Source organism: Lactuca serriola, chromosome 1, assembly GCF_051521515.1.
Source record: "Lactuca serriola cultivar US96UC23 chromosome 1, Lser_US96UC23_V15, whole genome shotgun sequence".
NCBI lineage: Eukaryota > Viridiplantae > Streptophyta > Magnoliopsida > Asterales > Asteraceae > Lactuca > Lactuca serriola.
In genome coordinates this window covers 48,001,958-48,146,136 of record NC_136408.1, presented here as the reverse complement: position 1 = coordinate 48,146,136, position 144,179 = coordinate 48,001,958, and the positions used below count along the sequence as shown (strand labels likewise).

General features: G+C 36.5%; 5 protein-coding genes, 1 long non-coding RNA gene and 2 pseudogenes across 13 annotated transcripts; 6 read left to right on the top strand and 2 right to left on the bottom strand.

The window, feature by feature from the left end:
* Positions 1-34,138: 34,138 nt before the first annotated feature.
* On the bottom strand, positions 34,139-34,998 carry LOC145087295 (B-box zinc finger protein 32-like). Its single transcript, XM_079025235.1, has one exon. The coding sequence runs from the start codon at positions 34,901-34,903 to the stop codon at positions 34,256-34,258; it is 648 nt and encodes a 215-aa protein (XP_078881361.1). The 5' UTR covers positions 34,904-34,998; the 3' UTR covers positions 34,139-34,255.
* A 2,243-nt stretch (positions 34,999-37,241) lies between these two features.
* On the top strand, positions 37,242-40,363 carry LOC145068382 (uncharacterized). 7 transcript variants are annotated; one of them, XR_013688972.1, is made up of 9 exons: positions 37,242-37,643; positions 37,833-37,919; positions 38,029-38,106; positions 38,258-38,291; positions 38,757-38,867; positions 39,507-39,556; positions 39,689-39,905; positions 40,025-40,072; positions 40,151-40,363. It is a non-coding gene; the product is annotated as an uncharacterized LOC145068382 (long non-coding RNA). The 7 variants fall into 7 exon arrangements; XR_013688975.1 differs by having other exon boundaries at positions 38,258-38,329; XR_013688971.1 differs by having other exon boundaries at positions 38,029-38,161.
* A 17,176-nt stretch (positions 40,364-57,539) lies between these two features.
* On the top strand, positions 57,540-58,646 carry LOC145087282 (uncharacterized). Of its 2 annotated transcripts, XM_079025216.1 has the most exons (6): positions 57,540-57,685; positions 57,811-57,837; positions 57,927-57,989; positions 58,094-58,172; positions 58,254-58,299; positions 58,410-58,646. In XM_079025216.1, exons 1-6 carry the CDS (start codon positions 57,647-57,649, stop codon positions 58,417-58,419), a joined length of 264 nt encoding a protein of 87 aa, XP_078881342.1. In that variant the 5' UTR covers positions 57,540-57,646; the 3' UTR covers positions 58,420-58,646. The 2 variants fall into 2 exon arrangements, with proteins under 2 accessions (XP_078881342.1, XP_078881349.1); XM_079025223.1 differs by lacking the exon at positions 57,811-57,837 and having other exon boundaries at positions 57,564-57,685.
* A 165-nt stretch (positions 58,647-58,811) lies between these two features.
* On the bottom strand, positions 58,812-61,259 carry LOC145087273 (D-3-phosphoglycerate dehydrogenase 3, chloroplastic-like). The gene is made up of 3 exons (XM_079025208.1): positions 60,570-61,259; positions 59,862-60,346; positions 58,812-59,778 (listed from the first exon to the last, which is right to left on the bottom strand). The coding sequence occupies exons 1-3, from the start codon at positions 61,171-61,173 to the stop codon at positions 59,011-59,013; spliced, it is 1,857 nt and encodes a 618-aa protein (XP_078881334.1). The 5' UTR covers positions 61,174-61,259; the 3' UTR covers positions 58,812-59,010.
* Positions 61,260-80,817: 19,558 nt separating this feature from the next.
* On the top strand, positions 80,818-82,466 carry LOC145087256 (mitogen-activated protein kinase kinase 5 pseudogene; annotated as a pseudogene).
* Positions 82,467-82,997: 531 nt separating this feature from the next.
* LOC145087265 (uncharacterized) lies at positions 82,998-84,005 on the top strand. Its single transcript, XM_079025195.1, has one exon. The coding sequence runs from the start codon at positions 83,073-83,075 to the stop codon at positions 83,826-83,828; it is 756 nt and encodes a 251-aa protein (XP_078881321.1). The 5' UTR covers positions 82,998-83,072; the 3' UTR covers positions 83,829-84,005.
* Positions 84,006-116,643: 32,638 nt separating this feature from the next.
* On the top strand, positions 116,644-119,802 carry LOC145087248 (vacuolar cation/proton exchanger 3-like). Its single transcript, XM_079025171.1, has 10 exons — positions 116,644-116,972; positions 117,456-117,728; positions 117,830-117,897; positions 117,991-118,216; positions 118,311-118,658; positions 118,746-118,862; positions 118,957-119,010; positions 119,117-119,233; positions 119,324-119,417; positions 119,509-119,802. The coding sequence occupies exons 2-10, from the start codon at positions 117,456-117,458 to the stop codon at positions 119,517-119,519; spliced, it is 1,308 nt and encodes a 435-aa protein (XP_078881297.1). The 5' UTR covers positions 116,644-116,972; the 3' UTR covers positions 119,520-119,802.
* A 2,326-nt stretch (positions 119,803-122,128) lies between these two features.
* Positions 122,129-123,408, top strand: LOC145087237 (mitogen-activated protein kinase kinase 5 pseudogene; annotated as a pseudogene).
* Positions 123,409-144,179: the final 20,771 nt, after the last annotated feature.

Here is a 144,179-nt window from a genome sequence, read left to right as displayed (position 1 = left end):
ACAAGTTAAAGCTTGGCCTGATGGTAAAAACATTGGTATATAAAACTTAAGGTCTCAAGTTTGAAATTGTTTGCTTACTTGAAAGGTCCTAATTTTTTTGTTTGCTTAGAGCCTCCAAATTGGTTGAGCCGCCCCTGCTTGTGACTTATACTAAAGTCGATTTAGGGGGGACCGTCACGATACATGCAACCGACTAGCAAGTATCTTGTATTTTTTTGAGACAACCTTATCTCGTGGTCTTTCATTATGTTAAGCCAATTATTCCAATCGAGTGCAGAGACCAAACATCGGGCATTGCCAATGTCGTATCCATAACATGTTATGTAACCTTTTGTTGGAAGTTTAATTTGATGTCATCTTTTCAAGTATTGTGATAATGTGATTGTCATTTATATGTATGTCAATCTGGGTTAACACCAACTAATTACTAAACACATCAATTTGGATATTCATTTTGTTTGTGAAAAGATTGCACGGGGGCATATTTAATTCCACATGTTTTGTGTCGATACCAAATATGCCAATATTATCACCAAAGTTCTCTCGATTTTTTTTTGATCGATGGGGTTATTGTTTATATGATAGTATCACGAAATTGTCAACGTATGGATTAAAACTTGAGACCTTCAATCTAAGAGGCAAAGTCTCTATCAAGTGGGCTAGTCCAACATTGGCTTCCCGAAAGTTATTTTTGATTACTTTTGAGATAGTTTTCACGTCCGCTCTTCTGCCGTCACGATACAAGGGGACTAATTATTAACAATAAATACATAATGTATATGTTTGTAAAGGTTGTCTTTCCTTATATTTATAGATCGGATGGTTATCTTTTTGTGTGTGTATATATATATATATATATATATATATATATATATATATATATATATATATATATATATATATATATTCAATGCAAGATATAGAATGATTCAAGTTGAAATATTATTACTGTTAAAGAAAAAGCAAGAAAAAAGCTGTCGACTTAAATTGTGGTCTTGGGTATTTTAATTAATAATTGATGTGTAAAATCGTTAAAAGGAGAATAGAGTTGCCGGTTGCGGGCCTCAACATTGATTAATTACAACAGAAGAAATAGCTTATGGCTGAAATCAAACGAGTCCCTTTCTCTTCTGTTCATATATATATCATAAATATTAACCTATGAATTATGATCATCAAGAACCAGAATCTTTATACAACACTATTAACCAAACGGGGATCCCTGTGTAGTCAATGGGGCCGTTGATTATTTAAAGGAAAGAGTGGTTGCGACTTGTGACAAGTAAACAATGATTGGTCGTGTAAGTATGTGAAGCAGACACTGGGAGGGGCCACTACGTTTCATTTGTGAATTGTGAATGTGTGGCGTGTTTATAATTTATTGCTCATTTATAATTTATTAATTATTATTGAAAAAAATTATTGTTCTTGTTTATTGTTTGAGATGCAGACTCATTCCACCATCTCATCGTAGCTAATACAACGAATCAAACACCATAGCTTTTCCCAATTAAACGTATCATCATTTTAATCCACACAATTCACTTCCACTTCTATGCTTCTAATTTACTCTTTGATAGAATTCTATTTATTTTTTCTTTTATTACAAGACCCTAATTGATAACCACATCTTTCTGGTTGAATTTGTACTGGGACCACAAAGTACCACATGCCCATTTATAACATGAGTTAGTACACCCATGATTCAATTACATTTTAGTAGATTTTAGAATGGTGTACACCTATAGAAAATAATGCATCAATGTATGGTATACGAGCCCTTCGTTAGAGTTGTAAACGAACCATTAAAACATGAACGAAGATAAGTTTTTGTTTGTTTAAGTTTAATTGAACTTATAAACGAACACAAACAATTTTTTTTTATTTGAATCCATTTGCTTAAAAAGTTTATTTTGTTCATGTTCATTGTTTTTGTTTGTTGTTTTTGTTTGTTAACATGTTAATAGAAGATAAATGAATATAAACAAACGAACATAAATGAACGAAAATAAATTAATAAAAACAAGAATTAATAAACACAAATGAACATAAACATCTAAATGAAGATCATTTTAGGTAGGGACGGACCTACTTGGTGTCCCGGTAACACGTGAAATCCTTTAAATTTTATCATCAAGTACAAAATTTAATGTAAATTCGTTAAAATCCGTCACAAATTAACACAAATCCGTAACGAATCTATTGAAAATCTATTACAAAGTCATGATAAATGCAAATTTAATGTAAATATGTAAGTGTAACCCTTTTAGTAACGGATTTTATGAGTGAAACTATTGTCAAAAAATGAGTTTTAGTAGTAATGCAACCCTTAATATTTTTTTCTACACCCACCACTAATTTTAGGTGTTCTAAGTTATAGTTATTGTGAGTGTTTTAACTTTTGGCTTATTATCATGTTGGTGATTTTAGTGTAATCATGTCATTTTAAGTAATTAGAACTAACATGTGAGCTAAGGGGCTTCATAATTTGTATTTTAATATATGTACGGGGGTTATGCGGAGTGCAGGCATGTATAAGATTGAATTAGAAGTCGGTTCGATGACTAGTCGGGGGTCCGGGGTTTCCAAAAGGGCAACGCTCCTTTGGTGGGGTCTAGGGGCAGGCCCCTAGCGGGGTCCAAAGGGGCAGAGCCCCTAAACCTCACCGAATTTTACATATGGGAACATAGTGGAAAATTCAATTTCTTGAGGGTGATTATGGTAAAATTAACGAAACTTGTTAGTTTTGGTAACCCTAAATCCTCATTAAAACTCTGATTATCATGAATTGCTTCCAAAGCAACTAATGACGCCCCAACCCTAATGAAACCCTAATCTCATTTAATATATAAACAATTCTTCCTCTTCAGAAGAGGGTTACGAACTTAATCTCTCGTTTTTCATCATACTTTTACAGAATCCTCTAGCATATTGACTTACGATTTCTGTGCCTAGAGTTGTAAATGTCCACTTAGATTATCTTAGGCTGAATTTCTTGTAACCCAGTCATAGGGTAAAATATCAGTTCAGAAAGTGATATCATGATCCAAGTTGGTATCCAGATCTCCACCACAAACCCTAAACTTCCCTACATATCATGTTTATCTGAAACATATTTTATAAAGGGGTTATTAACATTGTAGTCCAACGATGTTTATTATATTGGTTTAAAAGTTTCATCATGATTTTTTTTTTCTTTTGCATCCTAAGGGCATAAACATATGTTTTACCTGCTAATAAAGGGATATATCACATTTTAAGCCGGTTTTACCGGTTACAATAAGCTTATTTGGTTTTTTATTTTTCTTTTTAAAAATTAAAGTCCCTTAGGGTTATTATCCTGTCCCCCTCCTCCGACTTTATCATCACTGTGGTGCTACGCTAATATCCTTCTTGTTATTTTCCACTCCTTGAACGAGATTAACTGGAATCGTTAATGGCATAATCATCCACATTCATTCACTCTCTTCCTTTTCTTCTCTCACTCGAGTTTTAAAAGGTCGTGCGCACTGCAAAGAACGAAAGGAAGAAAACTAAAGCGAAAGTTGTCGTCACCGGTTGGTTCTAGATCCGAATCAGCGTTGATAGGAATTTCTCCTTCAGAAAATCCCTCCGCCATTTCTCATAATTATGTCTCCGATTGGTGAGTTTCAACTAGCTAGTTAAGATCAACAGACTATTTTGTATCGTTCTCTGTGGGTCTGATAACGAATTTCGTGTTGCGGTGTCGTGAACTGTAATTGTTATTCATTGCCCTTGCAAAGTTTATTTTCGTAGGAATCATGAGTTTAATTTAATCTTATATGATGTTTAATTTCACCCTCTTTGGTAATTTGTTTGGTTGTCGATGAAAGAGATATAAGTGAAACACGTGAATTCATTCTGAATTGGTGATTTTTTTCTACAACCTAACATATGCTCGTGATTTACAAAAGGAATGTGTGCCTCTTTTTGTTTTAGTTTCTTAAAGTAAATGGAATTTGTACTCTGACTGAGCTTTCATTGGTGAAATGAATTTATGCTTGATTTTGTGGAATATATCCGCTTACGGTTTACTAGTCAAGCATATTGTTATGTTAATTGCTAAATCATAATTTTCAATATGCTTTTCTAACATTTTTGGGTTTGAAACTATAGATTTTGAGTTCTAAATCTGGTCAAAATCAACTTGCAACAATGGGGAAAGCAGGAAGAGATTGGACTCGGATCTATGCAATATACGGCATGGACGATTGGCACACACCGATTTTTCTCTTGATCCACGCGTTGTCTTCTCCATTTCATCACTCGTGTTCCTTATATACTTCAACTAGATTCGCTATTCCTTCGAATCAATCCTCCAATCAGTATTTTTAACCGGTATCGCTAGATTCACCGTAGGATTCACCGACTCCGTCACAGATCTCTCCGTCGCCATCATCGTTAATGGCATCATCTTCGTCCCCCAGACTGTTCACCGTTGACATAGTAAAGCTTGGTGTTTGATTCTATTGCTGGAAAAAATAAAGAGAAATAGAGGTTCTCAAAGTGTTTACAAGGTTTGTTGATCCTTGATATAATTCAGGTGAAAGAGAAAGAGTTCTGAATTTTTGTGAAAGATAGAGAGTTTTAAAGTTTTAGTTTTAACAGGAAAAATCTGCATGTATGACACATGGACGCCACGTAGACCATTCAGTTGACCAAATGCCACATGGCATATCAAAACTTATGATTAGGAAGGGGTTCACCGGGTGACCCCTTCATATTTTTGATAATGACCTTTTAAAAAAGGTAAAACAAAAGTATGTACCCTTAAAAGGCAAAAAAATCATGAGGGACCTTTTAAACTTAATATCCTAAACATAGTTGGGTTACAGTTGTAACGTCCAAAATTTCAAACATTTTTTAAAAAAAGAAACTCAAGTACCAAATTGTTTCCAATATAAAAAAAACAATATCAATATCTACATTGATATTATAAAAACAATAAAATTCAATAACATAAATCATCATCGATACACATGCAATACAGTTAAGTTGAGCCATTCCCACAATCAGCGGAACTACCTAAAAACATTTAATCGAAAACTATAATCATAAAGATTAGTGAGTTCCCCAAAATACCATGCACACCAATACACATACAATGCATTCAAACAAATGACTCGCAGCCTATCGTTGTTCCACCATTAACAGTTGACCCGTGGCTTGTCGTCGTTTTGTCAACAACGTTGGGTATCTTTGACTAGCAACGTATCGTTATTCCGTCAGCAACCCTACGACAAAACAGACGGTTGTCTTGTATCCTAGTGTAGTTCCGTCAACGACGTTGGGTGTGTCTAACTTGCAACCTATCATTGTTTAGTCATCAACCCTCCGAACATGAAACATACAAGCATCATACAAACAAGCAGACAACAAATGCTAGGGACTAATCTAGTCTTCTAGAAAAAGCATACATAAGAGGTCCTACATTTCATCATGTATGAATATCCACAACATAGAAAGTATAATGAGAAAACTCACATGAATTGATAAGTTGAAGAATCTATGGCACACTCGCGTACTCATAAGAATCGATCTCAAGAAGCACCTAAATAACAATAAAAGGTCAAACCTCAATCTACAACCTAATCCCTCAAAGATTAACTATAAGTCAAACTTGTAAAAAAAGTCAACAATCAACTAGTCAAAGTCAACAGTCAACGGTCAACATGTTGCGACCCAACTACTAGTCGCGTCACGATTACTTGGCAATAGAACAATCGTGAATTCCATTTAAACCTCGCGTCGCACCCCCTCTATGCTTGCATTGCATTTTTCAGGAAGATGGACTTATTCCATTAATTGCTTAATCCATCTAGACAGAAGCTCTAACTTACAAATCTTGACCTTCTAAGTGACTTAATGGATAAATTTTCAGCTTTATCCATTTCCATGACTTAATCAATGCCAATCATAAACCCTAACTCCTAAATGGTCCAACATGGCCAAGAACTTGTGCATGGCTCACAAAAACCCCATGCTTACACTATTTTCTACCATTCTAAGTCCTGAAACTAACACAATACCATCCTAGAGTTATGCAATTGCTCAAAATCCAAGAATATTCTTCTAAGAGACCAAAAACTAGAGCATTAATACAAACTAAAGAGTGATAAAGGTGGAAGCTTTATACCTCTCCAAGGTCCAGAAGATACTAGGAATGCAAGATTTTGGCTAGCACAAGCTTTACATGCACCAAGACACCATATTCTTCTCAAAAGAATACTCCAAAGGCTCAACATCTTTAAACACACACACACACATAAGGCTTAAGGTTTTTTTCTAAGAGGATGGAGGTCGAGATACATCAAACCCTAATGTTAGTTTCCTTAAATAGGGCCCAAAACCCAAGAACTAGGGTTTTGTGTAATTGTGGTGTCACATTGCGACCCTTACTTAGGTCTTATTGAGGTTTGCTGACGTGGCTTCGCCGAATCACAAAAGGCTTATATTGTGCTTTCCAAAAACCCCATTTCTTAAACATAAAACAAAATAACTTGACAGCAACTCATGCCTAGAAAGTGGGTGTTACAATAGTGATGGATAATTTTTTATCATATATAACTTAGTGTAGATTTTTTATATGTTTTGGTTTTTCCTTGCTTGGTATCTATGTTTTTCACTTATCCTCACATTGTATCGTATACTTGTGCATACATGAGGCTCGACTTGGTCGAGCGGAGGCCACGAAATATCCCCGCTCATTCGACTACCCTTCTCTTGTACCCTCATATTTCAATCTGCCCAATAAACTTAAGTTCTTTCTATAGCTTCCTTATTACTTCTTTTATGTTATGTAATGGATTAAAGTAGATAATTATAGTTGGAAGTTGTACTTAGTATTAATTTTATAGAAATTTATCATTAATGAAGGTTATAATTGTTAGCCATAGGTCATTACTGATGGGTTTTATGCATACGAACAATCCTATGTGCTCATACAAACCCTAATGCTTGGATCTAGGTTTCTCTATTGTACATGATTTGAATCCAAGACTTACAAACCTAGATCTATCATATATAATTCGAAATTATCATTAAGAAAACAGATCTAAGTGTTTTACCTCTTTCAAGTAGCTTGAATCCTTGTAATCTTCTTGATCTTGAGCTTAGAGTCACAATTGTAACTCCTCTAATGGTTCACAAACCCCACAAGCAAGAAGGCAATATGAGAGAGGGTGAGAGATGCTAAAATCGGCCCTAGGGTTCTCTTAGAAGCAAGTGTAGCCAATTTCCATAGCTTAGGGGTCTTATTTATACCTTCAGGCTGCTAGGGTTTCAGTATAAACCCTAATGGACAGCTTAGCCACCAAGCAGCCAAAGGAACCTTCTGGAATAAGGCCTTGGATGAAAATATGACGGATCCCCATCATAATTTCGTTCTCCCCTTAGTCCACTAGGTTCTCCAGCCCAAAACTCAACTATCATGCATTTGACAGTTTATACCCCTTTATTTAATTAATCTCTTTTAGTCACCAAATTAATTCCTAATTAATTTATGACCAATACCAATTAAATAAATATGATTTCTCCTTTAATATATTATTCTTATAATATATTAATAAACCACAATATTCTCTCTCTCCTTAAATTACCTTGTCAAGTTGCTTTGGAGAAGGCAACCCAAAAGGATCATGCACAAACGAGTCAAGTACATACCAAATATAGTTACGGGCTTAGACATTAATCCAACAGTATGCCACTTGGATAAGTCTAGTAACTATACCTCACATATGACTTCAGAATCTGATTAGCAATCGTAGCTCTTATACTTCGCTGTCAACTCTGATCAACTTGTCCTTCAGATAAGGGATCGTATAATCCTCTGTTCTAAATATCATGCTGACAATGCTTATTGTCCAACATTTGTTCCTCGATCTTTGATTTGTCTGACATAGAATTTAGTTAAACACATCAACTTCATTCTGACCGGGCCCGACACATAAGTCAAACCAAATCATCAAGTGGCCAAGATATCACCTTTATCCTCATAGAATAAAAAGAACAGATCAACTTCGATTCATATGCATCCATTATTCACTAACTGAATCATGCACAACAATGTGTTTTATAACATCAAGTTACTGATGCATTTACACATCATCAATGCATAACCAACCAGCAAACAAAAACCATATCTCTAAGTTTTAAGACTATATGATATTATCGCTTTGCGGTCACTTAAGGTAAAACACCACGAAGTGATACCAGCAAACTCGGGTTTATTCCAATGCTCAAATCATATTCATAAGCACTCATGAACTTTGCAGCAAACCTTTTCTATGCCCAAAACCTTTCGGACAATCTACAAACAATTCATGACAGTCTTCATTCATATCTACTTCCAAAATATGAACGACTATGGACTGTTTGAATAATCCTATCTTTCAGGAAGTCAAAACATGCAAAATTGAAACAATAGATAAATAACCAACACAAGATACTAGCTTTACTCATAAATAACACGATTTTATTTATTCATCAAATGCCAAGTACAAACTATCTATTACACGTTTCCTATCTAATCCAAACTTATATCATCATTCAGCCCAATGCTCCTAGCGTGCTGCAAGTGTTTGACCCTACTCAGTCCCTTCGTAAGGGGATCTGCTGGGTTTTCTTCTGATGATTCCCTCTTCACTACGAGGAATCCCTCTTCTACCCGATGTCTGATAAAATGGTATTTTTTGTCGATATGTCGAGATCTACCATGATCTCCTGGTTCCTTGGTTAAGGCAACCGCTCCTTCATTATCACAAAAAATTTCCATCGGATCCTTTATGGATGGCATAACTCCAAGGTCTCCAATGAAGTTCTTCAACCATATAGTCTCTTTTGACGCTTCGCTCGCCGCAATGTACTCTGATTCGCACGTTGAATCAGCTACGGTCTCCTGCTTGGAACTTTTCCAAGTCACTGCTCCTCCATTTAGGGTAAAGACCCAGCCCGATTGCAATCGATAATTATCCCGATCTGTCTGAAAACTAGCGTCACTGTACCCTCGTACCCTTAAGTCATCACTTCCACCGAGGACTAGAAACCATTCCTTGGTCCTTCGTAGGTACTTAAGAATATTCTTTACTACAATCCAATGGGCTCTACCAGGGTTCCCCTGATATCTGCTGACCATGCTCAAAGCGAAGGTCACATCAGGGCGAGTACAAGTCATAGCGTACATGATAGAGCCTACTATGGAAGCGTAGGGTACTCGGCTCATATCAGCTATCTCTGCCTCTGTACTCAGGCTCTAAGTCTTACTCAGCTTGACATTGCTTTGGATTGGCAACTCCCCTTTCTTGGAATTTTCCATACTAAAACGCTTTAGTACCTTATCCAAGTATGTATCCTGACTGAGTCCTATCAGTATCTTTTCTTTGTTTCTTACTATCCTTATTCCCAAAATGTAAGCAGCCTCTCCGAGGTCCTTCCTAGCGAAACATTTCCCAAGCTAGGACTTGACCTCCTGTAAGGTTGCGACATCGTTTCCTATGAGTAGTATGTCGTCGACATACAATACGAGGAAGCTCACTATACTCCCACTGGCTTTGACATATACACAAGATTCATCTTCGCTTCGCAGAAAGCCAAACTCTTTAACTTTCTCGTCAAAACAAAGATTCCATCTACGAGATGCTTGTTTCAATCCATAAATGGATTTCTCAAGTTTGTATACTCTATTCGGATGCTTCGCATCGACAAAACCCTCTGGATGATTCATGTAAACATCCTCAGCCAACTTTCCATTAAGGAAAGCGGTTATCACGTCCATCTGCCATATTTCATAATCATGAAATGCAGCTATTGCAAGCATTACCCTAATAGACTTTATCTTCGCAACTGGCGAGAAGGTCTCATCATAATCAACTCTGGGAGTTTGAGTAAAACCCTTCGCAACCAATCGCACTTTATAAGTATGCACTTTCCCATCCATGTCTGTCTTCTTCTTGAAGATCCACTTGCACCCGACTGTCTTACGACCTGGTACATTATCAACCAAATTCCAAACTTGGTTGTCGTACATGGACTGAATCTCGCTATCCATCGCCTCTTTCCATTTCGCAGACTCCAGGCCTGCCATGGCTTCCTTGTAGCTGCTAGGTTCGTCCAAATTTACTAGTGTACTATCACTAATAAATGTATCCCCTTCAGTAGTAATATGAAATCCATACAACTGGGGTGGAACACTAGCCCTAGTGGAATGTCGAAGAGGTAAGGACTCGTCAACAGGTTCAACAGGAGTATCCTCCTCAGGTTGAGTGCTAGTGTCAGAGGTTCCTTCATTGCTTTGATTTTGAATCTCTTCAATTTCAATTTGCCTCCCATTGTCCTCTTGGCTTATCAATTCCCTTTCTCGGAAAACTCCGCTTCTAGCAACGAAGAAAACATTGTCACTCGGTCTATAGAAAAGATAGCCAAAAGACTTATGCGGATAGCCGATGAAATAACACTTCTCACTACGAGGTTCGAGCTTGTCGTGAGTCTCTCGTCTTACGAAATCCTCACAACCCCAAACCTTAATTTTTGCCAACGAGGGAGCCTTCCCTGTCCACATCTCGTGAGGAGTCTTGGTAACCTTCTTAGTGGGAACTAAGTTAAGGATATGGGCGGCAGTCTCTAAGGCATACCCCCAGAAAGCTATTGGTAATGAAGTCCGACTCATCATAGAACGAACCATGTCCAACAAGGTCCGATTACGTCTCTCAGCCACACCATTTAATTGTGGCATCCTCGGAGGCGTCAATTGCGAAACAATTCCGCATTCTTTTAGATAGTTGTGAAACTCAAGATGTAACATCCCAAGATTCAAGCCCAAAATTTTCATTTTTGATTAATTAATTCATAAAAACATTCGTTAGAAAATATTCTATAAACACGTCATCTCAAAACCAAGTATCATATTTGAACCCCACAACCATGAACAAATGTCATATCAGAGTACAATCCCAGAAAACACCGTGCGGAAATCATATGTGAGTGTGTGTGATGTCATGCTACGCTGCCGACTCCTTCCCCTTGGATGAAGAGGTACCTGAAACCAAAAACTGAAACCGTAAGCACAAAGCTTAGTGAGTTCCCCCATCATACCATATACCATACAATACCATCGATATCTTTCAACCGGTAATTGTCATCGGTATCTTTCAACCGGTAATCGTCATCGGCATCTTTCAACCGGTAACTAGGACTATTCCACCCCCTACCACTAGCATACAATAGCAAGATATAAGCACACATTCAGACATCATCGGGTACTGACCTACCCCTTGGTCCTACGGACCACTATCAGGGAAACTATCCCTATCATGCAACATATCATACAGATATAACTCATAACCAAACGCATACCAAGCCAAGATAAATTATCACAAAGACAATTATCTTCTAAATACTCCTCAATGGTGGTCCGACATTGTGGCCTTAGACCCACCCCTACTGGAAGGTAACTCACCTCATAGCTGCTGAACTACGCGGGAATCCTCTGACTGCTGCCGCTGCTACTACGGAAATCCTCCAGCTATAATTCCCACAAAACACTTAGTCAGAAATTGACATCTATAGTTAGGGTAAAATGACCATTTTACCCCTTGACCAAGTCAAAGTCAAACTCAACTTCCAGTTGACCTGACTCGCCGAGTCCCTATCCTTTCATCAGACCTTATACCCATCTCTTCTCTTCGAGTTAGGCGATGACTTGACGAGTTTTCCTTTTAAATGAACACCGACTGAATCCACATCCGACTCGCCGAGTTGTATGAACAACTCATCGAGTTCATCATCAACTGATACCCATGTCCTAACTTGACTCGCCGAGTTGTATGAACAACTCTTCGAGTTACTTTTCATCTTATGAACACATTGTTGGATTAGTGTCTAAGTCCATAACTATTTTGGTATGTACTTGACCCGATGGTGCATGGTCCTTTTGGGTTGCCTTCACCAAAGCAACTTGATTGGAGAAATAAATAGAGAGAGAGGTTATTATGATTTATTAATATGTTATAAGAATAATATATTAAAGGAGAAATCATATTTTTTTAATTAATATTGGTCAATAATTAATTAAGAATTAATTTTGTGATCAAGTGTAATTAATTAAACTAGAGGGGCTGAATTGTAATTATGTGATAGTTACAAAATAAGGTAAGGATTATCTTATAAGTATGGTGGACGAATTTAAGGTTGGAAAGCCTTAGAATTCGAGTATGATAAGGATTCAAGGATTATCTTATTGGTTGCTTAATGGATAATCAACTAGATAAGGATAATGACTGAAACCCTATCTCTACACCTATATAAACAACCCCAAGGTCATGAATTCGTGTATCCCTTCCCAAGAGGTCCCAAATACGAATTCTAACCTCCCTCCTCTCTCTTTATACCTTCTCCACTTGCTTATGGTGTTTGTAAGCCATTAGAGGAGTGACACTTGTGACTCTCTGCTTTCCAAGGTCAATTCAAGGAGGAATTGGATTGTTATTGCTATATAACAATCAAGGTATGTTCTTAAACCTATTTACATGTGAATTCTGATTTCCATATGCTAGAATTAGGGTTTATAGTCTTGGATTCAAAGTATGTACAATAGAGAAACCTAGATCCAAGCTTTAGGGTTTGTATGAGCACATAGGATGTCTTATGACCAAAACCCATCAGTGGTATCAGAGCCATGATTGGTTTCTATTGTATTGATGCTTGATGTAACTGAAAATCGTGTTTTGGCCTCACTGTTCGACCTGACTCGGCGAGTCACTCTTGGACTCGGCGAGTTAGCCCTACTCGGCGAGTTCCAGAGGGTGACTCGGCGAGTCGGTGCGTCAGACAGTGCTTATCTCGGGATTTCTTGCTATTTTTGCATTGGGATAATTACCTTATCATGTTAGATTAATATTAATCCGATTATATGATATATTTGACTATATTTTTAATCTAATTGAAGATATTTATCAATTAATAAGATAATTGTTTCCTTATAAGATAATTGATTAATTATTTTAAGTAAATTGATAAATTGTTTTGCAAGAAATCATCAAATATGGATAATTATGTGATTAAATGTTAATTTGAATTATTTGTTATTTGATTCTTGTTGTTGTGAAAAGTTTCATATTTGGCCCTTTAGGTTTTATAGTTTAAAATTTGAACCCCAAAAAGTTTTGTTGTTTTGAAATTTAAATAGTTGAAACCCTAATGTTTTGAAAAAGGTTTCAAAACTTGCCCTCAAGTTTTGGAATTTAAATTTTGATTAAATAGTTTAATTTTGATGCATATTTAAATTCTAATCCCTAATGTGTTGAAATGTTTCAAAACTTGCCCTCAAGTTTTGGAATTTAAAAGTTGATTAAAAGTTTAATTAGGAATGTTAAATTCTAAAACTCAAGTATAGTTTTGAAAAAGTTCAAATCACACCCTTATGGTTTTATTAATTAATTAAGGTGTATAATTAAAGGAAGTTTAATAAATCCATAAAAGTTTAGGTTTACAATTTAAGTAAATTAAAAGTATAATTGTTAAATTGAACCACCTAATATTTTAAAAGTGTAAAATACACCCTATACTATATATAACATTAAAAGTCTAACATTATATATATGTATAAGTAAAAGTCAGTCTTACCGTTAGTAGGCCTCATTCACGAAGCTGGTCTATAAGGGGTGTTTAAGGAAATTGCCTATAAAATGGCGATTGAATGGGTATCCACTCTTACCCACCGCACTCTTGACTAGTGGAGGGTCGTTAGCCGAACGGGTAGGATAGGACGAAACCTTCCATTATAAGTATAATGAATTACTAAAGTAACTAAATGTTTTCATAAAATTCCCAATCTTAGTTACTTAGGCAAAAGTGAATTGATGCAATTCCATGAAATTACACTTTGTGCCCTTGCGAAGACGTTAGTGGAGCGTGTGTGGTTAACCGGCACACTAAATGGGTCTAAGCAAAGGTAGCAAAGGGTGACTCAATGTTTGTCATAGTTCGGTGGAGCGTGTGTGGTTTACCGGCACATCGAATAGGTAACTGTAACATGTGAGTGCACCATGTAAGTTTGCATGGTTATTCACACCCGCTTTGTGATCCTCGGCATCCCAGTCACAAACAAGAGGGGCATATCGAGATTTAAACATGCCATTGAAAGTTCAATGAATCTCAAAGGATCTAGGAGTTTTCATAGATTTAAAACTTAAATTCTTTTTCGTTTTTCATGGTGGAAATTAGTGAATCGTCATTCACTTACCTTCAAATGTTCTGCAATTTGGGTTACGGCATCCCTCTCCCGAGTTGTAGAATATTGTGTTGGGTCCTAGCCTTAGTATCTCATTTGGGTGATTTACTAAGGACTCAATCAATCAACTAACTTGAATTCGTTTTCTCCCGTTTTGTAGATGTCAAAGTTCGACAACTATGGTATTCCCAAATCCCGTGGAACAAGCATTCCACATGAAGATGATATTCCACGATTTGATCGAGGATCAAGAAATCATGCTTCACTTCCTCCTCCTCCTCCAATTATTCTCCCTAACCCACAAGATTGTAAAATTGAAAGGTTCAATATCACTCAAGCCCTTTTGGCAAGTAAACATAAAGAAGGAAAGTCGGTGTGTGCACACGTCCTAGGGATGAAGTCGCGCATTGATAGACTAAGAATGATGGGATCCGTCGTTAGTGAAGAGATGGCTGTTGATTGGGTTCTTCAGTCACTTCCCAACTCATATAGTGAGTTCGTAAGAGAGTACTATATGACGAACCACAACATGACCCTTATAGATCTCACCTATATGCTTATTGCTGCCGAATCAGCAATGGTTTGGCGCAATAGAAAAGCAAGGTTGATTGGTGAATCTGCCTTCAAGACCTCTATGGATATAGACAATGGCAATGAAAGACATGCAATGATCGAAAAGTTTGATCATAAGAGAAAGGCGATGTCTAAAGTAGTTCCATGTGTTATTCCAAAAGAGTCAATTTGCTTTTATTGCCAAGAGAAGGAGCATTGGAGACGAAGTTGCCCTAATTACCTAAGAGATCTAAGAGATGGGAGAGTCAAAGGTATGACTACGCTTTAGGTAAAAAATCCACTATCTAACTCCATTAAGTTCCTATTCATTGATTCTTAATACACGATGTAATAAGATTACATTTGAGTGTTTTGTAGGGTCGGTGAAAAGAAAGGAAGCTTGATAAGAGAGCAAGATGAATCTAATCACAAGAGATGGATCTCGATCGCATGGACTTGAAGATTAAATTTTGAGCTTAGAAAGTTATGATAGAGTTGTTAGAAATTTTCTTTTGTACATAGTTTTCAATGGATTTTGCATTGTAAGGACAAATTTTTTCCGCTGCTTTTATAAATAAAATAAATTTTGTTTGACTTATTTATTTATTTGTTTATTTCCTTACAATGAAATCGTTATGAAAATTGATGTTCGAATATTTCTACAACGAATGGATATGATTCTTAGTTATGCTATTTATGGAAATGTCAAGAATTTACCAAATAGGGAGAGTTTCTCATCACCCAAAGTTTCAATTGGACAGAAACTTGGAATCATGCAACTTGGTTGCACGATGAATGAGAAATTTCATATTTGGAAATTAGACAAATTCATTGACAAAGTGTCAAGTGAAGGACTAAGAGATCGAGTACACAAAGTTGTGTGTTGATCAAAGTCCACCATAAGAGTAACAATGATATTCGTCATGATTTACTAAAGGTTTAGTAAATATGATTATACTTACAAGATTAAGTGTAATTCTGAATTGATTAAAGGGTTTAGATCAATAGCAGAACGAATAAGAAGAATCAAGTAGGCAGAAAGATAAAAGTTTCTCCATTCTAAGAAGATGGGAGAGTACCTTTTATGCTTTATGATATGTCTTAGTGATTAAGAACCATATCTCAATTGATCCTCTAAGTGAGTCTTAGTACAATTGTATGTCTAAGAAGAGGAATCAAGAATTGAAGAAATGGTTAAATCAATAAGTCAATCATACTTCGTTCCAATAACAAGTCTTAAAGTTAAGATTGTGACAATGAGTGAAAAGTATTAAAGGTTTATAACATTCATCAAATGTAGGAAGTTGTGATGTCTTGAATAAGACAAAGGCCAACTAGTACCAATTTATGAAGTGTTTTGATAAAAGCTACACTAACTCTTGAATATTTGTTTGTCAAGAATGGTTATTGACAAAAGAATCGTATATGTCAAGGAGTCAGTGGGAGTCTTAATGGTCTTGAATAGTTTCAAGAACAAATCAAATAAACCTTACCAATCATCACTAGCACACGAGTTGAGGTTGACAACCTATCGTATTGACATTATTTTGATTATGTGCTGTTCCAATTGAGTTAATTATGCATATGAGTTCTATGAGTTCTCATCTTGAATGCATAAAAGGCAAGGCACCTTAATCAATGAAAGGTACATTGATAAGAAAGGGTGAGATGCTTAACTACTTGGAAGACGTGGTGGGCAGCTGTGCTACCATGAGGCAAGAAATCAAGATTAAGAAAGTTCGATCCATATGAGTTTGAATTTTTCGTAAACGTTGGTTTTGACAAATTTACATGGATAGGAACATTTACACCGTTTAAAATCTAAGTGTCATAAGATTTCCTCCTTCATGAAAATGATTGTGAGGAAATGCTTTCACTAAGAAAGATTTTAAGAAGATAGTGATTGTAAAATTGCATTCTCGAATTCAATTATGGTTACGGCATCCCTTTCCATAATTTGAATTGTGAGGTTTGGCAATTAGTCTTAATTGTTTAGACACACATATGAACTATCGAAGGCAAAGGTGTATAAAGAATCCTTGATAAAAGATTATCAAAGCACTAAGTATTAGAAACATGAACTTAAGAAATTCAATAAGCATTGTTTTCTGAAAGTTAAGATGTTTATGAATACATGTCGAAGCTAGTGGGAGCATAAGTGTTATGTTTTATAATAATCATCAAGATAGTGGGAGCATAAAAGTTATGATTGTATGATTATAAGGAAAGTATTGCAAGGTTAGCAATATTAATTATAGAAAACAAGAGTCATACTTTGCAAAGTCGCAATAGTTGAAGAGTTGTTTTGCTATAATTAAGGGAGAGAATATTATACTTCATTTCAAATCTAAAGGTTTAGGTTGAGAAATGTTAATAAAATTTAGTCAAAGGTACAAAGTGTGTTCTTAAAATTTCGATTATGATTACGGCATCCCTTTTCACAATTCGAATTTTGAGAACATAGCAAATAAAACATTATGCGTCGTGTCCCATACGCTTCGGGTATAGGATCGATTTCAAATGCTTTAATGTTTGACCATTCTAAATTTTCCAAATGTCGAGCGCATTTAGAGGGAAAAGGGACTAGAATTGGTTTTGACTAAAATAATTAAACAACTATCAAAGGACAATCCAAGTTCGACGAGGATTGGTCGCTTGTGAGTAGTTGGAAGTATAGTATTGGAAAATATGGAAATGTTTCCATATTGGATGGACCATATCGACATCATTATGAATAGATAAGATTCTATTAAGAATGAGTTGTCATATGGAACATATGGAAGTGTGTCCATATTGGGAATTGAATATTGAGAAATCTATGACTAGATTAGAAACTTCTATGCAAAAGGATGTTCAAAGAAAGTACTTTGAGTGAGAGACATCACATCTATGGAATTGTCTTGCAACAATCTCCGATAGAAGACTTTGTAATATCATTGGCAATAGTCTTTGTGACTTTGGTGCAGTGACATTACAAAAGAGATCATTGCATAAAATGTTAGAATCTAGCATATTTTATAAGTAGCAAGAATTTGATATTCTTTAACTTATGAAAAACGGATTTGGAGTTGTGAAATGAGAAGGATTGGAAATGTATTCAATGTGATCTATTTCACAAAGTAAGAACCATAGGTAAACATTGTGTGCATGCTAGGAGCATGAGACAAGTGTTGGAATTCAAGTAAGAAGTTGATCACCTGAAACGACAAATAATGAGTAATCAATATGGTGATAAATAAAAGGTGTTTTATTTATACTCAAAGGTTTGAGGCCATATGGGATTAGTATTATTCTTGTGTTTCACATTTGCATGTTTTGACTTCCAGAATAATTGAGTTTATTAAGAATAATCGAATTATTCAAACGGGCCACAGTCGTTCATATGTTGGAAGTAGATATGAATGAAGACTGTCGTGAATTGGTGTGTGGATTGTCTAAAAGAGTATTAGACATAAGCAAATGTTTGCTGCAACGTTCATGAGTGCTTATGAATGTGATTTGAGCATTGGATTAGACCCACGCTCACTTGGATCATTCCATGGATTGTATCACGAGTGATTGGTGAGACGATAACATCTTATATTCTTGAAACCGAGATGTGTGAGTTGTATCTTCCAAATCGGTTACACATTGATAATATGTAAACGCACCAGTAACTTGGTGTTATAAAACATATTGTTGTGTGTGATTCGGTGTGTGAGTACAAGCAAGCATTGTATCAAAGTTTATCCGTTCCTTTTATCCAAAGTAGGATAAAAGCGATATCTTTGGGCCCCTCGATGGTTTAGTGATGACAAACGTAAATGCTCGGCCGGGCTAGGGCTAATTTGATTTGTTCAATTAGTCTGTCGTCATAAATCGGAAATCGAGATATAGTACAAAGAGAATGATTTGAAATCATATCTCATATGATATCTAGAATGGAGGAATATATGATCCCTTATCTTAAGGACACGCGTATCTGATATGATCAAAGTTGACAGCGGCTTTGGAAAGCTACGATTGCAGATCGGGATCCGAAGTCATACGCAGAATAGTTGTTAGGCGTATCCAAGTGGGAGACTGTTGGATTAGTGTCTAAGTCCATAACTATTTTGGTATGTACTTGACCCGATGGTGCATGGTCCTTTTGGGTTGCCTTCACCAAAGCAACTTGATTGGAGAAATAAATAGAGAGAGAGGTTATTATGATTTATTAATATGTTATAAGAATAATATATTAAAGGAGAAATCATATTTGTTTAATTAATATTGGTCAATAATTAATTAAGAATTAATTTTGTGATCAAGTGTAATTAATTAAACTAGAGGGGCTGAATTATAATTATGTGATAGTTACAAAATAAGGTAAGGATTATCTTATAAGTATGGTGGACGAATTTAAGGTTGGAAAGCCTTAGAATTCGAGTATGATAAGGATTCAAGGATTATCTTATTGGTTGCTTAATGGATAATCAACTAGATAAGGATAATGACTGAAACCCTATCTCTACACCTATATAAACAACCCCAAGGTCATGAATTCGTGTATCCCTTCCCAAGAGGTCCCAAATACGAATTCTAACCTCCCTCCTCTCTCTTTATACCTTCTCCACTTGCTTATGGTGTTTGTAAGCCATTAGAGGAGTGACACTTGTGACTCTCTGCTTTCCAAGGTCAATTCAAGGAGGAATTGGATTGTTATTGCTATATAACAATCAAGGTATGTTCTTAAACCTATTTACATGTGAATTCTGATTTCCATATGCTAGAATTAGGGTTTATAGTCTTGGATTCAAAGTATGTACAATAGAGAAACCTAGATCCAAGCTTTAGGGTTTGTATGAGCACATAGGATGTCTTATGACCAAAACCCATCACACATTCTGTCCTCGACTCGCCGAGTTAATGAACAACTCGCCGAGTACCATGAAGATTGTCTTGGACTCGCCGAGTCCGTTCATGCACTCGCCGAGTACCATGAACTCCCAGAACACTTTGCTTAGTCTAGAATGTTGGGTCACTCCCCGGGACTCCTAAAACCCTTCCACACTCAACTGGTCCTTATGACCCTCACTGATATGGGACCAAAACCCTTGGACTCACCGAGTCCAGGAAATGGACTCACCGAGTCTATCATATTCCTTACAAAGAACTTCGATTTCTGATGTACAACACTTAACCAAATGATAGATCCAGACCCCTAAAATCGATCTAGCACGTAAAGTTACAAACTTTACGTGCATGCATGGGACAATTGAGCTAAAAAGGCTCTAAAGTGGTTCTTTTGTTGCATGGGGCCTTCCTTGGTGCAAAAAGCAACCTAGATCTGACTTATGGCTCATAAAATGACATGATACAGAAGACCAAACTCCCAACCACGTTTACAAACATGGTTGGCCACCAAAAATGGCTTATAAAAGCCCTAAATCACCACAAAGAGGGGTCTAACAAATGAATGAGCAAGGTTCAGACTTTATACCTTCCAAAGACTGCAAATGATGAACCAAACTCGAATCCTTCAGTCCCCTCTTGATCCTTCTATGCTCTTCCTTCTTCCTTGAGACCAAAACTCAAAAGAATCACTCAAAAAGCCTTAGATCTTCACAAAAACGGCTAGGGTTTGCTATGAGGAGTGTTTGGGAGCATAAAGGGGAAAGGAGGTTGCATAAGGTAGTTTAAATAGGGTGCAAACCCCTGGATTAAGGTTTTTGTCCAAACAGCGGCTACTCGCCGAGTCCGCAACTTAAACCTCACGCCTCATCCCGCTTCTACTCGGCGAGTCAGTCCTTCGACTCGCCGAGTCCAAGTCCAAAAATGAAAAAATAAGGAAGATTTAATAACAGAATACATACCAAGAACCGGGTGCTTCAAATCTGCCCAACTTATTTTTGACTGCGTCCTCGAAGTCTGTCGCTTGATCCTGAAACAACTCGGGGTAGTGCTCCATCATCTCATCCACCGGCTCCTAAGTCCACTCCGACCCTTTCCGGTGTTGCCACTGCACCTTCACGAGTTCTACTCTTTTGTTCCTCAGATCCTTCGACTTCCGGTCAAGGATCGCCATAGGCCGTTCGATGTAATTCAGGCTGCCATCAACCTGAATGTCCTCCAAGGGTACCACCGCCGTATCGTCCACTAGGCACTTCCGCAGCTGAGAGACGTGGAAAGTGTTGTGGATCTGACTAAGCTCGGCTGGCAGATCCAGCCGGTACGCCACCTGGCCCACCCGGGCTACAACCCTGAACGGTCCGATATACCTTGGGCCCAACTTTCCCCGCTTCCTGAATCGGATGACGCCCTTCCATGACGACACCTTCAGGAGAACCATATCCCCGACCTGGAATTCCAGGTCTGATCGGCGCTTGTCGGCATAACTTTTCTGCCGAATCTGAGCAGTCTGAAGCCTGCTCCGGACCTGCTGAATCTTCTCCGTCGTCTTGAGCACTACTTCGGTGCTCCCCATGACTCTCTGGCCAACCTCGCCCCAACATATCGGGGTCTTACACCTCCTCCCATACAACATCTCTAAGGGAGGACGGTCTCTACTCGCATGATAGCTGTTATTATACAAGAACTCCACCAACGGGAGGTAGGTATCCCAACTACCTCCGAAATCTAAAACGCATGCCCGCAGCATATCCTCCAGAGTCTGGATGGTCCGATCGCTCTGGCCATCCGTCTGTGGGTGAAAAGCGGTGCTAAAGTGCAGACGAGTACCCAGATCGTCATGAAACCTCTTCCAAAACCTGGAAGTAAACCGCACGTCTTTGTCCGAAATCACCGAAACTAGCACTTCGTGCCGCGCCACCACCTCCCTGATATAGATATCGGCCAATTTCTCGGCCGAGATGCTCTCCTGAATCGGAATGAAGTGGGCGCTCTTTGTCAATCGATCCACGATGAGCCATATCGAATCCATCGCACGCGCGGTCCTGGGAAGCTTCGTGATAAAATCCATCGTAATATCCTCCCATTTCCACAACGGGATATCCAACGGATGCATCTTGCCGTGAGGTCTCTGATGCTCGGCCTTGACCTTCCTGTAGGTCAAGCACCGCTCCACGTACTATGCCACATCCCGCTTCATGCAGGGCCACCAATAGTCCAGACGAAGATCCCTATACATCTTCGTCACCCCGGGATGAATGGAGAACCGGGATTTGTGCGCCTCCTCCATTAGGACCTGGCGCACTCCTCCATGATAAAGGACCCACACCGTATGGTGAAGAGTCAATAACCCTCGGCTATCATAGTCGAAGGAGGAAACCTGCCCCACAATCCACTCACTCTTCCGATGTTCCTCCTTCATAGCCTCCTGCTGAGCCTCCCGGATCCGCTCCAGAAGCGGATTCACCACTATTATCCTTAGACAGATATCTATGATCGGCGCTGCCTTACGGCTAAGCGCATCGGCCACGACATTGGCCTTCCCCGGATGGTAGAGGATCTCACAATCATAATCCTTCACCACATCAAGCCACCGACGTTGCCTCATATTCAGATTTGGCTGGTCCATGAGATACCTCAAACTCTTGTGATCCATGTAAATCGTACAACAAACCCCATAGAGGTAATGCCACCAAATCTTGAGGGCGAACACAACAGCCCCCAACTCCAAATCATGCGTCGGGTAGTTCGCCTCGTGAGGCTTCAGCTGCCTCGACGCGTAGGCGATGACATGCCCTCTTTCCATCAATATCGTACCCAATCCTGCGATGGATGCATCGCAGTACACAACAAAATCCTCCATGCCCTCTGGCATGGCTAAAATTGGCGCCTCACACAATCTCTGCCTCAGCGACTCAAATGCGGCCTACTGCTCAGGCCCCCAACGATACACCACCGACTTCTTAGTCAGTCGGGTGAGCAGAACTGCTATCTTGGAGAAGTCATGAATGAATCTCCGATAGTAGCCTGCCAAACCTAGAAAGCTCCGAATCTCGGATGGAGATCTCGGAACCTCCCAACTCATCACGGCCTCCACTTTAGCCGGATCTACCGAAATACCGTTCTGGTTGACAAGGTGCCCAAGAAACTGCACCTCGCGTAACCAGAACTCACACTTGGAGAAATTATCATACAAGTTCTCCCTCCTCAAAGTCTCCAGAACCTCCCGCAGATGCTCCTCATGCTGCTCCTACGTCTTGGAATAAACCAAGATGTCATCAATAAATACTATCACAGACCGATCCAACATCGGTCTACACACGCGGTTCATGAGATCCATGAACGCGGCAGGAGCATTAGTGAGCTCGAAAGGCATCACCACAAACTCATAGTGGCCATAACGCGTCCGAAACGCAATCTTCTGCACATCCTCCTCTCTGACCCTCATCTGATGATACCCTGAACACAAATCAATCTTGGAGAACCAAGATACTCCCTGAAGCTGGTCAAAGAGGTCATCAATCCTCGGAAGTGGGTAGCGGTTCTTCACTGTTACCTTGTTCAGCTCCCGATAATCTATACACATCCGATGCGACCCGTCCTTCTTCCTCACAAATAGAATCGGGGCTCCCTAGGGTGAACTACTTGGTCTAATGAAACCCCTGTCTAACAGCTCCTACAGCTGTGTAGACAACTCCTGCATCTCAGGAGGAGCCAACCGATACGGTGCCTTGGCTATCGGAGCCGCACCAGGAACTTGGTCGATCCTGAATTCCACCTGTCGCTCCGGAGGTATCCCATGCAACTCCTCGGGGAATACGTCCGCAAACTCCCGTACCACAGGTACATCGTCCACCGTCGCCCTACCCGTTTCCCGGGTATCCATAACATACACGACATAACCTGCGCAACCCTGCTGAAGGTAACACCTAGCTCTCGCTGCTGAACATAAAGTTGGTCCTCGATGTGGCCTCTCACCCTGAATCACCAGCTCTCCCCCACGTGGGGTCCTGAACCGCACTAACTGCTGTGTGCAGTCGATCACTGCCTCATTAGGGCTGAGCCAATCCATGCCTATAATCACCTTGTTCCCACGCAATGGAATGGGAACCAGGTCTACCAAGTAGCGCTCCTCAAATAATCTCAGCACACAATCTCGAAATACCGTCGATGCCCGCACCGAACGGTCGTCGGCAATCTCTACCTCTAGAGGGCAATCCAACATGCCCGAAGACTCGGAAAATCTCTTGCTAAGCGCAAGAGGCACAAATGATTGGGTAGCGCCCGAGTCAAACAAAACCAGAACCAGGATGCCGTTCACATGGAACGATCCCGTCACCACATTGGGTGCAGCGCGTGCCTCCTCGGCTGTCAGCTGAAATGCTCGGCTCCGCACCACTGGAACCTCTGCCTTGACCTTCCGGCCATCTGTAACCCGCGTCGTCGCTGAGACTGGCGCTGCCACTGGCACTGCTGTCAATCTCAAGCAATTGGCCTTTTTATGGCCCCTCTTATTGCAATGGAAGAAAATCAGGTCTGTCATCTGTACCGTAGGGGCGGGGGCAGTACAATCCCTGCCATAATGCCCCACCTTGCCACACTTATAGCATCCCGAACCCGGCCCAGTGCGACAAGCTCCCTCGTGTGACCGACCACATTTCCCACAACGGTCTCATCCTGCCTGTCCTTTCGGCCTACCATCAGATCCATTGGGCTTCTTCTCCGAAGCCCCAGTCGTTAGCCCCTCCACTGCCTTCCTCTTCTGGACGTGCTCCAGATCAATCTCCCTCTCCCTAGCCCTGACAATCATGGAATCCAAGGTAGGGCAAGCCGAAAAACTAACATGCTCCCGAATTTCAGCTCGTAGCATGTCGTGGTAGCGGGTCCTCCTCATATCCTCATCACCCGCATACTGGGGCACCAGCAATGCCCTCTCCCGGAACTTGGCGGTGATCTGCGCCACAGTCTCCGTAGTCTGCCTCATATCCAAAAACTCACTGGCCAGCCGCTGAAGCTCCACAGCTGGTGCAAACTCCGCCCTAAATCTGGTCACAAAATCTGACCAAGTCATAGCCTCAACAGTCGAGGCTCCTACTGAGTCGCCAACAGACTCCCACCAATCCCTACCCCTATCTCGCAGGCATCCTGCTGTATATCTCACCTTAGACCCCTCTGGGCAGAAGCTCGTCAGCTGCGCAGACTCAATGTCTGTGATCCATCTCCTAGCAGCAATAGGGTCTTTCGCCCCATGGAAATCCGGTGCACCACTCCCGCGAAATTCCTTAAAGGACAGTGTGCGCGCACCCATCTGGCTAGATGCCATATCACTCCTGAATGATCGAAGACGATCCTCCATCAGCTCAACAATCCCCTCCTTGATCGACCCGAAGATGATAGGGGTCGACTCAAAGATGCCTCTCGTGATCTCAGATGCGATGAACTCGCGTAGCCCGTCATCAACTTGCTCGGATCCCGGACCCGAGCCCGATCCTGATCCTAATCCGGAACCTCCTGCTCGAAGTCGTGTGGTCACCATACTGAAAACACACGCATAAATGTCAGGATCATACATATACTCGAGAAATCTAACACACTCCCCAAGGTTCCCGATTTCATCTAGGCCCTCCTTGATTCGAGTACGGGTCCTCTGCTTTCAGTAGTACGGGTCCATACTACCTTCCACATCTACCCGTGCTTTCCTCAAGGATTGCTTCGACTTCACCATGTCCCTTTACCGATACCCCTTTCCATTAACCTCATCTTAGGCTTCCCTATGGCACTCTCCGTCCTACTCTCCGCTAGCAGCTGCACAGGAGCCCCTACCATTTTCCCCTAACTAACTTGCGGGTACTGTTACATATCCGCTCCTTAGTTAGTTGGAAATAGCCAGAACCCCCATAGCACAAAGCAAACAACATTTGTGCATCGAGCAACCAAATCAGGCATAACTTATACAGGCCATCCTACTGCTGACTAAACAGCCCTAGCATACAACTCATACAATAGGCATATAAGGCATCCTCCTAGATCCTTAGCCCTAACTAGCATGCGATTATCAGAATCATATATCAGGCACACAAGGCATCTTCCTAGATCCTTAGTCCTATTCTAGCATGAAATTCTGAATCAAGCCATATAGCATAACACAACATGTATGGGTATCTTGGGGAAAACTTACTTGAGCCCGGCTGGTCGCATGCATCACACACCTTGTCTTTCATAAAATCCTTTCGCTTAGATTTTTAGAAAACGATTTTATTGTTAAAATCCTTTAGCCCCTTAGTTTGAGTCCAGACACCCCCGAGGGCGTGTCCGAATCCCTCAAACCATGGCTCTGATACCAACTTGTAACATCCCAAAATTCAAGCCCAAAAATTTCATTTTTGATTAATTAATTCATAAAAACATTCGTTAGAAAATATTCTATAAACACGTCATCTCAAAACCAAGTATCATATTTGAACCCCACAACCATGAACAAATGTCATATCAGAGTACAATCCCAGAAAACACCGTGCGGAAATCATATGTGAGTGTGTGTGATGCCATGCTACGCCGCCGGCTCCTTCCCCTTGGATGAAGAGGTACCTGAAACCAAAAACTGAAACCGTAAGCACAAAGCTTAGTGAGTTCCCCCATCATACCACATACCATACAATACTATCAGTATCTTTCAACCGGTAATCATCATCGGTATCTTTCAACCGGTAATCGTCATCGGTGTCTTTCAACCGGTAATCGTCATCGGTATCTTTCAACCGGTAATCGTCATCGGTATCTTTCAACCGGTAACTGGGGACTATTCCACCCCTACCACTAGCATACAATAGCAAGATATAAACACACATTCAGACATCACCGGGTACTGACCTACCCCTTGGTCCTACGGACCACTATTAGGGAAACTATCCCTATCATGCAACATATCATACAGATATAACTCATAACTAAACGCATACCAGGCCAAAATAAATTATCACAAAGACAATTATCTTCTAAACACTCCTCAATGGTGGGCCGGTATTGTGGCCTTAGACCCACCCCTACTGGAAGGTAACTCACCTCGTAGCTGCTGAACTGCGCGAGAATCCTCTGACTGCTTCCACTGCTGCTCCGGAAATCCTCCGACTATAATTCCCACAAAACACTTAGTGAGAAACTGACATCTATCCTTAGGGTAAAATGACCATTTTACCCCTTGACCAAGTCAAAGTTAAAGTCAACTTCCAGTTGACCTAACTCGCCGAGTCCCTATCCTTTCATCGGACCTCATACCCGTCTCTACTCATCGAGTTAGGCAATGACTCGACGAGTTTTCCTTTTAAATGAACACCGACTGAATCCACATCCGACTCGCCGAGTTGTATGAACAACTCGTCGAGTTCATCATCAACTGATACCCATGTCCTGACTTGACTCGCCGAGTTGTATGAACAACTCGTCGAGTTACTTTTCATCTTATGAACACATTCTATCCTCGACTCGCCGAGTTGATGAACAACTCGCTGAGTACCATGAAGATTGTCTTGGACTCGCCGAGTCCGTTCATGCACTCGCCGAGTACCATGAACTCCCAGAACACTTTGCTTAGTCCAGAACGTTGGGTCACTCCCCGGGACTCCTAAAACCCTTCCACACTCAACTGGTCCTTATGACCCTCACTGATATGGGACCAAAACCCTTGGACTCGCCGAGCCCAGGAAATGGACTCGCCGATTCTATCACATTCCTTACAAAGAACTTCGATTTCTGATGTACAACACTTAACCAAATGATAGATCCAGACCCCTAAAATCGATCTAGCACGTAAAGTTAATAACTTTACGTGCATGCATGGGACAATTGAGCTAAAAAGGCTCTAAAGTGGTTCTTTTGTTGCATGGGGCCTTCCTTGGTGCGAAAAGCAACCTAGATCTGACTTATGGCTCATAAAATGACATGATATAGAAGCCCAAACTCCCAACCATGTTTGCAAACATGGTTGGCCACCAAAAATGGCTTATAAAAGCCCTAAATCACCACAAAGAGGGATCTAACAAATGAATGAGCAAGGTTCAGACTTTATACCTTCCAAAGACTGCAAATGATGAACCAAACTCGAATCCTTCAGTCCCCTCTTGATCCTTCTATGCTCTTCCTTCTTCCTTGAGACCAAAACTCACAAGAATCACTCAAAAAGCCTTAGATCTTCACAAAAATGGCTAGGGTTTGCTATGAGGAGTGTTTGGGAGCATAAAAGGTAAAGGAGGCTACATAAGGTTGTTTAAATAGGGTGCAAACCCCTGGATTAGGGTTTTTGTCCAAACAGTGGCTACTCGCCGAGTCCGCAACTTAAACCCCGCGCCTCATCCCGCTTCTACTCGGCGAGTCATTCCTTCGAATCTCCGAGTCCAAGGCCAAAAATGCAAAAATAAGGAATATTTAATAACAGAATACATACCAAGAACCAGGTGCTACACAAGACTTAGGTACTCTCCTCCTCGGTCTGACTGAAGCATCTTGATTTTCCTGCCCAACTGATTCTCCACTTCATTCTTAAACTCTTTAAGGTTTCTGACTTTTTCTTGATTAAGTAGATATATCCATATCTGCTATAATCATCCGTGAAAGTCACGTAGAAGCGGAAAGCATCCCTTGTGGTGGATCTAAAGGGCCCACACACATCGGTGTGTATGAGATCCAATAGACCCTTACCCCTTTCAAAAGTGCCAGTAAAGGGTGACTTGGTCAGATACTGAGGGCAGCTTCGTTTCCAGTGACCCTTTTGGTGGCAGTAGAAGCATTCTGTTTCTTTGGGATCAGAGGAAGGTTTAGCGGGGCCTGCTTTGGTCCCACTTGAGGATGAACCATCACGGGGCTTCCCCTTTTGGTGGCTCTTACATGGAGCCTTCCTCTTTTTACCCTTTCCTTGACCTATTGCCATCACAGGAGCGGCCACAGCAGGGGATGGTGCAACGGATTTGTCTTTGAGGTTGCTCTCAGCAGTCCTCAAAAGTCCTTGGAGCTTGCTCAAGGAGACCTCCTCCTTGTTCATGTGGTAGGTCATCCTAAACTGGTTGTAGCAGGAGGGCAAGGAGTGGAGGATTATGTCGATAGCCAAATCCTCATCATACTTAACATTAAGTTTGATAAGACGATCAACATACCTCTGCATTTTGTGCAAATGATAGGTTAAGGATTCTCCACTCCCCATCTTAGCGGTGATCATGTTAGTAATGATCTCATAGCGCTCTTCCCTCATGCTCTGGTGATACTTGTCAAGCAAATCCCAATGCATTTCATACAGATACCTGTCCTCATAGGACTTTTGGAGTTCGAGGTTCATGGTTGTTAGCATGATGCAGTGAACTTTCGTAGCATCACGCTCGTGGGCCTCAAAGGCGGCCAACTCTTCAGGAGTAGCAACATCTGGGATGATCTTTTCAAGCTTTTCAACGAGGACATATTCTTTGTCCTCGTAGCGTGTGATCATGCGAATATACCTCATCCACTCGTTGAAGTTTGACCCATCAAATGTCACTTTCTAACACAGGTTCATCAACGAGAATGACCCAGAAGCGTTGTTGTTGTTGTTTGCAGACATCTGAAAAAAGAAAGGAACAAAGTTTGATTATAAATGAATCCTTAATTAAACACCCAAATGAGAAATTAGGGCTAGGATCCAACAACCTTATTTACGACTTAGAAAGGGATGTCGTACTCTAAAAGTAAATAATTTTAAGGTAAGTGAATGACGATTCACTAATTCTCACCATGAAAAACGAAAAAAGAGATTTAGGTTTCAAATGTATTGAAAACTCCTAGATCTTTGAGATTCATTGAACTTTTCAATGGCATGCTTAAATCTCGATATGCACTTCAAATTTGCGACTGGGATACCGAGGATCGCAAACAAGTTGTGAATAACCATGCGAATCAACATGGTGCACTCAATGTCTTTATCACCTAATCAATGTGCCGGTAAACCACACACGCTCCATTGATCTATGACAAACATCGAGTCACCCTTCGCTACCAATGTCATCCCCAAATTGATATGCCGGTTAACCACACGCGCTCCACCAACGTTTGACAAGGGTACAAAGTGTAATTCCATGAATTAGCATCATGTTTCACATTTTACACTAAAGTAACTAAGATTGGGAATTTGAAAAACATGTAGTTACTTTGTGTAACGCCCGTAGATTAGAGCTAGTCAATTTAGAGACGATAAGCGTCAACAATGACTTTTTGATAAAAGATTATTTAGAATGAATAATCTTAACTAAGTTTTAGTATATGTTACAAGGATTTCCGTACATATATAGAACGCCCAAATCTGACTTCGTATGAGGAAGTTATGATTTCTTGAAGTTTCGACTTAGCGGTATGCAGCCCGAAATACTCGATTTGAGATCGAGCGGTTTTTAGTCAAATCAATCTAAACGAGAATCGAAGATCTTGTTGTTGGTATCGAAGCGATGAAAAGTTAGGCGAGAACGGACGTCAAACGAAGAAGTTATGAATTTATAACGAAGTTTTCTGTTCCGGCCTACTAAAAATAATTAATAAAAATAAAGTCAAAATTAGCCGACGGAGTCTTAACGAAAGTTGTAAAGCGTAGTCTCACCTACACGTGGATCTAAAGAACGTCGAAAACGGAGTTCGTATGAAGAAGATGTGAATTTCTGAAGTTTATTAAATATTTAATATTTAAATTTAATTCCAAATTTTGGTATTATCCGAAGAGGAGTCATCGGACTCATCCGAAGTACGCCCAGCGTACTGCTGTACGCCCATCGTACAGCGAAGCGTGACGTCCCTTGCACTCGAGTTCTTCGGATACGTAAGCAATGACGAATTCGGACGCGTACGCCCCGCGTACTGCTGTACGCCCAGCGTACTCCGAGGCTCCAGCCTCCTATAAATAAGATGCGAGGGCAGCCGACTCATTTGCTCTTTTTCTCTCTTCTCTCTCCTGTTTTGCATCGTTTTGCGTGCCAGAAGTACCCCGAAGCCCCGGTAATATTCTCGAGCCCCGAAGCAAGTTTCGAAGTCCCGAAGATCCCGAGAAGTAAGATTCCCGAGCCGAAGCTCTACCCGCGAGGAGTCCGGTTTTTGTGAAGATCTTCCAGATCTGCCGAAGAATACTACTTCTACAAGCTGTAGTGCTGTCCGATCATCTTCTGATCATGTGAGTGTGTAGTTACTTTCTTCTAACACATAAATATGAAGTATTTGCTATGAAATACGTGCTATGTGTTTATATATTATTTGTCTATTTGAGATGGGCGTGGAATTGATGTTTTATACAAGTGTTAAATGATTTAAACTGTGTAAGTATTTATATCTACGAAAATGTTGGATAGAACTTGGGTAGATGGGATAGTTGGTGACTGTGGAGTTAGCGCCTATTGTATAAACCTTGGCGACGATGTGACTTCGTGCCTATTTGATGAACCTTGGCGACTATGGAGTTAGTGCACGTTGAGTAAACCTTGGCGACTATGGAGTTAGCGCTTGTTGAGTAAGCCTTGGCGACTATGGAGTTAGCGCTTGTTAAGTGAACCTTGGTGACTATGGAGTTAGCGCCTGATAGCTATGAATTTAGTACTTGATAAATAAACTTTGGCAGCAATGGATTTCGTGCCAATTCCTTAGGAATAAATGAATGAATGATAGTTGGATTCTTAGGGTAAAACCTTGAGAAGATAATGGGGATGGGTAATTGGGTTGATTGTTTGCTGATTAAATATAATAATTATATTATTGTGGATTGAAAACCCTATATGCTCACCAGGCTCCCAAGCCTGACCCACTCAGTTTTCTTTTCATTACAGGTAATGGCACAAGGGTATAAGTTGGCGGACTTGACGAGAGATTTTGGATTATAGATCAGTAGTTATAAATAACTATTGTAAGGTCTATTTTATATTGTTTATGCTTTTGGTCTGTATCGAACATGACATCCCAAGGTTTTATTATTTAATGAAAATACATTCTCTTTGAGAAATGTTTGGATAAATGGTTATCATATTTTTGTTTTTAGGAACAAATTCCGCAACAGTTTTCTTTAAACGATTACTCTGATTTTAAAAACAAAGCATAAACAAATCGGTCTTTTCTGGCCGTGAAATTGGGGATGTCACACTTTGTATCTTGCATTATACTTTTAATGAGGAGAGGGTTGCCCTATCCTACCTGTTCGGCTAACGACCCTCCACCAGTCAAGCAAGCGGTGGGTGTGAGTGTACACCCATTAAGCGTCATTTTATAGGCAGCAACCTTATACCCACCTTATAGACTGACTTCGTGAATGAGGCCTACTAACGGTAAGACTAACATTTTAAGTTATACATACATACATACATACATACATACATACATACATACATACATATATATATATATATATATATATATATATATATATATATATTAAGCTTGTAATAATATATAATAGTATAGGGTTGAATTTTAAACTTGTAAACCTCTAAGGGTTTGAAATTTAAATTATTCAAAATTAAACTTTTAATCATAAAATTCAAATTTCAAAACTTGAGGGCAAGTTTTGAACTTTTCAAAACAAAAGAGATCAAATAAAAAATAATTTAAATTAAACAGTTAATTTCAGAATTATCTATATTTGATATAATCCAATTTTAGTCATAAGATAATTACCAAATAATTTTAAATAATCCATATTTATCATATAAACAACTAATATTCAAAAGATTTGAAATTATCTATTGTTTTGGCAAGGATAATCATTTAATTAAAGTAAAATTCGGATTTTAACTTCAAAAAACGATTTAGGCATCAAATCCATGACAAAACAGCAACTAAATCTCGAAATATCCACTGCCTGACGCACAGACTCGCCAAGTCAGACCTAGACTCGCCGAGTAGGGCCAACTCGCCGAGTCCAGATACTGACTCACCGAGTTGAGTCGGGCAGAGGCAAGAAAACACGATTTTCAACAAGCAAATAGTTAAAGCATCACATACAATTGAAACCAATCAAGGCTCTTATACCACTGATGGGTTTTATGCATAAGAACAATCCTATGTGCTCATACAAACCCTAATGCTTGGATCTAGGTTTCTCTATTGTACATGCTTTGAATCCAAGACTTACAAACCTAGATCTATCATATATAATTCGAAATTATCATTAAGAAAACAGATCTAAGTGTTTTACCTCTTTCAAGTTGCTTGAATCCTTGTAATCTTCTTGATCTTGAGCTTAGAGTCACAATTGTAACTCCTCTAATGGTTCACAAACCCCACAAGCAAGAAGGCAATATGAAAGAGGGCGAGAGATGCTAAAATCGGCCCTAGGATTCTCTTAGAAGCAAGTGTAGCCGATTTCCATAGCCTAGGGGTCTTATATAGATATACATATCTTGTATTATGGCGCATCTTATCAGACGTCACCCTATTTTTCACCGTTCTACATATATACATATCTTTTTAGTATGTGTATATCTTTTATGATTGCTAATAGTGCATCTATGTCATTGGAAGGTGTTGGTTTTGTTGTTACCCTTTATGTGTCTCTTTCTAGTATTTGCTTTATTCTTTGTCTTCCTCTAAATCATGCTATCATGATTCAGTTATGATAATGTGGTTACTTAACTTACTTTGATCTTCCTTTTGTTATGTGTATGATTTTAGAAGGTAATTGGGACAAGCGGTAGGCAAGGGGGGCTCTATATTGTGGATGAACTCAAAGCATATATCGTTAATTTTGGATGGTCGCAAATCAAGACACTTTGGTATTAATCTTCTCGAGGGATCAAAGCCAAACTCTACCAGAAGCATAATTTCTTCTTTGATAACTAGAATACTTTACTTCTCTTGATCACAATTAATATATCTTGATCACTTCAAACACTAGCACAACCCAATTAGAAGGTTATATAATATGAGAGAATTGGGTTCAATGTTTAATTGTAATAATGAAAAAAAAAAAAGTAAAGAAGGACAAGTGGAGCACAGCATCACAACATCAAACACATGCACCAACACCAACCAGCGTTAGAAAAAAAAAACATAACATTTACGACAAATTGTTGAGATTAGAAGTGGACACTGGACACGTATAATTTAGCGACGGGCATATACCAAAATATAAGTATATAATTAAATTAATTACTAATTATTAATATTGAACAAGCAAACAAAAATATATAACTGACAAACGGTAACATCAAACTTAATGCCAATGAATAATATAAGACTATATTCAGTTCTAGCATTTATAACATCAAATTTGATGTAGGTAGAAAAATGATGTTGATTTGGAACTCATTTACAGTTTTACACTAAAAATTGTGTTAGCATAAATTAAGCAATGGTGTATGATTTTAGAATCATTTATGTATTTTCACACTTTTTTTTTTCATTTTTTCTTTTCTTATCAGCAATTGAGGAGCAAGTGAAATACTACTACGACAAATCCGTTCATGATATGAATTATGAAACATCAACTACTACAAGATGAAGGTATATTAATTAATTAATTCAGTATTAATCTCTTGCTACAAACCAAATCTCAATTTTACACGCATGTATACCATATACGGCAATTCTATCAACCAGTTTAATTCAGCATTCAGCCCAGCCCTCCTCCACAGACTCCTCATCATGTTGCTGGCCTCGCCGATGCTTCATCATCTTCAACATGCTCGCAAGTTTTGATTCCGCCACCACTATCGACCTCGCCGGCACACCGGAGATCTCCTCTAACTTGCTCAGTAAGCTACGCATTCTTATCCTCTTCTTCTCATCGTCCTTTGTACATCTCATCATTCCCAGCCAAAGGGAAGCAGCCAACCCCACCCGATACGGCCATACCCACCTATACGCCAACCACGATTCAAAAGCAAGCCTCGCCACCTCTCTCACGCCACCACTAACCCCGAGCCTCGTACACCAATTTACCAGCAAATCCCTCGTCTTCCAGTCGGAAACCATGGTCGTCATCTTGGTGGAGCAGTTGTTACCCGAGATACAAGAGGAAGATGCAGATGAAGATGAAGATGAAGATGAAGACGAAGATGAAGAGGAGGAATTCATGTCATGGAAGGATTTGCAGTGAGAGCAAAGGGAAAGACGGATGTGACGAGCAACGAGGAAGTTGGCGGCGTGAACATGAGAATCGCAGTCGGAGCAAAGGAAAGCGGAGTCGGAAGAACAGTAGAAAGAAGGTTGTTGATGATGGCAGAGATCACACAGTGTAGGTATTAGTTTCATGGTTAAAACTTCAAAGGAGAAGATCAAGTTAGAGTATATGAAGATGCATGGAGGTTTACACGGTATATATATTAATGGAGAAGAGAAGAATGGTAAGAAAAGGAGGCGAGAGAGGCGGAGAAACTGGTGGTTGCCAGACCCCAAGTACAACTATAATAATACCAACGTGTGTGGTTCATATTTTTGCTCATGTGACCTCCATTCCTCCAATAATTCATACACTCTTTAAATAAAATTGCTTATCTTTTTAATATATTTATTAATCTATATGTAATAAAACTGTCTTTATTATGCTAATGCCACATGCTGCCTACATCCACAAATAGGAATTAGAGTTTGCATGTGTTTTCTATGGATATCTTTTCTTCAATGTGTTTAGCATGTGATGAATTAAAAACAAGAACGTATACCGAATACATTAAAATTCATACACCATATTTTTTATGAAATAATAATACTCAAAGATTTGATATAATTTTATTTGAAAAGTATTGTGTGAGTTTATAAAAATTAACAAAAATTAAAAAAAGGGTTTGGTTATTTAAAAAAAATATCTTATGGTGAACGTGGGTCCGTTGACGGAGACCACCATGAATCTTGACGGACGAGAGGAGTTGGAGTGGGCCATGTGGCAAGAAGGAAAGGAGACACGTGTCGTACTAAGAAATGGTCGATATCATCAGATACGCATAGGATTATTGTAAGCAAACCCACCAACCACACAATTACTTTGCAACCATCCACCATGCAAATATGTAGGAAGCAATCAATAACTTTCTTTCCAAAATCAGGTATTATATATTTAAAAGTAAATTGTGTGAAACTTTACCATTTTCATTTAAAATAAATATAGTTTTTTATTTATAATAACCATCCAATCACATTCTTTATTTGTTTACATGATAAAAAACCAAACTAGTTCATGTTGTTGATGTGGCATACTTGTTGCCACATTTTTTAATTTTATTAAATTCTAATTTTTTTTATATATGTAAAACTAAAAATATTTTAATAAATTGTATCCTTCTCCGATCTCCACTTTACTGCTTTATGTTCCACAGTCGGCTACCACCATCCCATTTTCCATCTACATCCTTAAATCAACCATCGTTTTCTCTTTCTCTTGTGATGCCCCTCCAACAAACAACACTAACCCAAATCGAGTTCCGTAAAGTCAGGTTAACTGGTATATTGTTGGCGTCATCAAACCCCGAGCACGGAATGTTTTTGAGTAAGAATATATATAATTAATATGCGAAGTGTTTCTAGGTTGTCTATTGCTCTTCTCCATCATTTGATCAATTTATGATCAGCTTCTTAATGATGCTAAGTGTTGCAATTCTTGGTATATTTTCTAGAAGTGAATTGTATTGCAATTGTGGTACAATAAAAACATCAAGACAATGGGCCATTTGGCAAGAGCTATACGGGCTACATACAAATAACAAGAAAAGTCTAACGTAAAGTGTAATATATTAATATTTTCTTTCAGTTTGATCGTAGTCGAATCGAAGAGTGAACATTCAATTTGGATTGAAAATTAGTAAAAAGTCAAGATGGAAGGCTTAAGGTATAGCATAATCAAAATAACAAAGTATATAAGAAAGAGAACATCTCCTGTTGCTAATTTGTCGTGGACTAAGTAAATTGGTCCATTAATATTGAGCAAAGACAGGAATTGCTAATTTGTCTTGGACTAAGTAAATTGGTCCATTGATATTGAGCAAAGAAAAGACAAAAGGTAAACAGCATTGCATATTATTACCATAAGCTATGGTAGATTTTTGATAATCAAAGAGCGAAGCTCGCAATGAAGATTGTGAAGCCAATATCATTCACGAACTTGATAATCGCATGTGGAGGGACATCCGCTCAATCGTCATTAAAATAGGCAACCGGTTTTTTTATTAAAGAAACATATAATTACTATGACAAGTCACATGTGGACTCGACTTGATAATATATTTCATATGGATTACTACTAGAAACTTGACCTTCAGCGACAGAATTCAGCGACGGATTCAATCTGTAGCTAATCAGTGAGGAAATATTGAGAGATCTGCGGTGGAAAACATAAAGATATGGACCAAAAAAACTTATACAATTTTTGAGAGGTATTACCAAGCGATTAGCGACAGAATAGTAAGAATTTATCGACAAAAAACAGTTTGTCGCTATTCTATCGAAAATTAACTCCTTTTAGCTAGGGAACAACGACGCATTGCTTAAAATCACAAGCCTTTTTTTCTTGGGCCTCGCCAATCCCTCGTAGAAAATCAAAAGCCTCTTTTTTTTATTTCTTTTTCTTCCCTCATGTTATTTTTCATTGCCGCTTTTCTTTCTTTTTCGTTCCCTCCTTCTATTTTCATTCCCTACGATTTCTTCAAGCCCTAAATGATTTCTTCCTGAAGCCCTAATCAAACCTCTATAATATCGACTGAAATCCACTCCTCCGCCTTAAGAAATCACCTCCACCGCCGTCCACTTGCATCGCCCCTCTCTGCATCGCTCCCTGAAGTACACTTGAAGCTCGTCAAAGGAAAATCTCAGAAATCACATCCTCATTGGCTTTCCACTCGGTTCACCCCCCCTTCCTTATTGACTCATTCGTTTCCCTATCAAAGCCAGTCGATCTGATTCGATCTGTTGGTTCATCCATTGCTGCTTCAGATCGTGTAAACTCGAGAAAATCTAAAGTATTCTTCATCAGCTTCCAATTCTGGTTAATTTCTAGTAGTGCGTAAGTTGCATTTCCATGTAGATCTCTTACTTCTCTTTCATTTCTAGCTCATATCGCTGCTCGTTTTTTAATATTTTCCTTCTTTAACTCTTTAATTTTGGTTTTCCTAGGGTTTTCCTAGTGATTATCATCTTAACTCTAATTTGTATGTTCTAGATTATATAAATTAGCATATGGATTTTTTTCTAGATTTGAACTGATTCGACAAGGGGATACCAGATTGAATACTACTTCGAGGAGAAGAAGTATAAGTTTTCCTTACCGCATGATGTTAAGGTCATAATTAACCCTTTTTGAGTTTGTTCTTGGTGTATCAGTTTACTATTTTGAAATGTTGGTTTGATTAACAGTGGTTGATATTCTGACATGATGATTGATGAAACAGATTTTCGAAGGCAAGGTAGTTTGATATTGAGAAGAAAAACAAATATGGTTGATATTATAAAATGGAGGAAGGATTATGGTAGACACAACCATGGAGTGCTAAAAAAATTTCATTTCATTTAAACTGTGTTCTGGTGGTGTATAGTTGCTTTCCTGTTGTTATGTTGTGCCAATTTCATTTCATTTAAAACGTAAAAGCCTTGTCTCATATTTGTGTGTTTTTTTGTTAGGGGCATGGTGGTCTTGTTAACACTGGCGAAGCAGGTACCATTTTTGTGACCAATTTCCTTCTTGTTTTCCTGGTAAATTGTCCATCTATTGATCTTTTTTGTTACTGAATCATGCCATAGTACAAATCAACTATAATTTCCAGTTGTAGAACTTATATATGATAATGAAAATGTACAGGGTTTAATGTTCATCAGAAGTTTGTTCTAGATATCTAGTAGCAAATTAAATGGCTTAATTCAGTATTCATCTTAGCACCAAGCTTTGTCAATTTCTCTTATATCTAACACATATTTTGTTATCTTCTATAAGAGTGAAGAATCCATGGAAGTTAATGAACTTGGAACAGTGTTGTTTCATTTATATGTTTGCATCTTACTTTCATTTCGTTTCTTTCTGTTATAATATTCCACCACATCAAATTGTTTTGTATTTGCATGTTATTGCTATAAAATTATAATTATAAAAATAACTATATGTAATATTATTTTTGTTGTTTAGGTGGTGGGATACAAGGTGTAATTTCTTCTAATTCTGAGAGATCAAGAACTGATTGGACAACAGAAATGGACATTTTTCTGACCGAGTTACTGTTACATCAAGGGCAAAAAGGTAATAAACATGATAATCCATTTTTAGTCCAAGATTCAAATCTTTTTCAATTTTCATCCTTATTTCATGTTTTAGTATCAATTTTGGTCGATTTCTCAAGTTAATTAATCTTTTTTATTGGGGGTGGGTGGGCCAAAATTATAAATTTATAATATAATATCATAGAACTTAAATTTATAATAGAGAATTGTAAAAAAAACAAGGATAAAAAGTCTTAAGTTGAAACAAGAACCAAAATTGATACCAAACCATGAAAAAAGGACACAAACTGAAAAAGATTTGAATTATGGACTAAACTTGTGATTTTGAGTAAAACACAAGGACCAGATCTGTAACTCTCTTACTCTTATTTTTATGTGTTTTCTTTTTCTATTTAGTTTTGTTTTTCATGGACATTTCTCTGAATTAACATTACATGATTCTTATTAATTATCTTTACATGAAAATTATTATTTATATTTTCTTCTTAATCTACTTTTGTAGGATTTTGTGTTCAAATATGTTCTCCTATTTCAGCCAAATCCTTCTTTGATCCAAAGTTCATATAAGTTCTTTCCTAGTTTTTGAGCTAAAAGAGAACTACATCTTTTTTTGTAAAAGATCTTTGAGTTGCTAGTTAATGACTCTATTTACATGTAGGTTTTGGGCAGAAAATATCAAAACAAGCTCCTTGAAATGCTTGATGGCAGGTACTTTTATTGTTTTATGAAATAATACTTCATTAATATAAACTTCATTAATATACTTTTATTTGTTTTTCATATTTGTGAGCAGTGAACTTTCATATGTCTTGGGTGGTACCTGTAATTGTGCTTATAAAGAAGGTTAGATCGGCCATTTAAATTTTGGTCGGAATCGAAATTCAATTTCATTCCAGTCATCCCACTTTGAAAGTAACCCAATAAAGAAAACTATTCATGGATTCAATCTTTGCTAGAAGTTATCCCTGTTCCTCCTGGGACAAAGTCAAGATTTATTTTATGTGAAATAAAGAACCATTTGAAAGTGGGACTTAAGGGCCAACCTCCGATTCTTGATGTAAGTTTGCTAGTGGCATTTATATTATTATTTTAACATGCTATTGTTGAAATTATAGATTTATTCTAATAATATGATAAGCTTATATCAATAACCCTTTTTTTATATATAAATACAAGGGGACTTGTACAAGTCTGTTAAAGTTGATGACGGTTTCTGGAGCTTAGGTATGTACATTTAAAAATGTGGTATACTTTTATACATTTTTTTCTTTCAAATGACTCATCTTTTTGTTTCTTTCACAGAGGATCAAAAATTAGTCTCCATTCTTTTAACAAAACACTATCAAATGGAAGTTTTTGGTGAACCTAAAAACAGTAATCTTGCTGGACCCTGAAACAAGTCTTCTCCTTCCATGGGATTTAATAGGAATTGGAATTCAATTCCATTCCAATCATTCTTTTGGATGCAAGATATGTAGGAATGGATAATATGTATGATGAAATGCAAAATATGATAGGAAATTGAGAATTTTCGTACATTATATTATGAAATCAAATATCAATCAATGTTTAACTTTAGTATTTTAATGTTAATGTTTGTTTTAGATTGTATATTTATTTAATGCTTATGGATTTAAATGATATTGGATTGGGATTGAGTAATTGTTTGATGTTTTTGGTTTTTTGTTTGTTTTAGATACATAATACAAAAAAAAAATTATATACATATTTGTGAGGGATCAGCGACAGAATATAGAAAAAACAGAGATAGAGTTTTGCGAGGGATCAACGACGAGAATAATTTTATTGAGTTTCGTCGTCGATGTCATAAATAAACGTGTTAAGTGACGTATTTGCGACGGATATTCCGTTGCTAAGGTCGTTGCAAGGAATAAGTAATCCGTTGCTAAATCCATCGGTAAGTCATTAGCCACACTTAAATCAGCTATAGAGTATGTCTGCCGATGATCCGTCGCAGAAGTCCTTTAGCGACGGAATTGCGACGGATTGGTCCGTCTCTGAAATCCCTATTTCTAGTAGTGTTAGGAAATTCAGAATGTATTAAATTTTATAAAGTTTAATGAATTGTCACGTCATAATTCTGTATTTCATATAACTTTATCATTTTATTTCCTACTACAACGCATTGAACTTTAGAAAGTTCAATAAAAACATTATAAAAGCTAATTTATAATATTATTTAAGACTTACAAACGTTCGTTTTTCTATTGAAGAGTTTAATGACCATTGAACTTCAAATCCATTGAATGTCAATATGGCATCCCATAATAATAGAGTTTCATCTATTAAATGACAAATACATTTGTCAACTTATCCAACTTTCCCATTGAACTTACGCTCTTAGTTATGCGTTGGTAATACGTTGCAGCTTGAGTATTTAATATGTATGGTAAGTTGCAGCTTGAGTATTTAATATGTATGGTAATTATACCCTCTCCTTTATGGTTATGACTATGATTTGTTGCTTGTGGGACTATTTTTTACTCTAATAAATGAAGGTTTTTTTGCCACTTGTCACACTCTCATTCAATTTGTCAAATGTCATTTTATGATTATTTTGAATTAATTTTTATTCCACATGTCATTTTATGGTTTTTCTATTTTATTAATTCCACATAATTTTAAATACAATAATAAATGCATGTTAATTTCCTTAATAAATTTTACTTTTAATTTCAAATTTACTAAATTAAAGCTTCATTAATTTCCTTTATTTATTTATCGAAATTATTATTTGTTTAAATTTAGAGAAAAAACACTTTAATTTTTGTAATTCAATATTTTTCTTATTTTTCTTATAAATTTAAATTTCTCAAATGTTTATAATTTTATATTTAGTTTTTTCTTTTAAATAAACTCATGTAATACATGCGTCTCATACCTAGTGTTCCAATATTCGTATATATTAATTTGATGGACTAATTCTTAATATATATATATATATAAAGCAGTGGTGACTGGCGATGAAGTTGCAAGGAATTCATATTTCTTTTAATCCACATGCCAGGAGCCTATATATTCAACATACTGTAATATGAACCTTGATTTTGATGAGATGATATATATACTTTCAATCGTAAAGGTCTCCCTCTGTTGCTATCTATAAACACCATCATATTGTCAAATTTATAATGTCGTTAACAACAATAAAAGAAAGATATAGACCAATGGCCTCTATAAAAGGGTGAGTGAAAGAGTAATCTAGAATTGTCAACGAGATTCGGGATTTCATTTCCAATAAATTTGATGAACTCATTTAAAATTAGCCCAAGTTGATTAGCAACATATTCAAGAGGCTTTCAGATTTGGACAAAAAAGAAACTCAAACACAAAACATACAACATCAACAGCTCTTATTTTATTAAGAGCAAGAAGGTTTTCACGTTTACTTACAAATCAAAACCTCACTACATCAACTCTCGTCTCTCTACAAATCAACCTCACTACAGATCACTCAACTAATCTATACACTCTGTGAAGGAATGATTAAGAAACAGAAGAAGAACACTATGAACTCTAAAGATGAGAGAAAGATGAAGATATACGTAAAGAAAAAATATCAGTCTAACTCTATCCTTACACAAATATCCTATATATATCTTTGACAAGTCAAATTCGGGTCATGGTCAACAATACGGGTCAAATATAACCTACGTGTACACATCTTTACCATAGTATCAAATCATCCCAATAGTTATACAAATTGTTCACAATATATCCTCCTACACAAATCATAACAAACACAAGCAAATATATATATATTTATAATAAATTAAAATATTAAAGGATACTTAAAAGGATACATTGAATTATAAGTTGACAAAACTTCAAAAATGGTCCCTGTGGTTTTCGAAAATATCAAGTTTAGTCCTTAAGTTCAAAAAACCTCACAGATGGTCCCTGTGGTTTCAAAACTTTTAACAAATGGTCCTTTTCGCTAACTCCGTTAGCTTTTGGCCGTTAAGTGAAGGGTATTAATGTCATTTCACTACCACAGGGACCATTTATGAAGTTTTTGCCTTATTTAATAAAAAATATAATTATTTAATATTAAAGGACTCTCTCTCTATCTCTCTCCAATTACCGACGATCATCAAGAACCCAACCACACACTCTCTCTCACTAAACTTTGGAGGGATTTGTTCACTGGAAAATCCGATGCAGTGTCTCAAAATTCTGAATGTTGGCAAAGATGTTCTCTCAAGCAATTCGTCGAACACCTTCAGTGCACGACTTATCTTCCCTACTTTCCAACCCATTTATTAAATTATCAATATCCCGAGCATGCGAATTAAACCTTCCCCTTATACATCCAGTTCAGCAAATAAAAATATCATGCATAAGGGGGAAATACGAAATTGAAGAAATAGAGTCAAATAAGAGAAGGATTAAACACTAGAACGAGAATAATAAGAAAATGCAGAACTCTAAGAACAACAAAGAACTCAAAATCAAAAGATATGAATGTGATTTATGGATTTTAGAAGTGATTTGAATAGAAAAGGGAGTTGGACTCCTGTTCGTCGGGTTCAGTTCATCTGATGCTAGAATGTTGTTGGTGACAGAGAGGAGGGAGATGGAGGGATGTCGGGGACATCGGCGTTTTCTGGCAAGCATCAGAGGAGAGAGGCGGCAACAGCTTCTTTTCATTTTTGGGTGTCTCCAGTGATCTTCACGAGCAAATCTAACCCACTAGAACGAGAGAGGCATGGAGCTGGGCAATTGACTGTAGTGGAGGTTGTTTGGGGTTTTCACTCTAGGGAAGGAACAGGGAGAGTGGTAGAGAGATATAGAAGAGAGGGGTAGGTTTGGCCATTTGGGTACATACTGGTTTCTTAGACGATGATGATGGTGGTGGTAGCCCCAACTATGGTGAGGCCAGTGAGATGGCGAGACCTGATGAATGACAGCGTCGATATATGCCAAAGACGAAGGGGTTTGCCGGAATACAATTTTTTATGTATGTTTGGACTTTGGATGAAGTGTGGTGGTGGCAGATCTAGATGAAGTTTAGACTTTTAATTTGGAGAGAGAGAGAGAGAGTGATTGGGACCCCTTTAATATTTATTTTTAAAAAAAGTAATTAAAAACCTCATAAATGGTCACTGTGTAGTGAAATGACAAAAATGCCCCTGACTTAACGTCTAAATGGTAACGAAGTTAGCCGGAAGGACCAAATGTTAAAAGTTTTGAAACCACAGGGACGATCCGTGAGGTTTTTTGAACTTAGTGACTAAACTTGATATTTTCGGAAACCACAAGGATCATTTTTGAAGTTTTGTCTTATAAGTTTGTACTCATTAAATCCTCATAACTCAACAAATACCCTTACCATTAAACAAGTGATTTGGTGTTATAGAAACAAGAACTAAAAAGGCTACGAGGCCAGATGGATTTACCTTTAAAATTATAAAACATTATTAGGAGTTGATTAATGATGATGTGATTATTTTTTAAAAAGATTTGGAAACGTCAAAAGTCTTATCATGTGGATGTAATTTGTAACGTCTGCAGATTTGGGCTAGTCAACTAAATAGAATAGTTATAAAAATGACTTTTTAATAAAAGGTTATTTAGGATAAATGACCTTAACCAAAGTTATAATGTATGTGACAAGGGTCATGTACATATAATACATATAAAGAACGTTGGAATCCGACTTCGTATGAAGAAATTATGCTTCTTCGAAGTTTTGCGATTAAACTAGCACGACTTTGTGTATCGTAAAAAGTGAATTTTGGATAAATTATTTTTTAGCCTAAGAGGTCTAAACGAAAGTCGTAGTAGTCGTTAAACCGAGAGTAAGAATATAGAGAACGTTCAAATCTGACTTTGTAAGAGGAAGTTATGATTTTTCGAAGTATCAACGCAACCGTATACGGCTCAGAAAACCAAAGTAAAGGTCGGTTGATTGTTAGGGAAAACAATCTAAACTAGAGTTGAAGATCTCGTCCATATGGTTTCATTGATATAAAGACAGTCGAGAACGGATATCATATAAAAAAGTTATGAATTTTTAACGGACTTTAACAGTCTAAGCATGCTAAAAATATAGCTTTATAAATAAAGTCAAAATTAGTCGACCCCGGTCTAACGAAAGTTGTTGATCTCGTCGAGGGCTTTCCGGGGATATAAAGAACATAAAAAATGGAGCTAGTATGAAGAAGTTACGGCATTTTGAAAATCTGGAAAATCGCACACGCGAAGTGCGCGACATGCATCGTTGACGTGGCATTCTCCGGGGGAGACACGTGGTAGTGTCGGACGCCCCTCTCCCACGAAGACAAGGCGACATGGCCTATGGAAATGGTGGCACGTGGCACCTTCTAGAAGAGTGAGAGGTGGCTTATCTGGGCGGCGAGACGTGGCAAAAAGGGAGTGGAGCCAGCAGACCCCAAGTGTGCAGCACGCACAGTATAGGGGCGCGACGCGTACCCATTGCAGCCTATATAAACCTCACGAATTCACTTCATTTCTCACCCAAAACTTCTAAAACTCTCTCCATACTCCATGATACTTCAAATCCATTTTTTGGGTTTCCCTTGCGTATTTAGCAAAGGTTTTGAGAGGTCTACGAGTCCGGTAAAAAGAAGCTTTCGGTTTCAGAGTCCTGTCCGTGCGTTTTCCCGGTTTTCGCTTAAAACGCTTTGTAACTTAAGCTACACTCTATATTTTCAGCATAACGTATATTTATGGTCATAAGTCGTTATTATGAACCTATAACTAATATTTATCAGTAATTTCATGTCGTTATACTGATTGATCTACTTACGAGAGTGATGTCTAGGTTGGATTTAGTGAGGTGTTTAAAATGAGATTTCCAAACAGTGTACTCTATATACCAAACAGACCCTACCTCCGATATGATCCTACATGTGTATTCCTTATTAAGATCTTGAAGTAGACTTTGGTATTATTAAGGAATCTAAAACCTTAGGATAATAGTTCCATGAAGTATGAAATTAGACTAAGACTTAATGTTATGTATATCTAGGTCTGTTGGTAAAAGGTGTAAGGCGAAGCTCTTCCGAATTCATCAATCACCAGACACTTTGTCAAGGGAGTGCATAGTCCCTTTCATAAACATGATTTAATACGAGTATTAATTAAAATATTAAATATCTTCTGGAAGTCATATGTGAATTATGTGCTTATTGCTTGGATTATATATATATATATATATATATATATATATATATATATATATATATATATATATATATATATAGCTATGTGCAAATTAGATATGGTTCTATTTTATTTTAGGATTAAATATATAACATCACATAGTAGTATTAAAAGTAGCATTGCTAAGAAGATAAAAGAATAATAATACCTAATGCTCTATAGGGATTCTAAATACACTAGAATTAGGTTAGTGTCACCCAAAAATAGAGCTGGACACTGTAATCTGGTCTAAGGCATTTTTTTATTTTTATTTTTTTTTTAATTTTTTTAATTTTTTAATTTTTTTAATTTTTTTAGTTAATTCAAGTTCCGAAAATAATATTTAAAAAAAAAGAATTTTTGGATTTTTCCATTTATTTTGCATTTTAAAATTGTTTTTTAGAATATGTACAGTGTAATATTCTATTAGAATATTTCACGTATTTAAAAAAAAAAAAAAAAAAAAAACGGGATTTTTTTTATTTTATTTTTTTTAGTTAATTCAAGTTCCGAAAATAATATTTAAAAAAAGAATTTTTATATTTTTCCATTTATTTTGCATTTTAAAATTATTTTTTAGAATATGTACAGTGTAATATTCTATTAGAATATTTCACGTATTTTTCAAAAAAAACGGGATTTTATTTATTTATTATTTATTTTTTTTAGTTAATTCAAGTTCCGAAAATAATATTTAAAAAAAGAATTTTTAGATTTTTTCATTTATTTTGCATTTTAAAATTATTTTTAGATTTGGTCTTATGGTCTCACACAATTAGAATGGTCTCAAATGAACCTGAACCTATATATATATATATATATATATATATATATATATATATATATATATATATATATATATTGCTATGTGCAAACTAGATATGGTTCTATTTTATTTTAGGATTAAATATATAACATCACATAATAGTATAAAAGTAGCATTGCTAAGAAGATAAAAGAATAATAATACCTAATGCTCTGTAGGGATTATAAATACACTAGAATTAGGTTAGTGTCAGCCAAGAATAGAGTTGGTATTAAGGTTAGTTACAGACACTGTAATCTAGTCTAAGGCTAAACTTAGACTTATGGAATATACCTAGCTCAATTAAGTATGATATTAGGTAGTCTTACTAGGAGAATGTGCGTAACCTAGGAACGGAGAGTAAAGTTCTATTCCATGACACTATCAGATGTCGATGTACGGTAGCTCCGTATGGGATGACCAGAAATGGTGGGTCCCGATCAGGCAACTGTTAGCGGTATGTTTGGTCACCCCACACAGTAAGTGACAACACTTGAGCATTCTAGACAGTCTTTGTGAATTACGTTGCTAGTGTAATCTCATTACTCATAAACGTAGATGAATTGGAAAACCATATTCATCAAATACCCGGACGACCTATAAGCCTTTATGACTTACCCCGACAAAGGAGGCCCCTAGCTATGTAGTCAGTCTTAACGATTCATCAGGCGAGATAATTTATCCTTGACAATTGTTGGATTAGGTGTCTAAGCCTGTAACTATAATTAATATAAACTTGAATTGATAGTAGCACAATCCTTTGGGTTGCCTTTAAACCTGGCAATTGAATAGGACGACTGTCAGAGAGAGAAGAATGATTTATTAATTTATTATCTGGTTAATAAATTTATTAGAAATAAAAAAATAATTGATTTGTTAGTATATTATGAGAATAATATAATAATTAAAAATAGTATTATTTAATCAAGAATTAATCAGAAATTAATTAGAATTAATTTTGGGATTAATTTGATTAATTTAAAGTAAATGGGTTAAAGTGTAATTGTTCAATAGTTAAACAAGAGGCATTCTAGAATCATCCTAGATCCTTGGACATTTTTTCATGGTTCTAAAGGATCTAGAATATCTAGAATTATCCTTAGAGGATAATTAGGAACCAGATAAATACACAAAATAAGATAGTGTTATTTTGGAGACTTATCTAGGATTTCTTGGTACACTATATAAAGACCCTTATGCTTCATATAGAGAATCTAGGGATGAAATTATAACCTCTCTCCTCTCTGTCTCTATAGTTTTCCTTGGCTTCTAGGGTTTTTTTTTGTGAACCATTAGAGGCGCGACACTAGTGGCGCTTGCTACCCAAGGTTTTCAATGAGGAATTCAAGATTGTTTACAATAACAATCTTAAAGGGATGTTTACTATCTTATTTCATGAATTTCAAAAATAGTATATGCCTTTTAGGGTTTATCTTTGACGTTCAATACTTGTATGCTCAATTAGAGAAAACATAAATCCAAAGAAAATTAGGGTTGCATGCACACATATGATTGTTTGTTATGCTCAAAACCCATCAGTGGTATCAAAGCCAAATTTAAAGGTTTCTGGTTCCAAAATTCTAGGCTTTCGGTTCCATTTTTGTGTTTCCGGGTCTACTACATGATTCTGGTTCCAATGTTCAATTTTCGGTTCTAACCGGTTCCATACCCACTTTACCCGATCCGATACTCAGAACCGAACCAGAACCGGTTCCCGTATACCAGTCCGGTTATCGGTTCTTATAATCCGTCAATTCCAGGTTTCGGGTTTTCCAGGTCCGGGTCCAACGGTCAGGGTTTGGACCCACTTTCATCCCTAGTTTGAATGGTTAAAATCTAGGCGGGTTAGTTGATTTTGAGGTCTCAAGAGCCTTGCTCGAGGTAGTGCCAACTGAGTCACGAGACTCAAGAAAAAAGTGAATGTTATGATCAGCTCAAGGATTGCAGCCGAAGGCTGAGTGATTGGCAGATGGATCAGAATGTCACTATCTTTAGCAGAGGCTATGTTCATTCAGCTTTTCGTATTCATAGAAGATAGAGAGAGCATACATGTTATTATCAGAGTTGGGATGTAGACCCAACATTGGGCTATGTGTTTGTGGTTTTTTATGGCAGTACGACAGTGTGGGAATGCACAAGACTACTCTTGTGGTATAATTGCCTTGAGATGAGATCAGGGGTCTGATTTCTTTGGATATAGGTAGGTCAGGTGCTAGCAGATGGTTCCAGGTAACCAGGGAAGTGAATCAGGAGCAACAACTTTTGTTGTCTCTCATGTATTATGACTATGAGAATGATACATTTTTGTATGTATGAATGATTCTCGCGATGAATTGACGGTTGAGGATTTGTAGGCGTAGAGTGTGGTAATCTATTTATTTCTAGATAGGAAGTTGGTGTTATGAATGGACTGTCAGAATTATTACCTGTGCATATGCAGGGGATTCTTGATGATAGAAACATTCATGATTGGGGAGTCCCCGAGGTCTCCATATGAGATTCAGACTCTCTTTGAGTTTGCTTGGTCTTTATTTGGAAGATCATCTTGCATGGTGTTATACATTCCAAGTTCAGGGAATGATATATATTTGGATGAGCCGTTTGAGTTTTGGTTTGTTTGCAATGTCAGTTGGTGGTAGTTCGAACCCTAAGTGGGGGAGAGCTGGATATTCTGCTCGGAGAATCATCGATCTGTTCAAATTATGGTTTTAGAAGGATGATTCATTGGATTTGTGGAACGAGTATGCGAAACTTTGGTTAAGGATTTGGTCAAGGCGGAGGTATAGAGCAAGTTGCCATCATATGTATGTGCTTAGGAATGCAAGAATCATCTTCGCGACAAGAAGCTGTTGGACAAGGTGCTCGTTGTAGCCATTGGTTCCTGTCGGGAACGTCAAGGAATAGGTTAAGAGGCATTTGGGTCGCTCAAGTTGAATATCGATTGTTGAGGAATTTGTCAGCTTGTGGTATAGATTGATATCTATAATCTAGGATGGGCAGTTGTTGATCGCTCAATAAGTTTCAGAGTGTGGTATGTTTAGTCCCTCTTGGGCTTTATCCAGTAGAGTACTGGATCAAAGTATTAGTTGTCAAAGCACTCTTGATCGTTGGTCTTTTCGTTCATCGTCAATAGAAGAGGTTTTTCAGAAGTTTAGAGCTATATCAACTGGAGATCAATGGTATAAACCTATTGTAACGTCCCAAAAATACGAGCCAAAAATTTCATTTTTAAAACATATACTTAGCAAAATATTGGAATTAAACATTCACCGATCATATTGTTTCATAAAAGATATATATTGCGTGTCTGGAAAAACATTTAAGAAAAACATAATAGTGTCAGAGTACAAATCCCCAGGAAGATCTCATAATGCGGAATACAAGGCATGTGTGTGATGTACCGCTACCGCGCCAGCTCCTTCCCCTTCGAAGAAGAGGTACCTGAAACCAAAACTGAAAACTGTAAGCACAAAGCTTAGTGAGCTCCCCCAACATACCACATACCATACAATCACATAACATACATATATTGTCAGGCATATCTGGGTGCCCGGCCTACCCCTTCGGTCCTCTCGACCGGATACTGACTAATATATCTGGGAGGTGGCCTCCCCTTTGGTCCTCTCGGCCGGATATTGACCAGTATATCTGGGAGCTTGCCCCCCCCCCCCCTTCGGTCTTCTCGACCGGATACTGACTAGCATATCTGGGTGTTGGTCTCCCCTTCGGTTCTCTCGACCGGGTACTGGGGACTATTTCACCCCCTACTATTACAACATAACACATATATCTCATAATCTATCTAGCATGGTTGGGCATGACCGTCCCTTCGGCCCTATCGACCGGTAATTTGGGGGGCTATCTCCCCCTACTGTCACTAGCACATAGCATCATATCATACTAGCACATAAACATATCACAGGTAGTAGCAACCCTAGATGAATATCACAAAGACAATCATCTACCATACAACTCCTACTGGTGGGCCGACATTGTGGCCGTAGACCCACCGCTACTGGAAGCTAACTCACCTCAAAGAAGTTGCTGATCTGTGTGGGAACTGACTGTCTTCCGCTGCTGTTGCCCTGGAAATCCTCCGGCTATAATCCCCACAAAACACTCAGTCAAATACTGCTAAACGACCTTAGGGTAAAATGACCATTTACCCTTAACCAAACCAAGAGTCAAAGTCAAAGTCAACTTCCAGTTGACCCGACTCGCCGAGTCCCTATCCATTCGATTGACCATAATCCCGTCTCTGCTCGTCGAGTTAGGCATTCACTCGACGAGTTCTCCTTCTAAACCAAGGTCCAATAGTCCTTCATCATACTCGCCGAGTTGTATGAACAACTCGTCGATTTCATCTTCATTTGAAGGACATGCTACGCTGAGACTCACCGAGTTGTATGAACAACTCGCCGAGTCTATTCTTGAGGCAAGAAGATTGCCTTGAACTCGCCGAGTCAGGGCATTGACTTGCCGAGTTCCTTCATGGGTGAGTCTGGCTTCCGACTCACTGAGTCACACCCCATGACTCATTACTCCACCCCACAAACACAAAAAAGGGGAAAACTCGGGGACTCGCGACTCGAATCGCCGAGTCCGATGAACGACTCGCCGATTCTGTCACATGCAATTACTATATACTCGATTTTGCTTGAATCCAACTCATGTCATTCATAGATCTGGGTTTACGTGTAAATAAACACCAATGAAGGTTTTAGGGCTCAAAATGCACTAAAAGAGTAGATCTAGGGCTTTCATGCAATATGGCTCCATAAAGGCAGTAGATTCAAGCTCCTGGAGCTCAATCATGCCTAGATCTATAGGCTAAACAACTTATTACAAACCCTAATACACAATCAAGCTTGGGGAAAGGCTCAAGAAGGACTTTCATGGAGCTATAAGGGACTATAAGCATGAAAACAGAGGGAAACCGAGTTATACCTCAAGGAAATCACTGAAGTAACACCAAGATGCCTGGCCTCCTTCTTCTCTTCTTGATCTACTCTCCTTTCCTCTCAAAATCTTCAAGAAAACACACCAAAATGCTTCAATCTCACAAGGAACAAGGCTTGGACGAAGTAGAGAGCTCTGAGGGTGAAGGGGACGAGCTTGGGGGCGGATAAGAGGGTTTAAATAGGGTGCAAGCCCTTGAAATTTAGGGTTTCATCAGACAGTGGGGACTCGCCGAGTCCAAAATATAGACTCGCTGAGTCGCCAACATAAACGTGTTCCATATCTCGTCTCTACTCGGCGAGTCGGGCCTACAACTCGCCGAGTCCAAGGCTAAAAATGCAAAACATTTAGATAAATTTTACATACCAGGAACCAGGTGCTACACCTATTGTCAATATTTGTACATTGTACATTTCAGATTCTGGGTATGGGTACCCTCAATGGTTGGTTGTGAAATTATTATTGATAACAGACTCGAGTTTGGCATAAGTCCTTGGTTATTGGAAGTTCAGGCATACTCAAACGTACATAAGGTGTACGTGGCTGGGGGTCAAATCCTAATTTTTAGGATTTGAGCCCTATTTAAGCATTCATTAACTTTTTAAGACCTTTTTCCCTCATCAGCCTCCACCTCCCAAATCGTCCCTTGCAAACTCTAATTCATTGTGTGAGTGTCTTTGAGCTTGAGAGTGCATTTTTGGTGTTCTTGAAGGAAGGAGGAATGGAAATCATCTTGGAAGCTCAAGGCATCTTGGATCCATAAGTATTTCACCCTCAAGAATCCTTTGGATGTATAAACTTTGAAACTTGATGAGTTATTTGCATAGATCTTGTTAGCCTTGAGTTTGTGTTCATTTTTTTGGATTGGGTGTCTAAGCCCATAACTATAATTGGTTTGTACTTGACCCGATAGTAGCATGGTCTTTTTGGGTTGCCTTCACCGGAGCAATTTGATAGGATGGATATTTGAGAAAGAGGTTATTTATGATTTATTAATATATTATATGAATAATATATTAATTGAGAAATCATATTATTTAATTGGAATTGATCAAGAATTAATTTGGAATTAATTTAGTGATCAAAAGAGACTGATTAAATTTACGGGGACTGATTAGGTAAATTAGTAATAGATATAGTTTGGGCTAATGATCCATGTTGGTTAGGGATGGAATAAACATATATGAGAGTCCATGAAGGTTTAGTCCAAAGGGCTTACCAAATGTGAAGAGTCATGGTGAATTAGGGTTTGCATGGAAGTAACCCTAGGAATTCCATTCCACACTATAAAAGAAACCCCTAGCATCACTAAAATCGGCCATAAGGATTCCAAGGTGAAACCCTAGCTGAGGTATTAAACTCTTGAAAGGCCAAGAACTACAAGCTACAACTAAGCCTCCATTTGCTTTTGGTGTTTGTGACTCATTTGAGGTATCACACTTGAGGTATTAAACTCTTGAAAGGCCAAGAACTATAAGCTACAACTAAGAGGTATTCATCTAAGTTGTATATCTCCAATTGCATGCTAGCTAGGGTATATGCTTTGGATAAAATGAAATTGCATGTATAACTTGAGAAAACTTAGATCCAAAGCATTAAGGTTGTATATGCACCATAAGGATGTTATAGAGCTCAAAACCCATCACATTTTTTGTCCTATAATCTTGGTGTTCATGAGTATGGATTACTCTAACCAGAAGAGTTGTCCTTTCAGACGTTTTTAGGTGTTATAAACCATAAAAACGTGATCTTGGTCCTTTTATCCCTTCTATGTAAGAGTTATGATGTCCTAATGGATTATTAAGCTAGGGTTTTAGCTTTTGGACCTTGTCTAGCCATGGAAAGTCATAAAGGTGAAAACTTTATGACTTAGAATGATGTTTTGGGTATAGATCTGAGTTTGGTTGAAAGGTATTTAATGAATAAGAACTTAATGAGAAGAATTGGACCCAGACTGAGTACGATGGGTGTACCAAAGGGTACGCTGTGCTTACGAGGTTTGAAACCCGTGGTTTAGATGGATGAGTCATGACTACGCCCAACATAGTGACTGAGTGTGCAGGGCGTACTCAGTCAGTTTGACTATTTGACTTTCTGACTTTGACCTTTGACTTAGGGTTTGACTTTCTAACTTTGACCAAGTTTGACCTTGGGTCATTTTGGGTATTTTGAGCTGTAGTTTGAGTTTAGGTCACTGTTTGTTGTATAGGTGACCTGTAGAGTTGACATTTGGAGCAACGTTCTTTTATGCTCTCTTTCAGACTGTGAGGTGAGTTTTTCTCATTGTATTTAAGGGTCGAAGGCACCAATGCCAACCCACTGGATTATGTATTCGGGTATATTGGATGATGTTATGTTGGCTATATGATAGACTGGTAGATCTATATGATTACCTGTGTTCATTGATTATGTGTTAGATTGGTAGATCTGTATGATTACCTGTACTTCTTGGTTATTGATTGTTATTGTATATGTCGACATGTTATAGTTTGTTGGATTGAGGTGGTCCTGCTTTGTGTTGAAGACCAAGATACCCGGGGCGGTCCGGATAGGTTGTAGGCCTTGCGAGGTGGTCAAGGTAGGCCGAAGGCCCGGAGAGCGGTTTGGATAGGCTGTAGGCCCTACGAGGCGGTCCGATCAGGTCGAAGGCTTAGAGAGTGGTCCAAATAGGCTGTAAGCTCTGTGAGGCAGACCAATCATACTGAAGGCTCATGCATGCATGTTGTTATATGTTTGTGTGGTGGTATTTTGGGGAACTCACTAAGCTTTGGTTTACAGTTTAAGTGTTATGTTTCATATACTTCTTACGATTAGGGCAAGGCGAAGGCGTGATCATACACATCCTTTAGTGACATGTTTTGGAGATTTTTTGATACTTTAATTTTGGGATATTTGTATTTGACATTTGGTTTTGACTTGGGTTATGATTGGAAACAATGATTTTACCTTAATTGAAAAATGAAAAATTTTATCGTGATTTTTGGGATGTTACATCGATGCAATGTCTGATTCATATTACTTTTAAACTTGAGGAGTGTTGTTGCTAGAAAAAATTGTGACGACGCTTTGAGAAAAAACCCATCTGCTACTAGTCGGTCATGTGTTTATCATTCTTATATTCAGCGAACGATTTATACAGGGAAGGTAGGAATTGAGGGGCTTATGCTCCATAATTCGACCATTTGCCTTATTATATGATGATGATAATTGCAATGCATAACTTAATGGGCATGTTGATGAATGACGCATGTCAGGGTGGCGCTACGGTGGTTCAACCAACTCTGTATATTAGTGAGGCTATTGAACATGAGGTTAGTTGCAGGAGAAAACTCAGTTCTTTTTCTTCCCTTTTTATAACATACAAGGATTGAAGTGTTCCTTCTTTCTGATACGATAATCAGGCAAGAATACACAAATTCATGGACAAATCTAAGTGAAAGGCTTCTCTAAATCAAAGCCCTGATGATGACTCAAAAGCTGTGAATAACGACCCTTTATTGTTTCAATTTTGTATTGAATTTTTTTTTCATTTTTAGTAGATTAATTTCAACATATGGGTTGCTATTCAATCATAGATGGAAGGATGTAGCAGATTCATTCAGTCATGAATGGAAGGAAGTAGGTATTTTGTTTATTTGTCTTCAATTTTGTACTGAACGTTTTTTTACATAGACTTTACCGCTTCCTCGGTTCATGTCTACAATGAAGTCAAATGGATAACCATAGTAGCATAGATGTGAACCCAATATGTCAGTATTATCCTCACAAATATCGGAAGGATCAATGTATTTTTTTTCATTTTTTTCGTTGCTTAATTCTGAATTTTGGACCAATATTTTGCTGCTTTGGTTCTTAGTTTTAGGGATGGTAAGTTTGATTAAATGTTGATCGGTTTGCCTAGTAGGTGAAAAAACTCCAACACCATCATTATCAATGGAGATACCCATAATTCTTTTTGAATTTATTTATGTTCTTGAAGCTAGGGGTGCAAACAAGTCAAACCACTTGTGAGCTATTCAGGATCAACTCATTAAAAGCTCAACTCAAAACCGATTTTAAATGATCCCAAGCCGAGCTCGAGCTTAATATTAAGCTCATTTATTAAACGAGCTCGAGCTTCAGCCTATGTCACTAGGCTCGATTAGGCTTGCGAGCCTAAACGAGCATTTATATATTATTATTATTATTATTATTATTATTATTATTATTATTATTATTATACATAAAAATAAAAACATGTTTGGTAAATTAGGGATTTAGGATATTAATAAACGAGCTTCTTAATGAGTCCAGGACGAGCTTAAGCTTATTTAGGCACGTCAGACAAAAAACGAGCCGAGCCCGAGTCGAGCCTGACCAAGCTCAGGCTTGGCTCAACTTATTTGCACCCCTACTTGAATCGAATATTAGCTCTTATTTGACTCTTTCTTTCTTTGCATTCAAAAACTACCTACACACTTTAGACTAGATATATATCGATGGAATGATAAAAATTACTAATAGTTTATAATGAGCGCCATTTCATTTAAAAACAATATTCTTAAGTTTTTCTCATATGTTCTATGAACCAATTTGTACTTAAGTACCGGGAAGCGGTAGGAAGGAAATGGTTTCGAGGAACACCATCAATTTATATGGGTGTTTGAAGTAAAATCTATAGAAGAAATTGATTTCATTGTTGTAAATTTGACTCTGACTTAGCAAATGTTATTCATGTGCTATAGACCTCCATTTGTGACACAAAATTAATTGGAAGACTCTGCATTGGTAAAGATTTTAGAAGCTTATACAACCTTTCCCTTTCGGTTCCAAATACTAATTATTGATTATTTTTTGTAGTTAATAATAAAGGCCTTCTGTCACTGACTTGGGAGCTCTCCTCCACCACTGAAGGCTGGCTGGTAGCAACAACACCGAAGTTGTTGTTTGGCTAATGTCGTAGTGAACCAAAGACATGAGGCACGACGTGTGGTGGGGTGACAACACCTGGAGGTTGTGAAGAGATACCATGCATTGTTGGTGGTGATCGGAAGAAGTCATGCTGCTACAAGTTTACTTATAAATTTTACTTATTGTAGATATTTATATAGAGACTTTGTTGACGTCTAATTGTTGGTTATGGTTGCAGGATAGCAAACTTTTTTTTTTCCAAATGGCTCAAAGTTATGGTCTCAAAAAGGATTTGTTGCTTTGTAATTTTTTCCATTTCAATTAAAAGAAGATTACGTTTTTGTTTCTTGCATTTAACCACTAATTAGGTTAAATTCAAGAAATAACACTATACTTTATGTTTTATATACAAATATATAACAAACTCTTCTCTCACTAGCAACAACTGAAATGCAGTCTCCATGCACGACAGCGTCGCATTCCTGTAAGTATGCGTTCACACAAAAATCATCACCTTGAAGGATATGATCGAGAACCTACACGACAACTGATCCCCTTTTCCATTTCCACAAATACGTCCCCCTGTGTAATGATCTTTCCATGTAATGAACGTTTGTAATAAAATAAGACGTGTTTATCTACCATGAATATGTATATCCTCCATAGATTAGAATTCCAAAATACAAAAAAGAAAATGTAAAAAACCAATTAAAAAAGTGATCCGTGGTTAGTTTATACAAATGATCAAAGAAATGGAACCAATTAGGTACGACTTGTACTTAGAGGAGCAAAGCCGTAATGTAAATATTAGTTTAGGGACCATTAATGTATCTGATGCATAATGTTGAATAGAAAAGGGGGGTTTACCGTTTACGTCTGTCTAGGGTTTTGTTTCCGCTCAGCCAGAAACCAAAAGACTCGGGAGAAGATCTCTGTCTCGTATTCAACAAGCAGCCATGGCGACTAAAGTTCAGAGGATCATGACCCAACCTATCGTACGTATTCTTTCCTTCTCCAAAACCAACTTAATTAACTGGGAACCGTAATTGATTTCCCGCATTTTCACTTTTATTTTAAGTTACGACTAATAGAATCTTTAACTTTTTCCTCATAATTCCAGAACCTGATATTCAGATTCCTTCAAAGTGTAAGCTCTACTTACATTTTAAATTTCATTCAATGGTTTGTTTGGACGAATTGGCTGATTTTCTGAGTTTTATGCTGTGTATGAAACAGAAAGCGCGTATCCAGATATGGCTGTTTGAACAGAAGGATTTGAGGATCGAAGGTCGTATAATTGTAAGTCTAATTATTCTGAGCATGAATTTTACGATCTTTTAACTTTTTGTAATTTTGTAACTTGATGATAATTATAATTTTGTATGCTTGGTTGTTTGATGTAGGGTTTTGATGAGTACATGAATTTGGTTCTTGAGGATGCAGAGGAAGTCAGTATAAAGAAGAAAACCAGAAAGGCTCTAGGTCAGTTAGCTTGATTAGCCTTCTTTCTATCGATCTTGTTCTTGGTGTCCTTTTTTCTAACCTTCAAGTTTTGGATTTTAGGAAGGATTCTGTTGAAAGGGGACAACATTACTCTGATGATGAATACGTATGTAAAATCATTCTCTACATCCTTCCACACACATTGCATTGTAGCTTCTTTTCTATTACCTGGAACTCATTTTACTAACTTGCATCTGTTGTATTATATGTATTCAGAGGAAAATAATCAGGAGCATTTATTTGCATGAGGATAAAACTGATTGGTACATCACATGAAAGCTAAAGTGAAGATTCAGGACTTGATCACTTTCTTTGGACGTTTTACCACTTTGATCATGTATTCATCACCATTTTACTACAATATATATTTGTCAACAAGTATGTTAAATAGCTATAGTCAGCACCTTGAAATTGCATTCAGACGTTCGGCTAATGGAATGTTTCCTTTTCATACTTGATGAGTTAAGTACTTAATCTGGATAGTTATACTTGGCTGTTTCTTTTTGACCTAATACAAACAAAATAACTTAATGTATTAAGATATTAATTCTTTACACGTTAAAATTGTTACATATTATGAAATTTGGCTATTTAGACGATTTATTCAGTCTTGGAAAGTAGAAAAAGATGTACAACATTTTATCGATGCATACATCATTCTCATTCAGTTGCTCCTTTTCCTGGAGCTAGAATTTATAAATAGATTACAAACACCACAACATCACACGACCTCAAACTCTTCATTGTGAGGATTGTTTGTACTTTGTACTAATATTGTCTTAACTTGCCCCTATCATCACAACACTATAGGATCTTATTATAAGCCAAGAAACACAAACTCTTCGACAGCTGGCACATCACCTATTTTCTTGAGGGTACTTTTGTCCGGTTCTTCATCAACACCAATCGCCATAATCGCCTTCTTCCCCCTAACAGTTCTCCCAACACTCATAAAACTCACATTCACATTATTCATTCCAAGAATACCCCCAACTATCCCAATCATCCCTGGTTGGTCCACCTGGCGACACAATATCAAGTTCCCTTCAAGACTTACATCCACACCAAATGACCCCACACGTGTCAAATGAGGTGTCCCATATTTCACTCTCCCTTCAACACTAATCTCATCATTATCACTCAAAGCACTTGCAAATTTCGATTTCACATTGCTTATCTGGACTTGAATGGAATCAAACGGACACCCTGGCGATGAGTTGGCAAACACCCGTTCTTCAGAAATCCGTAAACCTTTCTGTTTAGCTATGAAGTCAGCATTAACAAGGTTGATTATGGAATCAGAGATTGGTTCTATGATGCCTTTTACAATCATAGCCCTTACAAGTCTTGTGTCCAGGTCATCAGGATCACGTGCTGACCTGTACACCACCTTTACAGACTTAATCCCACTTCCTCCAGCAACCAACTGTACAGCTAGTCTTCCCAGCTTCTCAGCTAGTGCCACGTAAGGTGCCAGCTCAGATAAAACCTCCGGGGCTACCATTGGAGCATTAACCGCAGTTGCAGAGAGTTCTCCTTGTAAGGCTCCAACTACAGCTTCTGCTATTTCAACAGCTACACCTTCCTGATGTTTGTATAATTAACCGTGGTTAGGTTAAAAAGGGGTGAGAGTGAGAGGATTATAATTATTACAATTTAAAATCATACTTGTGCCTCTTTTGTGCTAGCTCCAAGGTGAGGTGTTGCAGTGACGTTTTCATGGTGGACTAATTTACTATCTTTGGGTGGCTCTTCAGTGAACACATCTAAGGCTGCCTGTGCAACGACTCCAGAATCAAGGGCTTTCAGTAAGGCGTCTTCATCAATGACTCCACCACGAGCAACATTGATGATTCGGACTCCTTTTTTCATCTTTGAAAAGGTTTCATCGTTGAAAACTTTTGAAGTTGTTGGAGTGAGTGGCATATGGAGTGAGATGAAATCTGCAGTTGAAATGGCTTGATCGAAAGAGATGAGTTCGACACCAATGGCACGGGCTCTGTCTGCTGGTGCGTATGGATCGTGTGCAACCACATGCATGCCTAGGCCTTTCGCACGTCTAGCAACCTCAGATCCGACCTTCCCGAATCCCATGATCGCTAATGTCTTCCCCACCATGGAAACTCCGACGTACTTGTTACGCTGCCATTTGCCTGTAAAAAACACGATTGAAAACTCAAGTTGTGAGATAGATCTGGTTAATTTGAGCTGTAAAAGGAGTAAAAAGTAGCTGGTGTCAGAAAACTTTTCTCCAGATCATGAAGATAGATCTGACGAATGTGAGATAACAGGGAAGCTTCATCTCAGAGTAGGAAGAAGGTCATCCATGGCAGATATTGGGGAAGGAAAATAGAGAAGAGAGAGGGATTTAGGTACCAGCTTTCATGGAGGCATCAGCCTGTGCGACATTACGAGCCATAGCAGACAACAAAGCAATGGCGTGTTCGGCAGCAGCAATAGTGTTGGCAGTAGGAGCATTAACAACAAGGCATCCAAATTCAGTGGCAGCTTGTAGATCTACATTGTCGATACCTACACCAGCTCTTCCAACGACCTTCAATCGACCTTTGGCGGCTTCAAAGACCTGACGGTTGACTTTTGTACCACTTCTGACGATCAAGGCATCGCACATGGAGATCTTAGAACACAAATCGTCCGGGGAGAGGTTGTAGGAGCAATCAACGTTGGCGAAGCTTTTGAGAAGATCGAGACCAGCATCTCCCAGTTTTTCTGAGACAAGGATGGTCGGTTTGGAATTGGAGAAAATGGAATCGAGATTCGAGGCGGTTGAAGAGAGATTTGGGGAATCTGCGGTTTTAAGAACATTGGTGATAGTTAGATATTGAAATCGAGGAGTTGAAGGAGAAAATCTTGGGGGAATTGAAAATGAGGAAGGTAGGAATGAAGATTTGAAAGGGGTGGCGTAGGTTAGGAGGTTGATTGAAGATTTTGAAGAAGAAGGAACAGTTGAAGCGATCATGGCGGAAATCAACAGAAATATCAATCTGGTTTCTTTCCTTTTTCTTTGGGGTGATTTTTGCGGGGGAACCGTCGGTGTCTTTATAAGCGCCAACAATCATTCGTATCTACATGCCACTAACTGATTAATAATATACTAAATGTTACAAAACCAGTCCCTCGAGTATTTCTTAATGGATTAATTTTGCATGTATATTTTTTTCCTAACTTTGTGTTAATATGGGTAGTAAACTGTTTTTGTTATTAAATAGGACACTAAAGTTATTAAATCATTGTTATTCAGGACACTCATGTTACTGGTTACTTGAGACATGATGAGATATTGTCGTTATTTTACACAAATGTATGCGATATAACAACCAAATATATATAACAACCAAGTATATATAACATGTCTGAATACTTAAAAACAAATCAAATACCACACCGCAAATAAAATTAACTATGAACATGAAGATGTACAATTAGAATATTCATCCACTTTACATACATTACATTAGGCATCACCACAGTAACAAGAATACGGTTATTCAAGATACTCATGTTTGGTGCAAATGGGATGTCCTCCATCAAAAAGCCAGCTTCGAAAGCTATTGTGATGACTACTTGGTGGGTGTTATGGAGCTTAGAAGACGCCATGGCTTTTGGAGACAAAAGTAAACAAAAAAAAGGACCTGATTTTTGACTCTATAATTGACTGTTCTTTTACTTGGTTTGTGAACAAGAAAAAAAATATTGCCATAACCTAGGTTTCTTAGATTCAAAACCCATTTTTTTCTATTCCTTTATAATTGTTTTTTCCTCTTAAAAGTTTCCTCCTTAAAATAGGGAATGCATACAACAAGAAGAAGATATGAACTCTTAAGACTTGTCAATGTAAACGTCTATTTTTTTATTGGAACGACAATATTTTATTAAAAAACTAGCAACACCAACAAAATCATTACAATATAGAAGAAGCTAAAGTTGGATTATGCAAACAGCTAACCCAAGAAAAACTAGTTTCCCTACATTTATTGGAAATCCAAAAGAAAGACTTATCGACAATATCATAAAAAACGAGGGATTTCTTAGGTCCCAAAAAAAATGGAATTTCTATAATTCCAAATGGCCCAAAAAGTTGTAGCAACAACCGCATCAAACGCCTTCCTTTGTCCTGTAGTCAATAGTCAACTTGGTAGAATCAGTCTAAGAATCGAACGACTTGACACTAACTTGCATATGAGACTGAACACCCCACCAAACAACAATCTGATGCCAAAGATCCATCAACATCGCGCACCCCAAAAACAAATGATCGATAGTCTCCATCACTGAAGAGCAAACCAGACACATAATAGAAGGAACTAAAATTCCTCTAGTACACAAACGCTCCCTAGTAGGATTAGCAACTAAGCAACACGCCAAAGAAGGATATTCAGCTTGATAGGAATCCAAGAATTTCATCTAGTCTCACATCCCTAACTAGTAAGCGTGCTGCTATTAAGAAAATCCCTGGCTGACACAACTGTAAAACAATGTAAAACAAACTGAAGGATCAAATGTCATCCCAATCGATCTGGACAATTAGCAAGCCCCACACCTTGCATCAATTCTATCAGCGCATTCCACTGAGACGCCTCTATACCCCCCTTGGATTCCTCCTGAGAGACTCAACCGACCACCCAAACGAGAACATGAAGAAAACCGAACCGACCTTATGAAGATCAAGAGCAAAAACCCTCTGAAAATCAAAAACTAAAGGATGATCACCAATCCACGTATCGTGCCAAAAATCAATTCTCGTCTCATCTCTAATACGAAAATGATAGAAAGTATGCAAGTCAAAATCTTGATTCTTCAAAGATCCTAACGCCCTACAAATACCATACCAAGGACCTTGAGAACCACGAATAGTAGAAATCGAAGAACGCCACCCATGAATGTTAATGTTGTTAATGGATTTTGTAAATGGTTGGTTTTTAAAAAGATTGTGTCACAAGGTTCAAAAGCCAAAATAGGCTAAAATAGTGTCTTGAAATATAGTTTGTTGCCCTTGTTATAAAAATGATGAAAATGAAGGATACACAAAATGTGAGTGGAAACTCAACAAAACCCCCCTTCCCCCTTCCCCTTCCCCTGCCTTCGCAAAAGAAACTACTTTTTTTTTCCTTGTAGTAATATATTATGCTTCTGATTCTAACATTTTGCCAGTCTTTATAAAATTGACATTAATGATTTTGTAATGATAACAAACCTACACATTGATCGTACATAACTAAAAACTTGCAAAGTAAACCCCAAAGAATAAAATTTAGCTCTGTGCATTGCATAATGGCGTCTTTGTAATCAATCAGCACAACTTTACCAATTAGTTTCTAGTCTTCTAAAAATATAATTAATAAAATAAGATGAAGCAACATTATTTTATGTAAGGTTCCTTATCCTTCTTTATACATGTGATTTCTAATTAAAGAATTATTATATATAAAGAATCATAGTCTTTTTGAATACATGAGAACTAGTGAAGATTTCAATAATTGAAGGTGTGTGCGATGGGAATAATTATTTTATAAGTAAAAGAAAGACTCACCAATCATAACCAAAATGAAACCGGAGATACTATCATACTATAAAACTAAAAACCGATAATAATAAAAAGACTATATTCTCATTTTCATTCTATATTTTAGTTATCATCATTCAACGAGTGAGCTGACTAACGGGCAACAAACTGTGTCGTTAAGCCTTTATCTATGATAAAATAAATTCTTTTGAAAACTACATCCATAGATCTAGAAGATATAACATTGTTATGCATGATCCATTGGGGATATGTTACATTTATAAAACTTGGGTCTAGTTTTTTCCTTTTAAATGATCATAATCGAATTTGAAATCAGGTGAATTGTAAATTGTAAACTTATATAAGGTTCCTCTTATTTAAGGTTTTATATATGATATAAACCGACAATAATTTCGCAACTTGTATATCAAATGTTATCTTTTATGTATTTTCAAATTAATATCGAGTCCATGTTTAAGAATTTATTTCGAACGTTTGACACAGCCAAATAAGTTTTTTTTAGTATACCTACAGAACAATTTTAAAACACCGAACGTCAAGTTCGAGATCTTAGTTTTTGAGGTTTTTAATAGTAAATTAGTTTGTAACTATTATAGAACTTAACAGGGCGAACGGTAAAATTTCGGAGACCTTTTGCAATTTAACAAAAAATAGGGCGTAAAACTTGAAAGACATAAAACTTTAACCAAAACAATTATAACTTTTCATATTCTATTGCAAAATACATAAACTAAAATTTCATTCAAAATAATACAAAAAAAATTATTCTACTTGAAAACGGTCATCATTCTAATATTCGTTGAAATAAACTTTTTACTAACACTTTTATAAATAACTTTATCCAAAAGGTTCCTCAATTTTGAAACTCAAGTAGTAAAGTTTTTACACCTCTGTCCTCTAAAAACCTATAAAAAAAATTAGAAACGAATCATACAGGAAAAAAATAGAAATTATAATGTTATATTACATTATCAGTAGAGAGAAAGTCTCATTTGCTTCTAATTAAAAAAATTAGAAATAAAAAAATATAGCAATTTACCTTCTGAAGTTCTGATTTTTGAAACTTCAAACAACTTAAGAATCAGAAACTTCGAAACCTAGAAGCCGGATTGATAGATTTTGTTTCTCATATCAAGAAAATAGAAATCAAAATGAATGAATGAAAGAAAAAAAAACTAATTTACCCAAAATTTTGAAGTGAGATTTATGAGAATATCTTCTTGTTTTCAAATTTGATTTCTTCTTATAATAAAATTTTGAATTCAAGAAAAAAGAAACATAAATTATTACCATCCACCTCAAACAATATCATATAAAAAATGTATAATACATTTACATTTTCATCCATACTCCGTAAGACCCTCATTCTGATTTTCAACACTTCCCATCGACAATTGAAGGCTTCTAATTTCTGTCTAATTTTGAAGATTTAGAGTAAATTACACGAATGGTCCCTATGGTTTGGGGTAATTTGTGTGTTTGTCCCTAACTTATTTTTTTAACTCGGAAAGTCCCTATTGTTTGTTTTTGTTACGCGCTTGGTCCCTACTGTTTGTTTTTATTACACTATTGGTCCATGTCTTACCTAAAAAGACTATTATTTAAATAAGAAAAAATGATGGGATGGTTAAGGTAAAGTGAGGGGGATGGAGTTGGGGTTTTTTTATTTAAATATTTTAAAAAATCAAAGGCAAAATAATTTTTTTAGGTAAGACATGGACCAAACGTGTAACAAAAACAAACAGTGAGGACCTTCCGAGTTAAAAAAATAAGTTAGGGACCAAACACGCAAATTACTCTAAACCATAGGGACCATTCGTGTAATTTACTCGAAGATTTATGGAGATATTGAAGAAGTAAGAAATAAGAACTCGATGCTTTTGGAATTCTTCTGATGTTTTTCGAAGATTGAAGTGTTCAATATGAAAACTTTTCTAACTTTAAGCAAGATTGAAAGAAGAAGACCGTTACTAAGGAGCTTGACGATGATTTGCTATTTTACTAGCATCAGTAACCTTTTCCTATGCCTAAATCATAATCACTGTCTGCAATATTGAATTGAAGGAACCTAAGCATCGTTTTTTCTCCAAAACTTTCACATTCCTGCTTGCATCATTCCTTTCCTTTGCTCATACACAACCTAATACTATTTAGGCTAAAAAATAAACCTAAGTTAATACAAAGGCTAAGAAAATTTTGGGCTTCTAGATTTCAGTGTGCCTTATTCATGGGCACACTTTGAACTCTCTTTAGACTGATTTTGAGACTTAATAACTGGCTAAACATGATATATAGTGGTATTGGATTGTTTATATACACTAAAAATGAATTTTGAAACCGTAACTTTAAGTAGACCAATTTGAAACTCGTATGCATAATTTCAAAACAGGAAAATGACATAAAAGCCCTTAAATTTTCACAAAAATATCGGTTTTACCCTTGGACGTGTTTTAGGTCTAGTAAAGTCGGATGTTTTGTTTAATTTGTTCATTTATACCATTTTAGCCGTTTTCCAGATAACCTGCCGGTTACCTGATATCAGTAATACCCTTGAGTTTTCAAAAAATTTCGGATATACCCTTACGTTTTCAAAAATGTTAGGATTTATCCTTATTTTGATTGTTATTTTGATTATTATTATTATTATTATTATTATATTAATGCGTTTCTAAATGTATAAATATATTTTAAACGTACATTTTTAAATGTACAAAAATATTTTTATTGATTTAAAAATATATTTATTTGTATTTAGTATTTAAAAATATATTTACTTCTATTTAGTATTTATATACATTTGAAATCCAGTGTATGCCTCTAAAAACGTATTTATATATTACAAAATATATTTATTTGTATTTAGTAGGTATATATATATATATATATATATATATATATATATATATATATATATATATTTCGTATAAAAATATATTGCATACATATAAATATAAAATACCTATTTATAAGGTTTATATTGTATAAAAGATATAACTATATGTATTTATACATATTACTAAGTATATATATATATACACACACACACACACATATTTATATGATAAAATACATATAAACGAAATATTTTTGTAATTATTTGGGTGATTCATCAACCAAAACAAAAAAAAATGGTGTTTGTTTACTAAATATAAATATATATTTATTTCATATTTATATACAATATAAACCTTATAAATAGATATTTTTATATTTATATGTATACAATATATTTTTATACGGTATATATATATATATATATATATATATATATATATATATATATATATATACCTACTAAATACAAATAAATATATTTTTAATATATAAATACAATTTTAGAAGCGTAAATTGGCTTTCAAATCTGTACAAATACTAAATAGAAGTAAATATATTTTTAAATAGTAAATATATTTTTTAAATCTATAAGAATATTTTTATACATTTAAAAACGTATTTAAAATGTACGTTTAAAATATTTTTATACATTTAAAAACATATTAAACATATAATAATAATAATAATAATAATAATAATAATAATAACAACAACAATAATGATATTCAAAATAACAATCAAAGGGTAAATTCAAATATTTTTGAAAATTTAAGGGTAAATCGGAACAATTTTGAAAAGTCAAGGCTTTACTGGTATTAGGTAATCGGTAGATTACCTGGAAACCAACTAAAATGGTATAAATGAACAAATTAAACAAAACATTCAGTTTTACTGAACTAAAACACGTCCAAGGGTAAAACTGACATTGTTGTGAAAACTTAAGGGCTTTTATGTCATCTTCCCTTTTGAAACTCAATATTTTCTTTAGCTTTTATATTGTTAATTTTATTTTAGTTCGGTGTATAAATATCATATAATGTTTAACAACTTGGTAATCTTAGTATGTAGTGATTTTGTATTGTTTATATAAATTAAAAATGAAATTCGAAACTCTCCTTTTACATCCAAGACTTTAGAAACTTGTATGAATAATTTTGAAACTTAATATGTATGTTTTTAATCTCTATGATTTTTAATGTTAGATTGATGTTTTTATGTACAAAAGAAATGAAAGTTAAGCCCCATTTAAGCCTAAATGTTTTTTTGGAACCTCTCACAATTTCATTTAATCATTTTTTTGTTTATCATAGGACTTGAACCACAACCATTTGGGTTCTTACGATCTTTTCAACATCATAATAGCCATATGTCAAATGTCTTTTGGTTATAAACCTAAACCGATATTCAGATAAAAATATAGATAGAAAATTCACGAAAATAAAAGTATTATATTAATTCCTTAAAAAACTTAGCCTAAGGAAATACTAGTATACACTAAAAAAAGTTGTCTTATAATCTTATTAAAGATCTTTAATCGTATACTTGAGTTTATATTCTATTGTTGTATTTTCCCTTACTTAGAAAACAACATATTTTGTTTCTACATTATGACTTTCAAAGAAAATGCATACTTTAAAGATATGGGTTGAGGAAACATATGGGACCGACCATGGTAAGTGATCATAATCAAACATAGAAAAGTATAATTTTTTGGTGGAGACTGCATCAACGAAGCGCACAAAGTAAGCGAACCCTAAAATACGAGTTTCAACAAATGATATCTTTTACATATTTTAATTATAAAGCTTTTGTTTGTTTATATAGAGTATTACATGTTATTCTTGTTTCTCATTATACATAATTTTATCGTTTAATTACATTTTGATCATTATATAATTATATACCTTTGTTAAATACCATATTAGACAAATTACACAAAATAGCAAACCTAATTTTTGCTTTCATTCTCTAGGTTTGTGGTTTTATGCGATTTACCGAGGTGATTGGTCGGTGTACCTTCCATCCAGCTTTATTGGTGGGGAAAACAAATGTACTTTACGAAGGTTCTATGTCATAAGACCAATCATTTTGGTGATAGAATTTGTTGCGATCATGACAATTTAGCAACATTTGTGTTTATCTCTTGTGTACAAATCAAACTTAAAATCTTCTTCATTAAATGATTTTGGTGTGTAAGATTGCTTTGGACTTTTCTAGCCAAAAGTTGTACATTTGTTGTTGTTATGACAGAAGTATACAATCAACAAAACTAACTGAAATAAAACAAACGAAATTCAAATATATATAATATACAAGAATCAATTTACAGAAAACATACTTGTATGTTGATTACACAGAAAATATAATCACGAATTTGTACAGATTGAGGTCTGCTCTGCAGTATCCTAAGACAGAAATTTCCCTGCTAGGGATCTGTCAGAGGATACAACAATCAATCCAAGAAGTGATCTTGAATCTGTCGAAATTTCTATGTTATCTTCATCTTCAGGAAGAACGAATTTGCAAGAGAATTTGTGGTGTAAAATGATTTCTGTAATCCCTTACAGATGAATGGAAACAGGTATTTATAGGTATTAGTTATGACAGTTGGAAACTGTCAAAACAGAAAATAACTGTCATAATATCTGTCATTCAATAATTATGAATTTAATAAAAATAAAAAATAAAAAATTAATTTCATAATTAAAAAATATTTAATTAATCAGGAGGACCCCAAGAGCCCCAAGGCCCAATGCCCATCTTTTAACCATTAAATATTTTCTTGATATTAGCCTATTTTGAGTCCAATTAGGCTAGTCCAACACCACAAACCAAACCTAATATGCTTAACCCATTACTTGATCCATTTGATTAAATGAGTAGGATAAAACATATAAGGTGGGAAAAGGTTTTCTCTTCCACCAATGTGGGATAAGTCCCACATTGTAATTTTGTAAAGCAAAGTTCCAACAATACCCCACATTTTCTATTCAAATTCCAAGAATATCCCACATTTGAATAGAAAATAAGTGAACTTTGATATTCAAATAAGGGAAGTAAGATATGAAATGCATCTGAATAGGTATTGTAAAACTTGGAACCTTTCATAGTGAGTACACTTGGATCTACTTTGTGGGTAGTGAACTAGAGTCTTGAACTAACCACTTTTTATAGTAGAATAAAAGCAAGAAGTATCACACATATCATATCTAAGCATAGATCATTTCTTACCGTTGTGTTCATTCGGTCGTGAACAATCCTTTCTTCATGAGACTTTTATAGAGCTTAGCCATATCAGCTCCCAAAGATGCGACCTCACATCCATCTCACATAGGTAATGCTAATCTGGAACAATCCGTACTATTCCACTATAAAAGTTATCTACATTATTAAGAATAAAGAATTCATCCCTGTATCTGATGGGTTTTGAGCATAAGATCAATCCTATGGTGTTCATGCAACCCCAATTGCTTGGATCTAGTTTTTCTACTTTGAACATGCAATAAATTTCCAAAACTTACAACCCCTAAATCTAGCATACTAGTAATCAAATTAACATATGAATTACGGTTTAGATCTTACCTTGATTGTTATGTAGTAACAACAATCATTTCCTTGGCTTCAGAAAGCTTAGTGCCTCAAGTGTTGCACCTCTAATGGAGTCACAAACACCACTAAGCAACAAGATGAAGAAGACAAGAGGAAGGAGGCTCCAAAACGTCGAGGAAACCTTAAGGATTCAGTCACCACGTTTTTGGGGCTTAGGGGCTCCTTAAATAGGTAGGCAATTAGGGTTATCTAACAAGGAAACCCTAATTTGACTGCTTAAGCCCTAAGCAATCCATGGACCCCTTCTTTAGAAGCCTTGGGCGAATTCTTATGAGCTTCCCCATATAATCCATCCACTCCACCTTTTATGGAGTTCATTAGCCCATCTATGTAATTATCTTATAATTACACAATAAGTCCCTTAAGTTTAATTAATCTCTTTTGACCATAAAATTAATTCTTAATTAATTCTTGACTAATATTAATTAAACAATATGATTTCTCCTTTAATATATTATTCTCATAATATATTAATAAATCATAATTAAACCTTTCTCTCCTTAATTCATCCTACAAGTTGCTATGGTGAAGGCAACCCAAAAGGACCATGCTCGTAATCGGGTCAAGTACATACCAAAATAGTTATGGACTTAGACACTAATCCAACAGTCTCCCACTTGGATAAGTCTAATAACTATTTTGCATGACTTCAGAACCTGATCAACAATCATAGCTTTCAAAAGCCGTTGTCAAGTCTGATCTTATCAGACAACGTGTCCTTTAGATAAGGGATCATATATTCCTCCATTCTCAAGATATCGTATAGACACAAGACATGAATTTCGGTCATTCTCTCTATACTGTTTCCCGACTTCCGATTTATGACGACTGACAACAGACTACAATTGAACACATCAACTTAGTCCCGGCTTGGCCAAGCGCTTAGGTGTCATCACTAAATCATCGAGGGGCCCACATATATCGCTTTTATCCCACTTTGGGTAAAAGGAATGGATAAACTTCGACTCATATGCTCGCTTGTATTCAATCATCGAATCACACTCAACAATAAGTTTTATAACACCAAGTTACTCGTGCGTTTACTTACCATCAATGTGTAACCGACCAACAAATAACAAGTCACACGTCTCGGTTTCAAGAATATACAATATTATCGACTCACAATCACTCATGATAAAATCCATGAAGTAATTCTTGTGAGCGTGGGTTTAATCCAATACTCTAATCTTATTAAAGCACTCATGAACTCTACAGCAAACTTGTGCTATGTCTAAAATTTTAGACAATCTACAGACTCTTCATGACAGTATTGCTTCATACCTACTTCCAAAGTATGACCGACTGTGGAGGTTCGAATAACCTAGTTATTCTGGATGTCAAAACATGCAATCTGAAACACAACAATAATACTTAATCCTATATGGCCCCAAACTTGTGAGAGTAAATAAAACACTTATATTTAACCACCATATTGATTACTCATTATTTATCATTTAATGTTTCGGATAATCAACTCATTACTTGAATTACAACAACAATTGTCCCATGCTCGAAGCATGCACACTTTGTTTCCTATGGTCCATGAAATAGATCAATTGAAAACTTTTCCAATGATGCTCATTTCACAATTCCTAATCCTCATCGTTAGTGTAAGAACACAAGGTTCTTGCCACTACTAGAATATGTTAGATTCTAACATTTTATGCAACGATCCTTTCGTAAAGTCATAGCACAAAAGTCACAAAGACTTGGCCAATGCAAATACAAGGTTCTCTATTAGAAATTGTTACAAAACAATTCTATAGATGTGATGTCTCTCACTCAAAGTACATTCCTTTGAACATCCCTTTTGCATAAAATTTTCTAATCTAGACATATATTCTTAACTTCAACTCCCAATATGGAGGCATTTCCATATTTGCCATACGACAACTCATTCTTAACAGAATCTTATCTATTCATAATAATGTCGTTATGGTCCATCGAACACTATACATCCAACTATTCACAAGCAACAAATCCTCAACGAACTTTGGGTCGTCCTTTGATAGTTGTTTAATTATTTTAGTCAAAGCCGATTCTAGTCCTTTTTCCCTCTTAATGCGCTAGGCATTTGGAAAATTTTAGAATGGTCAAATATTATAGCATTTTGCAATCGATCCTATACCCGAAGTGTATGGGACACGATGCATAATGTCTTACATAAAGATATGATATTTTATTAATCTTCTGCCATAATATTTTATGTGTCATGTTCTCACTATTCGAACAATGAAGAGGGATGCCGTAATCATAATCGAAATTTGAGAACACACTATGTATCCTTTGACTAAATTTATTAAAATTTATCAATCTAAGCTTTAGATTTTGAAACGAAGTATAATATTCTCTCCCTTAATTATAGCAAAACAACTTTTCAACCCCTACAACTTTGCAAAGTGAATCCTTGTTTTCTATAATTAATATTGCTAACTTGCAATACTTGAAATAATAATCATGCTCCCACCAACACGATGATTATTACTATACAATCATAACACTTATGTTCCCACTAGCTTTGATATATATTCAGAAAACATCTGAACTTCCAGAAAACAATACTTATTGAATTCCTTAAGTTCATATTTCTAAATACCTGATGCTTTGATAAACCTTTATCTAAGCATCTTAAACTCATACACCTCTGCCTTAGAAAGCTCACATGCGTGTCTAAAGAAATTCAGAACTTATGTTACTAAGTCCTAAATGTTCAGACCAATTGCCAAATCTCACAATTCGAACTATGAAAAGGGATGCCGTAATCATAATCGAATTTGAGAATACAATTTTCACAATTGCAATCTTCTTAAAATCTTTCTAAGTGAAAGCATTTCCTCACAATCATTTTCATGAAGGAGATAAACCTTACAACACTTAGATTTCAAAGTGTATGTGTTCCTATCCATGTGAATTTGTGATGACAACAATCATAAGACAATGTTTGTGACAAATCCAACTCATATGGACTGAACTTGTTTAATCTTGAGTTCTCGCCTTATGGAAGCATGGATGCCTACCATTGCTTCCAGGTTGTTGAGCAGCTCACCCTTACCTTATCAATGTACTTTCCATTGATCAGGGTGCCTTGCCTTTATGCAATCCAATTGAGAACTCATAGAACTCATATTGTATAGTTGACTTAATCTGGAATGACACAGAAACAAAATTATGTCAACACGATAGGTCGCCAACCTCAAGTCGTGTGCTAGTGATTAACTATCGGTTTATTCTTAATTAGCTCTTAAACTTTTCAAGACAATTGAGACTCCCACTGACTTCTTGACATATATGATTCTCTTTGTCAATGAACTTTTCTTGACAAAACAAATATTCAAGAGTTAGTGTGAAATCCTATCAAGACTAACACTTCGCTAAATTGGTTCTCGTTGGTCTTTGTCTTCTACAAGACATCACAACTTACCAATTTCAAATGTGTAGGAATAAGAAGACTTTTTCCAATTCCACATTTGTTGAGTGTTATAAACCTACTAAAGACGTGTCACTCAATTCGCAATCTTGGAGTATGACTCTAAGACTCGATATTGGAACGAAGTATGATTGACTTCTTGATTTAACCATTTCCACAATTCCCGATTCCTCTTCTTAGACATACATATGTACTAAGACTCACTTAGAGGATCAATTAATATATGGTTCTTAATCATTAAGACTTATCATAAAACACAATAAAAGGTACTCTCCCTTCTTCTTAGAATAGAGAACCTTTTATCTTTCTGCCTTACTTGATTCTTCTTATTCGTTCTGCTATTTATTGAAACCTTTTCAATCAACTCAGAATTACACTTAATCTTATAAGTATAATCATATTTACTAAACTTTAGTAAATCATGAAAAATACTCTATCTCTCTTTGTGGTGGACTTGACCAACGTACAACCAAGTGTACCTGATCCCTAGCCCTTCACTTGACTCTTTGTCAAGGAATTAGTCTAATTTCCAAATATGAAAGTTTTTCATTCATCACACAATGCAAGTTGCATGATTCCAAGTTTCTGTCTAATTGAAACTTGGGCGATGAGAAACTCTCCCTATTTGGTAAATTTCCACAAATAACGCAATTAAGAATCAAATCCATTATTGCCAATAGTAGAAACTTTCAAACATCATTTTTTTTTCATACATGCCATTGCAAGGATAAATAAATAAGACAAAACAAATTTTATTTTATTACGGAAAAACTTTTTCCTTACAATGCAATTCAACTGAAAAACTATGTTATTACGTATTTCTTAGCAATTTATCTTAACTCCAAAGTAGCAGCTCAAAAATCTGATCTTTAAGCAATGCGATCGAAATCCATTTCTTCACGATCAGATTCAGCTCACTTTTTCCCTTAAGCTTCCTCTCTTTTCTTCGATCCTTCAAAACATCAAAATGTAATCTTATCACATCATGTATTAAGAATCTAGAATAGGAACTTAAAAGATTTAGATGGTGGATTTCACCTGAAGTAGAGTCATACGTCTTGACTCTCCCATCTCTTAGATCTCTCAGGTAAATAGGGCAGCTTCGTCTCCAATGCCCCTTCTTTTGGCAATAAAAACAAATGGACTCCTTTGGAATAACACAAGGAACTATCTCCGAATTAGTCCTTTCTGGACTTCCAATGTTGCCAGTGTCCATTGAAGTTTGGGAGTTTGATTCACCAGACAAATTTGCTTGACCAGCACGCCAAATCATTGTTGATTCAGCAGCTATAAGCAAATAGGTCAAATCAATGAGGGTCACATCGTGGTCCATCATATAGTACTCTCTAACGAACTCAATATATGATTCAGGAAGTGATTGAAGAACACAGTCAACATCCAACTCACTTGAAATCTCGACACCCAACATCCTTAACCTGTCAATGTGTGACTTCATCTCTAAGACGTGTGCACACACAGGTTTCCCATCTTCGTGTTTACTTGCCAAAAGGGCTTGAGTTAGATTGAACTATTCAATTCTTCAAACTTGTGGGTCAGGGAGAATAATTGGAGGATGTGGAGGAAGTGAAGCATGATCTCTGGCTCCTCGATCATATCGTGGAGTATCATCTTCATTTGGAAAACTTGTTCCATGGGATTTGGGAAGACCATTGTTAGATTCAGACATCTACAAAACGAGAGAAAAATTCAAGTTAAGTTGATTAGAATCCTTGATGTAACACCCAAATGAAACATCAAGGCTATGATCCAACACAATACTCTACAACCTAGAAGAGGGATGCCATAATCTAGTTGCAGGATATTTGAAGGTAGGTAAATGAAGATTTACCAATTTCCACCATGAAAAACGAAAAAGAAATTTAAGTTTTAAATGAATTGAAACTCCTAGATCTTTTGAGATTCATTGAACCTTTCAATTACATGTTTAATCTTGATTATGCTCTACTATTTGCGACTGGGATGCCGAGGATCACAAACAAGGTGTGAATAACCATGCGAATGTACTTGGTGCACTCAATGTTATGCTCACCTAATCAATGTGTCGGTTAACCACACATGCTCCATTGATCTATGACAGACATCGAGTCACCCTTCGCTACCAATGCCAAACCCAAATTAGTGTGCCGGTTAACCACACACGCTCCACTAACGTCTCGGCAAGGGTACAAAGTGACATTCCATGGATTAGCATACAATTTCACATTTTGCCTAAAGTAACTATGATTTGGGAATTCGTAAAAACATGTAGTTACTTTGTACTTCATTATACTTATAATGGAAAGTTTCTGTCCTATCCTACCCGTTCGGCTAACGACCCTCCACTAGTCAAGAGTGCGGCGGGTAAGAGTGGATACCCATTCAATCGCCATTTTATAGACAATTTCCTTAAACACCCCTTTTAGACCAACTTCGTGAATGAGGCCTACTAACGGTAAGACTGACTCTTTAAAATATAGTATAAGGTGTATTTTACACTTTTAAAATACTAGGTGGCTTTATTAACTTTCTCTTTTAATTAAACTTTTAATTAACTTAACAAAACCATGAGGGTGTAATTTGAACTTTTCAAAATACAAGGTTTTTAGATCTTAAGATTTTAAATTAAGACTTTTAATTAAAATTTAAAATCCAAAACTTGAGGGCAAGTTTTTGAAACTTTTTCAAACTTAGGGTTTAGAATTTAAATATTTAAAAATTAAACTTTTAATCAAAATTTAAATTCCAAAACTTGAGGACAAGTTTGGAAACCTTTCAAAACATCGAGGTTTAACTATTTAAATTTCAAAAACAAAAACTTTTAAGTTCAAATTTAAGCTATAAAACCTAAAGGGTGCAAATTGAAACTTTTCAAACTTACAAGGTCAAATATTTATCTAATAATAATCCTATACTATCCATATTTAACCAAATCCATTAATTTTGATAAGGATAAACATTCCAAACATAAATAATCGATTTTAGTCAATAAAAACGAGTTTTGGTAATTATCCTTAACAAAAGCTGGCCAGAAAATCGAAAATCCCGTCAACTGAACATCCAACTCGTCGAGTCCTCTTTGGAACTCGTCGAGTTCATGCAACTCGTCGAGTTCATAGAGCAACTTGGCGAGTTTATCAGACAATGAGCAAAAAAATTCGATTTTCGGATCTTTGGCAGTCCAATTATGCATCTATTCAATAGAAAAACGACCTAGTCTTTGATACCGCTGATGGGTTTTGCGCATAACATCAATCCTATGGTGTTCATGCAACCCTAATTGCTTGGATCTAGTTTTTCTACTTTGAACATGCAATAAACTTCCAAGACTTACAAACCCTAGATCTAGCGTACTAGTAATCAAATTAACATATGAATTAGGGTTTAGATCTTACCTTGATTGTTATGTAGCAATAACAATCAATTCCTTGGCTTCAGCAAGCTTAGTGCCTCAAGTGTTGCACCTCTAATGGAGTCACAAACACCACTAAGCAACAAGATGAAGAAGAGAAGAGGAAAGAGGCTCCAAAACGTCCAGGAAACCCTAAGGATTCAGTCACCCCGTTTTTGGGGCTTAGGCGCTCCTTAAATAAGTAGGCAATTAGGGTTATCTAACAAGGAAACCCTAATTTGACTGCTTAAACCCTAGGCAGTCCATGGACCCCTTCTTTAGAAGCCTTGGACGAATTCTTATGGGCTTCCCCATATAATTCGTCCACTCCACCTTCTATGGAGTCCATTAGCCCATCTATGTAATTATCTTATAATTACACAATAAGTCCCTTAAGTTTAATTAATCTCTTTTAGCCACAAAATTAATTCTTGACTAATATTAATTAAACAATATGATTTCTCCTTTAATATATTATTCTCATAATATATTAATAAATCATAATTAAACATTTCTCTCCTTAATTCATCCTACAAGTTGCTATGGTGAAGACAACCCAAACGGACCATGCTCATAATCGGGTCAAGTACATACCAAAATAGTTATGGACTTAGACACTAATCCAACAGTATCATCAATGGAAAAATACAAAATAAATATCATAAGAGTGAGCATACCTTTGTGTTAGTGCTTCTTTGAGTCTTCCCCAACTAGTTGTCCTATTGAACCTAGACCATGGGATCTCCAATGTTGCTAGGTTAGGTTTCCGCCAGGTGGTGACTCATTGTGTTGGCTTTAAGCCCATTCCCCTCGATGTGAAGAGAACTTGCTCTCTACCTAGGCCTTTTGTCAAGGGATCAACTATATTTTCCTTTGACTTTATGTAACTAATGGAAATGATTCCATTCTTCAACAAGTGTCTTATTGTAATATGTTTGTGCCTAATGTGTCTCGACCTGTCATTGTATATATGACTTTGTGCTCTAGTAAAAGCAGTCATACTATCACAATGTATGCCAATGGCAGTAACAGGTTGAGGCCATAGAGGAATACCTTTTACGAAGCTTTTAAGCCATTTAGCTTCTTTAGCAAATTTGTCTAAAGCAAAAAGCTCTGCTTCCATTGTAGAACGAGTATTCATAGTTTGCTTAGATGATTTCCAAGAGATAGCAACTCCACCTAGAGTGAACACATATCCACTTGTGGATTTTGCCTCTGAAGTATTGGAAATCCAATTTGCATCACAATACCCTTCAAGAACAGGAGGATATCTCGTATAATGCAATCCATAATTCATTATATGCTTTAAATATCTAAGCACTCTCACTAATGCATACCAATGATCTTTCCCAAGATTGTGGGAGTATCGGCTCAATCTACTTACACTATATGCTAAGTCCGATCTTGTACAATTCATAATATACATTAAGCTTTTTTGATTCAGCCAAAACACCAAACTTTAAATCCAGGTAAAAAGGGAAGTCTTAATGGATAAAGTCTCTGACTTTATCCATTTGCATGCATACATGAGGGTAAAAACTCAAACTCTTGGTCTAAAAGTCATCCAAAGTCCCAAAACTCTTGCATGGATTAACGAGGATGCCAAAACTCTCATTTTTATGAATCTATGATCTCAAAACTATAGATAACTACATTTCAAGTACCTGGAGTAGCTCATACTCCACTAGACCAAACTATGGGACCAAAAGTGTACATAAACTCTAGACTAGCAAAATAACACATCAAGATCCAACCTTTATACCTTCAAATCATGCTTAAGGGGGAGATACTTCTGGATCTAAGTTGTCTTGAGCTTCCAAGATGAATCTACTATCTTCTCTTTCCTTGAAGAACACAAAAGTACACTATCTCAAACTCAAAATGCTCACACAATGGATTAGGGTTTGCTAGGGACGAATTGGGAGATGGAGGTTGATGAGGGAAAAGACATTGAAAAGTTAATGATGTTTAAAAAGGGATCAAACCCTAAAAATTAGGGTTTGGACATCAATCACGTACGCCCATCGTACTCAACTGAAGGCACGTTTTCACTTAATGAGCCAAGGGACCAATTTTTCAATTAAATTTCATACTAAAGGTAGAAATGAAAAATACTTGGATCAAGGTGACACAGAAAGTCAACAATGGTTCAAGAACTATGTATGGGAAAGATGTATGGATTGGAAATGCAACATTAAAAAATAGATTCCCTCATTTATACATAACTAAATCGGATAAAATTTGCATGAAAACGGGAGTTGAATCACAACAATTGATGGATCTTTTAGCACTCTTTCAAGAACATAATATCATGTCAAATCAAAATGATTCGTGGGCCTGACTTGGAAATTCGCAGGGTATCTTCTATGTGCAATCTTCAAGAGAACCATCGATAAAGCCTCTTACAATCACATTCTTACTGGTTTCTATTGAATAATTGGCTACCGATAAACGCTAATTGTTTCGTTTGGAAAAAAAATCGTTTAGCATTTGATCTTACAAGTAGAAGAGTTTCTACTTTTGATATTAATAATAATGTTGTTTCACCACCGTTCCTTGTCATTGTTTCTGGATATCTAGTTCCTTGTCTTTGTTTCTGGATATCTAATACCTCATCAACGAAACCTGTAAATAATATGTACTCTTGGTTTGTACTAAAATAAATGAAATGTCAAAAGACAAACGATAAGTTATAAGACGTGGATGGATCCAGGATAATTAAATACTACTATGTTTGTTATTGTATGACAAAAGTGTTCACTAACTTATCTAAAATTTTATACGAACCAACATGATACCCGATGGCTTATCTCGGTAGGTAAGTGTGGTAAGCACCTCCTCACTAGTGACGCAAAATTAATCAAGGGTGGCTAAGAGAAGGCGATGTGAGGCGATTTTGAAAATGGTTGTTTAGTAACATCGGCAAACACTTTGCTCCTCTCCGCTATCATCACATAGTGGAGAGCCACATGGACAAACATGGTAGGCGTCAATCTATTAACTTTATGCTTTTGTCGGGTACGTATGTTGTATGTAAAGGACAAATTTCTGTCATCTTTTAATTTAGAAATTCTTGTACAAAGAAATAAAAATAGAATGATAATAATAAAGGAATTAATGAAGTTAGTGTGAGAATGGGATTAAGTTAGCAGTCAACTGTTGTGTGTTTTTCGAGTCCAATTTGGGAGGGAGAGATGGATTAGAAATACAATGAGACCATTTCTTTTATGACTTGTTCCTCCTCCATCTGGACTCTTGCTCTTGCTCAAAAGAAAAAGTCACCCCTCTCCTTTTATTATTTTTACTCGTCAATCATTAGTAACAATACGTTTTTTTTTACTTTATATATCTAAATGTAATTTTTATCACATACATACATATTCACAAAAAAACCAATTCATTTCGACTTAATTAACTCTAGTATCTATACCACAGCCTGAATAACCAAGCCGTTGAGAAAACAAAAGATAAACTTTTCATTTTCATACAAGAGATCCCGAGTTCAAATCTAATACCAAAGGTTCTAATTCAGAAGTGACCATGTAGTCCCCAGATCCTTTAAAACCATGAATACTGTAGTGTAGTGGACTAGTTCAAGAACGTTTTTTTAACTATCATCTAAATGGATTTAATACCACACTTTAGTCATGTTCTTAATATATATATTTTTTCTTTATTAATAAAAAAACTATATTCCGTATCTAGCAAGCATGTATTTTCAACATCGAACATCATTTTCACGAAAACTAAGGATATCAAATACAATACGTTTCTAATTAAATTTTTACACATATATACCTCCAAAAGAGATAACAACGTTGACCTTGAGGCAATAAATGAGTAACATACTTAGTTTTTTCGACACCCATCAATTCTCCGAAACACATGAGTAGAATTATTCCAACCTTCATCTTCTTCCCAGAACCTTCACCAGATCACAACTTCAAACCCTAAACCCTTTCCTTACTTCTTCGTCTTTAGGTTTATTATTCGTCATATATTATATATACATATACATCGATCGTCTAGTCTATGCATCAACCAACGCTCTGAAATCTGAATCACTTTAATTATTTGGTCTAGTCAATGAAGCCCAACAACAACAACAACACCAATAGTCGCCCTCGACGTCGTCTTGACTTAACTTTACCTTTACCTTTACCCCAGCCCCAGATCGCCGTTCCTCTCCCTCTCCCACCCTCCTCCGCCCTCCAACACCAACACATCAACTTTTCCGACCTCCATCGGATCAACAGAATCGGAAGCGGCAGTGGCGGTACTGTTTACAAAGTCCTCCATCGCCCTACCGACACGCTCTTCGCTCTCAAAGTAATCTATGGAACCCACGACGACGATGCCCGCCATCAGATCCGTCGAGAAATCGAGATTCTACGTGGGGTCGACAACCTTAACGTCGTCAAGTGTCACGACATGTTTGATCGTGCCGGTGAGATTCAGGTGCTTCTTGAGTACATGGACGGTGGTTGCCTTCAAGGCACCCACTTGTCCGATGAGTCCTTGTTGGCCGATCTCACCCGTCAGATTATCTCCGGACTTTACTACCTCCACCGGCGAAAGATCGTCCACCGTGATATAAAACCTTCCAATCTGTTGATTAATTCCAAGAAACAAGTGAAGATTGCGGATTTTGGGGTTTCGAGAATCTTGGAACAAACGATGGATCCCTGTAATTCTGCGGTGGGTACGATTGCTTACATGAGCCCGGAAAGAATAAACACCGACCTGAACGAAGGAAAATACGACGGGTGCGCCGGAGATATATGGAGCGTGGGGGTGAGCATTTTGGAATTCTATCTGGGGCGTTTTCCGTTTACCGTCGGAAGACAGGGTGATTGGGCGAGCCTTATGTGTGCAATTTGCATGTCACAGCCACCAAAAGCGCCGGCGACTGCTTCTCGTGAGTTCAGAGATTTTGTTGCATGCTGTTTGCAGAAGGATCCGGCGAGGAGATGGACGGCGGCGCAGTTGTTGAGGCACCCGTTCGTTACAGGAGCAGCTCTAAACCATAAACATAGCACTTACAGTCAGGTGCATCCAACATATGAGCTACTTCCTCCTCCTTGTCCACAATTTTCTTCATCCTCCTGATGTACGTAAGTACAACCAGAAGCGCAAGTAACAACAAAGAACGATCTTGTAAGATAATCATTTGGGCCTTGGATTGGGCTGGGTTAGGCTGCAACAAAATTCATGTTCTTTTTAGGGGTATTCATGTTCTTTAAGTGGAACGAACCATGGAGGTTAATTAGGGAATGACGATTGTTTTATTTATATATAATATATTATATACATGATGCCATTTGTATCGCTCTTCATTTGTAATTAATCTGTTAATAAAAATGCAAAAGCAAACAAATAAGAAATGTAAGAGTTAAAAGTTCATAAAAGTTAGAGCATTCGTGGATGTACATTTTCAACGCAATATATATAAGATGGTATTAAAATGCATTTTATATTTTATTATATGTTTGGTGAGTTTATTGAAGCGTAGTTGTATCTTGCTCAAGCATGGTTCCTTTCGTGCTCATCATTGTGTATGTGATGTGACATGAAATTTTGATTACTACATTTTCCAAAATACAAGACAAGTGGAAGGAAAAGAATAGGAATATATATAATTGAGGGAAATAAATCACGAAAAAGGACGATAAGGGAATAGAACTGATGCATCATAATGTGGAATAACATGGGATAAGAGGAAATGAAAAGTATCTTTTGTTAGTTTTCTTCAATATAGTAAGTTGGCAAGCCATCAAACAGTACAAGTTCTAAACACGATAATGCATTAGTATATATGACTACATTTGGGTGTTCTAAATCAGAATCTATAGTCATTCAATAAGTTGGGAATAAAGTTGTAAATACCTTTCAATTCGATAAAAAGATGACCACTGAATGTGGGGTGATATTCCCATGACAAGAGACGTAATGCATCTTTCGACTTATTTGGAATCATGGGCTTAACCCTATAAATAGGATGAAGCAAGAGTATAGAAAAACCATCAGCAACACAGGTTTAAATTTGACGTACATTTTTTTTTCAAAGAAAAAAAAATGGTTCTTGAGGTTCAACGTTACCCTAGTGGCTACCAGCAGAACAACTATCCAACACACCAAGGGGCTGATGGCTACTTCAACAACAACTTCCACGGAATAACTGCAGCCCAGACAACCCCATACCCGACTTATCCTCAAGTTTCAACTTACCCATCAAGCCATGTTTCACAATACCAATCTACTTGGTCTGCTGGTGATGAATACCAGCATGGCCATGGACCCAGCCATCCAGTCAAGCCCAGTGCTGCTGGTGGATATGGAGGAAATTCACATGGCTATGGAAAGTCACAAGGTTATGAAAACTCATTCAGCCATGGAAGCCCACATGGTCATGGCCAAGGGAGTCCAAATGGTCTTGGTAAATCACATGGATATGAAAACTCATTCAGCCATGTAAGCCAACAAGGCCATGGAAGCCCAAATGGTCATGGCTTAGGGAGTCCACATGGTCTTGGTAAATCACATGGATATGAAAACTCATTCAACCATGGAAGCCAACAAGGCCATGGAAGCCCACAAGGTCATGGCCTAGGGAGTCCACATGGTTTTGGTAAATCACACAGCTATGGAGATTCACATGGTTTTGGAAATTCAAATGGACATGGAGGTGGTGTTATGAACCATTTTGAAAAGCTCACACATGGGCACGGCTATGGAGCTCCTGGCCCAAACTACGGTCACGCTCAGAGTGGCATGAATCCTGGTTGCCAGAAGCCGTCTTGGACTTTGAAGGGACTTGACGATGATGAATGAACATCTAAGAACCTACCGTATTACAAAGAAGTGTGTGCTTGATATATAATCCTCTAAATAATGTTGTTGCTTTAATTTCTATTTACTACGTACGTGACAAATGCATAAGCAGTGAATAATGAATGGTGGTTACTGCTTTATTTGATTTCATTATAATTAATATGGTAATGTTATTTAGATCTGAAGAGCCAAATATCCGCACAATGAAATGATCTAATGAATGATGTCAAACTTCAAATGATTCAAAGAGATAATCAAAATTTTGTCAAAAAAAAACATACGCATGATAATAGTATTATATTATTGTTCGATTCTATATGACCCAAGTTTACCCAAGTTTCCGTCTTTTATGTTTCATACCAGTTTTCATTGTAATTTAGATAACACAAAATTATTCCAAATATTATTATATGTTTGATATACACTATTATATGGTTTCGGACCTTTCGGTGTACACTATTATACCATGACCACCACCTCTAGCGATCTTCTCTAGCCATCATCGGAGGTGCCTCTGGTACGTTGGTGCCACCGATGTGTAATGTAAGTAATATATACATATTATTGTGTTGGCAGTAAAATTCGAATAAATAAAAGATTTCATTTGATAATGACCAAAAAAAATACTTCATTTGCATAAAATACATATAACTAAGTAATATTACAACATTATCCAATAGAAATTATAACTATTTTTTATCATAATACTTAAATATTAAATACAAAATCGGTCCATAGATTTAAATATCCCCAAATTAATACCTACGACGAACAAGAAAAAAATTGGTTTTTATAGTTATTATAAGTAACTATAAGTTTTTTATTTTTTTAATATATATACATATGATTAATAGAGGGGGTATTAGATTACATTACCTAATAGAGTACGACTATTTAGCCGTATTATATGATAGATCCATTTAATATTACACCCATCTAATACACCACACAACCATATTTTAGATGTCACACAACTGTATTAGATATCACTTATAGAGTCGGACTTAGTATCCCAGCCATTGATTCCTTTCCAGCTAAAAATATTATATATGCAATGATGTCACAAAAAAGTTTTCGACTGAATCATCATAGCCTGTTTTCATTCCATAATAACAAATTTAAAAAAAAAATTATAAATATAATGAAACTAGAAGGTGGTGATTGTCAAGTTAGTGAACCTGCCACAATTCCAAGAATCCTCTCTCGCCTGTGACCATCCGAAATTACAACTTGAAATAGTAGAGGTGTAAATGAGGACAAATGCTCATGCTTTGACCCTGCTATGTGCAGCACATATACCTTAAAAACAAGAAAAACAAGGTATCATAATGAAATGACCCAAAAATTACGACTAAAAATTTCTTTTAAAACATTACTAAAACCATATTTATAAAAACGTATCATAAGTCATAACATAATTTTCGAGTATTAATTCAAAACATAATCTCATTATCAGAGTAAAACATTCCCAGACTAGCTGACTATGGTGTGTGCACTGCAACCTCTCCGAGCTCCTCTTTTAAAAACTGAGTACTTGAAACCAAAACTGAAACTGTAAGCACGAAGCTTAGTGAGCTCCCCCAAACTACCACATACCATACAATAACATGTAAACACATACTGGGCCTTGCCCACTGCATCGGACCAAAGTCCGGAGACTGCATCGGGCCGAAGCCCGGACAAACTAGGGCCTTGCCCCTTGCATCGGACCGAAGTCCAGAAGCTACATCGGGCCGAAGCCCGGACTAACTGGGACCATGTCCCCTGCATCGGAACGAAGTCCGGAAGCTGCATCGGGCCGAAGCCCGGACTAACTGGGACCATATCCCCTGCATCGGACCGAAGTCCGGAAACTGCATCGGGCCGAAGCCCGGACTAACTGGGACCATGTCCCCTGCATCGGACCGAGGTCCGGAACTGACTGATCATAGCATAGCATAAACACATATCAACTAGTATAAACACATATACTGCATACTGCATCGGACTGAAGTCCGGAACATATAACACATAAACATGCTTGAATCACAGAGACACCAAGCACACTGAACTACTGCGTCGGACCGAAGTCCGGAACTACTGCTAACTAAACGGGCTGACATTGTGGCCGTAGACCCGTTCCTACTGGAAGGAAACTCACCTCAAAATGCTGACGGCAGAACTTCTGAATGAGAAATCCCTGACTGCTGATCCGGCTGCTTCCTGGCTATCAATGGAAATAAAATATTAAATCAGGATAGGGATTCTCCTATGGGTAAAATGACCATTTTACCCCTGCTATGGCATGGGTCACAACATAGCCCAAACCCTTAATTCCTTCCAAGTCCAACAACGGCCCTACTATAGGCCCACTAATGGCCCGATTTTCTGAATTGGGCCTATCTCCTCATATGGGCCCCACCATAACCTTGGCTCATAATCTAACTTCTGGAGGCCGAATAACAAGATAGGCTTTCCAATCTCACTATTGACCCAATTTGCTATATTGGGCCCAAAACCCTTTATTGGACCTTACTCAAGCCCAATGCTAAATCCTTGGTCCTTAGCAACTGAAATCTGATGGCCCAATAATAAAGCCCAAGGACCCTAAGTCTCAACTCAGCCCATATCAAGGCCCAAAATGCAATAAGCCCAACTGACTGCGTTACGCGGGGCGTACTCTAATGTACGCTTAGCGTACTGGCCTGCTAGAGAGTACGCGGGGCGTACCTGCAATTATGCTCAGCGTACTCATTCTGTTAAGACACTTTCCATTAAGCGCTTAATACTCCGAATCAAGAGGCATAAACTTAGATCTAGGTCTTATTCCATGCCCTAATCCATAAAGTTGTTTACTTTATGGCTTCCATGGCTTACATAAGTCCCAACTCCAAAACTCATGTTCTAAATCCATGAAAGAAGGTCTTAACTCATGTATTAACTCATTTGGGCTTTCAAGATATCAACTTTCTATTCTAGGGAGTCATTTAGCACCAAGGGTGGCAACCCTTGACCTCCAAATCGGATTCAAGCTATAAAGCTTTCACCTTTGGACCAAAAACTACCATAACTACCCATACTAGATCTAAGCATCCATAGGCAAAGTTATGAGCTTTTTACCTTCCAGGTGTTCCATGGGATGGTGATGTCTCAGATCTATAAGCCCTAGCCTCCAAGGTTCTTCCTTGCTAATCTTCCTCTTCTCTTTTCCAAGCTAAAACCACCAAGATAAGCCTTCCAAGATCAAGATCTCACAATATGAAGGTTGGGTCGTTCTAGGGTTCCTTCTGAGGTTGGGGAGGCTGATATGGGGGCTAGGGTTGGAGCTATAATGTCTTTTATATAGTGCTTGTCCAAGAATTAGGGTTTTTAAGCTGTTAGCGTATGTTGGGCGTAACTCCCGTATGCCTATAGGACCCGCGATCTTTTGCCCCTTTACGCTGGGCGTACACCAGCCTTACGCTGGGCGTACTCAGCTAAACACACGTGCACTAAACACTCATGCATGGCCTTCCACACAAACTTTTCTCTATAAGGGCCATTCTTGCCAAATCTTCAAAGTGTCATAACTCCTTCATTCTAGATCCGATTCTGATGAACTTTATATCCACGGAAAGGTGACGAGAAACCCTACGTTTCTAACAACACAACCCGGCCCAAAAACTTCTCAAATAATAACTCCAAATTTAATAAAGGACTAAAACGCCCCTGGCCTTGGCCTCTGAAATTCCATAAACGAATATTTCAGAACAGGGCGTTACACATAACAAACAAAACATTCATGGAAACAAAGTTTGCATTTTTGGAAGAATATTACCATGTTTCACAGCTAAACCCCAATAACAAGAAAGCCAACACCTTTTTAAAACCACCTCTTCCTGAAAAAATTCCAAAACAAGGAAAAAGATGACAAAAATACTCTCAGAAAACATGTATTTATAAAATCAAGCGTACCATTTCCTCGTGAGTCAAAACCATTCTTTGTGCCATTGTGCGAAGGGTTTTGCTTCAGATTCAGCTTCCCTTAGCTGATCCATGGCACCTGCTGTCTCTTCTTTTAAGTACTCGTTCAAACAGAAATAAGAGGGGAGAAAATAATCAACATTAACAAAAAGTAATAAATGTAGAAAAAAAGGCAGATTTTTTAGTAAAAATCTATCATATATCAATATTACCTCAAGTTCATGAAGGTTAGAAACTTCTATATCTCTTCCATCTCTCGACTGTTGTGCAGCTTTTAGAGCAGCCTAAGTTTCCACAATAAAATAATCTTTTTAATCTTTCAAAGAAAAGTTGATCAAATAATACATTCCTCAAATCCTAGATATGTTATTTTATGTATTCAATTTACCTCTCTTTGACGCATTGCTACTTATTTTCTGTAATGACATAAATTACATAAGAATCTGAGTGTTATGCTCAAAACTTCGTGACAAGTGACAACGTGTCGTTCAAGATTTACATGCTTAATAATTTGGCTTCCAAAGATACCCCTTCTCCTAAAGAAGCCACCTATAGAATACCAAATTTTCAAATAAATATAATATAACTATTTGGTACCACTATTTCTGAATAACAGTGATTGTAAACCTGTTTCTCCAACTCCCTTAGCCCTGGCCTCTGCTTCCTCATGTTTTTCTTCTACATGACGAATCTGAAATACAAGTAAGCATAATCCTAAAATTGTCTTTATGTTGTCATACTAATATTTTTATGTAATTGGGATTAATAAAGGAACCAAAAGGATGGAATCACCTTATCTATAATGACATCATGCTCTTCTTGTAGCATATCCAGCTACAATTAAGCACCAATAAGTAAGATCGTCAAACATAGCTAATATGTTTCCAATGAACCAAAACGAGAAATTTGTAACCACAATGAAATTAAGATGTAACAATGTCTTAATTCTAGCAAAAGAATAGAATTGCAAGTGGTTATAGGTTTATAGAGCACATTTAAGTAGTCGTTTCTTAAGTAAATGGGGTTAAAAGCTTGAATCATGATAGGAATTAGAAAGTGGAAAGTAGAATACCAACATATTGGCCCAAGTTTCTGTTGGAGGTCTGATTTTGAGTTTGTAGTTTGATGTTTTGAAATTGATTATTTGCCTTATGGGAATTTGGTTGCTTTACTTCATAGGTAACACTTCCATTTCTTGATAAAAATGGCTAGTACAACTTGCTTTATGATCATTAGCAACAATGACCTTCCTATCTATGAAGCTAAAGTTGGATCTCCTAAAGTATGTTAGATTATACACACAAAAGGCTTATTTTTAATTAACTTAAACATCTTGAAGTGAATTGTAAAGCTTTTAACTCTGATATATGTTCTTCTAATTACATTATTTGACATATCTGCAGATAAACTCAAACTCTTGACTAGAAACAACCTAAAAACAGATATAAAACAATCAATCATATGCAAACAAACCAGGATAAAAAAATATCTACCTACAACTGTGGTTAGCTTCAAGAGCATCTCAATTGAGAATTAAAATAACAAAGGTTGAAATGACTTGATTGCTTCACAATCGATATAGATTAAATTTGTGAAGCCATATACTGTACACAAAGAAAGACATTGTGATCTCCACAACACTTAATCAACGAATCAATCAACTACACCCAAAGGCCGATCATACCTATAAACAACGTGAAAGAAGGGGGAGGCGGAAGCGGATGGAGGCCAGAGGCCAGAAGAGGAGGCTTCATCGGTGTCGTCAACTAGAGACCGGAGTATTGGATTAAGGCAAAACTGTCATGAAGCTGGATTACAGATGTCCAAGGTATGGGACATAGCAAGAGTTGATGCAACATTCATGAGTGCTCATAAGTTCTAAGTATTGGATTAAACCCATGCTCATTTGACTCACTTCATGGATTTTATCACGAGTGATCATGAGACGATAATATCTTATATTCTTTAAACCTAGATATATGAGTTGTTGCCTATGAGTTGGTTACACATTGATTGTATGAAAACGCATTGGTAACTCGATGTTATAAAACGTGCCTTTGTTTATGATTCAACAAGTAGTAGAACAAGCATATGAGTCTAAGTTTATCCATTCCTTTTACCTTAATGGGATAAAAGTGATATATGTGGGCCCCTCGACGATTTAGTGATGACACCCCGAAGTGCTTGGCCAAGCCAGGACTGATTTGATTTGTTCAATTAGTCGGTCGTCATAAATCGGAAATCGGGAAACAACAAATGGACAGGGAGAATGATTATAATCCATGTCTCAGTCCATATGATATCTAGAATGGAGGAATATATGATCCTTTATCTAATGGACAAGTCATTGATTAAGGTCAGAGTTCGACAACGGCTTTAAGAGCTACGATTGCTAGTCAGTTTTTGGAGTCATACACAATAATAGTTTTAGACTTATTCAAGTGGGAGACTATTGGATTAGTGTCTAAGCGCATAACTATAATTGGTATGTACTTGACCCGATTTGGCATGGTCCATTTGGGTTGCACTTCACGGGAACAATTTATATGGATAGTCTTTTGAGAACAGTATATTTATGATTTATATTAATATATTATAAGTTCTAATATATTAATATGGAATCATATTATTTAATCAGTATTTATTAATAATTAATTTAGAATTAATTTGGTGATCAAAATGAACTAATTAAATATGGACTTTTATATATATAGTATGAGCCAAGTTCATTTAGGTTGGGCTAAGCTTGCATGGATAGTCCATGGAGTTTTTAACCCATGGATCCTATGGAAATGAAAGGGCATGGGTATTAGGGTTTATATGGATGAAACTCTAATCCTCCATTCTATATAAAGAGGTCTTTGGCACAAGAAATGGCACTAGTGTGTGAGGATACAAGAGAGGGTCATTTCTAGTGTGCTTATTATTCTCTCAAGTTTTCCAAGGTGGTTTTGGTGATTTGTGATTCCACTTGAGGCTTCCACACTATTGGGGCTAAGCTCTGAAAGATCAAGACTTCAAGCTTCATCAAAAGGTATGTCTTATAACTTGTTTATATTACCCAAGTATCAAAGATTGTATTCTAGTTAGGATAATACCTTGGAAAGTTCAAGTTTGCATGTATAATAGTGAAAACATAGATCCAAGGTATTTAGGGTTGCATGTACACCATAGGAGTGTTAGAATGCTCAAAACTCTTGATCAAAAAACAAAAGAAGAGTACCTTTATACAGATCATCATCGAAACAACACCAAATGATCGACGAACATCAGGATCGTGAAACAAGAGCCTTATAGCTCTGATACCATGTTGAAACAGACAAATCAAACATTCCCAACATCTTCATTTCTTATATCATTTGAGGATTAAGAAATAGAAGGTTTTCAAGATACTTACAACGTAAACCTCACTACAAAACCCTAATCTACTCTCCATATTGAACACTCAACCTAATCTATATTAATCACACAAACTCATCTAACATTTGTATATAGAAAGACATGAACACAAACCTAATCTAACAGACGAGAAAACGAAAGACTCGGAGAGAAAACCCTAATACTTTGATTGAATAATTACTGAATGAACAACTCTTCACTCTCTCTTTTTCTTTATACTTCAGATACACAGATACGAACTTAACCCGAACAGGATCCGATCCAAGCTCATAACCCACGTGTTTAACCTGAAATTTACTTTAATAACCAAAAGAATGTATATTGAACACAAAACCCCCTCTATCACAATTATATTCCATTAAAGTCAAAAACTATTAGATTGTAAATATATATTATTTTCAACAAAAATGCAAAGAACATTGTAGTCATCTTAACCTGATGATGAAAATTGATCTATGAAATTGTGTTGAAACAAAAACATAAAGACGAATGAAAAGATGTATATATAATCGATATTAATTCTATTATTGTTATTTTAAAGAAATTTAATCCTTTCCCTGATTTATTTCCATTGATAACGTTTGGTAATCAAACAGTAGATACGGTAGATCATTAGATAGAGATGTATAAATTTAAAACTTATTTTTTTCCATAATTGTAGCATATATATATATATATATATATATATATATATATATATATATATATGGTATAATTGAAAAAAAATTGAAAGTTGACATTTGAAAAATGTAGAAAAATAAGGGCACTGTTATATTTTGAAATGAAGGGCACGTTGGAATTTCAGTCAGAAGATTTGAGAGGGAAAAATGAAGGTGGAGGAGCTAAAAGAATGCCATGTGGCGGGTTTTGTACTGTTTTATTAGAAGAGGGGAGACAAAATACAATTACCTACTGATGGGCTCAAGCTATACAAATATTGGGCTAACTATATATACACATAATGGGCTAACAATGTATACACTAATAATTGAATTATCAACAACTTTCTTTTTTCAATTCCAGTTAGCTCAAAAACAACTTATTTTCTATGTTTTCTCTCTCTCTAAACATACATATACTAGTACATATGAAATCAAAGATACTTTTTTAACTCCAATAAACAAAAATATTCATGCTGAATGAAAAAATTAAATTGGTACAAACAAATAATTATGATCAATTATTATGATGATTGTCAATCAGTTATTATTCGATATACCATATGGTAGCTTCATAAATATAATAGTTGTTTACATCCTCCTATATTTTCAAAGATCCTTAAAAGATTTTGGCTTAATCTCTTTAGTTTGCAAGCATATATAAATTTATTGACTAAAAATATTCAATAACCGTAACTACGCATGATAAAATTTTATGTTGTTTATATCTGTCTATATTTTTGGTTTAATGTGTCTTATAGTAATTATCATCCATGGGACAGCACAACATCACCGAGCTATGTTTAGAAGGATTAAGAGGGGCAATTTGGGATTTTTACTTTTTCTATATAAACCGTTTTTGAACATTCATCTAAATGATTATTTAGTTGTCTAGAATCTGTTTTCTCTTTTTTTTCTGCAACTTTTACATTTAGTTTGTGTAATCTTAGATTCTCTCCATCAAGAAGGGCAATTCGGGAATTTTACATTTTCTCTCTCTGGTTTTCATTTGAATTTTTATCATTGAATATCCCTATTCTCTCCATCTTATTGTAATTTTTGTTACTTTTAAATTTCCAGCATTTTCACAACTTCATTTTATCTCCAGCATATTGATTAGCACTATTACATTAATTTTGACCATTTAAAGTGAAAACTAAATTTTCTAAAGCAAGCTAACCACCTGCCGTACATAACCACACATACACAGCTACAGACATAAGTATACATGCCATCATTAAACTATCAACAATCTCGATTAACACGAAAATTAAACAATTGTAGTTTGTAAATGAGCATTTTAGCCTTCTCATCATATTCAAAGTAAAGTAGGTTATATAAAAACCGTTATCACCATACAAAAACTCCAAAAGTCTCTCCTTATCCTCCGTGAAATTGTTGTAGTCCCTTTGTATTTTTGTATGTGTTTATTTGTAGCAAAAACAGAAATCATAGCTCTTCCTTTTTAATTTTGAACGGCAGGTGTGGTTAATTTGTATGATGATGGTTGTCCGGCTGTGTGATTTTCATGGTGGTTGTAATGTATAATTAATGGTGGTGCGATGTTGTGTTTGATGGTTGGTGATGATGATTTTGCGATATGGGAGGTGGTGATCGTGTTGGGATGAATAGGATGATGGAGTGATGGTGGCTGTTTTATATGGTGTTGTTCAGTGGTTGGGAGGAGTATTTGATTTGGATAATTGATTTAGTTTCTAGTACGCCTAATTAACCGTATTAGATGTTGTATTTGTCTGTATTAGATTAATTTAGCCTTTTATAATATGCATTTTCTTTACAACCGTATTAGATAGGGGTGTATTATATTACCTATTTTCCAGTAGTGATAGATACTTTTTTTGAAAAAGTTTTATTATTAGCTCATGTGGTTTCTAAAAGTTAGCTACTTGAGAATACCATTGGTCAATGTTATATGGGTGGTCCTTATAGTTTAAAACCTAATATGGTTAACTTATCTGTTAAAATCTAATTTTTGACCTGTTATGTTTTTTTAATGACAAATATATCCTTATACTAAAATTTAAAAATACAATACACCGCCACAATGACCATTTACACAAATGAACAAGTCTTATAAAACCACAACTTTATCTAACTTCTACTAAAAAGACATTACTTGTTTTTTGCGATAAAATTCATTGATATTTTTTTACATTATATCCATTAATGATTTACGACAACAGGTCACCAGGAAACACATATTCACATTAAAAAAATTGTTCAACCTTTGATATAATATTATATGAACCCGTTTCCTCTTAATTTTATTTGTTTTTAAGATGTATAAATCCAATACCCTACTTAACATGTTTAATACTTTGATGACATTTTTAGCAAGTTTGTTTCAGTGGGTTTTAACATGTGCTTCTTTATACTCCCGATCTCCAACAAAGACACTTCGTTCAACACGTCAAAAATACTCATAAGAAGTGAAACCTTAATCACCACATAATGAAGAATGTTCAGTTTGGTTGTAACACCCAAGAATTTGGTATATTTCCTTTAGCCCTTAATAGAAAAATCATCTCATTTTAGTCCCTAGCTAGTATGTGGGGCGTACTTTGAGTACGCTTAGCGTACTAGCTTATTTCTAGATCGTGGGTTCGCCTATGTACGTGGGGTGTACGTAGGAGTACACTTGGCATATGTGGTACAGAGGCAAACCCTAGTTTTTAGTGTTTGCACCCTATTTAAACAACTTATAACACATTTGGACATTCTATTGAACATCCTCTATCGCCCTATGCCCTAATATCAAAACCCTAAGAGTATTTGGTGAGATTTGAGCTTAAAAGTAAGTTTGTTAGTGTTTTGTGGTGAAGAAGAAGAAGAGAAACACTTGGAAGTTGCTTGGGAGCAGCTTAAGCTTGTAGATCCAGAGTTATCTTCACCTAAGCAAGCCTTTTGAGGTAACAACTCTTATCTTGATGGTTCTTTATGCTAGATCCATTTTATGGTGTTATTTATGCATTTTTGGGTCTTTTAAGTCATATATGAAGTTATGGTCTACTCCAGAAGCTATGGATGTTAGATCTTTGCTCATTTGAGCTCCCTTGCCCATAAAAATGCAACCTTTTATGGGTTAATTTGGTCTATACAAGTGCTAGGGTTCTTAATATGGTTCCTTTTGAGTTTTGGGTCTTAATAAGTCATGCATGGTGGTAAAGTTGCCAACTTTACGTGTTAAGTCACCTTCTAGAATCATATATGAGAATATGGCATGTCTCCCAAGCGAAGCTGGTTCAGCGCGAACCGTACCCTCAGATGCTCTGGGCATGAACAAGTATAGAAACACCCCTCGATATCAGAGATCCATCTCATCGCAACAATCGAATCCTGAGTCCCATCAAGCTCTGGTGGCTTCGTGTTGCTGAACTCCCGGTACAATAATGAGTCACCTCCATGTGGCCTGGCAACAACAGCCGCCTCACTAACTGCAGCATATCGCTCGTCAAACGTCTCGATCACAGTGGTCTTAATAGACCCAAACATCTCCGGAATAGCCTCTTGTATGGCTGCGGCTACCTCATCGTGAATCATCCTGCGAATCTCATCATCACTAACTCCACTACTCTCTGGGGTTTAGCGTGTACCCACCATGATGTCTTTGAAACACAACACAAAATCATCAGAGACTCGCTCGAGCATACTCACAATCGACCAATCATCCCTACTTGTTCTTTACCATCCTAAGGATTCTTACTTGGATTGCATATAGATTGGGTGCTTTCAGTAGTACGGGCCCAATACTACCTTCCACACCCTACCTGTAGTCACCCCAAGTCCTCCTCCTTGGATTCTAATTCACAAGTACTCTATCTCTCACAAATTTCAGACTACTCTCTCAGTAGGCTACTTGCATGCTCATCTAAGTATCTCTTCCTAAATTATCTCCCGACTCATAACTCAGCACATACTCAAAGAAAATAACAGATAACACTGATCAAAAGCATCTCATAGGCTAAGGCATCACAAATCAGGCAACTCTAGCCCTAGAATATGAAATACCTAGCCTACTCTCTAGCATGCATTTCTAATAAATTATTTCATAAATATCTCATAACACGAAAGTAAGGGTATTTTGGGAAATCACCGTTCGAGCTCTGGCTGATTATACACACTGCTCCAACTCGTTTTCTCTTAAAACTCTTTCTCGTTTTAGAAAAATCATTTTTTGAAATTTTTTCTCAAATCCTCAGTTTGAGTCCAAACACACCCGGAGGTGCATCCGAATCCTTTAAACCAAGGCTCTGATACCAACTTGTAACACCGTAAATTTTCAAAACAAAATTTTCATTTTCAAACAAAAATAAACACATGTCACATTTCTCAAAAATCTCAAGTATCAAACATCAACACATATTTCAAAAGATGTTTATCACAAATCCAGGATCCTCCAAAACATATCTCCAATGCGAGTGTGTGTACAATCAAGTCGGGGCCTTCCCGCGATCCTCGGAAGCACCTGAAACACATAACACATAACACGGTAAGCATGAAGCTTAGTGAGTTCCTCAAAATACCACGCACATCACATTAGCCACTCGAGGCAAACTCAATACGACCCTCCGGTCAATATGTTTCAATGGAGACCCTCCAGCCCCACTGTAACATCCTGAGTTCAAGAGTGCAAGTTCAGGGTTCAAAGTGAAAATGTGAATGGCCAATTCGGCGAGTCCATGGGTGGACTTGGCGAGTAGGGTCACGATTTTGGTCGCGTGTTAAGTGGCCAACTCTGCGAGTCGGTGGCTAGACTCGGCGAGTTGGTGTTGTGTGGAGAAAACCCTAATCCCAGGGATTGAGCCCTATATAAAGAACATAATACCCTCTCCCCAACCTCTTTGCTCTCCCTTGAAGTCCAGAAACCCTAATATTCATTTAAGAGAAATTAGAGAGCATTTGGATCTTGAAGGAGTGTTGTTGAAGAGATCTTTGAAGATTAAGAGGCTTGGAGCAAGGGGCTTTTCAAGGTTTTGGCTTATTCTTCTGTTGGAGTCTTCTTTGGAGGTAATGATTCGTTGCTTGAGCTGTTATTCATCTAGATCTATCATTTGTGGGATTTTTGGGAATATATCTAGTGCTATCTTGAGTTTGGAGGTTGGATCTGAGGTTGCTACCTCAGATCTAGAGTAGTGATGATCCAAAAGAGCATAAAGTCCCTGTTCAAGAGCTGTTGATGAAGCATTTTAGCCCCAAACCTTAGCCAAGAGTGTATTATGCTTAGATCTCCTTATTCACATAAAGTTTGCCACTTTACGTGATGGATGGCTTGTATAAGAGTAGATCTATGGATTTGAGACCCTGCATGGCTTAGAAAGCCTCTGTATGGGTTAAGAGCTAGTGGTACTCGGCGAGTCATATGGGTGCACGCGACAAGTTGCATGAAGATAGGCAGCAACTCGACGACTTGGAAGAACAACTCGGTGAGTTGGTTGAAGATAGCCTTGGACTAGGCGAGTATGTTCTTGGACTCGGCGAGTCTGGTCGTGAGGTCCTAACCTTTTCTTGTTAAGCTGTGAATCGGTGAGTCAAGAGATGACTCGGTGAGTTGAGTTCGGTTAGACTCAGAGTTGTGGGACTCGGCGAGTCTTGGGGCGAATCGGCGAGTTGAGTCGTGTTATGGGAGTTTCAGAGCATGGGGACTCGACGAGTCAGCGGGTTGACTCGGCGAGTAGAGTCAGTCAGGAGGGTTGACTTTGACTGAGGACTTTGACTTTGACCAAGAGTTGACCAGTTGACTTTGAGGGGTAATTTGGTAATTATGGGTATTTATTGAGTTCAGTCTTTTGGTATTGATCAGTGGTGGAGTTCGTGTTGGAGGTTGGAGCAGCGTGATCTTATCCTTTTCAGTCAGCAGTTGCGAGGTGAGTTGTCCTCACTATATCAACAGGGTCTAAGGCACCAAGGCCGACCCTTTATCGGATTGTAATCCGGGTATTGTTGTTATGTTTTTGCTTTGATATGTTTGCATCCCGGTAGTTAGGATGATATATGTTAGAGACCTGGTTAAGGTCGGTATCCTGGTATATAGGATGATGCTATGCTAGTGACCGGTTAGGTCGGTATCCTTGTTAGGATGAGGTTACGTTATGTGATCTGCTAGATCGGTTTGATTGGGTGTGGATTGTTATATGATTATATGTTTATGTGCACATGGTTGTGGGATTGGGGTTGGATTGAGGCGGGTCCTGCTTTGTGTTGTAGGCCAACATACCCAGGGCAGACCGGTTATCCCAAAGGCCCAGCGAGCGGTCTGGATAGGCTGTAGGCCCCACGAGGGCGGACCAGACGTGCCGAGGCTCGGAGAGTGGACCAGGCCGACTGAAGGCCCGGTGCGGGCGGACCAATCATACTATAGGCTCAGAGAGTGGACCAGGTGGATTGAAGGCCCGGTGCGGGCGGACCAATCACACTGTAGACTCGATGTATATGGCTAGACTCGGAGGGTGGACCAGGTGGACTGTAAGCCAGTGCGGCGAACCAGTCACACAGTAGACCCGAAGTTCATGGTTGTTCTGTATCGGTTATATGATATGGTTTTGTTTGTATGGCATTGGTATTTTGGGGGTATCTCACTAAGCTTTCGGGCTTACAGTTGTGGTTTAAATGTTTCAGGTACATCAGGAGATCGTGGCAAGGCAAATGCATGATCGTACCGCTCCTCGGGTTTTACGTGTTTATGATGTGGTTTTTGGGAAATACTCTGATAATAAATGTATTGAAAACCTTTTTGTAATAACTTTATGAAATTGGGTTGTTTTTGAAAAGTTTAAATTGGTTGGAATTTTTAGAGTGTTACACCCACAACTTGGGTGGACCCTCCGGTCATAACTCAATAAGCTCATAATATTAATACTCAGTATAAATCACAAAGACATAATGTAGAATATCACAATACACAGATAAGCACATAAGACATCTCGGTCACACAAAGATATCACTCATGGTAAGTATAGTGAGAAGACTCACCTCGCAAGAAATAGAATAATCTCGAACTCAAATCACCAGTCTAGCCTCCACCTAACACATATGACAATTATCCCTAATTAATCACGACTCTCAAGAAGCTACACTAACCCTTCTACAAACTCACAGAAGGGTAAAAGACCATTTTACCCCTCAACGGCCTTAATAGTCCACAAATTGACCAAACCCTTAAAGTCAACCAAAAGTCAACGACAGAGAGTACGTTGCACGTACCAGCTCTCTACGTTGGGTGTACTCTGCTGTCATGCATGCATCGGGGATGCTCGACCCCTAAGCTGCGCGTACTGGGATTACGCCCGGTGTACGTCCCAGTTTCACTTTTTCTACTCATTTGGTCTTAATTTGTAACATCCCATTTAAAATAGAATAAAATAAATAAATAAATAAACCTGGAACCCCGAGATGTAAATTTTATTATTATTTTATAGCCAAAATCAAATAATAATTAGCGGGGTGTTGGTTTCGGGGAGCCAAATGAGATAATTTGGATTTTAGGGGGGGTTAAAGTGTGATTCCGGGATTTTTTTTTTTTTTAAAATGATATTCATAAGGCAAGGACTGTTTGGTATCTTTTGGACTTAAAATGCAAGAATTTATGGGAGCGGGGGCTGATTGGTAAAATTTCGGATCTTATTTGAAAAGAATTCCAAAGTCAGGGTAGGAAGGGTAAAATATATGTGGACTCATGTTGGAAATAATTCAGGGAGGAAGGGTCATAGTTGTAAACTTGGCTTAAAGTTTGAAAATAAAACACGAGACTTAAACCCGTGTCTTCCTCCTTCGTCGCATTTGGGAGAACCCTAAACCTAAGAGACCATTTTTGGAGCCGCCACCATTGCTGAAGATAGGCTCGGCCGTCGGCTGCTTCGTTGAGTCCAATCGTCGCCCCAACTCCTCTACCACCTTGTCTCTCCAGCCGACGTTCCCCCATAACCCCCGATATGAGCCGTCAACTAGCCCCATCGCTGAGCTCCCACTGCCGGCGACAGCAAGGACCACTGGGAAGGATGCCCTTCATTCCTCTTCATCTAGTCGTCGCCAGTATCACGTGCAGACGCCGAATAACCACCGCCGCTGCCCACTTCCATTGAAGACGAAGCCGATGCCGGTGATTTCCGACCGCCCTCACTTCTTTTCCATCTCATAGCTGCCATGTGCCACCGCTCGATTGCTCACACTGCTGCTACTGTCGACGACATGGCTGTACCGCTGCCACCTTCTCCTTCGTTTAGCCGCCACTGCTGCCTTTCTCTTGTGCCGCTGCCTCCACCCTTGTAGTTGTTTCCCTCCGGCGAGATCGAGTGGCCGTCGGGAACACCCGATGCCACCCTCTTCTTCTTTTCCATTCGTTAACCACTGTTGTTGTGCTTGTTCTGAATCTCTATGTGTTCGAGTTGCTACTGCCGGAGAAAAAGCAAAAGGAAAAACCACCATGTCCGCCGGCCATGGTGGTTGCCGCCTCAAGGATCGCCATAGAGGGTGTGTATGCTTCTGTAGGGTGTTATTTTTGTGTGTGTGTGTTAATTGGATGGTATTGTAAGTTGTAACAAGTGGAATAATGAAAGAAAAGTCTAAACCACCACCGTGAGGTGGTGGCTGCTGCCACCGGCCGCCGTGTCGGGTGGCGGTGTGCTTTGATTGCGTTTGGACCTCGTTTGGGGGATGTTTGGACAATATGGGACCAATGGAACCCTAATGGGCCCAAAGAAACCCTTGTAGGCCCAATGGCACCCTAATGGGCCTATAAGGCCCAATGTGACCTAAAAGCCCAACCAATGGACTAATGAATTAGTATTGGGTTGGAAAACCCTAATTAGGGTTTGGAAAATCCTAAGAGCATAAAACCCTAACTTGTGGAAATTAATTGGGACACACGGGAATTGTTTGATAACTTGAAATATTAAATAATAATCATTGGCAAAAATTAATCTAAGCAATATTGGATTTAATGGATTAAGTCCTTAGTGGATAAAGTCTTTAATGGGTTAAGTAGGAAACTTAACCTAATCATCATTTTATGTGAAATCTTAATTTCACTTGGGTTATTAAATGGGCCATTCAAGATTAAGCAAAGGGACTAGAATAATTAATGGGCTTTGGGGGTAAGGCCCATTATATGATATTGGGCCTTAGAATAAGACCATTTATAGGCTTGGGCCCAATTTGGAAAATTGGGCCATATGTTGGGCTTTGATTCCCAGTTGACTTTGGGCCTATGGGTTGGGCCTTGGGCTTAAATAAAGTCAACCTTGGGGTAATGTAGTAATTATCCAAGGATGCATTTATGGTTATGTGATGGTACCCAACTATTAATTGGGTGTTATTTTGGTGTTGATAGTTCGGGAATCTGTCATCCAGCAGCTGGGGTTGAGTCTGCGGGACTTCAGCAGTGCCAGGTGAGTTCTCCTCACTATACCAATAGGGTCTACGACACTAGGTCGGTCCCTTGGGATTTTATCCCAGATTTAGTATGTGTTTCATATTCGTGATCAGTTAGATTGGTACCCTGGTACCTAGGGTGTTATGCGGTTATGATCTGTTGGATTGGTACCTTGATAGATAGAATGGTGCTATGCTTAGCAGGTAGTATGATCTGTGCTTATTGCTTGATTATGTGCTATTTATATGTCGACATACATGGATGGGTTAGGTTGAGGCGGTAACCTGTTTTGTGCAGTTGAGGCCAGCATACTCGGGGCGGTCCGGATAGGCTGTAGGCCCGTAGGAGGCAGTCCAGTCATGCCGAAGGCCCGGCGAGCGGTCCGGATAGGCTGTAGGCCCATAAGAGGCAGTCCATTCATGCCGAAGGCTCGGGAGCGGTCCAGATAGGCTGTAGGCCCGTAGGAGGCGGTCCAGTCATGTTGAAGGCTCATTATGCATGTTGTTCTGTATTTGTATTGATATGATATTTGTTTTGGTTAGTATGGGTTGGTATTTTGGGGGTAACTCACTAAGCCTTCGAGCTTACATTTATCGATTGTTGTTTCGGGTATTCTGATGATCGCGGGAAGGCGAAGGCGTGATCGTGCACCTCCTTACATTTTCATGATTGATTCTGGGGATACTCTGATGTTTAAATTATTTGAAAGTAAACTGTAATAACTTAATGGTTTTAAATGTTTTAAAAAAAAGTTTTAAGTTGGCTTGAATTTTATGGGTGTTACATAATCAGTTAAGACCTTGGCTCATATCACAAATCTGGACTCCCTAATAGCTCTTATTCCATAAAGTCAGTGACTTTAAGCCTTTGCATAGCTGATATGGTCACAAACACACAAAACATCCACTCTCTTATCTCAAAAATCTCATATCTCATGCATGGCTTGATTCTAACGTCCAAGACTGGATTTTTATGACACTTCACCAGTAAATACACTCAAAGGGGGTTGATCATAGTCTTCGGAGTACAATATCTCATAAAGTCTCCAACTTTTAGGACAAAACCCTAAAATACTCTACCATGATGCACAAAACGAAAGAGTGAGAAAGCTTGAAGCTTTATACCTCTATGTGAAGCTCCCAACACAGGTATGCTCACATCCAAGGGCCTGGACTCTCACTCCTTCTTCTCCAAAGCTTCTCCTTCACTTCAAGAACACACAAAGACCCTTAAGGCTCTCAAATGCACTCACAAGCTCTAAGAACGAAAGCTAGGGTTTAGAAGGTTTGTTGTCTGAGAATGGTCACCAGGAATGAGGCCATCATATCCTTTATATAGGGGACTCACACTAAATTAGGGTTTTCACTCTGGGCCTAGTACGCCCAACATACTAGGTGGCTTCCACGTCAAAAGCACGCACATGAGTACACTGAGCGTACACTCGTTTACGCCCCGCATACTCATTCACCACCTTTTCTCAAAAAGGGCTAAAATGGACAAGTACTCAAAAGACCAAAGGTTACAAGGTATACTTGCACTTGGGATGTTACACCTAGGTGTTAGAATCAAGTCATGGAGCACCAGAAGTCCATGAGAAGAAGAGATTCAGGCTCACAAGTTCTGCCCACGCAGAGTTCGGTTCCTCGCTAAACCCTATTGTAAGTGAGTTATGTTTACCCTACTTTAAGTATAGCTTATGTTTAAGTTCATTATTGTTATTATGAACCTATAACCAAGATTTATAAGTGATTCGAAGTCGTTATACTGATTGATCTACTTACGGGGATGATGTCTAGGTTGTGATTTAGTGAGGTGTTGAAAGTGGGATTTCCAAACAGTATACTTTGTATACCAAACGGACCCTACCTCCGATATGATCCTACTTGGTTGTTCCTTACTTGATAGATCTTGAAGTAGACTTTGAGTTAATGATGCATTTAGACTAATACTTAGTCGGAATAAATATTAGACTAAAACTTAGTGATAATAATACTAGGTTACGTCGAAGGAAAAGATAGTTGCTAGAAGCGAAGCGTTGCCCGAATTTCAAGTCGTCACTTTAACAAGTGAGTGCATAGTTACTTTCATCTTACACATAGATATGAAGTATTTAATATTAATACATGATATATGTGCTTATTATCTGTGTTCCTAATATCTATGCTAGATGAATGATTTATACATGTTTTATTTGATTTAAACTATATATGTATTTTTATACCTATAAATACATTGGATAAAGATGGGTAGATAAATGTTAAGAGATGAAAGATGATGTATATGATGAGAGGTGAAAGATGATGAGAATCCTTAACTTTAATGATGATCAAGTCATCTAGCAGAGTATAGATGACGACTACAGACTATTCTAGACAGTCCAGTAGCATGCTAGCAGGCTCGCACCCTGTAGGTGTTTGTGAACGTGTTCACCAGATGTACTCTAAAAACCCTGTCAGCTATGGACTTAGTGCCTTACAAATAAACATTGGTAGCTATGGACTTAGTGTCTTACAAATGAACATTGGCAGTTATGTCTAATAGATAACATCGACAGCTATGGACTTAGTACCTGTTGGATAAACCCTGGCAGCTATGGACTTCATGCTTATTCCTTAGGAAAATCCTTAGGAATAAATATTGAAGAATAGATTATTCTTAGGGTAGATCCTTAAGAATAAAGAAGATAATGGGGATGGGTAGTCGGGTTAATTGGTGGACATGAAGTATGTGAAGAAACAAATTAACTATATTATTGTGGGTTGAGAACCCTATGTACTCACTAGGTTTCCCAAACTGACCCACTCAGTTTATTTGTATCACATGTGTCGATACAAAGATTGAAAGATACATTACACTGAGAGATTAAAGGAGATGTAAATCATTAGTGTAAATGAATGTAAGGTCTGTTTATGCTTATGTTTCTGTATTGACAATGACATCCCAATGTGTGACAACCCAAAAATTTCCGTTAGTTTTAACGTCGAAATTAATTACTTCAAAAATTAGTCAAATTTATCCCGAAAATATTTTTGACCGGATTTAAATCCGTTGGAATATTTTAAATAATATTCGTCAAGTGAACCAAAATTAAGGTGGCATAATTTTAAAATGTTGTCGTGTTTAACGGTAGTCGTTAAAAACCCCGTTCGCGGTTGGTGTCAGGTGAACCCCAACCAGGCCATAAACCCCACCCTATATAAGGGTGGAGTAGGTTTCATTCCCACCTTTTTCCCACCTTAGACTCTCTCTCTCTCTCTCTACTTTCTCTATCTACAAACAGGTTTTGGTCAAAAATCGCCCCTATGAGCTTCAAATCGGTAAGTAAACCTTCCTAGATTGTTATCTAACTTATCTAGCTTGCAAATTCGTGACTTAATCATCCAAAAACCCCCAAGAACATGATTTTACGGTCTTGGGAGCCTCCCAAAACCGTAAACCCCTTTGAAGAGGGTTTTAATGCTCAAACACCCTTCCAAACCACTTCTAGTGCTTAGAAATGACTTAAGGGCTTGCACAAAAGGACTTATAACACCAAAAACTTGCACTTTGGGGAGTAAACATGAGTTTACGGTCTAAGAACATCCTTAGACTGTAAACCCAAATGCATGGACCATAAACACTTGTGTAAGTGTTAAACTACCCCCTAAACACCTCCAAGGGCTTCCATGAACTTCCTTGAGTGCATAGAACCTTATTTTCCTTCATTAAATGCACAAATGCATACAAAAATATGTCACACTTGAGTTTACGGCCCAATAAGGTTCTTGGACCGTAAACACCTATTCTTAGACCATAAACATCCCCAAAGGGTGTTAAATTGCCCTTAACACTTTGTATGGCTTGGAATTGGACCTAGAACTTCGTATGCTTAACCTACAACCACCAAAACATAGGACTCATGGACAAAATGAGTTTACTACTGTAAACTCATGTGTTTAAGGTAGTAAACTCCCCAAGAACATCTTCTTAGACCGTAAACACCTTTCCAAGGTGTTTAAGTGCCCTAAACACCTTCCTAAGCTCCTAAAAGTGACTAGAACCTTACATGCATGGGTTAGAACCACCAAACAACAAAAGAAATGGACCAACATGAGTTTACTACCGTAAACTCATGTTTTTACAGTCGTAAACTCCTCAAGAGTTGTCAATGGACCGTAAACTCCTCAAATTGTCCATTTTGAAGCCTTAAACCCTTCACAAGCCCTAGAATTGAACCTAACCTAGTTCCACAAGTGTTATAAGACCTTAATGCATCAAAGAACACACCATCCATGAGTTTACGTCCGTAAACTCATGGGGAGAAGGTCTTAGGGCCGTAAAATCTATAAAGAGTTTACTCTTGAAGAGTAAACTCCCTATCTAGGCCATACACACCCTTAGATGTTACCCGGGACACTCCTAGCACTTGGCTAAAGTGTTTTCCGCATTTTAAGAATGCGTATATGTGTTTAATTAGTATTATATTTACTAATTGTATGTAAACATATGTCATCATATGTTAATGGGTCACTAAGTGTGTTCAAGTCTTTACTTGACACCGAGCACCCAACCGGCACTTTCGTTCGATCCGCTTACAACAGGTGAGTTCATACCCCTGAATTAACATTTTAAATGTTTTTACATGCTTTTATAGGGGGGGGGATACAAGTAAAAACATGCCAGTTATGATATCAATCATATGTGATTGATGACCCGCATGTACAAGGATTTATTACACTGTCTACTGTTTTACCAAGTATGATACTGTAAATGGTTTTCCAAAACGTCGTTACTTGTTCGAATATTTTCTCAAATTGTCTCTCGCGCTGTATGTTTTACTTCAAATTCAGTTACACCAGCGTTTTAAACAAAGGCTTTCTTTACTTATATTGTTTTATCAAAGTTATAATCAAAACTTGTTTATGAAAGATTTTCAAGGGTTTCTAAAGGTTTTCAAGCTTATTTTACAAAAGAATACCAAGTCATGATTTTCTTAAGTGTAAAGGTTTTCCAAAGTTTTCTCCCATGTTTTTATACTCCTACTTCGTTAGATACTACTGCTTCGTTATGCTTCTACTTAGTTAATGCTCCCACTTAGTTAAACGCTTCTACTTGTTAATGCTCCTACTTTGTAAACGCTTCTACTTATTAACGCTTCTACTTGTTAACACTCCTACTTTGTAAACGCTTCTACTTATTAATGCTTCTACTTCGTGATACGCTTCTACTTGTTAACACTTCTACTTCGTGAAACACTTCTACTTCGTTAAATGTTTCTATTTAGTTAAATGTATGTCTGTGCTTGTATAGTTATATAAATAATGTTTTAAGGACTTAGGAAGGCTAGTTCACCCTATTTCCTTTTCCTCGTTTGGATGTGGTCTGGTGGGATCGGATATCCGTTCGAAGGTCGTTTAATCATTAATTATATATTATGTATACATGTATAGACATATAGGTTTACATCGGTCAGTTCAGTTATGGGTCTCTACCATTAGTCCAACACTTACATCAGAATTCACTATTCGAGATGCATCCTCAAGACACGGATCTCCCCGTCGTCGAGTTGGTAACCAGAGTCTCCTGTAGGGAGAGCGGACATTGTGTGTATAGATCTATACGGGACTGACACCCCCGCACCCTGACTGCTAGCTACAGTCCACGGCCTACCAAGCCAAGGGGTGACAAATGTCATACTTACATCGACGCTTGCAGGGCGTCAAGTACTCTAGTGTCGATTAGTATGGTTACGAGTATCTCCATGTTTACCTTATAATTCATGGCCTTAAGGTAACGATGTTTAACACTGTATGCTGGAAACACACTCTTAGAATTGCTCTTATTTAGACCTTGCTAGCTGTATCTTTCATTTGATACTGTCTGGGGTCTGTGTTCACTGTTTTAGACCTTGCTAGCTGTATCTTTCATTTGATACTGTCCGGGGTCTGTGTTTCTTTGTTTTAGACCTTGCTAGCCGTATCGTACATTTGATACCGTCTAGGGGTCTGTGTCTTCTTTTGTTAGACTGAGCCAGGCATGTCATTCATTCGATACTCTCCTGGAGCCTATGATTGCTTTTACCTTAGTTAGCAATATCTTCTGCTGAGGTATATGTTATTTTCCCTTAGTACTTTTACTAGTAATATTCTCCTACTTTCTTTAAAGTCAAATACCGTATTTTGGTAATGATAATATTTCAGGGAAATTCTCTTTAAAACATAACACTGTCGGGTCTTGGTAGAAGACTGCTTTTATTTAGAAAATATAGGATTTTCTGGAAAGGACTCTAATACACCGTTGATTCCAAACTACTACTTTTATAAAGTTATTTGAATAAAATGACACTAAATACTTATGAACTCACCAACATTTGTAAAAATGCCGATACTCGCTTTCAAATAACTTGTATTCTCAGTTCAGCAATAGACAGGTACATTCCAGGAGCTTTTGGTGAAGACAGTTTAGTACCAAGTTGCACCAATATTATTACTTGTATTACTGTAATGTCTCTATGAAATGTAAACCATGTAAAACTATTACTATTAATGCAATGGTTGTTGTACTTTGATTACTATACTGCATATGTTGTGATACTTGACATGACGTCATCCTCCCCAGAACGTTTCCGCCGTTCCGGTTTTGGGGTGTGACAGATTGGTATCAGAGCATTGTTTATAGTGAGCTAAGTATATCAATTCATAAAAGATATACAGCCTATAAATACATAGGGATAAAACACTCTGACCAAGAATTATACTTTAAAATATAACCATATTTTACCAAAGTATAAGAACACCTAGAATCTAAACACTCGAACACAAGTTCACAAGAAGAACAAGAATAAAAGTCTTCGGATGTTGAGCATTACCGTCAAACCTGGGCAGTTATGTAATCGTAAGCTGGAATAAATGTAACCTTATCAACTGCATTTATTAGAGATGCGATGAATGTGTGCTTGGGAGTGATAATGGTGTTGCAACAAATTTGAAACTTACCAACTAGGAATGCTAGAGCCAAACATAAAGTTTAAAATACTATGGGAGTATTTTGGAATACTAAAAGACTCACATTAATCCTAGAATCATAATCAGAAGATAAGAAACAAACAAGAAATTAAAATACCATAGGGGTATTTTAGGATCCATAGATAACCTTGTGTGAAGAACTGAAAAGATCCTTATTGATATACCTACAATTACAGAGGGTATATATATACTCCCAAGGTTATATATAATAAGGATCCCATAGGCTAGGAATGCGTGGTTTCGCTCTACTTCCTTTTCCTCGTTAGGATGTGGATATAGAGTAGTATCACATATTCGAAGGCCTATCGGATCTAAGCTATATATGATTTGTGTACCCTATGTAATCGTAGCAGGACTCGATATGGATCACCTAGTGAAATGTTAATAATCTCTTAGGATTCTTTAGACATTTCCATTCTCGCACGAACCCTGTAGAAAACCCTATCCACTTCGGTACTCGGCAGAAGGGTTGATTCAGACCCCGAAGAGGTTCATTGAGAAGATTTCCAGTTCGGAAATAAATGAACTAGGTCGAGACTATTGAAATCACCAAGTGCCTATATCTTTTTAGGGACATCGGTGAGAAATTCGCCTAAATTTCCGAGATTTCCAGTCATCCATCATGAAGTGATGACACCCAGAGTCGGAATCGGAAGTAAGACGGAGTAGAAATTCAATATGTCTATATGAGAAGAGAGCCCTAGGTAACTACCCGAAGGAAACCAACGCCGGTCCCAGTCAAAGATACGAGGTAGACAGAGGGAGCCAATACATGGAACCCGAGAAGAGTCTTTTCCTCGTGTTCGTCATGTTAATACACCTATAAAATAATACAATTTAGTGAGTTAGTGATTACACTACTCACGCTATGTGTTAGGTAAATCGTCTTTTTCCCGTTGCAAGTAATACGCTTAGAGCGGATACCCACACCTCTATTGAGGTTGTTTAGCCATAAGTTTTGATTAGCCTTTCTTCCTGCGGTCTTCGTTCCGAACTGTTCTCAGATCTTTCCAGGCCGGAGAGTGAAACCTTTCCCAGTATAAAGGTAACTTAGTAGGAACGACTCCCATCTTATGGCTTTTTCCGATACTCATACTCCCACCTTGATACCCGGACTACATCATAGGGATGTAGGTCGATACTCAGATAACCAGTATCCGAAGCACGGGAAAAATTTATGCCTAATATAGTAAGGATTGATACGTCCAGGGTTAACCATCGTCTCTCATCAGCTTTTGTTCCTTTCCATGTAGGAAAAACCATGCCTCCGAAGAAGCGTAACCCATCCGCCGGCAAGAAACCGACTCTCCTATTCGATGAAGCTACGTTCCAAGCTGCAGTCTCGGCAGCCGTAGCAGCTGTCATGGCTCAACTGAATGCTAACAACGCCAATGTTAGTAAGATCCCCATCGGAAATTCGGATCCAAGTAATGGACAGCAGCAACCAATCTCTACATACCCAGTGTAACACCCCGAGATTCAGGTGCATTTCTTTCATCCTTGTTCTTTATTGAATTGTCATGTTTATTCCTTGAGTGGAGGATGTGTAGCAAGTGAGTACGCTGGGCGTACCAGAGGGGTACGCTGCGCGTACTCATGCGCTTAATTTGGATGCAGAGTCGCCAAGGTACGCTGGGCGTACCTAGAGTTACGCCGGGCATACCCGGCCCAGGTGCAAAAACCCTAATCCTCCTTGTGCACTATTTAAAAGGTGTTAAGGCTCATTCCTTAGCCTCCATGTCAGTGAGTGAAACCCTAAAAGAGAGCCCCATCGTTCTTAGAGTGAGAGAGAGTGTTGATTTGAGCTTGTTGGTGCTTTAGTGGCTTGGAGAAGAAGGAGGAAAAGAGATCTTGGAGGCTAAAGCTTGAGGTGCCATTTTGGATCTGGGATCTACAGATGAAAGAGCTACTCTTGGAGGTATAAAGTTCAAAACTTTCCTCTTCTTTTGGCTGTTGTTGTATGTGTCCTTTTAGGGCTAAAAACCCCAAAGGTGGAGACTTTATGAGTGTAGAGTGCTCCATGGTCCGAGATCTGTCCCTTTTCAGTGTTATTAGTGATGTAGAGCCATAAAGTTCCCATCTTGGATGTTACTTTGGAGTCATGCATGTGTTTTAAGCCTTCTAGAGTTGAAGGTTTGATCATTTTGGGAGTTAGTGACTTGTTCAGCCATGCAAAGGCTTAAAGTCATCAACTTTATGGATTAAGGGGCTTAGAAGGGGTCAGATCTAAAATATGGACGTAGGTCTTAACTGTTTAAGACCTCAAGAGCAAAAGGGTTGAAGCAGGGGAGTACGCCGGGTGTAATCCCTAGTACGCGCCGCGTACTGGGTGGCGCTCCCCGATTCTATGGTGCAGCCGTGTACGCCCAACGTACACATCTGGTACGCGCAGCGTAACCCGGAGAGTTGACTTTTGGTTGACTTTTAGGGTATGGTCTAATGTGGCGCCTTTGAGCTATGAGAAGGGTAAAATGGTCTTTTACCCTTCTGAGAGTGTCATAAGAGAACATAGTCTAGCCTTTGAAAGTTATATTAAATAGAGTGTTATTTTCATATGATTAGGCGGAGGCTAGGCCAGCGTTACCGAGTCAGAGATTTACTGAGATACCCGAGGTGAGTCTTCTCACTATACTTTACCTGGTGTGGTAATAGAGTTAAGAGACAGAGTATTATAGAGTTATATGCCAGTGTGATTGCATGTTATTATGTGTTGTGATTTATGTGGTATGTGATATGCATGATTCAGAGTTACAGAGTTGGGACTTTCGGGTCCCTAGAGTTAGGGCCAGAGGACCCACAGAGAGTTGGGGCTGGAGGGCCTCACTGAGACACATTAACCAGAGGGTCAACAGAGTTACAGCCTCGAGTGGTTATTATGTGATTAGTGTGGTATGTTGGGGAACTCACTAAGCTTAAGCTTACAGTGTTCAGTGTTATGTGTTTCAGGTACTAGTGATGACCGCGGGAAGGCGCCGGCTTGATTCGTACACACATATGGGATTGGATGTATTTTTGATCTTGGGAGACATTCGTGATTTAAAAACATGATGTTATGACATTTTATGAATGAATGGTTTTATTTAAAATGTGTTTTCAAATTTGAAAAATTGTTTTAATTTTTACGGTGTTACACCCAGCCACCCAAGAACCTCAAACAAATCCACTGAAGAGAAAACTCAAGATCGAGGAAGGAAGTACATCGGCTCAAGGACCCTTCGAAGGGCAACGAGCTGAGACAGTTAATACCCCTGCCAGCTCTTCCATTCCGACTTCAAGAAGACCATACCTAGGAAACCTTCCCCACTGCAGCAAATGTAGCTACCATCATCATGGTATATGTCGGGAACTCTATTGTGCTAGGTGCAACATGAAGGGGCATACTGCTCGTGTTTGCAGAACCCCGGTTGATTTTATTACATCAACCACCAATGTGACAATCAATCAAGTATGCCACCTATGTGGTGAGATTGGGCACCTAAAGCGAGATTGCCCAATGGAAAGAAAAGACAAGGACCCAAGAGGAGTCTAACTCTAATGCTTGGGGAAAAGCATCAAGGAACCCGGTAGATTTTTGGTACGTCTCTCAATCTCAGATAACTAACCGAAAACATTAAAAGGCTAATTCTAAATGTTAATACTTCCCCATTAAGGCGAAAGTCGCAGCACTGTTATAAAATTTAAAATTTCATCAGGTAAAACTATAATGGCTAGATATATATGTTACGACCATGTATAATTGAGATGGATAGACCTAGAGTGAGTGAATGCCGCCTCATTTCCTGTTCCTCGTTTGGTTGTGGATTTAGGGTGGAGTCGCTCAGTCAACAATCCTCTCCACCTTAATTATACATGACTAGTATATGTTAGGCGATTATAGAAATGCCTCGTGAGAATCCATTCATGAAAGGTACTCTACTCAGAAACACTCAGGACCCTCTATAGATCCGCGTCGACTCTATCGGTCCAAGTATCAGCGACAGTGATACATGGGACAAAACCCGAGACGCCTAGAACTTGTGTGCCCGTTCGACACATGACCCTATTAACGGGTTTTATGCATAAGAACAATCCTATGTGCTCATACAAACCCTAATGCTTGGATATAGGTTTCTCTATTATACATGCTTTGAATCCAAGACTAAAAAACTTAGATCTAACATATTATAAACTGAATTAGGGTTTATAGAATTACCTTTGGTTGTTATATAGCAATAACAATCAATTCCTTGCCTGGATTGGCTTCAAAAGCTTAGTGCCTCAAATGCTGCACCTCTAATGGAGTCACAAACACCACTAAGCAACTTGGATGAACAGGGAAGAGAGGGGAGGCACCAAAAACGGCTGGAAACCCTAGAGAATCAGTTGTCCACGTTTTTGGGGCCTAAGGGGTCCTTTATATACTTGTGTGGGCTGCTAGGGTTTCAGTCAAAACCCTAATGGACAGCTTAAACTCTAAGCAGCCCATGGAACCTTCTGGATAAGGCCATGGACGAAAATATGATGGGCTTCCATCACAATTTCGTTCACCCCTTATTCCTTTAGCATTCCTTAGCCCAATAACTCAATTATCCAATAATTGCAGTCCAGTCCCCTAAATTTAATTAATCTCTTTTAGCCACAAAATTAATTATCAATTAATTCTTGACTAATATTAATTAAACAATATGATTTCTCCTTTAATATATTATTCTCATAATATATTAATATATCATATTTAAACCTTTCTCTCCTTAATTCATCCTACATATTGCTATGGTGAAGGCAACCCAAAAGGACCATGCTCATAATCGGGTCAAGTACATACCAAAATAGTTATGGACTTAGACACTAATCTAACAGTCTCCCACTTGGATAAGTCTAATAATTATTTTCCGTATGACTTCAGAACCTAATCAGCAATCGTAGCTTTCAAAAGCCGTTGTCAACTCTGATCTTATCAGATAGCGTGTCCTCTAGATAAGGGATTATATATTCCTCCATTCTCAAGATATCGTATAGACAAAAGACATGAATTTCAATCATTCTCTCTATACTGTTTCCCGACTTCCGATTTATGAAGACTGATAACAGACTACAATTGAACACATCAACTTAGTCCCGGCTTGGCCAAGCGCTTAGGTGTCATCACTAAATCATCGAGAGGCCCACATATATCGCTTTTATCCCACTTTAGGTAAAAGGAATGGATAAACTTCGACTCAAATGCTCGCTTGCATTTATTGATCGAATCACACACAACAATAAGTTTTATAACACCAAGTAACTGGTGCGTTTACTTATTATCAATGTGCAACCGACCAACAAATAACAACTTACATGTCTCGGTTTCAAGAATATACAATATTATCGTCTCACTAATCACTCGTGATAAAACCATGAAGTGATCCAAGTGAGCGTGGGTTTAATCCAATACTCTAATCTTATCAAAGCATTCATGAACTCTGCAGCAAACTTGTGCCATGTCTAAACACTTCAGACAATCTACAGACATATTCATGACAGTTTTCCTTCATACTTACTTCCAACGTATGACCAACTGTGGATGTTTGAATAAACTAGTTATTCGGGAAGTCAAAACATGCAAACTGAAACATAATAATAATACTTAATCCTATATGACCCCAAACTTGTGAGAGTAAATAAAACACTTCTATTTATCCACCATATTGATTACTCATTATTATCGTTTAATGTTTCGGATAGTCAACTCATTACTTGAATTACAACAACAATTGACCCATGCTCTAAGCATGCACACCTTGTTTCCTATGGTCCATGCTTTGCGAAATAGATCAACTGAAAACTTTTCCAATGATGCTCATTTCACAATTCCTTAATCCTAACTGTTAGTGTAAGAACACAAGGTTCTTGCCACTACTAGAATATGCTAGATTCTAACATTTTATGCAACGATCATTTTGTAAAATCATAGCACAAAAGTCACCAAGACTTGGCCAATGAAATTACAAAGTACTCTATCGGAAATTGTTACAAGACAATTCTTTAGACGTGAAGTCTCACATTCAAAGTGCATTCCTTTGAACATCCTTCTTGCATAAAAGTTTCTAATCTAGGCATAGACTCTCAATATCCAACTCCCAATATGGAAACATTTCCACATTTGCCATATGACAACTCATTCTTAATAGAATCTTATCTATTCATAATAATGTCGATATGGTCCATCCAATACCATACTCCCAACTACTCACAAGCAACCAATCCTCAGCGAACTTTGGATCGTCCTTTGATAGTTGTTTAATTATTTTAGTCAAAAACAATTCTAGTCCTTTTTTCCCCCTTAATGCGCTAGACATTTGGAAAATTTTAGAATGGTAAATATTATAGCATTTGCAATCGATCCTATACCCGAAGCGTATGGGACACGATGCATAATGTCTTACATAAAGATATGATACTTTACCAATCTTTTGACATAATATTTTATGTGACATGTTCTCACACGTAGAGCTTGGGTGGTTACGGGTTGAAAATAAGCTATTCCCTGCATAACATATATTACGTCTCTCGTACTAGGCCTGAATGCCAAAAATCCCATAAAGCTCTTATTACATAAAGTTAGCTCCTCAAACTTTCATTTATGAATCATAGGGACGACTTAACGTATAAAGTCTCTAACTTTATCCATTTGTATGCCATAAATGGATAATAAACCAAGCCCTAAGTCCATGACATGCACTAATGCTCAAGATCTTATGCATGGGATAGATGGGGTGATCAGGCTCTCAACTTTATGATTCAGAAACCCCAAAACAACAAGAAATGATCATCAAGAGGTTTGGAGTAGATCATACACACAAGATCCAAGGTTTTGGAACAAAAACATATAAAATGCATAACTAACTAGATATAGCACGAGAGATTGCCAAGATGGAAACTTTATACCTCTAGGAGGTGGACAACAAGGTGAATGATCTAGATCTACAAGTCCTGGACTCTTAGATGCTTCAAAGCTTAAGATATTTAGAAAACTCATTTGCATCTTTGGTTTGGAATTGTTCAAGACACTTTGTTTGTTATCTCTTAATAAGATTGTAATACTCTTGTATACCTTTAAAAAATGTATTTGTGTGGTTTGTTGTTTTGGGGCTTTATCTGCACTTAATACTAAAATATGTTTTAAAACTATTAAATTATGTAATTTAAAGACAATTTCAAACTCAAGTGGTGTTGTGAAAAAGACCTAGAACACCATCTAGAAATGGCCAAGAGCAAGGAGGCACATTAGGGCTTAAGACAAATACTATATCCTTATATAGAGTGTATATTGAGTTTACTTGGGGGTGGGTCGTGGGCCCCTCCCCTTATTCATGACATGGCCTAAAAGACCATATACACATTTTCCTTGCTTAGGATATGGATTATGGGAATTAGTGATGAAGAGATAGGAATTTTTTTTCTTTTCTTAGGATATGGGTATGAGGGAATTGTTGATCAAAGGAAAGGGAAGACCTCAATAAAAAAGATGAACAATAGCTAAATCACCAAGACTAAAGCCCTATCAAACTTCTACAACCCATATAATCTTCAATTAATCTTTATTTATTCTTATAGGTGCTTCCAACGTATAACCAATTATAAGTGTGCAATTCATATTAGATAACAACTATATCATCAACTACTTTATCTTTCGTGTGGTCCTAATATCATCATTAGATAAGCTGACAATGACATCGACATGTTATGATTATGTATAATAACACTACCAGTGAATCATAATATTTTATCTTAATCAATCTATTAAGCCAAATATCTTAATGTAAGTAATTAGTGGTAATAGTTTAAGACAAATCATGTTTCTAAAATGAAATCAAACCAGATAACTAGAACACCGTCTTTGTTTTTATTTTTTATTTTTTTATAGATTTTTATTTCTTTATCCAAACAATATTTTAATCTTTGCTTTTTTGCTCTTTTTAGATTTTTGTTTCTTTATCGAACACTATTTTAGAATAACTTTGATATCGTAAATAAGATGTTTCCTACGTTCAAACATAAAATCTATTTTCTAATTCTATTTACAAAAAATCCTTCGTCTCATATTTCATGTAACTTAGAAACCTTGTAATCTTTTTGTTTGGTATCATTATAAGATGATCTTATTTTTCAACACAAATGTTTATTCCAAAGATTCTTAACATGCTATTTTGGTATTATTATATTATATTCATTCCAAATTCAAAAACATATTTTAATGGTTTTAACTTGTAAGAAAACACACAAAAGACCCAACTTGTAAGTTGTAACACTTTCTTCATGTTCTAACCAACCGTTGACCACCTTCATGAGTCAAATCCATGACCCCAATCTCAATTACAACTAATCTCCACCGTTGAATTCTTGATCAATACCTCTAAAAAAACTATATTTATTTATTTATTTATTTTAAGTTGAAAGATTAAGAACTCTCACGATAAGGAGGAAGCTTCCTCCTGGCTTCTGCTCCTACGTGCCGCCTTGCCCACTTCAACACCCCACCAATCTCCGCCCTCCCTCTTCTCTAATCTCTACCTTAATACCTTTCTTCTTCTTCTTTCAAATCAAACCCTCTTTCAGTTTTCGATTTTTCTCCTAATTTCAATTAGTTTATTACCTTTCACCAATCATTGATCCGTTTTACGAATTTGCTGTCAAGATTTCACTTACCGCATCATGTGATCTGCTTATGGATTTAAATCTCACTTGGACTTCACCATCTTCAACCTTCTTCCTTCGACTTTGAGTAGTCAAGGTGAGTTCGCTTAATTTCTGGTTACTTACTTCCCTTGATCTGTGAATCACCCATCTTGCATTCAACCCACTTCGTCTCTTATTGGTTTGCACATCATCTTTCGCAACTTTAAGTTTGGATTTTGTCTTTACTTCAACGATAACAAGATCTGTCCTTTTTTGCTTCAAGATCACTTATATTTCTCCGTCAGATGTGGGCATTGTTGTTTGATTTCATTACTGTTTTGCTCTCAAGTTGTTTTTATGTATTATTGCACCTTGTTTCTAGTTTACACTTAATCTTAGACATTATTCGCACATAGTCTACTCTGCGTCTACTGTTCACGATAACGTATATTCTAAAAATTACCAATTTCAAAGTCCATACCATGATTTAGGATCCGTTAATGGTAGAAATTTGCACGCCATTAAGCTGTCGGATGCAGAAATTAGCGAATCCATCTTCAATCAATCCAGTTAACTACAGAGTTTATCAACCTTGCAGATGGGATCTAGCAAGATGGAATCAACACTAGAGAAGATTGATTTTGAATCTGACGAAGAGAGCCCGTTAACTTTATCACAATCCGCAGGTGCAAAGCAATCTTTTCAATTCGAGACATCATCTCATACATCTGTCCCCAAATTCCGCACCCTCAGAAAGCTTCAATTCACCGCTTTCCATAGCGTGTATGTTGTCTTATTCAAAGCAAAGATCAATGTCTTGCTTCCCTTCGGACCTCTGGCAGTATTGATGCACTACATGACAGGACGACATGTAAGAATCTTCTCTCATCTCTTTTTAAGCTTCTTCTCCATGACTCTGAAACTGAAAATTTTGATCTTAATGTACTCTTCATCTTCAACTTTTCTTTTCAGGGATGGGTTTTCTTTTTCAGCTTACTGGGAATTACACCTTTAGCTGAACGGCTAGGTTATGCAACTGAGTAAGAACTAAGAATTTCTTCATTTCTTTGGTTTTCTTTTCCTTTCTTCTTGAATATGCTGTATATATCAACTCTTTTTTTCATATGTTTCAGGCAGCTTGCATGTTATACAGGGAACACAGTTGGAGGTCTGCTAAATGCCACATTTGGCAATGCAACAGAAATGATTATTTCAATATATGCATTAAAAAACGGGATGATTAGGGTTGTTCAACAATCATTGTTAGGATCCATCTTATCAAACATGCTGTTAGTTCTTGGTTGTGCTTTCTTTACTGGTGGCATTGTGCATTATCCAAAAGTTCAACGTTTCAACCAGGTAATTCACCATTTTTCGAATCTAATTCCATTCCTTTGTATGTTGGAATTTAGATCTCTGGAATCACTCATTTAGTCATCATTTGTGTTTACAGACAGCTGCAATAGTTAGTTCAGGGCTGCTGCTGATGGCTGTAATGGGAATCCTATTTCCAGCTGTTCTTCATTTTACACATACAGAAGTTCATTTTGGGAAATCAGAATTAGCACTTTCAAGATTCAGTAGCTGTATCATGTTGGTGGCATATGCAAGCTATCTTTTCTTCCAGCTTAAGAGTCATGCTAATCTTTATGATTCTGTTGATGAGGAAAGAGAAAATGATGGTGATGAACCTGAGGAAGAAGAGGCCCCTGAAATTACTATGTGGGAAGCAATTGCTTGGCTTACCATTTTAACATTGTGGGTGTCTGTATTATCTGGATATCTTGTTGATGCCATTCAGGTTACATTTCATACTATTTTAAGTTTTATACATTTTGTCTTCCATAGATTTAGATGATTTAAGTTAATGTTTATTGTAATTTTTCAGGGTGCATCAGACTCATGGAATATGCCAGTGTCTTTTATTAGTGTAATCTTGCTTCCTATTGTTGGTAATGCTGCTGAACATGCAAGTGCCATAATGTTTGCCATGAAAGACAAGCTTGTAAGTGTATATTATCAAAAAGCTAATTTCACAATAATGAGTTTATTAGCAACAGTTGATTATATATTTATATGTAACCCTTTTTTATTTATAGGACATCACACTTGGAGTAGCAATTGGATCTTCAACTCAGATATCAATGTTTGTGGTAATACCATGAACCCTTTTCTTCTTATTGTTTCTAACATTACAATAAGTTAAATAAATATTAATAATGTAATGTGATATGTATTTTCTTTCTTTTTCACGTGTAGATCCCATTTTGTGTGGTTGTGGGGTGGATCATGGGTCAACCAATGGACTTGAATTTTCAGCTCTTTGAAACTGCTTCTCTCTTTATCACAGTGTTAGTCGTGGCATTTATGCTACAGGTATTTAATTCAGTTTCTCTCTCTCTCTCTCTGTGTTTATTGGATAAGTTTATAAGTAATGATTTGGTGTGTGTGTGTGTGTGAGTGTAGGAAGGAACATCAAATTACTTCAAAGGGTTGATGCTAATTCTGTGTTATCTCATTGTGGCTGCAAGTTTCTTTGTACACATTGATAATAAATCTGGTGAGTGTCGTTATTTTTAAATTTTAATATAACAACTTTGTGTATATATTTAAAGATTTGATTTAACTTGGTTTTGAAATTGTTTATGTAGATGATGACTAGGTAGGGTGGAGATGATGAAGTGAAGTGTTGTAATTTTGTGAGGGGAGGCTACACATGTATATGTTCATATGGGAAAGAGCATCAAAAAGGAAGGATATGGTGTGTAGTAAGGCTGAGGGTAAAACCGTCAAAATGATTTATGAAATGAAGCCGAGCCTGCGTCACATGTTTTCTTTTAACTGTTCTGTTATCCATTGTCAAGTACATGTAAAAATCCGCATGTTTCCGTTTCATACAACACAGTTTAATGCTATACATTTAATAAACTTCTTTTTTGGTTCGATTTTTTGGTAAACAATCAATTTAGAACGTGTGTTAAGTTTCGATTTTAATGTTAGGTTAAAATTATTTCTCGAAAAATTGGGTTCGGGTTTGGTCTGCGTTTTGTTTGTTTCTATGTGGTTTTACTTTCAAAAATCTGGAATTTTGGATATCTGAATTATCGTATTTGGGTTCGGATGCCATTTTACAAATTATCGGATATCTGAAAATTTTGATTTTGTTATTAAAATTTTATATATTTATGATTACTTTAATGAATATGTTTTATATAAATGTGTTCAACACTTCATGTTTCGTTTACTGTTAAGTTTTTTCACCTAAGAAATGGATAGTTGTTTGCATAACGTATATAAAGCAGTGTAAAGAAACATGAGATGACACACAGTGTTATCATTAAAAAAAAGTTGATCGAAAAATACGACATTTGTTTTATAGTATTCGGGAATTACTAGACCAAAAGGTATTCACCCCACATCCTTCACTTTCTTTTTGTCAAAGCAATTCCACGTAATTTTCTTAGAATCTCTTCTTATCTAGGAAATGGTTACCTTTAATTTTCATTATTATTTTTTGTTTTTTAATAAAGTATATAATTCATTTATAAGTAAATTCAAAATTAACAAAAAGATGATTGTCATTATTTCATGTGACTATATGGTAAATAATACTCGTCGATAGAAAAAATGCATGATGTGTCTGTTAAAAGTGTTTAAACATAATTTTAATGATTATGTGTGACTCGTATTAAAACTTTTTTGTATCTAAATGATAGAAAATAACACATTAAAAGTAAATACATGTGGTTGTAAGGTATATAGTATTCATGATAAAACAAAATAGTGTATATAGTTTAAGTGATACTTTATGGCTGAAAGGTAAACAATAGCTATGTGAACACGTATTATTGTATATGAATAATAGAAAAAACCATGGTGAAAATAAATTCATGTAGTTATAAGGTAAGCAATTAATATACAATGTTAGAAAATAAACACTTCAATTGTTAATAAGTAGTCTCTAATGACATTATGGATAGGTTTAGCTAATCATTTGTAAGTCCTAAATACCTAATCCTATATAGTAATTTTTTTCTTGTATGTATATAAGAGTGACAATCTGTCCATATAATAAATGGCAATATCATAGATAGAAAATCAATCTGTTACACCGTATAATTCAGTCAAATATATTTTCTTCATTTTACTTATTTAACGTCGTATCAATACATGATAAGATTTAGGGACTAGATATCAAATTTTGACATCATCTCATTTACTCGCAAATATGTTTCCTTTGACTCCCTTTTCGTTATATGAGTCTTTGATATGATTTTCAAGGACTAAATATCAAACTCGGATACATATTAAAATGGAGTTCACACTAATATTTTTTTTCTAAATAAATTTTGTAAAACAACTCAATTCAAATACCAATGTAGTATTTACAAGTTCTATTAAAAAAAAGTTCATATTAACACTAAACACAAAGTTCATGTGTCTGATGATTGGATAAGAAGAAGATATGTCTTCAAAACTTTCCATCCTCAAAACACACCCGAGAGCAAGGGGAAGGAGAGACGTGGTGATTGAGGCAATGTATGGTGTGAAAATTGTTTTTCAAATCTAGATCAAATCGGTTTCATATGTCATTTCTAAGTTCAAAAGATATTCCATGTTTTTATTGCACTAAAAACACAAACAATCATGGATGAAGTATTGTTGTAAAAACAATATGCGCTAAAACAAACAACGGTAGGAGCGTAATTTTGTTTCGACCCAAACAAACTCTGTAAGTAAGTTAGAAGAACATAATTTATCAAAACATGTTATTTACATCAATAAGTTTGTTTACTTTATTTTATCTGGACACTCAAAAGATTTATATATTAACGATGACCACAATTAACTAATAAATACATAACAAAAGATTTCTAGCCCAACACTATCCGATATTGTCTTCCTCTTTGAAGTCGAAGTCGAAGGTTCAAATAAAAAAGAAAACTAATAAATACCTAAAATAAACAAGACCAAACACCGCCTGTTATTTTGGTTGATATAATTTTTTATTATTCAATGTATATATAATTTGTAGCTGATTGTGTCAAAGTTTACAAAGTGTTGTAAATAGTGTATAAGTTCTTGTATAAAAGGTTTTATATTAGTAGAAAATATATATGTTATGGGAGGTAGATGTAGGAGTAACGAAAAATACTTGTGTAAATGATAACGAAAAGATTTTAGGTGTCGGTCAATTATGGAAATCTAAAAAAAGATAGACAAATGGGGTTTATTGTTATTAAACAAATATTTCTTGGACCTACAACAAGATCATTTCTTTCAATGACTTCCACTGTCTCCCAAACACATTTGAATATCATCTTCCACGCTTCGTCTTCATGAACTCTTCTTCTCAGAAACTTCAAACCCTATAAACCATTTTCTTATGTTACTTCTTCTGTTTCTCACTTTTTCATCTGGTTATAAATACATGCATATACATCCACTTCATCTAATCCAAACACCAACGGATATCGCCGTTCATAGTCCTCTCCCACCCTCCGCCGCCCCTATGTCAAACCAACAACACCTTGACTTGTCAGACTTCATCAGAATCGGAAACGGCTCCTGGGGTCCCGTCTACAAGGTCCTCCACCGCCCCACCGCCACCCACTTCGCTCTCAAGGTAATCTACGGAAACCACGATGATGATTTCCGCCGCCAGATCCTTCATCAAATCAAGCTCCTGCATGGCATCGATAACATCAACATCGTCAAGTGTCATGACGTGTTTGATCGTGATGGTGAGAATATTCAGGTTCTTCTTGAATACATGAACTGTGGATCTCTTCAAGGCACGCACTTGTCCGACGAATCCTCTTTGGCCGACCTCACCCGTCAGATTCTCTCCGGTCTCCACTACCTCCACCGGAATAACATCGCCCATCGTCATATCAAACCTTCAAATCTCTTAATTAATTCCAAAAAAGAAGTGAAGATTGCGATTTCCGGGGTTACGAGGATCTTGGAACAGACGACGCATCCTTGTAAAGATTCAGTGGGTACGATTGCTTACATGTGCCCCGAAAGAATAAACACCGACCTGAACCAGGGAAAAAACGACGGGTACGCTGGAGATATTTGGAGCATGGGTGTGAGCATTTTAGAATTGTATATGGGGATTTTACCGTTTGAGGTAGGAAGTCCCGATGATTGGGCGAGTCTTATGATGGCGATTTGTATGTCTCCGCCACCTAAAGCGCCGGCGACTGCTTCCACAGAGTTTCAAGATTTTGTGGGACGGTGTTTGCAGAGGGATCCAGCAAAGAGATGGACAGCAGCACAGCTGTTGGGTCACCCGTTTGTTACAGGGGAAGCCATCGCAGACATATCTACGACTACAACTATTTCCCTTGAGGGTGCCTCTACTCGAATACAATCATTCGATATATAGGTTTTCTGGTAATAGTGCCTATGTCTTTTACAGCGAATAGACCGTACACAATTTTTATTCATTCGTAATAACAATTTATGTTTTAAAATGTTATAGAGCACCATAAATCGTTGTGTATGACGAAAAATTATTATATAAAATCACTTCCTTTTTACAATACATCCAAACTCACTACTAGAAAAAGGTGAGGTTTCCTACAAAAATTTCCTAGGAACACAAAATTTTCGCTACTTCCTATAAATTATCAAGAACTTCCGAGGAAAACGTGTCTCTGATATTTCCTTAGAAGATCATTGGCATCAAATAGGAAATACTGATGAACTATTTGTCCTAGGAAGTCCTACGCTTTTCTTAGGAAATAAATATATATTTAACGTTCATATGTTTTCGGTTTTTCTTAGGAAATAAATATATATTTAATTTTTTTTAATTAACCCATGTAATACATGAGTCTCACAACTAGTTTATTATTATAAACAAGTCATATCATTTTGTTCCAATATGCCAAAGAGCCTCACATCTACGTGAAGTGTTTCGTTTAAGTGGTTTCTAGGAAGTTTCAAACCAAGGTCTTTCACTAGACATGTCAAACTTTTACCAATTGTCTTAGGGTCCAAGTGATTAATTTGATACACAAAAAAACTTATAAAGTTAACACATTTAGGAAATACCGAAGAATTCTTTGTCATCGGAAATCCCTCAGAAGTTCCTACGATTTTCCTAGAAAATAAATATATATTAAATGTTCCTAGGTAGTTCTTTGGTAGTTTTTTTATTATCAATTTATTATTATAAACGAATCATGTCATTTTTTCGAATATGCCAAAGAGCCTCACATTTACGTTATAAGTGTTTCATTTAAGTGGTTCCTAGGAAGTTTCTCAAAACTTCCGAGGGATTTCCTAGGAAATTTTCGATCCAAGGTCTCTTACCAAAATAATCATCATTTTTATTATTATTATTATTATTATTATTATTATTAACACATACACATACATGCTAAAAATAATCCTAATATTAAAAATAAAAAATTTTGTAACTAATCAATTAGAAATGTGTAGGTAATTCCGAGGGATTTCCTAGGCTAATTTTTTATTTGTTTTTTTTTTTTTTGAAGTTCAAACGTTGTTTTTTCATTCCATATTTGTACAACTTTGTTACATATTAAATACTTTTATCTTACAAAGTTACGTATTATACATATACACAACCATACATATGTACACATACATATAAATTTACAATGGTAAATAATGTTTTGGGTAATGAGTTGTGATGGTGCACACGTATGTATGTTTGTATATATTTTGTATAATTTTGTGAAATAAAAGTAACTAATGTATGATGAAGTTGAACAAAATATAGAACGAAAAAAAACGTTGTTTTAACATCAAAAAATGAAAAATGAGTTACCTTCCTGGGAAAAATCTAGGAAATACCAAGGAATTTCCTAGACAACACAAAATTTGCCACTAATCTATTGGAATTGCGTAGGTATTTCCAAGAGATTTCCTAGGACCAAAACCCGTTTTCTATTTTTTCGAGGTTTACACGTTTTTTTGTTTCGTATTTTGGACAACTTTTTTATACATTAAATACTTGTCTTACCAAGTTATGCATATTATACACATACACATACATATTGATTTATAATGGTAAATGAGTGTTTTGAGTAATGAGTTCATAGTGTACATGTATGTATGTACGTATGTATGTATGTATGTATGTATGTATGTATGTATGTATCGTGTATAACTTGTGAAATAAAAGTAATTCATGTATAATGAAGTTGAACAAAATATATAATGAAAAAAATGACGTTTGAAGTAAAAAATTGAAAAATGGATTATGTTCCTAGAAAATCGTTTGGAAATACGTGAGAAATACCGAGGGATTTCCTACAGAATACAAAATTTGTCATTAATTCCTTGCAAATACGTAAGTCTTTCTAAGGGATTTCCTAAGACTAAAACTCGTTTATTTTTTTCGGGGTTTAAACTTTTTTTTCGTTCCATATTTTAAATGACTTTGTTATACATTAAATACTTTTATCTTACTCAATTAAATGTGATATATACATACGTTTGCACCTTCATAATCTATTACTCAAACATTCATTTTTTATTTTGTATTTATATTTGTGTGTATATGTCGATTATGAGTATAACTTGGTTAGCTAAAAGTATTTTATGTATAACAAAGTTGTAATAAAAAGGAAACAAAAAAAAATGGCATTTGAACCCCAAAAGATGAAAAAAGAAATTACGTTCCTAGGAAATCTCTCGGAAGTTGCTAAACAGAATATTATTTAGTATTTTCCAACTATTTTATAAGTATAACTTGGTAAGCTAGAAGTGTTTTGTACATAAAAGGAAACTAAAAAAATTGCGTTTGAACCCCGAAAAATGAAAAAAGAAATTATGTTCCTAGGAAATCCCTCGGAAGTTCCTACGCATTTCCGAGGAAACTGAAGCATTAACTACATTATAATCATCATGCATATTTACATGTGTTTGGACATTAATCTATTACTTAAAACATTCATTTTTTATTCTATATTTATATTTGTGTATATGCGGATAATAAGTATAACTTGATAAGCTAAACATATTTCATATCTAACAAAGTTGTACAAAAAAAAATAAAAAAAAAATAATTTTTTTTAACATGATAAGCTAAACATATTTTATATCTAACAAAAGTTGTACAAAAAAGAAAACTAAAAAAGTAACGTCTCAACCCCAAAAGATAAAAAAAAAAAAAATTATGTTGCTAGGAAATTCCTCGGAAATTCCTACGTTCCGAGGAAACCAAAGCGAGCCCAAAACCCACGCATGATTAAGCCCACCTATAATTTGTGCCCTATGTTTCGTGACTCGTGAGTAGTCTGTAGTCTTCTTGTAGCATCCGGAATCTAGAAGGTCAATTATGGAAATAAATTCCATTTTTAGGGGCCAACTCGTCGAGTTTATGGCATGAACTCAACGTGTTGGAAGCTTTTGGAACACATGTTTTTAAGGATCGGCTCGTCGTGTTGGTATATGGAAACTCGATGAGTTGGATGCTGTTGAGAAAACCCAAATTTTAGGGTTTTGCACCCTATATAAAGACCTTAACTCCATTTGCTGGCCTCCTTACCAACCTCCTTGTCCAGAAAACCCTAATTTTGTGTGTTACCCTTAAAAGTTGAGTGTGTGAGCTTGTGGTGAGCTTGGAGAGTTGGTTTTTGGTGATCTTTGGAAGGAGTTTGAAGAATGAAGGTGCTTAGTTTGGAAGGAAGGTTTTAGATCCAAAAACTCCATTTGTTGTAGTCCTTTTGAGGTATAAAGTCGAAACCTTGTGTTGATTATCTTCTAGATCTCTTCGTGGGATGATTTGGTTTGATTTTTGGGTGTTTGGTTGGGTTGTCCAAAGGATAAGGGTTTCAGGGGTTATTATGTTAGACCTAACCCTTTTATGACCTCTCATGGCATACAGTTGCAAGCTTTGCTAAGCCATAAGTCTCATCCATACACTAAGTCCTTTTTAAGCCATTTTGGTCTCTAGGGTTCCTTTCTTGCATGCATGAACGTAAAGTTGGAAAATTTAAGTGATAATTCAGCCTTGGGATGCCAGATCTGTGTTTTGGGAGTATGTTTTGAGAGTTTAAAGGCTTAATGGGTTAAGCCTCACTCTATTAAGCCAAGGATTTGGGTTTGGGTTCATTGTAGTGGTTTTAAGGATAAAGTTGGAAACTTTACCCTTCTACTCATCATTTGGGAAAAGATATGGGAATGGAAGCATCTAGATTCGATGGAAACTGTCACACCCCCGAACCAGACGACGGAAATTTCTGAGGGCTCTTGTGACTTAAATTGAATACCATCACAATGAATATACGTGAATCATAACATAAATCATCACCGTGCATTGAAATATTACAACTGATATTGTTTACATACAATACATTGTTTTAAACATTACAATTTCACAACATAGACTGTCTGATAGATAATCTAAGCAAAACACCATGACATTACTTGGTACTTATGTTGGATTAGTGTCTAAGTCCATAACTATTTTGGTATGTACTTGACCCGATGGTGCATGGTCCTTTTGGGTTGCCTTCACCAAAGCAACTTGATAGGATGAATTATGGAGAGAGAGGATTAATTATGATTTATTAATATATTATGAGAATAATATATTAAAGGAGAAATCATATCGTTTAATTAATATTAGTCAAGAATTAATAAGAATTAAGTTTGTGGCTAAAAGAGATTAATTAAACTTAAGGGACTGAAATTGTAATTATAAGATAATTGCAATTGGGCTATGGATTACCTTATAATATAAGGTTGGACGAATTCTATGGGAAACCCATTAGAAATCGTCCAAGGCTTATTAAAGAAGGGTCCATGGGCTGCTTAGGGCTTAAGCAGTTAGTTTAGGGTTTCCTAGTTCAAAACCCTAATAGCCTACATGTATATAAAGGACCCTTAAGCCCCAAAAACGTGGTGGACATGTTCCTTAGGGTTTCCACACGTTTTGGGCAGCCTCCTATCTCCTTATTCTTCATCCTCTTGCTCTTGGTGTTTGTGAACCATTAGAGGAGTGACATTTGTGACTCTAAGCTTTCTAAAGTCATTACAAGGAGGATTTGAGATTGTTATTGCTACATAACAATCAAGGTAATATCTTAAACCCATTCTTAAGTTAATTAGATTAATTGTATGCTAGATCTAGGGTTTAAAGTCTTGGATGAATTGCATGTACAATAGAGAAACCTAGATCCAAGCATTAGGGTTTGTATGAGCACATAGGATGTTCTTATGGCTAAAACCCATCAACTTATTCTTCGGTTTACTTGTTACCTGAGAATACAAGTTATTTTGAAAAACGTCAACATATGAAATGTTGGTGAGTTCATAAGCAATGTTGTAAAAATGATTTATTGTAGTTGTAAAACCTAGAAAATCCGATATTTTCTGAAAAGATCATTGTTTATAAAAAAAATGGGTGTGAAGATCCGTAAATATATGCTTGTTGATTTTTCAAAAGGTGTATAATTGTTGAACTTTTGTATAAATCACGCAAGTGAAAATGTTGAACTTCCCAGGAAAAACCCAATGTTTTCCCAATACATAAAATACAGTGATTTCTCTATTGTTATACCTTCACGACGAATGATTTTGATTTCTCGGGTGACGTTGGATTAATTAGGGTTTGTGAGTTGTTATAATCACGCATAAAGATGACTAGTTTATAACTACAGATTATGAACGATCCTTAAAGGCGTCGCCCGTTACTACTCACTTAATCCAACCACCATGATTACTCTTGATTAACGCCCTGAATCTGTTTACTTGATTTCTCATAAGCCCAACAACCGAGGAGAAAGGGGAGTACGAAGTCCCGTTATTTCCGTGAGTTATTTAAGGCTATCGGGAATGCGAAAGACACATTGGCCCAATTCGCATTTGACTTCTCGACCTCACTAGCAGTACTAATGGGCTACTAGGGCCCAATAGCACATTAGAACTATTGAAAGTCCTTTTACATGAAATCGGGTCATAGGAGTCCCAATAACACGTAAGCATATTCCCTTTCGGCCGAAAGATCATGTTAATGGGCTAGCAAGGCCCAAAAAGCATGATTTGAAACTTTCAAGCCCAAAGTTATCGTGTGTTTATTGAAATGCTTTGGTTCAACAATTTTGTTTTGTTATTGATTCGAGACCGAATCAATTCGTTTATAACGATATTTGTTATTGTATGTGTGTTCGTTTTTCTGTCTTGACGGTAGTCGTGGGTCATGTATTTTGTTTTAATGAATTAATTTGTTTAAAAGTAGAACTTGACCTTTTCACCACCTTTTTTTTATAAAAATAACGCGTTTGGTCCTTTTATATAAAAGAATTTCATTTTTTGTCCTTAAAACATTCTCTTGACATTTTTGTATCATTTATTTGATGAAATCACAGTTTTAACCCAAAATTTATTTTGTTGACAGCTTCAACCCTTCCAAAATGGTGTTTCTCGGTTTTCACAACTTTTACAGTTTTGGCCCAAAATCTAAAAAGTTTACATTTTTGGTCCTTTTTGATAGTGAAAAGCATTTTTGACTCTTAAAATAATTGTGTTATGCTAACTACCCCCTGTTTTTCAGAAATTTACGTTTCAGCCCTTAAATTTATCATTTTTCGCATTTTGAGGCTTATTGGACCGAAAAGCCCATAATTAGCCCATTAAGCTAAAAATTTACATTTTAAGTCCCTTGACAATTCTAATATTCAGAAAAATGATCATTGGAACTGTTTTGGCCCTTTTGACCTTCAAGAAACCGTGACTTGTAAATTTGTACCCCAAGTTTTGTATTTTTGACAATTTAAGCCCAAAAATGGGTTTTATGTTAGAATATGTTCATCATAACCTTATAAGCTATTATTCTTGACTTGTTTAGTGTAAAATAGCTTGGATTATGTTTGTTCCCTTTCTCATGTCATAGATCTCGGGTTTACCCCCTTTTTGGTAACATATTCATCACAAAAACACATGAAATCACACACATACATGCATAAAATCACACATAGCATACACGTACACATAGATCTACACATTTTCTTGTATTCTCCCCCATAAAACTCATAAAAACCGAAAAAAGAGGGGTATGAAGCTCACCTTGAGTTGTGATTTCGGTTTGAAGAAGATTGGGAGAAGTTTGGTGCTATTTTCGGTCCTAGCAAGTTTCTTGGATGGATCTCAAACTTAGTGTGCTCTAAGATGCAAGATCATGAATTTGAATGGATTTAAGAGATGGTTTTTGATGAAAAGAAGTGAGTTAAAGCATGGATCAAACATCAACTTACCTTGGATGATGGTTTTTGTGGAAGAATCTCTTTGAAAGCCTCTTAGATCTCGAAAATTTGGAGAGAAATGGAGAGAGTTTCTTGAGAGAATTTTGAGTGAAGTGTGTGTGTGTGTTTGTTTGGGTTCGGCTGAGAGCAAAAGAGAGAGAGAGAGGAAGAGAAGAGATCTTTGATGGGATAGTTGCATGAAAACATGGGATGAATGCATGTAAGACCCATATGTAAAAATGAGGTGGCATGCAAAAGTCAACTCTCCTCCATTTGAGTAGTTAGGCCGAGAAAAGGAGAGGGAAGAAAAAGATTGGGCCTTGTGTGCTTAAGCCCACATTATGGTTCAATTTGATAGCTTTTGGCCCAAAGTAAATCAAGAAACGATTTTTATGGCCTATTAGGGCTAATTAGGTTAGTTATGGACCAATGAGGTCCATTAAGGTATTTTATTTCATTCTAGGCCCAATATGGCCCAAAATATTAAAATAAATGGAAGTGGGTCCAATTAGAGCCCATTCAAGAGTTCTAAGCTCAAGATAGTCCAATTGGAAGCTTATTGGTCCATTGGGCCCAATAAGGAAATCCTAGTCCAAAATGGACTTAAACAAGGATTTCTAGGGTTTTCCAATTCTTTGATGACTATTTGAATGTTTGTATGAAGTGTTTGATTGAAGTTTTGTTGTTATTGAATAAGCATCCTACATGCTTTCAGATTGTTGGTTCACATTTGTTATCATTGTTCAATGTTTACTAGGCATCGAATTTCCTAGTTGTGACAGAAACGACTTAATGCATTAAGTTGTTTGATTCTTGGCCAACTCGACGAGTTCATGAGGAGAAGTCGGCGAGTTAATGCGAATTTTACCGATCTGTGCATTTAATGGGAGAACTCGATGAATTGAAGGATAACTCGGCGAGTTGGTTCAACTCGGACCGTTGGCTTTGACTTTTAATTAAGGGTATTATGGGCTTAGTATAAGGTTTGTAGGATATTGGGCCCAATTTGGAAAATTAGGCCATTAGTGGGCTTTGATGGATCTAGTAGTGTTGGTATTTTGGGCTTGATTTGTTATTGGGCCATCAGGATAGAAAGTGTTTGGACTAGAAAGAATGGTTGGGCCTTAAGGCAGGGCCATGTAAGGAGGTTGGGCCCAATTTGGAAAATTGGGCCATTAGTTGACTAGCGGGCCTTTGGGCCTTTCAAATTGTAGTATGGGTCATGGGCTTGGTCAAGGCTAGGTTGGGGGTAAAATGGTCCTTTTACCCCAAGTATGGAGTTGTGGTTATGGATTGGAGCCCAATTGTTAATTAAGTGTATTATTGATATTGCTAGTTTAGGAAGCCGTCATGGCAGTAACTAAGGATTCTTCCAGTGAGCTTCTGCGGTGCAAGGTGAGTCTCCTCACTATATCCATGGTTCGAAGACACCAATGCTAGCCCATTATGTGTTATGTGGCATGATAGTTTTTTTGTGATATGTCATATGCTAGTTGGCTCTGTGATACTTGCATGGAAGACCTCGGGGGGGGGGGGGGAGCCTGAGGCAGTTGGATATCAGACCATGGGGGTGCCCATGGCATTCCAGGCAAAGACCATGGGGAAGCCTATGACATTCCGAATAAAGACCATGCAGGGGAGCCCATGGCAATTATATGTATGTTGCATGGCATTCTGTGGTTGTATGTTTATGGTATTTTGGAGAACTCACTAAGCTTTGTGGTTACAGTTTTTAATTTATGTTTCATGTACTTCAGTTTTCAAATGAAAGAGATTGAGACGATTGCAGGTCACACACCACATGTTTTCCGTATCCTGTGAATTACTATGAGTTGATAATGTTTTTCTAACTCTTGGTTACCTTGGTTTAATGAAAAAGAAATGTATTAACGATTTACTAATCAAAAAGAAAAAAAAATTATGTCATGATTTTTGGGGCATTACACTTTCTTACATTCGCATCCAAGAGCCAAAGCAACATCCTCTTCTTCTTGTTGTTGCTCACAGGCTCGATAAATGTGATAGTGGCGGCGGTTGGGTGTGTACGGTGAAGAGGGTGGTATAAGGGTTACGATGAGGTTGTGATGGATGGTGGCGATGCAGAGGCGACGTGAAGCATGTGTGATGGTGGGTAGTTTTGGGTGCTTACATGGTTTAACAGGTGAAGGTGGAGGTGTTTGGCGGTATAGGTGTAGGTTCGGATTTTTTTAACTGGTGGTGGAGGGTGATGATTAAAATCCAGTGATGGTGTTGGGGAGGTGGGTTTCAGCGGTTGTCTTTAGTCTTGACGAAAAAAAGATGAAGGTGGGTTGGTTTACGATTGCACAGATGTGTCGATGGTGGTATTTTTCGTTTTTGTCCTTTACCCTTTACGCTTTCCCTACTAAAGCGATTATGGAAATCACACGTTGAGGAGGAAGGAACACATACCTCCATCAAAAGAACGACCTCTGCCAGGCATGTCTCTCTCTACGTTTCCTTCATCCGTCTCGACCTCCGCCTCTCTGTCATCTTCCTCAGGTGAGCAAAAGTTTTTTTTTGTTTTTTTAGTTCAAAACATTTCAAATCATTTATTCTTCATGTTCTATTAATCTTCTTGATTTTGATTTATTTTTTCTGCAAGAAAACGTTGATGCAAAGTATGTAGATCTATTTTTTCCTGCCATTAACACAATTTTATTGTACCACCATGACTGGTTATTAAAAATATATTGTTTATGAATTTATTTGTTACAGTTTGATTGAAGTATGAGTTTTTATTTCTTGCAATTATTGTTCCAATTTGACTGGAGTATAAAGTATGAAGTTGTTCCATGAAGCTTATATGAGTATGATGGTAGTAAAATTATTCAATATCATTGTTTGCACTTATACTACTTAAAAACATCGTTTTTTACACTTGAACGATGAGAAGAACATCTAAGTCTTTTGTATCTTTACTATAATAGATAAAAATGTTAATATATATATATATATATATATATATATATATATATATATATATATATATATTGTTTTACTATTTTTGTGTTTATTAATGTATGTATGTTTGTTTTAAATTTTTTAAGGCTAGGAAGTTGGACAATAGCCATCAAGAAATGTCGGAAAGACATCCCCAAATGGTCGAAATCATGAGACCTAATAACCCTATAACAACCCATCAAATCCAATAATGCTCCTTATGTTATTTTAGAAAATATATATAAATTTTTACATTTTTATCATGTTTTGTGGTAATACGATTGTTAATTGTTGTAATGTATAATTTTTAGATTTAGATTTATTGTTTTTTGTATGAATTTCAAATAGAACTTGGTCATTGATATTAATTTTTTTTTTTTGCATTTTAGGCAAGAAAAAATTGCCTTTTTTTTTTTAAAGTTGCACATTTCCTAGGAAATTCCTAGGACCTCTCAGTCACCAAATTTGTCACAAAAAACTGTCAAAAAGATATGGTCCTAAGAAATTTCTCGGAAATATATTGTCTAGGAAATTCATCCGAACGCTTTTCTTAAGAAATTCTCGGAAATATATTTCCTAGGAAATTTCTCGAAAAAACATTTCCTAGGAAATTCATCGGAAATATATTTCCTAGGAAATTTCTCGGAAAAATATTTCCTAGGAAATTCCTCAGAAATATATTTCCTAGAAAACTTCTTGGAAAAATATAGCCTAGGAAATGCCTCAGGACTTCTGACAAAACATATCTCCTCAGAAATTTCCAAAGAAATCCCTTACAAAAAGTTTCCTAGGAGGGTTTTTCCTACGCACAACTTTTCCTCGGTATTTCCTCAGAAATATCGGTTTCATAGGTCTTCCCGAGGAAATTGTCCCTTAGAAAATGCGTGTTTTTTTGTAGTGACTATATACAACATAATTTTTATAACACAAAAGTGCTTTCAAATATGCATTAAAATAGAAGTACTTGAAATATGCATTAAAATAGAAGTACTTGAAATATGCGTTAAAATAGCCAGAATTGTTAGGAAAACATAGCAAAAAATGTACAAAGAACAAAAACATAAATTGTTACTATAACCTAAATTGTTACTAAAGTCATGGCGAGCAATCCACTCTTATCCTTGTTGTCAAAAGGAGAGTTCCTTTCTTGTTTTGCCAAGTTTTCTTTATTCATGTTGGAGAAAGACTCTCCCTCTACTTTCTTTGACAAGAGTGCAAAATACCATTCTATCAACAAGAAAAAAGTAGCAGTTTCACTGCCTATCTATCGATAGGCGAAAAGCATCCTTAAAACAAATTTGTCTGATATTGGATGTTCGGATTATAGGAAGAAAATATTGGTTCATTGTTCATTTGGGTGTTTTAGTCGGTTATTTAATACACATCAAAATGTAACTGAGCATGCCTTAAGCACTAAAATGTATGTGCACGCATAAGAGAGCCTTTGTATTAAGAAATGTACAAGGCTAAGTATGGTTGTAAATGAACCAAACGAACATGAACAATGACTTGTTCATGTTCGTTAGTTTAAGTTAGCCAATCAAACGAACGCACATGAAGATAAACGAACAAGTTTCTTGTTTATGTTCGTTCGTTTAACAAACTACATTTTTCATGTTCATTCATTTATGTTTGTAAACATGGTAAACGGATATAAAAATGAAGATAAACATACATAATTTAACAAAAATATGAATATAAACGTACATATAATATACTATATAGTAGTGTAATAAGACACAATTGAACATATATGAATATAAAATAAACATAAATGAACAAACATAAACGAACAAACGAGAACATTGTTCTTGTCCATTCGTAACTAAACGAACGAGATTTTTTTTTCATTTTTGTTCATTTATTACGTATACAAACATAAATAAACTTCCCGTCGAACGATTCATAAACAGTTTAGTGAACGTTCGGTTCGTTTACAACCCTAGTAGCTAAGAACCAGTTGTATTTATAAACTCATTTCCATTTCATACTCACACCTATATAGGATTTAATAAAACCCATTTAACCTATTTGTTAATTTCTTTCAAATAACATACAACTTCTAATTCATCTTAAATCCGTTTTGGACGTATGATATATCAAATTAAAGGTATCAGAGAGGAGAACACACATATATAACTATTTGTCAATTTTGATTTCGTTTTGGGGTTCGAAATTCGTGCTCAAAAATAGAAAAAATTCTATTTTTTTAATTGGCAAAAACCATTTTTCCAACAGGAATTGCTAGGAATATTCAAAATCGGATATTTTAACATTTAAAATAATTGATTTTGATATCCTTATCATATTCATAATTCAAAAAATCCGTGAATAACAGTTTTGTACTTCTTTTCTCAATCCAATGAAGCAATTAGAAAAATAAGCAACAATCATACAATAATCAAACAAAAAAACATCTTAGACTATAGGGTATACTACTAATGTCGTTGATGTGAGTTTGTTGGAAAATATCTCGTTAATGTGACCATCAAACTATTTTGTAACGTTTTTATGTGTTTGACACATATATATTATGTACCATAATATTTTCCATATAACATCTCAGGTCTCGGTGGTTTATTATTTGTAGTATGATGGATATGACATATATCCGTAATTTGAGGGACAAAATTTGTATGGTTCTAAAACTTTCCCCTAAGATGTAGTTGATTAATTAATATTAAAGCATGCATATGATGGGACATACGTTTCGAGAGAGACATAAACAAATTTTCTCTTAATGTTCTATGTAATGCCCGCAGATTCGGGCTAATCAATTTAGAGACGATGAGCGTAAAAAAATGACTTTTTATAGATGATGATTTAGAATAAATAATCTTAACTAAGTTTTAGTATATGTCACAAGGTTTCCGTACATATAAAGAACGCCAAAATCCCAGTTATAACGAAAAAGTTATGACCTGTCGAAGTTTCGCGACAAAATCGGCACGACACCGGGAATAGTAAAAAATGAGTTTATGATGGAGTAATTTTTAGCCTTAGGGTTCTAAAGTAAAGTTGTAGAGTACATCTCCACCTTCGCATGGATATAAAGAACGTCAAAAACGGAGCTCATATGCAAAAGTTATGGCCCTCCGAATATTCAGTTGTTTAAGAGCATGACACGTGACAGAAACCCTAGTTGCCTTAATTCACAACATGAACATGAATTTCATGACGTGAACCGTGTCAGGGACACTAATAGAGGCTAGAAAACACGTGCCAAGCCTACGGGAGTGATATGTTAAGAGTCCACGACGTGGACTGTAACGCCCGTAGATCCGGGCTAGTCAATTTAGAGACAATGAGCGTCAAAATTAAAGTGTAATATAAGCCTGATATCTTTACATAAATTTGTAGTGGTCGAAACAAGGATTCTGGGGATATAAAGAACGCCGAAATCCGAGTTATAATGAAGAAGTTATGACCCGTCGAAATTTCACGATAGAACCGACACGATACCGGGAAGCATACATAGTGAATTTACGATAGAGCAACTTTTAGCCTTAGCAATCTAAACGAAAGTCGTAGTATATGTTAATCCGAGAGCATCCATAAAAAGAACGCCCAATTCTGACTTCGTATGAGGAAGTTATGATTTTTCGAAGTTTCAGCTTAGCAGAGTACAGCCTGAAGTTCGAATATTAGATCGAGCGGTTTCTAGCCGACACAACCTAAACGAGAATCGAAGATCTCGTTAATAGTAGCGTAACGATAAAAAGACAGACGAAAACGGACGTCGTATGAAGAAGTTATGAAATTTTAACGGATCATTCCTGTCCCGGCCTGTTAATAATATAACTTTTAAAATAAAGTCAAAATTAGCCAGCGGTGTCTAAACGAAAGTTGTATATTACATTTCCGTCTACGCGTGGATATAAATAACGTCGAAAACGGAGTTCGTATACGAAAGTTATGAATTTTAGAAGTTGAGTGTGCAATTTGTGAAACTTGATGCGAACTAGATGACGTGGCAGCATCTGGGCCGTCGCTTGTTGATCACGGCTCAGCCTTCGGATTCGCACACATGGCTCACAAACGCAACACGTACAAGAAGAACGCAACGCGTCCGAATAATAAATTGGACATGATGATTTTGGAGAGAGAGAGATTAATTTATTATGTGAATAATAAATTAAATAAATGGTCTATTAATGTATTATGAAAATAATATATTAATTAGAAATCATACTATTTAATTAATAATTAATCAGAAATTAATTGGGGATTAATTAGATTAATTCAAAGTACATGAAATGTTTGGTTATTTATTGATAGTTGAGAAAAGAAGGCTCAAGAACCTCATGGAATGAGGTGAACGAAAATCTGTAGGGCAAGCCTAAGAGTATTCGTCCAAAGCCTATTGATAAAGTGATTGGCTGCTTGGTCACCAAACAAATGGATCTAGGGCATATCCCTTAAACCCTATCTTTGACACCAAGTTTCCTCAACTATATATGGAACCCTTTGGTCTCATATTTTGGCACTCCTTCTCTTCCTAAGGCTTGCACAAAATCTTGTCTCCCCTCTCCTCTCTCTCTTATATTATCCACTTGCTAGCTTGGGTGTGATTATATTAGAGGCACGACACGTGTGGTATTTGCTTCAAAGAGATCAACAAAGAGAAATTCTAGTTGTTTGCTATAACAACTAAAATGTAGGTAATCCTCAAACCCTCTCATATTAATTTCGAAAATACCTTAGGGTCTCCAGGTTTCTTTTGATGCTCTTAGTTATCGGTTAAATAGAGAAAACATGGATCATATTTAGGTTGCATGCAAACTTAAGAGTTTTAATTTTTTTTTGTTTACCTAAATTCCATCAAGATGAAGTATTAATGAACTCACCATCTTTTTGCTTTAAGACATTCTTTCCTGTCTGAAGAAAACTGAAAAAAAAAAAAAAAAAAAAAGGAAATTGGAGGTGGGGATATAAAGAAAAATGAGAGATATTTTAAGTTAATTATTAGGGTAGGAAGAAATTTCTATACACAAAATAACAAAAGAATAGTTCATAATGGTTAAGAGAACCACCAACCAATAAAATTGTGACATATGTAACATTTAATGCTTATTTAATGAAATTTAATGATATTTTAAAATACTAATATAACACATATCATCATTTAAATGGGTAGAAGCATTAGTAGGATTAAAAAGTAGGAGGATATTTAATTTCTCATAAAAAATATAAAGAATGACGAACAAACACTTTTAATGTTGAAACATTAAGAGGCTCACTATTACAGGTTCCATTAAGAAACTTAGCAAACAACCCTAAATGTTAACAATTGGTTAACGGTATTAGGTGTTGTTTTTTTTCTTTAAGGTCGATGATTCAAGTTTCGTTATAGACATATGTTGAATTAAGTGTTAATTTTGGAGTGGAGTAGATTTGTCGGTAAAAAAAAATATATAAAACATTAATACCATTTTACTTGATTCCTAATTAAAAGTCACAAATATATTAATAATATTAATAAATAAAACAAATTGCAGGAAATAGATATTAGTATTCATTGGAACAAGCAGTGGAAATTGATATATTGGCGTGTTACGGAAGTAAAGGAGATGGACAGGAGCTACCTACATCTAATGCATGACACATATTTTTCCTTCGTTTTAAACAAATTATATTATTTCAACATAAAACAATATATATATATATATATATATATATATATATATATATATATATATATATATATATATATATATATATATATATATATATATATATATATATATATATTTCTATTCTAATAAAATAATAGTTTTTAATCTCCTTTTGACACGTGTCACCATATTAAGCTTCATAATTAATGTAAAATTTATTTTTCTTTTGCCATGTTTCACCTTATTATTTCTTATAATTAATGCATACAATTTGCAACATATTGATTCTCCATTTCAAATTTCAAATTTTAAATTTTTCATTCTAATTACATTAAATTAACAACATTAGAATAAAAATTAAAATAAAATTAATACAAATTATAAAGTGATATAATTTTACATATTTATTTAAATCAATGATTATAATTTTATATAATTAAAAAAAACCTCTTAATTAATAATTTATTTAAAATAAGTTATTAATAATTTTAAATTTTAACTATTAAAGCTTAATTAATTTTATAATTGTGGTTTCCACGGTTATATATATATATATATATATATATATATATATATATATATATATATATATATATATATATATATATATATATATATATATACTCAAGATCAAATAAGAAGGAAATTTTTGGTAGGAAGATAAGAAGTTTTTTTTCTACATATTTTTATCGCGAACAAACAAAATGAATCATTAGATGATTCATTTGTAAGATGATTCACAAGAAAAAATTCTCAAAAAAACATCTCGATGATTCATTTATACAATGATTTTGTTGTTATTCACTAAAATTGTCATAAAAGTGAATTTTTTTCTTAATTTACTTAAAAATGAATCATAAAAATGTTTTTTTGGGAATTTTTTCTTGTGAATTATCTTACAAATGAATCATCTAGTGATTCATTTATTTTGTTCGTCAAAAAAATATGTAGAAAAAAAACTTCTTACCTTCCTACCAAAAAAAATTTCTTACCGGATATATATATATATATATATATATATATATATATATATATATATATATATATATATTTACTATCTTATAAAAGAAATCTAACTATTTCTAAAAATAGATTGATTATAATAATAATATTTTTTTAAGACGTCCAAATGATGAAGCTGATAGTACAAGTAACCATTAATAAAATAATATTAAATTTTAACCACATTTTGAATTCAAATATTTCTCATCATATCTCCTTATATTTCTCAGCAATTTGATATGGTTCCCTCAAATCCCAGATTCATTCAAATTTTGAACCCTTTTAGATATCCTTAAATTTAGCATGTTGATTCAAATATCTCTTCCATCGCATATACCTATTTGTTCCCTCCCCTGCTATAAAGCCCACCGTCCAGGAACAGAAAATGACTTCATCTCCCGTCTTTCACTATCCCCACCCACCGGTTCTATGACACCGCTTTCTGACGTCTTTATTATTATTATTATTATTATTATTATACTTCTTTTCTCCACCTAATAAAATTAACACCAACACGTAACTAATAAATATTAATCTTAATTATAAATCATATTTGACTATTTATTGTATATTCATTTGAGATATGATATTCTTACGAATGGCCAAATAATTCACAAAAATAGATGATTCGTCGAAAGAAAATTATTCACCGTCCGCAAAAGAAATTATAACTAACTAATATTTTTATGAAATAAAAGCCGAAATAAAACTGAGAATGTATATATATATATATATATATATATATATATATATATATATATATATATAACATTTAACATTGATATTATGATGTTAAACTAATGAAAAGACTAAGCTAAATATATAAGACTTTAAGACTTTCATTTGATTTGATGACATTCATATTAAAAATAAGGTAGATAATTATTGTCAAAAGAAAAGTGTTCACTAAAATAAATATATTTGACGTTTGCGGAAAGAAAGCTAATCATCTATTGAAACTAATCGACGATAGTGAAAAAAAACTAGCCGTTATATCCAAATTTATAGCATAAAAGTCCAAAGTTAGTAATAAAATAATAAAGAAGACAAACTTTAAGTTTTTTTTACATAATATTGTTTCTGCTAGGGACATAAAAGTATTAGTGAAGCCTAACGAAAATTTAAAAGGTGATAAAGTTTGTAGCACCCGGTTCCTGGTACGTAAATGTTATTTGAGTATTTCCTTTCTTTTAGCCTTGGACTCGGCGAGTCATAGGTCCGACTCGCCGAGTGGATGCGGGACCCGAGACACGTTTAAGTTGGTGACCCGGCGAGTCCATATCCTGGACTCGGCGAGTCACAGCTGTTGGATGAAACCCTAAGTTTCAGGGGTTTGCACCCTATTTAAAGGACTTATCATCCCCAAGCCGGCCCCCATTGACCCTTAAAGCCCTGTATCTCTCGTTCTAAGCTATTCTTTGAGAGTTTGAGGTTAGTGGGTGTGCTTTTGAAGGCTTTGAAAGAGGAAGGAAGTAGATCCAGAAGAAGGGAAGCCATCCAAGCATTATTTGTGTTCTTCCAGCAGTTCCTTTGAGGTATAACCCGTTTTCCCCTTGATTCTATGCTTAAAACTTCATTTGGGTCCTTCTTGATCAAATCCCCAAGCTTGTATGTGCATTGTATGTTGTAATAAGGCGTTTGGCCTTTGGATCTAGGCAAGATTGAGCTCCACGGGCTCAGATCTGTTAGCTTTTTGGCCCCATGTTGCTTGTTAGTCCTAGATCTACCCTTTTGAGACATTTTGAGCCCTAAAATCCATATTGGTGAATACCCACACGTAAAGTTGGAAACTTTACGTGAGATTCGTGTCCTAGAAGTCCAGATCTATGAATGGCATGGACTGGAATCGAGCAAATCCGTGTATTCAGTAGGTGCATGGCAACGACTCGGCGAGTCGTTCATATGACTCGGCGAGTCTATTCGCGAGTCTCCGAGTTTGTCCCCTTTTCGTAGTGTCGAGTGACCAGTGAGTCACGGGGTGTGGCTCAGTGAGTCGGAAGCTTAACTCATCTATGGAGGTACTCGGCGAGTCAATGCCCTGACTCGGTGAGTTCAAGGCAATCTCCTTAGATCAAGAACAGACTCGACGAGTTGTTCATACAACTCGGCGAGTCTTCGCATAATTGTTCATCGGATGAAGATGAGCTCGGCGAGTTGTTCATACAACTCGGCGAGTAGGATGAAGGACTTGAATATTGGTTAAGAAGGTGAACCCGTCGAGTCGTCGCCTAACTCGACGAGTAGGACCAGGATTCAGGGCAGTCGTTTGCGTAGGAACTCGGCGAGTCGAGGTCAACTAAAAGTTGACTCTGACTTTGACTTAGGGCAAGGTCAGGGGTAAAATGGTCATTTTACCCAAAGGTCAGTGAGCAGTGTTTGATTGAGTATATTGTGGGAATTGCAGCCGGAGGGTTTCCGGAGCAGCAGCAGCAGTAGTAGGTGATCAGTTCCCACACAGACCAGCAGCTATTTCGAGGTGAGTTTCCCTTCCAGTAGGAACGGGTCTAAGGCACCAAGGCCGACCCGTGTAGACGAGATGCTAGTACTAGAGTGTGGGCCGAGCCCGTATCTCTGGGTTTAGTCAAGTATGATATATGTGTTAATATGATAGAGTTGCTTATACTTGTTGTCTGCGTGATACTTGTATGTTATGGGTTAGCGGTTGAGTGTGGGCAGGGCCCGTATCTCTCCGAGGTTGGAGTGTGGGCTAGGCCCGTATCTCCCAGATAGCGAAGTGTGGGCAGGGCCCGTATCTTCACGAGTGTGGGCAAGGCCCGTATCTCCCGGCTAGCGAAGTGTGGGCAGGGCCCGTATCTTCCCGAGTGTGGGCAAGGCCCGTAACTCCTAGCTGAGCAATGGTTATTATATGTTGCATGGTATGTGGTATTATGGGGGAACTCACTAAGCTTTGTGCTTATAGTTTTCAGTTTTGGTTTCAGGTACCTCCTCAGCTAGGGGAAAGGAGCCGGCGCGGTAGCGGCACGTCACACACACACACTCTCCGGTTTCCGCATTTACGAGCTTCACTGGGATTTGTACTCTGATATTTTAATTGAATGTATGAATTGGCTTTTAGACATGGTTCACTTGTGTGATAATTTGAGCAGACAATGTTTTAGCTTTTTATATTTTCTAAAAGTAATGTTTTTAAAATGAAATTTTTGGTCATGAAAATTGGGTCGTCACAAAGTTTATATATCAAATGTGGTGTATAAAAAAATGTTGCACGGTTAATAATATATAATTAGTCACGTGTTATTACAAAATTTCATATTTTGTGTATTCTTATAATTCTTTATTTTTGTTTGAATGACTTAAACATTTCATATTTTATGTCGTTTTGACCAATTTGTTTTTATCGGTTATTTGATGTATCATGTAACAAATAACACCATAGTTTGATTATTTTGTCTTGGATATGTACTTTCTTTTGTAACATAACATTTTTGTAGAGGAAACATATCACCGAAAGAATTTACACGCCCTAAAGTTCTTAAAATTCAACCTCATAACTTGATTGCTTCCAAAATCTTTGGACTTTCACCGTTATCTTCCTTCAAATGACGTCTTTCTATCAGAGACCCTTTGATGGGCTTCATATACTACCGTTACAAATCAAATGGTGTAGGAGGAATATAATAGTGAATGTCTGAAAATCTTGGAAGTAAATCAAGTTAATGGTTGAAGTTTAAGAACCTTAGACGATCACAATGGAAATATAATGCAAAACAATGTAGTATAATGTGGTTAGGTACCTAAGCTTATATAAGGTTGTTAGGTATATTCACTTTACCCTATATATATATATATATATATATATATATATATGAGTTAGGTTCAAATGTTTTCACTATCTATTATGTGTCTGTATGATTGATTCTGGACCAATCATTTTAGTTATTTTAAGAAAATAATTAATGTTTATTAAATGCTGAAGATGTAATTAATACCTATTATATCTTCAACATTTAATATGCATTAATTACTTTCTTAAAATAACTAAAATGATTGGTCCAGAGTCAATCATACAGACACATAATAGATAGTGAAAACATTTGAACCTAACTCATATATATATATATATATATATATATATATATATATATATATATATATATATATATAGGGTAAAGTGAATATACTTCTTAAAATAACTAAAATGATTGGTCCAGAATTAATCATACATGCACACAATAGATAGTGAAAACAAAATAACCTAACCCATATATATATATATATATATATATATATATATATATATATATATATATATATATATTATATATATATATATATATATATATATATATATATATATATACTATCTTATAAAACAAATCCCACTATTTTTAAAAATAGATTGAATAAAATAATAATATTTTTTTAAGACGTCCAAATCATTAAGCTAATTGTACAACTAATTAATCACTAATAAAATAATGTTAAAATTTAAACAAATTCCTATAAATCCTCTCTTCTAAGGTTTTGACCGGATCTTTTTTCATCCAAATAAAT

Coding starts and splice junctions, on each gene's coding strand:
- LOC145087295 (XM_079025235.1), bottom strand. CDS start 34,903: ATGAAACTAATACCTACACTGTGTGATCTCTGCCATCATCAACAACCT.
- LOC145087282 (XM_079025216.1), top strand. CDS start 57,647: ATGGCGACTAAAGTTCAGAGGATCATGACCCAACCTATC. Junction 57,686..57,810: donor GGATCATGACCCAACCTATC/GTACGTATTCTT, acceptor TCATAATTCCAG/AACCTGATATTCAGATTCCT. Junction 57,990..58,093: donor GGATCGAAGGTCGTATAATT/GTAAGTCTAATT, acceptor TGTTTGATGTAG/GGTTTTGATGAGTACATGAA.
- LOC145087265 (XM_079025195.1), top strand. CDS start 83,073: ATGGTTCTTGAGGTTCAACGTTACCCTAGTGGCTACCAGCAGAACAAC.
- LOC145087248 (XM_079025171.1), top strand. CDS start 117,456: ATGGGATCTAGCAAGATGGAATCAACACTAGAGAAGATTGATTTTGAA. Junction 119,011..119,116: donor CTCAGATATCAATGTTTGTG/GTAATACCATGA, acceptor TTTCACGTGTAG/ATCCCATTTTGTGTGGTTGT. Junction 119,234..119,323: donor TCGTGGCATTTATGCTACAG/GTATTTAATTCA, acceptor GTGTGAGTGTAG/GAAGGAACATCAAATTACTT.
- LOC145087273 (XM_079025208.1), bottom strand. CDS start 61,173: ATGATCGCTTCAACTGTTCCTTCTTCTTCAAAATCTTCAATCAACCTC. Junction 60,347..60,569: donor TGATGCCTCCATGAAAGCTG/GTACCTAAATCC, acceptor TGTTTTTTACAG/GCAAATGGCAGCGTAACAAG. Junction 59,779..59,861: donor CTAGCACAAAAGAGGCACAA/GTATGATTTTAA, acceptor TACAAACATCAG/GAAGGTGTAGCTGTTGAAAT.